Source organism: Cajanus cajan, chromosome 3 (genome assembly GCF_000230855.2).
Source record: "Cajanus cajan strain Asha chromosome 3, NIPB_CcT2T_4, whole genome shotgun sequence".
In the NCBI taxonomy this organism is placed as follows: Eukaryota; Viridiplantae; Streptophyta; class Magnoliopsida; order Fabales; family Fabaceae; genus Cajanus; species Cajanus cajan.
Genome location: NC_138519.1, coordinates 22634105 through 22756744, shown reverse-complemented (window position 1 = coordinate 22756744; position 122640 = coordinate 22634105). Strand labels below are relative to the sequence as shown.

At 32.6% G+C, this 122640-nt stretch overlaps 3 protein-coding genes and 2 long non-coding RNA genes across 10 annotated transcripts; 4 read left to right on the top strand and 1 right to left on the bottom strand.

Moving 5' to 3' along the window:
* The first annotated feature begins 28049 nt into the window (after nucleotides 1–28049).
* On the top strand, nucleotides 28050–29934 carry LOC145955679 (uncharacterized). Its single transcript, XR_014432326.1, has 2 exons — nucleotides 28050–28614; nucleotides 29656–29934. It is a non-coding gene; the product is annotated as an uncharacterized LOC145955679 (long non-coding RNA).
* Nucleotides 29935–47837: 17903 nt separating this feature from the next.
* LOC145956522 (uncharacterized) lies at nucleotides 47838–49550 on the top strand. The gene is made up of 2 exons (XR_014432780.1): nucleotides 47838–47985; nucleotides 49297–49550. It is a non-coding gene; the product is annotated as an uncharacterized LOC145956522 (long non-coding RNA).
* Nucleotides 49551–51027: 1477 nt separating this feature from the next.
* Nucleotides 51028–73161, top strand: LOC109815157 (protein PIN-LIKES 3). 6 transcript variants are annotated; one of them, XM_029274728.2, is made up of 11 exons: nucleotides 51028–51159; nucleotides 59565–59732; nucleotides 63690–63769; nucleotides 63865–63989; nucleotides 65518–65639; nucleotides 66125–66376; nucleotides 66650–66742; nucleotides 67381–67481; nucleotides 67774–67826; nucleotides 67914–68099; nucleotides 72916–73161. In XM_029274728.2, the coding sequence occupies exons 2-11, from the start codon at nucleotides 59598–59600 to the stop codon at nucleotides 73038–73040; spliced, it is 1272 nt and encodes a 423-aa protein (XP_029130561.1). In that variant the 5' UTR covers nucleotides 51028–51159; nucleotides 59565–59597; the 3' UTR covers nucleotides 73041–73161. The 6 variants fall into 6 exon arrangements, with proteins under 6 accessions (XP_029130561.1, XP_029130560.1, XP_029130559.1 ...); XM_029274727.2 differs by having other exon boundaries at nucleotides 51041–51159; nucleotides 59545–59732; XM_029274726.2 differs by lacking the exon at nucleotides 51028–51159 and adding an exon at nucleotides 58101–58235.
* A 3229-nt stretch (nucleotides 73162–76390) lies between these two features.
* Nucleotides 76391–103021, top strand: LOC109815154 (protein PIN-LIKES 3). The gene is made up of 10 exons (XM_029274725.2): nucleotides 76391–77986; nucleotides 92588–92667; nucleotides 92817–92941; nucleotides 95927–96048; nucleotides 96411–96659; nucleotides 97922–98029; nucleotides 99586–99686; nucleotides 100069–100121; nucleotides 100603–100788; nucleotides 102561–103021. The coding sequence occupies exons 1-10, from the start codon at nucleotides 77852–77854 to the stop codon at nucleotides 102683–102685; spliced, it is 1284 nt and encodes a 427-aa protein (XP_029130558.1). The 5' UTR covers nucleotides 76391–77851; the 3' UTR covers nucleotides 102686–103021.
* A 13102-nt stretch (nucleotides 103022–116123) lies between these two features.
* LOC109815165 (uncharacterized) lies at nucleotides 116124–116663 on the bottom strand. Its single transcript, XM_020379805.2, has one exon. It carries the CDS (start codon nucleotides 116661–116663, stop codon nucleotides 116124–116126), a length of 540 nt encoding a protein of 179 aa, XP_020235394.2.
* Between the last annotated feature and the right edge of the window lie 5977 nt (nucleotides 116664–122640).

The window sequence follows — 122640 nt, the reverse complement described above, 5'->3', positions numbered from 1 at the left end:
AATGGATTGAACCTAGACTTATAATGGAACACATATAAAGTAACTTCCACGTAAAAATAGTAGTGTTTTTCAAAATGAAAATATTCTCCTCAAAAGAAAGGCATGTCTTCTCCTATCTCCAAGGAAGTAACCAACATCTCCCACTCGATCCATTTAATCCACTATACAGTAGAACAAGAAGCAAAAATATATGAATCATGGTGACAATTCCTCTATAAGTGAGTATTATCTTTCATGTATCACAATATATCAAGTCTCTCACATTAGCTTTTCAACTTAATGAATAAATCATTTGTTTACTCTAGGTCATAAGTAAATGATATTTCTCAAAACAATTGTGCAGAAAATAAATGAAAAAACATAAAACTGAATAAGAGTTTCATTAAAACAATAAATGCACTAACAAGAATGTCACATCATGGAACCAAGTCTCGTTCATGCTACATGATCCTTAAAATTCTTTGGTGACATGTCTTTAGTAAAAGGATTAGCAACCATCAACTTAGTCTCCATGTGTTCAATGACCACTTTATTTTCTATAACATGTTCTCTTATGGCTAAATATTTGATGTTAATATACTTATTTTGGCTTTCATTCTTATTGTTCTTAAACATAAATACTATAATAGAATTGTCACAGTTCAATTTCAATGGCTTAGAAATAGAGTCCACAACTCTAAGCCCATATATGAAACTTTTAAACCATACACCATGTGAGGTAGCCTCAAAACAAGAAACGAACATAACCTCCATAATGGAAGTAGAAGTCAAGGTTTGTTTTGCACTTCTCTAAGATACAACTCTACTAGTTATCATAAAAATGTATCCAAATGTTGATTTCCTGGTAACAATGCAGCCAACATAGTCTGAATCGGAGTAACCAATCACTTCCAAATCATTAGTTCATCTATACATAAGTATGTAGTTCTTTGTTCCAAGAATATATCTTATTACTTCCTTTGCATTTTTCTAATGGTCAACACCTGGATTACTCTGATATCTTCCCAAAACTCCAACAGAAAAAGCAATGGCAGGTTTGGTGCACACTTGAACATATATAAAGCTTCCTCTGGCTCAAGCATATGGAATATTCTTCATATGTTCACTATAACATTCTAAATTATTAGATGCAAAATTTTACTCTTCAAGAATAAGATTTTTATTAAGTTGAACTGATATAAATTATATCTAATTACATTATGAGTCGATAATATATATCTTTTTGTAAGAAATAATATTAGTATTATTGAATTTTATTTATCATTGGGTTTCAATAATATGAGATAAATATATGTAGTTTATTATATATATATATATATATGGAATAATTTATTCTAGGAGTAAGTTTACCATAAACCCTAAACCTAGACTTACTCCATTAAATAATTCATGTTTTATATCAAATTTCAATAATCCAACCATTGAATTTAAATTTCTTAATGCATAGATCAAGTTTGCAAATTTTTTAAAACTTTGAAAATTATTTGATACTTCGTTTCATTAGTTCAAATGGTTTTCATTATTTGAAACGAAGTATTAAATGATTTTCAAATTTCATAAAAATTTTGAAGACTTGATCTATGTATTAAGAAATTTAATTTGAATGGTTGGATCGTTAAAATTTGATGTAAAACATGAATTATTTAATAAAATAAGTCTAAGTAGATTTACTCCTAGAATAAATGGATCATCCTCATATATATATATATATATATATATATATATATATATATAAATAGGTAGAACATCTCACGTCTTTCCTTCACATTTCTAGTTCATTCAGTTAGTTTTATTCAAGAAAAAGAGAAAGAGAGATTGTAAAAGTAATATACTAGCCAAATTGCTATAAGAAACGAAGTTAATTCTTCAACAAGTTTTAAAGTAGGGGGAGGAGACATTTATCATAATTTTGAAAAGTTAATTATAACTATAGATGATGCTTGAAGAGGTATCCCTAATCTCATCTTATTTATTTATTTTAGCTAAGGTGATTATATTATTTAAATATATTTTGTTCCTTTTAAAATTTTATATGTATTGTTGGTGTACTATCCGATCTGTGAAACCGAGCTCGGAGCTCGGCACCGCGACACAGAATAATCTCGGATACGCATTACATGACGTCAGCCCGGTATCTAAGCAAATCATAACTGATCCCAAAGGATCTCACCCCGGGCAAGATATATTATCTGATCTCATTATATCTCATCTCAGGCCCAGAGCCCAAAAATAACCCTAATTCACACTAAGGTACGTGCATTATTAATATGAGACTCATACTCACACAAACCCTAACTTTAGCATCGGAGTCTCTTTTGCAGGTACCTCCCCCATCTTGGAGCACCAGCACATCACCAAAGGAGGCTCACCGATCTTACTGGACAGGTCATCGCCATAACCAAATTCCGGTAAGAACATTTGGCGCCCACCGTGGGGCCGATCGCGACGGCTCTCATCGGCCACCTGTATGGTTTCTACTAGGAGCCACATCAGACGAGCAACGGACGACGTAAGCCACTTAGTCACCATGGATAGCGATGCAACAACATTGAGAAGGCTGATTGATCAGGTCGAACAGATGCGACAACAGCACGATGCCGACCTCCAGAACATGCGCACTCAGCATGCAAACGATCTCGCAGCTATGCAAGCAGCCAATGAAGCAGAACTCGCAGCCTTACGTGCTGAAAACGAGCATATCCGCTCTCAGCTCCCTCGACACCATTCCAACCAGCCTCCCCGCGAGAGCAACACACGCGAGGAAGAGGCACATTCAGCCACCCAATCTCGGGCAATGACCAAGGCACCAACCTCGCGGCCCGCTACGCACCGATCTCACGCACCGACGTATAAGTCAGGGCAGGACACCAGCAAGGCCGCCACCCATGCTTTCGAAGGCCAAGAGCCTTTTCGCCGTCACCCTTTCGTGGACAGCATCATGGAGACTCCGCTACCCCGCGGATGGAAACCCCTCCACCTCGACCGCTACGACGGCACAACTGACCCTGACGAACATATCGATTCGTACACAACCCAGGTAAACCTCTACACTAACAGTGATGCTATACTGTGTAGGGTTTTTCTGATCTCACTTAAGGGAGCGGCACTTCATTGGTACACCCAACTACCCGCCGGGTCCATCGACAGCTTCAACACATTGGTAAGGCGATTCTTGGCACAGTACGCCACCTGCCGACCCCATCATACTACCTCGGCCGCTTTGGCCAACCTCCGACAGAATGACGACGAGCCCCTGCGAACCTTCATGGAACGCTTCTCCAGCATCTCGGTGAGGATACGGAACTTGAATCCCAAGGTCGCCCTACACGCCATGCTCATGGCACTCAAACCCGGGCCATTCGTTGATAGCCTATGCCGCGACGCTCCCCGCGACATGGATGAACTCCGCGCCCGCGCAGCTGGATACATCTAGATGGAGGAACACTCCGCATTCCGCGACCAGATTCGCGGAGAAATCCCAGCGAAGTCGGAGCAAGGGCACAAAGACAAGGTCAAGGTCAACAACGACAGCCACTTCAAAAAATCGACTAGAGCAAGCAGAGGAGGGAGGTAAGATTTCTACACCCCCCTAAACGCACCTAGGGTGCACATCCTAGAGGAAGCCAGCAACAACAACTTGCTCGCCCTTCCACCACCAGGCAATACCCCCAACAACGCTGACACGTCTAAGCACTGCCGATACCATAGAAATCATGGTCACACCACGGAGGAATGTCGCACGCTCCGAGACCGGATCGAGGAGCTCATTCAAGCGAGTCACCTCGTCCAGTACATACAGCGACAGCAGGGCGGTAGAAATGGCCATGGAGGCCGGGGACGCGGAAGGAGACGAGGCTCAGGAACCCGTACCGATGCACCCTCGGGTCCCCAACAAAACACTAGTGGCGCAGTGCAGGCCGAGATAAGCCAGGAGACGGAATCCACTCCGTTGCGGGGAGTAATCAACACAATAGCGGGCGGCTTCGCTGGAGGAGGCGCCAGCAGCTCGGCCCGAAAAAGACACTTGCGGAACGTCAACTGCGTTCACTCAACCACCTCAGCCCCGCATCAAAGTTCACCACCGATTTCTTTCTCCGACGAAGATTACGCCGGCCTCAGCCCTAACCAGGATGACCCCATGGTCATCGTCGTGGAAATAGCCAACTGGAAAGTGCAAAAAACACTCATTGATCAGGAAAACTCGGCTGACGTCCTGTATTGGCCAACTTTCCTCAAACTAGACGTCCCCCACTCTCTCATTCAACCTCACACGGAGCCCCTAGTCGGCTTCGCAGGAGAGCGAGTCCACACTCGGGGGTACGTAGACTTGCTGACGACCTTCGGAACACCACCAGATACAAGACGGGTCATGGTCAGGTACCTCCTCATGGAAGCCAACACTTCCTACAACATCATCATCGGGCGACCGACCCTGAACCAACTCGGAGCGGTCGTCTCAACTCCACACCTCACCATGAAGTTTCCAGGGAAGGACGGCAAAGTCATCTCAGTCAAGGCTAACCAAAAGACAGCTCGACAATGCTACGCCGCAAACCTGAGAATCTCCACTCCAAGCAAGCAAAACAAGGGGAACGCCCCTACTATAGACACTTAAATTCTAGCACTCCTTTTATTTCCAGTATGAATATACTGTGCACTCTTTTTCCGCCTTGGTCCTCGACTAAGAGGGTTTTTAACGAGGCACACAAAACCATCAATAAAATTACGCGTTTCGCACAAATTACCTCTTCCATCGCTCTTGCATAAATGAAATCATGCACTCTAAAGGCCTACATTTACAACGTAAGGTCGAATATGAACCTTACACGCTTTTCCGAGGTCAAGTCTGAACCTCGCAGAATTCGTAGGGTCGAATACGAACCTTACACGCTTTTTCGAGGTCAAGTCTGAACCTCGCCAGTTTCATAAGGTCGAATACGAACCTTACACGCTTTTCCGAGGTCAAGTCTGAACCTCGCAGAATTCATAAGGTCGAATACGAACCTTACACGCCTTTTCGAGGTCAAGTCTGAACCTCGCAGAATTCATAAGGTCGAATACGAACCTTACACGCTTTTCCGAGGTCAAGTCTGAACCTCGCAGAATTCGTAGGGTCGAAAACGAACCCTACAAGCTTTTCCGAGGTCAAGTCTGAACCTCGCAGAATTCGTAGGGTCGAAAACGAACCTTACAAGCTTTTCTGAGGTCAAGTCTGAATCTCGCAGAATTCGTAAGGTCGAATACGAACCTTACACGCTTTTCCGAGGTCAAGTCTGAACCTCGCCAGTTTCATAAGGTCGAATACGAACCTTACACGCTTTTCCGAGGTCAAGTCTGAACCTCGCCAGTTTCATAAGGTCGAATACGAACCTTACACGCCTTTCCGAGGTCAAGTCTGAACCTCGCAGAATTCATAAGGTCTAATACGAACCTTACACGCTTTTCCGAGGTCAAGTCTGAACCTCGCAGAATTCGTAAGGTCGAATACAAACCTTACACGCTTTTCCGAGGTCAAGTCTGAACCTCGCCAGTTTCATAAGGTCGAATACGAACCTTACACGCTTTTCCGAGGTCAAGTCTGAACCTTGCCAGTTTCATAAGGTCGAATACGAACCTTACACGCCTTTCCGAGGTCAAGTCTGAACCTCGCAGAATTCATAAGGTCGAATACGATCCTTACACGCTTTTCTGAGGTCAAGTCTGAACCTCGCAGAATTCGTAGGGTCGAAAACGAACCCTACAAGCTTTTCTGAGGTCAAGTTTGAACCTCGTAGAATTCGTAGGGTCGAAAACGAACCTTACAAGCTTTTCCGAGGTCAAGTCTGAACCTCACAGAATTCGTAAGGTCGAATACGAACCTTACACGCTTTTCCGAGGTCAAGTCTGAACCTCGCCAGTTTCATAAGGTCGAATACGAACCTTACACGCTTTTCCGAGGTCAAGTCTGAACCTCGCCAGTTTCATAAGGTCGAATACGAACCTTACACGCTTTTCCGAGGTCAAATCTGAACCTCGCCAGTTTGATAAGGTCGAATACGAACCTTACACGCTTTTCCGAGGTCAAATCTGAACCTCGCCAGTTTCGTAAGATCGAATACGAACCCTACAAATCTATCCGAGGTCAAGTCTGAACCCCGTAAAATTCATAAGGTCGAGTATGAACCTTACAAGCTTTTCCGAAGCCAAGACCGGACCTCGTTAGGTCCGCAAGGTTAAAAATAAATCGTAACGCACTTACTCAGTCAGAATCGCGAGCAATCCTCACACGAGATCGTTTCACCCAAACCCAAGGACGAAATCGGGAAAACAGTAAGACCTAAAGCATGATCAAACCTGCATGCGAACTCCAGCGCATTTATTTAAAAAAGCAACACACAAGCTCCAAGGTCAAAAATGGATCTCAAAACCCATCCCCAAGGTCGAATGCAAACCATTCACCGGGGCCGAGACCCCACTCTCAATATCGGAGTCAAAACACCGACACGATCAACATCAAGTGAGACCCAACCAACGACCCCCATGTGGGATTAACCGCGAACCTACACAGTGGCTACTTAATCAAAATCCGAGGTCAAATGCGAACCTCAGACATGACCCTCCACGGTTGAGATCGATATCCGTCTAAGGTTAAGATCGAACTCCCACGCGAAATTTGGAAAGCTCAAGCTCGATCCCGAACACCATCCTCGCCAACTCAAGATAGAAGCATAATCACATACAAAAATATACACACAGGCATCAAGCAGCGCGAACACCCCAAAATTAAGCGCAAAAGTGGACGAGATAGGGCAAAATATGTACATATATATATCAGTAAAGTTCCAAAATTCATTACATAAGCCCAAAGAAAAAATTAAGCAAGAAATTACAAGGGCAGCCTAAACTGAAGCACCCCCACTAGAGTTGTCATCGGCGTCATCCTCCCGAATCAACCTCCCAAAGCGGACGGTTTTCTCCACGTGCATGGCAGAAAAATCAAATCCGGGAGCAAGAAGTCGGGCCTGGCGAGCAGCCTTTTGGAAGCCCCTCTTGTGCTCAACCACGACGGAGCGCTCAACCTCGGCAAGCCTCCTCTCCACGGCCGCTTTGCCCGTGGTCAGCTCAGTCAGCTCCGTCTTCAAGGCAGCAATTTCATCCTCGTAGCCACCCTGAATGACCTCGCTGCGGAGACGCTCCTCAGCCGCCGCTGCCAACTCCCCCTTTAGGGAAGTCACAGTATCCTCCAACGCCCGTACTTCGTCACGGGAAGACGTCACCTTGTCTTCCAAGGAACGAGCACGTTTTATGGAGAAGGCCGCAAGCTCCTGCAACTCCCCCACCTGAGCAGCATAAGCCTCATTGGATCGCAGCGCAATCTCAAGAGACTTTTGGGCCCGCGCGAGATCACCTCGGGCAGATCGGAGCTCGGCCTCCTGCCGCCTCGCCTCGCCAACGACAACACTAAGGGCTTTATTTTCCTCCCTCAAGATCTTGTTGGCCTCCTTCCAAGGTTGGAGTCGCCCCCTCAACTTGGCCAGTTCTTCCTGCTGCCCGGCCAAAACCTCCTACTGTTGACTCCATTTGGGCTTCCAATGGCCCATTATTCCCATGACCCTCTGCAGCATAACTTGGGCAGCATCAAAACTATCCGCGGGACCGACCTCGTCAATCAACCCTTGGTCCTCAGAACTCAGCGACCCTTGAGGGAAGAACCTCTCCGCGGTCACCCCTGCACTTCACAGAGAATTCAAGTTCGCGGAGGCGCTCACATGGTCCAGCCGCACGGTGTCAAGACCTTTACCGAAGCGGTGGGCCAAATACTTAGTCCGAGGAGGACCCCGCGACGAACCCTCTGGGGGCACCGAAGCCGCAGCAGAAGCCGGCATCCCCTGCTCAACATCCTGAAAGTCCACCACGGGGACCTCCGACCTCGTCTACAAAAATCAGTCACACGTCAAAAATAAACATAAGGGCCAGGGAAGAGCCACCAAGAAAAACACACAAACTCTACTCACCTCGGCAGCAGGAATAACCCGCTCAGCGGCCTGGGTAGCCCGCCCAACAGCATGTGTCGCCACCTCGGCAGCATTTCCTGCCTGCAAAAAAACCACCCTAAGTCAGGCAACCAACTAATACAGCACAGGGCAGATGAAAAGCTTAAAGAACAAAAGACTCACCACCTCGACAACTTGAGCAACCTGCTCAGCTACCTGGTCTCCCGTTCCGGCAGCAACCACCCCGACCTACAAAAAGAACCGACCAGCCTCAACAAATCTAACCTAGTCAAAAAGAGACACTCGGAAAAGCGAGATCGCTACCTCGGCAGCTTGTACGGCAGGCTCAGCAGTCCGCGCCACCTCTTCAGTAGCCACCTGGGACGGCAGACTCTCAGTGAGACCCGCCGCGTTCACATCGGTAGTTCGGGAGGTCGCCTCGTCGACGCCCGGAGGAACAGAAGGCCCAGCAACCCCTTTCTCCTCCCTCTTCCTCTTCCGACTAGCTTTCCTCCTCCTCTGGGAGGTCGGGAACCTCGAGCTCAGCAACATTGTAACGATGCTTAAGCTCCTTCCACAACTTTCCCATATGACCTGCAAAACAAAAGAGGGAAACTTGAAGAAAAACGGAAAAATAAACAATCAAGTGACCGATCAAAGGCAAAATACTCACTCTCTAGGTCCCTCTCCCTGTGCGCTGACCTCTCGAGCGACAGGATGAACTTGCAATCCAACGGCCGAGGAAGCGCCTCAAGGTCTTTGATGGCTACCAACTCCGCAGCCGTCAACTTCGATTGGTCCACCCCATGAAACCTAGACGGTTTGGGGCACCAATAAAATGGGAACTTCGGCAACCCACCGAAGTAGAATGCACCATCCTCCGTCGGATCGACATCCACTAAGGCGACCCGGAAAAACTCCTGTTTGAAGTTTTTGTACTATTGGGAGTAGAGGGTGAACAAACCCCCATCCTTACCCCCATTCAGCGACAAAATACCGTAAGGAGGGACACCCAGCTTCAGCTGGTAAAAATGAAGAAAGACGGGAAGAGACACTTCTATCCCTAAAACTGTACAAAGGACCTCGAAGGCCCGCAAAAAACCCCAACTATTGGGATGCAACTGACAAGGAGCCGCATTGACATGACTCAAGAAATCACACTCAAACTGAGTAAAAGGGAGACGGACACCTAGGTCCCTGAAGAAACACCAAAACATATAGAAGTGGGGCGAGTCGGTCGACTTCCCCATAAACACACCTTCCCCAGCCTGACAAGGGTCAAGCCGGAGCATTGAAGAAATGGAGGGATCACAAACCCGCCCCGTTTCCCAAACTACGTCAACATCAGAACGCGAGCAGAACACACTCTCAACCCCAGCCACGTCGCGCCTGACCCAATCATAGCTAGGAACCCCTGGAACCAGATCCTTGGGGGGATCAACCTTCGCGGCAACGGCCTCTCTGGTGACCACCGCCTTACCCCGCGCCCTGCCTCTCCCCCTAGCAGGCGTAGAAGAACCAGCACCACCCTCCCCAGCCATATAAGAAGAAAAGGAGACGAGACAGACCCCACGAAAACCCGAAGAAGAAGACGAGAAAACTAGGAGAGGAGCAGGAAGTACCTGGTACTATTCCTCAGAAAAACTACCCTAGCAACAGTTGAGTCACCGGGAACGATGGTGGAAACCGAGAAAACGAAGACGGAAAGATAATGAAGGACAGAGAAGAAAGCGTGCACGAAAAGCCAGAAGAAACGAGAAATGGGAAAAATGAAGAGAGAAGAGGCGCGGAAAAAAGAAAAGGTTCTACCCTAATTCAAACGGCCACAACACGTGTTAGCCAGGGGGCATATTCGAACGTGCAATAAATGAGACCCATTATGACAAAAAAGAGCCATCATTGCATAACCGTCACACCCATCAACACGCAGCCCTCGGTTACTGAAACGAGAAACGACACGCGGCGCAATGAATAGGCCAGCGTATCCAAAAAGTCATCTCCCCTGGTGAAGCTCGGACTCACCGACACCGCCCGACCTATGAAATCTAGCTCGGAGCTCGGCACGACGATGAGAAGTGACCTCAGGCGTGTAATATGTATTGTCAGCTCGGTATTTAAGACCAGGAACCCTCGCCCCAGACCAAGGTCGAGTCCGAACCTTGGGAATACATCTCCCAACCGAGGTCGAATCCGAACCTTGAGAATACATCTCCCAACCGAGGTCGAATCTGAACCCTGAGATCATACCTACCCAGCAAGGTCAAGTCTGGACCTTCAAACAATAAATTAAAAAACTTTTCTCAGAAACCCATTTCTCTTTCGCATCACTCGATGCTTAGAAGATTTAACAAGACTCGATCTTAACTCCTCGACCCACGGTCTTCGGAGCTCGGGGGGCTAATGTACTATCTGATCTGTGAAACCGAGCTCGGAGCTCGGCATCGCGACACAGAATAATCTCAGATACGCATTACATGACGTCAGCCCGGTATCTAAGCAAATCATAACTGATCCCAAAGGATCTCACCCCGGGCAAGAGCCCAAAAATAACCCTAATTCACACTAAGGTACGTGCATTATTAATATGAGACTCATACTCACACAAACCCTAACTTTAGCATCAGAGTCTCTTTTGCAGGTATCTCCCCCATCTTGGAGCACCAACACATCACCAAAGGAGGCTCACCGATCTTACTGGACAGGTCATCGCCATAACCAAATTCCGGTAAGAACAGTTGGTATTTTTTCATGAGATAAGAACATTTTAATATACTCATACTTTATTTAAAATTTTGATTCTAATTATACAAATAGATATCAAGACTATTTCAATTACTCTATTATTATTATTATTATTATTATTATTATTATATATTTTATTAATTACCCACACAATAACCATTCAAATGCATACTCTAAGAGTCCCCATGGGAATCCACAAGCAACTTAATTTATACCAAAAATGGTTCAATACATGAAATTAACCATAGAAAATTACAATTTATAACAATTCATTGACACAAGAATCATGGGGAAGACAACAAGGAAGAACAAAAAATAATTAAAGTTTTCCCCTTCATACAATACATACAATTATCCCATGCCCTAGAGTGAAAACTTTCACTCCCCCTTTACATTGATCAGTAAAAAGCAAAGAACATAGGTCTCTGAGATGATTTCCTTTTGTTTCTTCTCCTCTTTGTTCTTTAGAAGGTAAAGGAAAAATGGAAGCGTTAGAAGAAAACTAATTTATTATTTTCTTTTCCATTTAAAGAACTGACTTAACCTCTTTTTAACCCAACCAACAAGTACATGCCTCTTACCAAGGTTACACACACACACACACACACATATATATAATTGCGAAAGCGTAGGGTGTTACAAAGGTTGCAAAGCAAATGTAATATTATCAACAAATAATAAATTTCATAATTTTTCTTAAAATTTTGACCATGGTATCGTTGGAAGAGACGTTATCCAATATGAGGGAAAATATTTTTCCATCTATCTCCCACTCCTTAAGAGATCCAAATAATTTTCCAGATAATTCTAACCCAGTATGTGAACTATCCAATTTAGCCTCTAATTTAAATCAACATAATGAACAATCACATTCATATTGCCTTGGGTAGTTATAGATGTCCATACAACAGAAGTCAAACATATTCTACCTAGAATAGTAGTTAAAACATTCTTTAACTTTTCTTATTCAGTTAAAAATACTTTACAATTAACCCTAACTCTAAACTTGTAAGCACAAGAAAATACAAAAAAAAATGAAACACTATTATTGTTGTAGTATTATTATATTATATTTTATTATTATATAACACATTACAAATTAATGTTAATTTACACTATTTCAATTATTAGTTTAACAGACCAACTCATAAGCCTACACCCTTGAAGTTAGCGGAAAGACACATAGAAGGGGGGGTTGAATACGTGTGTGTATATATGTACGAAGGAATTTTAGAAACATTTTTGCAAGAGTAATATACTTCGTCCAAGGCACTTTCAAATACCAGACGATTAGGCAAAATTTGGTTAACACAAGGTCATTGTATCTAACAGGTTTATCGACTGTTGAGGAAAATGGTTTATCATAATAATTATTGAAGTTCTTATATTTTTCTTTTCAAAATAGTTTCATTTAAAGACAGGCAGTAGATAAAGCTTTTCAGTGTAAAAATGTTGGTTCGCTCAACTGAGCTACATCCAGTCTCCTTCAACTGAAGGGTTCCACTAGATATGAAGTTTAAGAACATTTGAGTATTGTCGTCCACTCCTGGACCTGAGTATTCTTGACTACTCCTGGCCCGTCGGCTTCACTCTCCAACGCTAGTATTCTTAAATCACTTCTAGTTCTCCAAGTATTCTCGACCACTTCTGGCCCGCCAGCTTCACTCATCGGCGCTAGTATTCTTAAATCACTTCTGGTTCTCCAAGTATTCTCGACCATCACTCATCAACACTAGTATTTTCTTATCAGCCACTTCTGGCTAGCAGTGAGTATTCTTTGACAAGTCCCTCTGGGCTTTACAAGTATTCTTTTCCTAATATCTTCAGGCTTTACACATGATAAATTTGTATTCAGGTTTGAGTGTTTGGGTTACTCTCACAGAGATGATTGGGAATTTTCTACACTCGCTAAGGTTTCACTACCTTAGTCCTACAGAGGCTTGTGTTTGAGTGTTTAGATTACTCTCACGGAAACTCACTAAGGTTTGTTCATGACTGATATCTTGAACACCTTAGTCTACAGAGATAACAATGCAATATTACATTGAGCATATGATTACGAAGGTTCATCTCTGGTCCCTCTGTCTTGTGGGCTTGATATCATCTATCTCATCAAATGCCTAGGGCAAAGCCTACGATTATCCCTTCATTGCTTCTTGCCAACCTTTTTTGGTTTGATGTTATTGTATACTTATAGGCCTGTAAAATTTTCCCGTTGCATATGTCCGTTGAAGCTAATATAGTCGTTCATGACTAGTTTGATCCTTTCATTTAATGCATTTGGTCTTGCATTAAATGTTGGTTCCTGTTCTTAGACATTGTGTGTATTCTTCTTTGTCTTGTTGCTCCAGTGTTTGACTTTATCTGAGACTTAGAAATTATTTTTCTTTTATTGGTCTTCCAGTAATATAGCCGTTGTCCTTTTCTGAAAAAGTAATGCACTTTTTATGACACATGCATGCTATGCTTTTACGTGCTTCTCTTCTCCTTTGTTCCTACATACACGTTTTATGTTGAAGGCTTTGGTGTGTTCATAGACGATATCTTGGCTTGTTTCTTGAGACATGATTCTTTATTTTCCTGCGTGGCAGTCTTCATCTTAGTTTGTTGGTCTTGTGCATTTTAATCTTGACTTTTGCTTTAGCGTCTGAGTTTAGTGCATTAACTTTTCTTTGGTCTGATTAACAATGTGAATAAACAAACATTGTTTCCATCTGGAGTGTCTCTCAGTCAGTGTTATCCTTCGTCTGATGCATAGTTGACTTTCTTTTGACCTTAGACATATGCCTCATCTGATTTGCGCTTTAGGATAGTTGTACTAGACATATCTTTGTCTGAGTATTTTATGATCATTTGGCGCATATTCGTGTTCCAAATATTCTTCTCTTGACACTCGATTTCCTACATCACTTCCTTTATCTGTCTCGACTTGTCTGGTTTGTGTCTTTCCTTGACTATTCCTCATAAGCTTCGTTTGATACTTTAGTGTCTCATTCTGGTGGTAGTCCTCTTTCGTCCGTGAGCAGACTTTGTTTTTATGTTTGATTAGCTATCGTATGATTCTTTCATCTAGTTTGTACAATCTTCATGGATTGTTGCATTTAATGCTTTTGATTTTGCATTAAATGTTTGCTTGCTAAATCTGCGCTTCTCGAGATCTTTTTTACCATTTGTTTGCTTCTGTGATTGATATTAAGACGTCTCTATACTTCCCTGATACTTTTGCTGCAAAGGTGTTGTCCTTTGCTGGCTAGTAGGTGTAGTTGCACTAACACATGCAACTTTGATTTGTGAATAGGCACTAGTCCATTTTTATTTTCTCCCTTCTTCTATTTTGATGACTTCATGTGTCCTTCTGAGAGTGTGGATGCTAGGTAGTGTTCTCGTTGTGACTTCAGACGTAATCCAACATTCTTGGTTTTCGTCTGTGTATTTGAGTCTTCGTCTGGTCAACTGTGCAAGCTCTTGACTCCGTCTAGGATGCTTTGACTTAGTTTTGTCCATGGTCTTGTATCATCTGAGGCTTCATTATTTTCCTTCTTTTGATTAGCCTTTATCCGATGCTTAGCTTGGTTCTGATGTAGACGGTAATACATGTATATTCTTTGTTCTTTAGCTAACTTGCATGTACTTATATCTTTATCTGAAACATTATCACACTTGTTAGAAATAACAATATACATTATATTTGTCTCATTCAAAACCTTACTGGGAATTGCTTCGTCTGACTTAACACACCCAACTCGACCTCGGGTCGTTTGACTTGTTGGAATTAGCAAGTCAGGTCAAAATGGCTTGATTTTATTTAGGTCATTCTTTTTATGGCCCAGTTTGACAACTTTATTTATATTATTACAAAGAAAAAGAAGTGCAATGATGTTTTGCAAATTCAAATATTTCACAATGAATCAAGAAGGGGTCTTTATTGCCAAACAACTTAGGAAATAAGTGTTTTAAATATCTAACACTAGGGTGGCATAACCAAAAATGTCATAACATGATATCCTTATTATTATTTGAAACAAAAATAGATTTAGAACAAGAACTTATTGTTTAGATTTGTTGTCTTGATTCAAGTCCATCTTTGAAAAAGGTAGAGTGCTTCATTTTTCTTACCACTACCAATCATTCTCCCCAAGTTCAAATCCTTAATTAAACACAATAAGATTGAAAGAGGTTAACCTGACAATTTTTATGTTGAACTAGTTTACTGGAAGATAATAGATTACATAGGACTATATAGGAGCATACAAGACATTTGGGGGAGCTAATGTTTGGGATAGGACAATAAAACCTTTTCCTACAATGGTTGACAAAAAGTCATCTACAATCTTAATTTTTTGGTTACCTTCAAAGGAAGTATATGAAGAAACTAGACTCTCCTATCATGTAATTGGAATCACTTGAATCAATAATCCAAGTACGACTAGAATTAACACAAGGAAGGATTGTTGTTAAGAAATTATCTTTTTGAGCTATGGAGTAAGAAGGAGATTGAGACTTAAGGCGTTTGTAAGGTTGGTCTACTTGTTCCTTAGTGATGGAAGTAAACTTGAGGGAGACTATTTCTCTTAATTAGAAGTGCTAGCTTGGAGTCCACAACCTACACCCCCTTTTTTTCCTCCATGGGGGCTTCCCATGGATCTTTTAACAAGTTTCACGTGTATGCTATGAGCATTTGCAATGATTGCACCATGGTGTATCATATTTTTTTACCATCTCTCTTTCCATTTTCATTATGGTTCTTATTAGCAAGAGGAAAACCTTCTACTTTTAAAATAGGGCCTGACATGTTCAACATGATCCTTTGTCATTATACCAGATAATGGTATGAATATTAGGGAAAACACTTTAGAAGAATCTATAACTCCTCGCGCGATCACACTGAGGACTTCTCGTATCGTTACAACAATTCATCCAATAGACAAGCATTAATGGATCCTCTTATGGGCCTGCATATGGGCTTGGGCCCACCAAGGTTAGTATAAATAAGTGTGACTAGTGACAAAGAGAGGTACGTTTTCATAGTTACCAATTTGCTCAACATTGATATCTCTGAGACCGAGGACTGACTTAAGCATCGGAGTGTCTTTTGCAGGTACCCCTCTCTTCTCCTAGGACACATCATGGAAGACGAAGACCCAACAGGAGTAGCAAAATTACCGGAGTACCCTCATGCAGGTACATTTTGGCACCCACCGTGGGGCCTGAATTTGAAGGCCCGCATTGTCTATTTGTTTTGCAGGAAGAAGATTTCATGGAAGATGGTTAATACTAGGAAGAACAACCACTCGGTCCAGTAGGAACAGGACTCAGGGCTGATTGCCATGGAAGATCAAACCGATCTCTCAGATGCTGTGAATATGCTATGGGAAGAAATAGCAACTGTCAAACAAGCTCACGAAAAAGATGCGCAGGAGCTACAAGCACTCAGAAAAGAAAATGCTGAGTTGAGAAGCTTGAACAGAACTTGGAACCCTATGACTGAGCATCCCAACAATGAGGCATCCTCACATCATGCACTGACAACTCCACGAACACATGCCCCTCCCATGCAGCTGTCAGCCATCCCCGGGCAACCTTCCCCTCGGGTAATAATAACACCTGGCTCATACAAACACCCTTTCACTCAAAGCATTATGGAGGCAACCATATCTGATAGCTGGAGAAATCTTCCTCTAGAGAAGTACGATGGGTCCTCAGACCTTGATGACCATTTGAACGCATACCTCACACAGGTTACCTTGTTGTCAACAGAAGATGCCGCCTTATGTCGCCTTTTCCCCACTACACTAAAAGGACGAGCATTGAGTTGGTTCATTAAGCTTTCACCTGGCTCCATAAATTCATTTGAAGAATTGGCATCCTTATTTACGGTGCAATTCGCCACAAGCAGACCTTACCAACTGACAGCACTGGCATTGGCTAATATCAGACAAGAAAAGAAAGAATCTTTAAGGTTATTTATGGATCATTTTAATAAAATTGCGATGGAGCTAAAAAACCTGAACCCAGCTGTTGCAATGGATAGGTTGAATACAACACTAAAACCCGGACCTTTCGTAAACAGTTTATGCAAAAAAACCCCGTTGGATATGAATGACTTGAGCAGAAGAGCTGAAAAATATATGCAAATAGAGGAATTAACTGAGTCAAGAAACCAAGCTAGAGTCGAGGCCATGCCTTACAGAAGAGAAAACGAAAAGGAAAATTACCAAAAGAACAAAAGAGAAGACACCGGAAGAAGTTATCAAGTGAAAAGACCTCGCTACACCGAGTACACCCCATTGAATACAACCAGAACCAGGATATTAGAACAAGCCCTAGCATCAGAAATTTTGAGCATTCCCAAAAGATTCCATACACCCCCGAGAGCTGACCTATCAAAATCATGTTCGTATCATCAAAACCATGGTCATTCAATAGAGGAATGTGTTGCTTTGAAGGATAAAGTGGAGGAGTTGATAAAACAGGGACAACTAAAAAAGTATGTCGAAAATCAAAGTACTAATCGAAGGTACGATAATGAGAAAAATAGTTACGTATAGAGAGGAAGAGAGACACTAAGAGGAGAACGCAGAACTAGTGGAGAAAGGAGTCGGTCAAGAGAAAGAAAGAGAGAAACAAACCCTAGAAATCAAGAAAAGAGAGTCATCAACACCATTTCAGGAGGATTCGCAAGAGGAGGAGCAACCTCTTCTGCTCAAAAAAGATACTTGATAGTAGTAAAAACAGTAAATTTTGTAGAAAAAAGGAAAAAGAAGATGCCCACTATAACCTTTACAAATGAAGATTTCGAAGGAGTAGACCCTAACCAAGATGATCTCATGGTCATCAGTGTGGAAATCAACAATTGCATCGTTAAAAAGACCTTGGTAGATCAAGGAAGTTCAGCTGATATACTATATTGGAAAACATTTAAACAATTGGGAATTCCAGAAGAAGAACTGAAACACTATGACGAACCACTAGTAGGGTTCTCGACAGAAAGAGTAACAACAAAAGGGTGCATTGAACTTTATACTTGCTTCAGTTACAATCAAGAGGTTTCAAAAACTATAAGGATAAGATATATTGTGGTAAATGCAAATACTTCTTATAATATACTATTAGGAAGACCATCAATCAACACATTAGGAGCCATCTTCTCAACACCGCATTTAGCCATGAAGTTTCTAGGAGAATCACAAAAGATAATTACAATTCATGCTGATCAGAAAGTTGCAAGAGAATGTTATATGGAAAGTTTGAAAATACGACCGATGATAGAAAAAGAAGACAAAAATGTACATATGGTATCACCAGAAGCCGGGAAAATGTTAGATACTACCGAATTGGACCCACGGTTAGGGAACGAAGACCTCAGGGTGGAACCAAATGAAGAAAATTTGTCGTTCCGGTTAGGGGATAAAGAAGGACAAAACACATACATCGGGTCAAGACTCGAGAAGGAAGATAAAGAAATAATACAAGAAGTAGTGAGAAAGAATAAAGAATTATTTGCATGGACAGCCGAAGATATGCCTGGCATTGATCCCACATTCATTGTCATCGGTTAGCAATATGCAAAGAAGCGAAACCAGTAGCTCAACGCAAAAGGAAAATAGGAGAAGAAAGAAGAAGAGTAGTAGAGACAGAAGTATAGAAATTGGTGAATGCACGGTTCATACGAGAAGTACAATACACAACCTGGTTAGCAAATATAGTAATGGTGAAGAAAGCCAACGGAAAATGAGAATGTGTGTAGATTACACTGATTTAAACAAAGCATGTCCTAAAGATGCCTATCCTCTCCCAAATATCGACCGATTGTCGACGGCGCCGCAGGCCATCAAATTTTTTGTTTTTTAGACGCATACTCAGGATATAACCAAATTAGAATGTACCCAGGAGATGAGTCTAAAATTGCATTCATAACAGAATCAGCAAACTACTACTATAAGGTAATGCCCTCCGGATTAAAGAACGCATGCGCAACTTACCAAAGGATGATGGATAAAATATTTTACAAACAGATTGACAAAAATGTTGAGGTCTATGTAGATGACATGGTGGTGAAATCAAACAGTGTAGAGGAACATATCAAAGACTTAAAAGAAGTATTCAATGAAATTAGAAAATACAAGATGAGGCTCAATCCTGAGAAATGCTTTTTTGATGTGTAAGGAGGAAAATTCCTGGGGTTTATGTTGTCGGTTAGAGGAATACAAGCAAACCCGGACAAGTGCCAAATGATACTAGATATGAGGAACCCAAAAAATATAAAGGAGGTACAACAATTGATCGGGAGACTCACCTCGTTGTCTTGGTTTATTCCCAGGTTGTTGGAAAGAACCAAACCAATATTGAAATTGCTCAAAAAGATTAAAGAATTCCAGTGGATCGAAGAGTGTGAAGAAACATTTCAAGCCTTGAAGGAAACCTTAGCATCCCCTCCAATATTAACAAAACCATATACAAGCAAGGATCTCATCATGGACTTATCGGTCTCAGAGGAGGCTGTAAGCACAGCTCTAGTTCAAGAAGAAAAAGGTAAACAACAACCAATATACTTTGTAAGCCGAACCTTACATGACGTAGAAGCCCGTTATCAATTGATTAAAAAGGTGGCGTTAAGCTTGGTTTATGTAGGAAGGAGATTACGCCAATATTTTCAGAGTCACAATATTGTTGTTAGGACAGATTGCCCCATTGCGAAAATCTTAAAAAAGCCCGAGTTAGCAGGAAGAATGATGGCATGGGCAATAGAACTATCAGAATTCACTATTCGCTACGAACAACGAGGTCCAATTAAGGCATAGGTATTAGCTGATTTTGTAAATGAATTGAATCCAAAAGAAACAATTGAAGAAGGGTGGTAGAGCCTTCATACAGATGGATCTTTGAATAGTCAAGGAAGTGGGGCTGGTATCATATTAGAAGGACCGAACAAATGTTCAATCAAACAATCTCTTCGGTTTAATTTCAAAACATCTAATAACCAAGCAGAATATGAAGCTTTGATAGCCGATCTTCGGTTAGCCAAGGAAATGAATGTGCAGAAAATAAAATGTCACACCGACTCAAAAGTAGTCGTAGAACAAATAAAGGGAACATTCCAGATAAAAGAACCATATCTGTTAAACTACTTTCATCTTTTTCAGAGAATGAAAGATGACTTTGAAGAGGTACAAGTCCAGCACCTACCCCGAAATGATAACGAGGGAGCAAACATGTTAGCCAGATTAGCTAATAGCCGAAAACCCAGGCATTTGAACACTTTGCTCCAACAAGAATTACAAACTCCAAGTATAGAAACAAAAGAGTGTTGCCAGGCAGAGACTGCAGAGAAAGAATGGATGGATGATATTTTGAACTACATGAACAAAGGGGAACTACCACAAGACTCATTGCAAGCTAAAAAAGTAAAAACAAATGTGGCTCGTTATGTGCTCATTGCGGGAGAATTATACAGATAAGGGTTTTCGATACCTTTGCTCCAATATTTGACGACCGAACAATCCCATTATGTGTTAAGAGAAGTACACGAAGGCATATGTGGTTTTCACTCAGGAGCAAGAACGACTGCGGCAAAGGTTCTAAGGGTAGGGTATTTTTGGCCGACGCTGAAGAAATATTGTGAAGACTTTGTCAAAAAATGCAAGCCATGTCAACAACATGGTAATATCATCAGAAAACCTACCGAAGAACTACACAGTATAAAATCTCCATGGCCATTTGCTACTTGGGGAATGGACATCCTCGGTCCGTTCCCGATGGCAAAAGGACAACTTAAATTCCTCGTAGCAGCCGTTGATTTATTTACAAAGTGGATAGAGGCAGAACCACTAGCAACCATATCAGCATCAAACATTCAGAAGTTCACATGGAAAAATATCATAACCCAATTTGGAATACCTTACGCTATAATCACCGATAATGGGCTTCAATTTACTGACAAAAGATTCAATGAGTTCCTAGAGAACTTACATATCAAGCATAAAACTATCTCGGTGGAACACCCTCAGTCAAACGGGCAAGCAAAATCAGCTAACAAAGTCATACTATCAGAATTGAAAAAGAGGCTAGGATCAACAAAAGGAGCATGGGTGGAGCAGCTACCTAAAATCTTATAGGCATACAGATGCACTCCACAATTTTCAACGAAATAAACACCTTTCAGGCTCACTTTCGGGAATGATGCAATGATTCCAGTAGAAATTGGAGAACCCTCATGCAGACGAGTTTATTTTCAGGAAAAGGATAATTCAGAAAATATGAAGGTAGAGCTTGACTTATTAGAAGAAGAGAGAGATAGAGCCCTCATCAATGCCGAAGCAACCAAAAGAAGGATGATGAGAAGATTTGGGAGTAAGGCCTCTAGAATTTCACAAAGGTGATTTGGTATGGAGAAGCACAGGCAAAGCAAGGAGGAATCCAAGGGAAGGAAAGCTCTCGGCCAATTGGGATGGACCATATAGAATTAATCAAGACCTACAAAATGGAGCGTACAAGCTAGAAGAACTAAATGGAAAGTTGATTCCAAGAACATGGAATACAACACACTTGAAAATTTATTACAGTTGAAAGACCTTGTATCTTGGTGTACTCTTTTCCTTGCTTAGCTTTTTATCCCTAAAAGAACGTGAAAGGGTTTTTGCTAAGCAAGGTTTTTAACGAGGCACCCCAATGAATAATAAGACAAGGAACTTTTTCAAAAATAAAAAAGAGAAAATGAATCAAGACCTCGGCCGAGGACACACTCGGTCGAGCGTGAAAAACGAATCAAGATCTCGGGCGAGGATACACTCAGTCGAGCATAAAAAACGAATCAAGACCTCGGCCGAGGACACACTTGGTCGAGAGTGAAAAACGAATCAAAACCTCGACCGAGGACACACTGGGTCGAGCAAGAAAAACAAATCAAAACCTTGACAGAAGACATGTTAACTAAGATCAAATTGTATAGAGTGCAAAAGGATAGAAACATATCTAAGAGCACTTTCTGATTCACAAATGAAAACAGCCAAGTTTATAGACTTAACTCTACAACTGAATTCCTAGAAAATAGCCAAATAACCCACGTCTAACAGCATATTCCTAGTTGTGGGAAAAAGATTAACTGAAACACATAAAAACAAAAATATAAAATTTCAAAATAGATTTCCTAAACTAAAAATCTTCTGACTCAATCAACAAGACACACTCGGTCGAGTACGTAAAACAAATCAAGACCTCGACCGAGGACACACTCGGTCGAGCATAAAAAATGAATCAAGACCTTGGCCGAGAACCTACTCGAACGAGCTTGAAAAACCAAGGCCTCGGCCGAGGACTCACCTAGCCAAACACGAGAACTCAAGACTTTTAGCCGAGGACACACTCGGCGTAGTCGTGAAATAAAACATGACTCTCATTTGATGACACAGTCAAGCATGCAAAGAGACAACCTTAGATCGAGGGCAGACTCGATTAAGGATACAAGCAAAATCAAATTCGGATGAAAATGCATACCTATGATTAAGTGATTCTAAGCATATAAGATTCTTCAGTCAAAGAACGAACTCAATTAAGTATAAATTCGAACATTTAAAACCCCTCGGTCTATTAAAGACTTTTCGGCCAGAAAAACTTCTAAAAACTGTTTTATATACGTTATTAGGCCTCGGCCAGAAAGTTGGAAAACTATAAGTTTCATATACAATAATCATCGACCAATTGAAAGTTGAAATTTGTTTTATGCCCTCGGTCAAAGGAATTAAAAGGAATCAAAAATTAAGAAAACCGTTTTGGTCCTCGGCCAATTGAAAGTTTTACATATTAAAAGGCCCTCGGCCAATTAAGGAAACCGTTTTGGTCTTCGGCCAAATGTTTAAAGGCTAAAAATTTCGCGTATAAAGCATTCTCGGCCAGAAAAGTTTTGAAAGCCAAAGTTATATATATTGGCCCTCAGCCAAATAATTGAAACATAAAGTTGTACATATAAAAGATTCCTTGGTAAAAAAGTTTTGAAAGCCAAAGATATATATATATATATATATATATATATATATATATATATATATATATATATATATATATATAGTAGTCCTCGGCCAAGTATGATTGAAAACTTAAATTTTACATATAAAAAGATTCTCAGCCAAGTAATAGTTGAAAATCGTTTTATGAACTCGGTCAAAGGAATCAAAAATTAAATTTTACATATCAAATGGCTTACAGGAATAATTAGGAATTCTTGACCAAAAATTTGTCAATCGAATATTTTGATAATAAACTCAAACTGAGAACAAATTTAATCGTTATTAAAGAATTAACCAATAAGTATTCTTGGCAAAATGGTAAATATCCCATTAATTATTCCTAATAATACATAACCGAAACCACGAGATCTAAACGAGATAAAACGAGTAAGAAGAGCATAAGAAACGTCAAAACTTGATGTTCATTCATAACATACTGACGGTTTACATAAAAGTCAAAAGTCATAGAAATACAAAAAAGATAAACAAACATCAACAAGAAGTAAGAATTTAAGCATCAGGATCAACAGTGGTTGGAGCAACATTGTCCTCTGCAACTAGTGAAGAGGGAGGAGGAGTATTAGCATCTCTAATAGTAGCCTCGTCAGGAATGTCATTCAAATCCATGAAGTTTCCCTTGTAAAAATCCTTCCCCAAGTTAAATTGAAAATCCGAGGAAACATCAAGAAAGCAAACGACTTGCCGAACTGCATGATTAAAACCCTCCTCATGCTCAATATAAATTCTCTCCTCGGCAACACTTTTATACGCCGCATAGTCGGAAACAATTTTATTTTTTTCAAGGATTACCTCTTCAAGTTGACCCTCAAAATCTTCCACCATTTTGGCTTTGGATGGTTCGGCCTCACTTAACTTCTCCTTAAAATTGTTCACTAAACCATTAAGCCCTGTGTACTCGACCTTAAGTTTGTTAAACTCAGCAGAGAGCTCTTCGTTTTTCTTAAGAGCAGTCGCCAAGGAAGTTTCCAAATCCTTCACGCAAGTACGTAGCTTATCGGTTTCCGTTATCGGCTCCATAAAAAGGGTCTGAGCTATTGCCATGGAATGGCCCATCAACTCACATAAAAGAGACCACTTAGTCAATGAGTTCTCTTGTGACAAAAAAGTACGACCTTCTGGAGAAATAAATCCTTGGCCGAAAACTTCTCGGGTATTAATCGTCGGCTTCAAAAAACTACTTGAAGTCAGAGCAGGGGGCAAAGTGCAAGGACCAATAAAAGAAGGAGTTGAGTTTTTCTATTTCTTAGCCCTCATTTCTTCAGCCTTGGTCTCCATCCGTTCAATAGTCCTACGCTTGGGACCCTTGCCTTTGTCTTTTGAAAGATTCTTCTTCTCAGCCCGAGGAGGAACCACATCCGCAAAAGGTACAACAGAATGAACCCCATGCGTAGGAGTAGCAGTAGCAGCTTCGTCTTTGGCACGCTCCTTTCGGACTTGACGGAACGAAGGAACATTAGCACCAGAAGAAGCCATGATACCTAAGTAAAAGAAGAGTCAAAATCAAAACCACACTCATAAAGTTTAGATGAAAGAATAATATATACCTTCAAGATCTCGGACAGGAGTGGGAGACTTGAGCAAATCTATAAGTCGTCGGCATGGGAGATTACGAGGGAAACTTTCTAGAAAAGAAAAGTCAGCAAATTCCTCGGGCGTAAGAAAATAGGGATCAAGAACGTCATATCAAAGAGGAGCTTGAGTCCAATAAAAAGGAAATAAAGAAGTGTCATGACTATCAAAAAAGTGAGACCGACCACTTGGATGAATGCATATCTTGAAAAATCCTACTTTGAAATTTTTATAAGAAGAAGAGAAAGGTTTTAGAAGTTTTCGTGAAGGAACTCGGGCTAGAGAAATCCACTTGACTGGCTCGGCTGGATGGCAGTAATAGTAAAAAAGGAATAAACTAGAAGTGACCTTCACATGTGTGAATTTACAAAGACTCCAAAAAGCTTGCATAGCCGCCCAACTATTAGGGTGAAGTTGAGTAGGTGCTACATTCAAAATTCTAAGAACACTTGTGAAAAAAGAATTGAAAGGAAGAGGAATGCCGAGGTCTCTGAATAAACAATCATACATATAGAAAAATTATCTCGGCTCCGAACTTGATTGAGAAGCAAATAGGTAATCAGGCTTAGGGGAGGCATCGGTTTTACAAACCCTAGCATAGATTGGATAAGATTCCTCCTCGGCAGGAAAAGAAGAAATCTCAACGAGGCTTACAAAATTTTCCAAAATCCTAGGATCACTAAACCTAGAGTTATAGGTGGCTACCTCCGGATGAACCCATTCAAACCCGGGCACTATTTTTGACTTACTATTATAAGGAGGATCTATGTCTTCATCCTCGTACTCAACCGAAGGCCCACCTTCCTCAAGGTATTGGTTTTCGAACAAGGACGAAGATTCCCTAGAAAATGCTTGAACAGAATTATTACCCTGAGACAAAGAAGAATCAGATAAAAATAGAGGAAAAATCAAATGAAGCAGAGGAAGAACTCATGGTTACCTAGAACAGAAAGAATGAAAAGAGTCCTCGGGCAGAAGAGGAGAAATTACTGAAACTTGAGAAGTAACAGCCTTCGGCTTCAGAGTAAAAATGAGGCTCACAACCTCAGTAGAAACAGCGTAGTAAAATAATGCGTACTTATAGGGAGAGATAAGAATGAAAGAAAAAATCATGTCTCTTCGTTCGCCTTCAATCCAACAGCCATGGGCACGCGACTCCTCGTATTTTGCCTTAGTTATGACATTTCAAAACGAGGACAAAAAAAAAAAAAAAAGACGCCTCACATTAATTAAAAGTCGGCGTTGTCAGAAAAAATAGCAGAAAAGACCCTCAAACATTTCTTTTAAGATTTCTCCATTTTTTAATGTTTATCAAAAAACCTTGAAATCCTGGGGGCATGTATACCAGATAATGGTATGAATATTAGGGAAAACACCTTAGAAGAATCTATAACTCCTCGCGCGATCACACTGAGGACTTCTCGTATCGTTACAACAATTCATCCAATAGACAAGCGTTAATGGATCCTCTTATGGGCCTGCATATGGGCTTGGGCCCACCAAGGTTAGTATAAATAAGTGTGACTAGTGACAAAGAGAGGTACGTTTTCATAATTACCAATTTACTCAACATTGATATCTCTGAGACCAAGGACTGACTTAAGCATTGAAGTGCCTTTTGTAGGTACCCTTCTCTTCCCCTAAGACACATCATGGAAGACAAAGACCCAACAGGCGTAGCAAAATTACCGGAGTACCCTCGTGCAGGTACAATCATACTTCTTCTCACCATACTTTAGAGAAAATTTCACGAATTGTTGGTAAGCCATCTTCCCTAGAACTCTACCCCTTACTTCATCAAGTTCTTTGTTGAGCTTAACATGGAACATAAATACTCGATCATTTTCTTTCCATTTGACAAACTGTACACTGTATAGTTGTCCTCATAACAAAGGTCTAGTTCCTCCATAGAGTCACCAATTCTTTATACTACCTCTAGTCCTAAATATGAGCAACAAATTGGCTTTTTCATTGGCCTTAATTATAAGCAAGAATCATTAGTCTTTAAAGTTATTTAATTTAATTTTTTTTATATGCTTTATTTATTATTAACTTTATTTCTTATGCATTTACTTATACCTAACATTAAACATAATAACTACTTAAAGAAAGTGATATATCTAGAATAAAACTTAAATTTATAGTAAAATAAATTAAAAATAATTATATTAATTATATTTCTTAGTCTTGATGATATATTCCATATTGCTTATAGTTAAGACTAGAAGTAGTAGTAAGTAGTGACGTCCCTGTCACATTGTTTAGCATACCATAATTTCAATTATTTTATGCCAAATATTTGTGAAGAATTTTGAATATTAGAGTATCTGTGTTTCATGGCTTTCCAAACTTCTTTAGCAGTTGGCAAGAACATAAAAAAATAAATAAATAAATAAATAAAAGCTTTCCAATTATTGATTCCATAGAATTGATTAACCAAGCAATGATTAAGAAATTTTTAGATTTCCATGATCCAAATTTTGGATCCCTTTTGGTAGATTGATAAACCTAAGGCTCTGGTACCCTATCGAAAGTAATGGGAAAAACTTTCACATATTATTCTACAATAAAATTACTGCTTATATAGAAATATTTCATTAAAATCTACTCCTTGACCCAAAGAATAATAAAAAGAAACAAGTAAAAAAACAATAATAATGAACATCTTATTTGTAAAACAAAATAAAATAGATCTTTATTTCCTCTAATAACTAAATCTGCTATACTTTACTTCCTACACTTAATAAAGTATTATTAAAAATGTTACTAATATATTTTATTATAATTTTAATAAGAATTTATAATTTGTATTTTTCTTAATGAATGTACGTGACGAATCTTATTCCGTTAAAAAAAATGATCTAGACATTATTTATGATTAAAAATTCAAGCTAAACAAATTTTACTTAGAGTTTCACATTCACTTGATTCGAGTTTTTTTATTTTATTTTTAATTTTTATAATAAAACAAAGTCGTTTGTATTTTTCAAATAAAAATAATAATGTTTGAATCGGTTTCAGTAAAAAATCTAGTATATCCGAAAGAATTAAAGACTTCAATCCACTACACCACCGGTTTTGGGTTCAGTGTTTGGTTCATGATATATACATCTCCTTTTCTATAAATATATCTTTTTTAAAAAAAATAATAAAAATTTTAAAATATTCTTAATTTTTTATTTTAAATTTTTAATTTTATATCTATAATATTTAATTTAGTACTTTTTTTTATATATATCTTTTCTCTTTTTTTCAATTTTTACATGTACCTTCTTATTTTTCTTTCATTCCACCTATTTTGGTAGTATATAAAAATTGAAAGAGAATAAAAAAGGTGTGTGAATAAAAAGAAGAAAGTAGCAAATTGAAAGTTGAAAGTATAAAATTAAATTTTTTTAAAAAAAATTATAATATTTTATAATTTTTTTTAAAAGAAAGAGGTGTACTTATTAAAAAATATATATATATATATCATGAGCCTTAAATCAATGGTTAAGTGGCCTTAGAGATGGTGCCTCCAAAGCCCAAAGCTATGGTGACTGGGCCAAAGAAAATACGAAAGGGAGATGATAAACACACCTCCACTCTCTTATAAACACACCTCTTTTTTTAAAAAAAAATATATAAAATGTCTAAATTACCCTTTAAAAAAATAAAATTCTTAAATTTACACATCTCTTCTCCGCACCCCCGTTCCCCGTATCCCCTTCCCCGCATCCCACACCCCCCTTCTGTAATATCCCAAAATTTTATTCAAATGAAAAGAGTTATTTATTATGTGAATAAGTATTTTATTCCCGTATTTTACTATTTACGTATACGTATTTTACTATTTACGTATACGTATTTTACTATTTATGTATACGTATTTTTACTATTTACATATACGTATTTTACTATTCACGTATACGTATATGTGAACAGTAAATGGCTGCTAAGGAAACCACGAGGGAAGCAAGTTTCAATTTTTTAATTAATTTTAATATTTTAATGAATAGTGCATAGTAACTTATAATATTATTTTAATGAATAGTGCATAGTGCATAGTAACTTCAAAATTTCTATAAATAGGGGTCTAAGGTTTTGAAAATTTAGAATTCTAGAGAGAAGGAAATTCTGGAGAAATAGAGAGAGAAAGTAAGAGAGAGAAGGAGAAAGAAAAGGAGGTTCTGCTCCAGTGCCGTGTTTAAAGAGAAAGAGGAAGAGATTCTGCCCTAATTCCGATTCCTTTTTAAGGAAAGAGAAGAGGAGATTCTGCCCAAGTTTTTAGAGAGTTATTGCGCTAGTTCCAACTCCTACTTATCCAGGTAAGGGGGGAGTGGGAAACCTTGCTTGGGGGTGTGGGAATAATTGTTAAATAGTTTGTTTGTTGGATTGACTCCCAATCTCTTGCTTGCTATTTATTTCTTTGAATATGTATTATTGATGTGATTTGTTTTATATCCTATTTATTTACATATTAGAATCTATTAATCTATTATTTGAATGGAAGGCTAAGCCTCCTAAGTATTTATAAATTTGTAATCTGTTATTTAAATGGAAGGCTGAGCCTCCTTATTATCTTATATTACCTTTTAAGCTTCCTACTTTACTTATAAGATCTTAATATATTATTATTAATAAATATGTAATTGATGTTAAAAAAGAATAAGTTTTAGAATAAAAATACCTATGCGAACTTATGAAGATCTTATTATGACTTGAGTATATGAAGTATATATGAGACCTATGCGGACCTATGAGGATATGACTGTATGAAATATGTACTCATGACTTGTGACCTACGATCCATGAATGGACCGTTGAACTGTTGAATTATTGGACCGTTGGACTATTGGACCGTTGGACTATTGGACTGTTGGACTATTGGACTATTAAAGTTGGATTAATAAAATAAATCATAATTATGAAATATGAATCTTATATGTGTAATATGCTAAATGTTGAGTCTATGAATGTATGACATGCATCATATGCATATATTATTCCAGGTGTGCCGCTGAGGCCGCATACCAGTGATGCTAACAAGGTGTATGATCACCAGTGATAGGTGTGCCTTCGGGACACCAGTGATGTAACATGCTAACGAGGTGTATGAACACCAGTGATAGGTGTACCTTTGGGTCACCAGTGATAAATTCTGAAACTTCCGTATGGCGCCACATGCATACATTAGTGAGTCAAGTCAAGAAAATCATTATACATAAGCATATATGTGAGATTGATTATATATGTGAATTATATTGCGTGTGTGTATGCTATTTAACTTTTATTTCTATACCTGCAACTAAGTGAGAAGTTTCTCACTCCTCTTGTTATTCTTGTATATGTTTATATTTATGTTGCAGGTAATCTTAATCATGAGGATGTTGGTAATGAAGTCTAGAGGCTTAAGTGGGCATGCTCTGATAGGATGTGACATCGGGCTTAGCTAGGCTTCTTTCTGGGATAATAATGTTTTATTTTCTTTCTTTTGAAATTTAAATATATTTGTATGATACAAAAAATTATAAATTGATTCCTAACTAGGAGGCACTGCCACCTTTACTGGGATTAATTTATAATCTTTGTTTTATTATGACTTCTTGAGTTTGGTATAAATGTTAATTACGAATGTGCATCTTCTACCTTATGATATTTATTATTTTATATCACTCTAATATACTTTTTAAATATAGTTAATGCTTATTAAGTAATTATGTTGGGGTAGAGGGTGTCACATTTAGTGGTATCAGAGCAGGTCGATTCTATCGGCCGTGAGTTATGTGTCTACTATGTTTATTGATTGTAAATATATTATGTTATAGTTGTCTGTGTTTATTAAAAGTTCTATATATCCAGATTATGGCTGGTAGAAATGATCGTGCGATTGCTGATGCTCTCCAAGCATTAGCCCAAGCAATGAACAACAACAATATGGCTGAAGTTGTTCCTAACTGGTTGGAGCAATTTCAGAAGAATAACCCGCCGACCTTTAAAGGAGGATATGACCCAGATGTTGCAATAAATTGGCTAATGGAGATCGAAAAGATCTTCAATGCTATGGATTGTCCTTTTCCTCAGAAAGTGAGGTTGGCTACCTTTATGTTTACTGCTGATGCCCATTTTTGGTGGGAAGGAGCACTTCAAAGGATAATAGATGGAGGAATGCAATTAAATTGGGAAAACTTCAAAAGAGTTTTTCTTGAGAAATATTTCCCGGATGATGTGAGAAGCCAGAAGGAAGCTGAATTTCTCGAGTTAAAGCAAGGAAATGATACGGTGGCACACTATGCTGAAAAATTTGATGCCTTGGTCCGTTATTGTACCCATTATCATGGTGAGGGTGGCGAACGGGCTAAATGTATTAAATTTGTGAATGGCCTTCGTCCTGAGATAAAAACTGCAATTAATTATCAAGAGATTTATCACTACCCAACGCTTGTCAACAAGAGTAGAATCTATGACCGTGATAATCGTGCACGTTCTGTCTTTTACAAGGGAGTTGGAGGTCCTATTCGTGCAGTGAATTCAAATACTTCTGGTAAGAGTAAGCCTTATTCTGCTTCTACCAGATCTCAGGGAAATATGGCTGCTGCCAATAGAACTAAATCGTCCACTGTGAACACTACTGGTAGTGTTGGAGGGTCTGTGTCTATTTCTTCAGGAAGATGTGGAAAGTGTGGACGGATCGGTCATATTAAATCAGAGTGTCGTGACAAGGAGGTTACTTGCTTCAACTGCAATGGTAAAGGACACATCAGTACTCAATGTCCTGAACCACCAAGAACACGTGTCATTGGATCAGGATCGCAAACCGAACGACCAAAGACTATAGGGAGAGTATTTGCTCTTAGTGGTGTTGAAGCTGCTCGGTCAGAAAATTTGATACAAGGTACTTGTTTCATAGCTGAGACTCCTTTTGTTGTACTATTTGATTCTGGTGCAACTCATTCCTTTATTTCCATCTCTTGTGTCCAAAAACTGAAATTGCCTGTGTCTTTGTTAAATTTTGATTTAGTTGTTGAAACCCCTACTAATGGTCCTGTAACTACATCCCTAGTGTGTTTAAAATGCCCTTTGACAATTTCTGAAAAACAGTTTCTAATTGACTTAATCTGTCTGCCTCTTAGTCAATTAGATGTAATCCTTGGTATGGATTGGCTATCTTCTCACCATGTTCTTTTAAATTGCTTTGATAAATCCATTTCATTTGGTGAATGTAAGAGTACGGAATTTCTTAGTGCTTCTAACATTAAAACTTGTTTAAAGGAAAATGAAAGGGTATACATGATCTTATCTTCATTAACAGTTGAGACTGAGAGTAAGCTAGATGAGATTCCCTTAGTGAGAGAATTTCCTGAAGTATTTCCTAAGGATGTGTCTAGTTTACCACCCGAGAGAGAGATTGAGTTCAGTATAGACTTAGTGCCAGGTACCGCACCCATATCTATAGCACCCTATAGGATGTCTCCTAAAGAGTTAGATGAGCTTAAGAAACAAATAGAGGAACTACAAGAGAAACAATTCATTAGGCCTAGTGTTTCACCTTGGGGAGCGCCTGTTTTATTGGTCAAAAAGAAAGATGGAAGTATGAGATTGTGTGTAGATTATAGACAATTGAATAAGGTGACCATTAAGAATAAGTATCCCTTGCCTAGAATAGATGATCTTATGGATCAACTAGTTGGAGCTTGTGTGTTTAGTAAGATAGATTTGAGATCAGGTTACCATCAAATCCGAGTGAAATCCGAGGATATCCCAAAGACTGCTTTTAGGACTCGTTATGGGCACTATGAGTATTTAGTGATGCCTTTTGGTGTGACTAATGCACCTAGTGTTTTCATGACTACATGAATAGGATCTTTCACCCTTACTTGGATAGATTTGTAGTGGTCTTCATAGATGATATCCTAGTGTATTCTAAGAATAGGGAGGAGCATGCTGAGCACCTTAGGATCGTTCTTCAAACCCTTAAGGAGAAACAGTTGTATGCTAAATTGGCAAAATGTGAATTTTGGTTGGAGAGTGTAAATTTTCTAGGGCATGTGATATCCAAGGATGGGATAGCTGTAGATCCTTCTAAGGTAGAGGCGGTTCTTGAATGGAAAGCACCTAAGTCAGTTTTTGAGATTAGGAGTTTTCTAGGACTAGCTGGGTATTATAGGAGATTTATAGAGGGTTTTTCTAAATTAGCTTTACCTTTGACCAAATTGACTAGGAAAAACCAACCTTTTGTGTGGGACTCTAAGTGTGAAGAGAGTTTTCAAGAACTTAAGAGAAGACTAACTAGTGCCCCTGTGTTAGTATTACCTGACCCTAGCAAGACTTTTGAGGTATTTTGTGATGCTTCCAAATCAGGTTTAGGTGGAGTACTTATGCAGGAGAGAAGGGTAGTAGCCTATGCGTCTAGACAACTTAAAACCCATGAGCAAAACTATCCTACCCATGATCTCGAGTTAGCTGCAATAGTATTTGTGCTTAAGTTGTGGAGACACTACTTGTTTGGATCTAGATTTGAGGTGTTTAGTGATCATAAAAGCCTTAAGTACTTGTTTGACCAAAAAGAATTAAATATGAGACAGAGAAGATGGTTAGAGTTTCTTAAGGATTATGACTTTCAGTTGAACTATCACCCAGGCAAAGCTAATGTGGTAGCTGACGCTTTGAGTAGGAAATCCTTGAGAATTTCTTCTTTAATGATGAGGGAATTGCACATGATTGAGGAATTTAGGGATATGAGTTTAGGGTGTGAACTAACCTCTAAGAGTATTAGGTTGGGAACCTTGAAGGTGACTAATAACTTGATAGATGAAATTAGAAAAGGTCAGAAGGTAGATCCTTTCTTATTGAGTCAAGTTGAGAAGTTAAATCAAGGCGTGGAAAGTGAATTTAAAATTGGAATAGATGGAGTATTGAGGTTTAGAGATAGGTTGTGTATTCCTAGTGTGCCTGAACTTAAGAAAGCAATACTTGAAGAAGGACATAGGAGTAGCCTTAGTATTCATCCAGGAGCCACTAAGATGTACCAAGACCTTAAGAAGATGTTCTGGTGGCCTAAGATGAAAAAGGAAGTGGAGGAATTTGTGTATGCCTGCCTGGTATGTCAGAAAGCTAAGGTAGAACACCAAAAACCTTCAGGTTTCCTGCAACCTTTGGATGTGCCTGTGTGGAAATGGGATAGTATCTCTATGGATTTCGTAGTGGGGTTACCTAAAGCTGCGAAAAACTTAGATGCTATATGGGTCATTGTAGATAGATTGACTAAGTCTGCCCATTTTATTCCCATTAACATTAGATACTCTTTGGAGAGACTAACCAAGTTGTACATAAGTGAAATTGTGAGATTACATGGGGTTCCTACTAGTATAGTTTCTGACAGAGATCCTAGGTTTACTTCTAGATTTTGGGACAGTTTACATGAGGCTCTAGGCACTAAGCTTAGATTGAGTTCAGCCTACCATCCCCAAACAGATGGCCAAACCGAAAGAACTATTCAATCTTTGGAAGACTTGTTGAGAGCTTGCATCTTAGAACATGGGGGTAGTTGGGATAGTTTCCTACCTTTGATAGAGTTTACCTACAACAATAGCTACCATTCCAGTATTGGGATGGCACCTTATGAAGCTCTATATGGTAGGAGATGTAGAACACCTTTGTGTTGGGTAGAACCTGGAGAGAATGCTATCTTAGGACCTGAGATAGTTCAACAAACTACTGAACAAGTTAAGATGATCCAGGAGAGAATGAGAGCAGCTCAGAGTAGGCAGAAGAGTTACAGTGATAAGAGGAGAAGGGACCTTGAGTTTAATGAAGGTGATCATGTATTCCTTAAAGTTACTCCTTGGACAGGAGTGGGCAGAGCACTGAAGTCCCGTAAACTTACTCCACGTTTTATTGGTCCTTATCAAATCCTTAAAAGAATTGGTAAAGTAGCCTATCAAATTGCCTTACCCCCATCTCTTTCAAATCTTCATAATGTCTTTCATGTTTCCCAACTCAGAAAGTATGTCCATGATCCTTCCCATATCATTGAGTCTGACAACATTCAGTTGAAAGATAATCTTACCTATGAAACAGTTCCTTTAAGAATTGATGATACGAGGGTGAAACAACTAAGAGGAAAGGAAATTCCTTTGGTTAAGGTAGTTTGGGGAGGACATTTTGAAGAAAGTGCTACTTGGGAGTTAGAAAGCAAGATGCGTGAAGATTATCCTTTTCTATTTCAGGAAAATTTCGGGGACGAAATTTCTTAAAGGAGGGGAGAAATGTAATATCCCAAAATTTTATTCAAATGAAAAGAGTTATTTATTATGTGAATAAGTATTTTATTCCCGTATTTTACTATTTACGTATACGTATTTTACTATTTACGTATACGTATTTTACTATTTATGTATACGTATTTTTACTATTTACATATACGTATTTTACTATTCACGTATACGTATATGTGAACAGTAAATGGCTGCTAAGGAAACCACGAGGGAAGCAAGTTTCAATTTTTTAATTAATTTTAATATTTTAATGAATAGTGCATAGTAACTTATAATATTATTTTAATGAATAGTGCATAGTGCATAGTAACTTCAAAATTTCTATAAATAGGGGCCTAAGGTTTTGAAAATTTAGAATTCTAGAGAGAAGGAAATTCTGGAGAAATAGAGAGAGAAAGTAAGAGAGAGAAGGAGAAAGAAAAGGAGGTTCTGCTCCAGTGCCGTGTTTAAAGAGAAAGAGGAAGAGATTCTGCCCTAATTCCGATTCCTTTTTAAGGAAAGAGAAGAGGAGATTCTGCCCAAGTTTTTAGAGAGTTATTGCGCTAGTTCCAACTCCTACTTATCCAGGTAAGGGGGGAGTGGGAAACCTTGCTTGGGGGTGTGGGAATAATTGTTAAATAGTTTGTTTGTTGGATTGACTCCCAATCTCTTGCTTGCTATTTATTTCTTTGAATATGTATTATTGATGTGATTTGTTTTATATCCTATTTATTTACATATTAGAATCTATTAATCTATTATTTGAATGGAAGGCTAAGCCTCCTAAGTATTTATAAATTTGTAATCTGTTATTTAAATGGAAGGCTGAGCCTCCTTATTATCTTATATTACCTTTTAAGCTTCCTACTTTACTTATAAGATCTTAATATATTATTATTAATAAATATGTAATTGATGTTAAAAAAGAATAAGTTTTAGAATAAAAATACCTATGCGAACTTATGAAGATCTTATTATGACTTGAGTATATGAAGTATATATGAGACCTATGCGGACCTATGAGGATATGACTGTATGAAATATGTACTCATGACTTGTGACCTACGATCCATGAATGGACCGTTGAACTGTTGAATTATTGGACCGTTGGACTATTGGACCGTTGGACTATTGGACTGTTGGACTATTGGACTATTAAAGTTGGATTAATAAAATAAATCATAATTATGAAATATGAATCTTATATGTGTAATATGCTAAATGTTGAGTCTATGAATGTATGACATGCATCATATGCATATATTATTCCAGGTGTGCCGCTGAGGCCGCATACCAGTGATGCTAACAAGGTGTATGATCACCAGTGATAGGTGTGCCTTCGGGACACCAGTGATGTAACATGCTAACGAGGTGTATGAACACCAGTGATAGGTGTACCTTTGGGTCACCAGTGATAAATTCTGAAACTTCCGTATGGCGCCACATGCATACATTAGTGAGTCAAGTCAAGAAAATCATTATACATAAGCATATATGTGAGATTGATTATATATGTGAATTATATTGCGTGTGTGTATGCTATTTAACTTTTATTTCTATACCTGCAACTAAGTGAGAAGTTTCTCACTCCTCTTGTTATTCTTGTATATGTTTATATTTATGTTGCAGGTAATCTTAATCATGAGGATGTTGGTAATGAAGTCTAGAGGCTTAAGTGGGCATGCTCTGATAGGATGTGACATCGGGCTTAGCTAGGCTTCTTTCTGGGATAATAATGTTTTATTTTCTTTCTTTTGAAATTTAAATATATTTGTATGATACAAAAAATTATAAATTGATTCCTAACTAGGAGGCACTGCCACCTTTACTGGGATTAATTTATAATCTTTGTTTTATTATGACTTCTTGAGTTTGGTATAAATGTTAATTACGAATGTGCATCTTCTACCTTATGATATTTATTATTTTATATCACTCTAATATACTTTTTAAATATAGTTAATGCTTATTAAGTAATTATGTTGGGGTAGAGGGTGTCACACCTTCCCCGCACCCCCACACCCCACACCCCACAGTCCCACACCCCACACCCCACACCCCCCTTCTTCCTAAAGCCTCTTTTCGCTCAATGTCATTAGGCTGATGATATATACACCTCCTATCTTTTATAAATACACCTCCAATCTCTTTTTTTTTATTTTTAAATTTCTAAAATATCCTTCTAACTAAATTTTTATTTTTAAAATTGTTTTATTCACCCTCTTCTTTTATCATTCTTCTTCTTCTTCTTTTTCTTCTTTCTTCTTCTTTTTCTTATTTTTCTTTTTTATCACTCTAGTCATTTTTTGATGATTTTATTTTTTTTCATTTTTTATTCTTGATTTTTCTTCTTTTACAATCAACATAATCATATTTTATCTTTCTATCTTTTAAATTCTATTTTTCACTTTCCACTCTATTCTTTCTTAAACTCTAATTTTTCATTCAATCATCATTATCCTCTACATTCAATACAAGGTACAAAATTAATATATTAAATTAATTTCATATTTACAATTTTTTTAAACTTATTTAACATTACTTATGCACAACAGGTTCGATCGCAGATGTCAGTGGTGGATGAAGAGATAAAGAAACTGGTAGGTTAAATGTGTCATGCGCTTGTAAAATAAGTTTTTTAGCATTTCGGAAAGATAGTAAAATTATTGTTCATATAATTCCGGAAAGAACTTTCCGTAATAGTAACTTTAATATTATGGAAAGTACTTTCCGGAATGTAAAATAAGTTTTTTAGCATTCCGGAAAGTACTTTCCGGAATAGTAAAAGTATTGTTCATATAATTCCGGAAAGAACTTTCCGTAATAGTAACTTTAATATTATGGAAAGTACTTTCCAGAATTATGTAACAAAACATTTCCGGAAAATACTTTCCGGAATAAGAATTTAATATTATGGAAAGTATTTTCCGGAACATTTTTATATAATTCCAGAAAGAACTTTCCGTAACAGTAACTTTAGTATTATGGAAAGTACTTTCCGTAATTATGTAACAAGGAGGGGTGTGGGGTGTGGGGTACGGGGAAGAAAGGTGTAAATTTAGAAATTTCATTTTTTTTAAAGGGTAATTTAGACATTTTATATATTTTTTTTTAAAAAGGGAGTGTGTTTATACGAGAGTGAAAGTGTATTTATCATCTGCCAATACGAAAAGAAGAGGCTCGTGTTGGGCCTATTTTGCTCTTTCTTTTCTTACTTGTTTTATGGCAATTGCAATATACACTCCCTTAATTACTAAGTGCACCCTATGCTTAAAAAATACATTTGAATAAACTATAATCGATTACAAAAGCTGTCGTGGTCGCACAAATTATATTTAATCGATTAAATTTGCTTTTCAATCGATTAAAACAATTCATGAGGTCACGTAAATTAGATAGAAATTAACAAGTATCAACAAAAAAGTAAACCTTACACAAATAATATATAAGAAATACATTGATATTTTTTTTTAATGAATCAAATGAATTTAATTTTTTAAATAATTTTTAATAAATCCAAATATATTATTAATAAATTATTTTTATTCGACCTTTCAATTTAAAATTTTTTCCTACTCATCCATTTACCAAATTTAATCACTAGATAGTATGATCTTACATGAACAATTTAGCCAACATATTTTTATTCGATATGCACCTCAAAACACGTTTTTAAATTTTTGTAATATTTCAATACACAGCTTTAGGTTTTTTCACTTTTCTATCTTTTTTTTTGTGCCTATTTTTACAATTTTCTCTACTCATTTTTCCATTTATTTTTCTAGCCCTTTTATGCATTTTATCTGTACATCTTTCCTTTAATTTTAATATTTTTCTACTCATTTGATTTTTTTTCATTTATTTGCGTGATATTTTGGCTATTTAAATGATTTTTTAAAAAATAATTTTCATGATTTTTTGTCACTAATTATTGATGTGAAATTTATGTTTAACAATTTTTTTTTATCTGTAAATACTTTATAAATACAATTATTTATTCATTCGTTTATAAATCTCAATAAATACTTAATAAATTAATAATCCATCTGTAATTTTCTTTTTAACTATCGACAGCTGGTTTCATCTAAAATAAACTTTTCAAATAATAAGTTATTTGATATTATTTATCAAATAACTATATAACTCCTTTCATATGTTTGAGCTTGAATTATATCCCTATCGTATGTGTTCTTCTTGAACTAATTCTTGCATAAAGTTATCAATATCTCCCATTTTAAATTGTTTTCACTAAATTTTTTAGCTAAGTTAGTGTATATTTATCCTGAAAAAAAAAAGTAATATATATATACATATATATATATATATATATATATATATATATATATATATATAGCATTCAATAAAATATTTATTCTTTTATTATAAATTTAAATATTTAGTTAGGAGAATGAGAGGTACTTGATCATTCTTCTCACTTTCTCAATTAACTCATTTTTTATATTTTTCATTTTCTCTCGTAATACAGTGACCTCTCCGTATTATATTTTCTCTCAATTAACTCATTTATTGGTATGTTATTATGAGTATATTATCACATTTAAATTACTGTTATTTTTTACTTAAAATAAATTCTTTTAACTATTATGGTCAAACAAATTTCTCAAAAAAAAAATTAGTGATTAATAAAATTAATAAACATTTTATACTAAACATAAAATAAAGTATTATTGTTATATCTTCATTATTCTTGAAATTATGTGCTTTCTTGCTTTTCATTCCTATATACTATATATGCAACGGGATAAATAATATAATAAAATCTTATAGAACCATATAAAAAATTAAATGCAGTTGAATTAATTTGTGTGTGTATACAATGGGATAAAATAGCCAACAAGTTGGCCTAGTAGTTGCAACTTGCAAGGTGTACTTTCATATATGGAATTGATTTGGTATTTTTAGATTCATCTCTATCAATTTTAAATAATGTTTGACTAATAAAAATTACATACTACATCAATTCTTATATATTTGGTTGTCCCTGGAGTATCCACTCAAAAGGTAGGATAGCTGGCTCTAAGATTTAACGCGGTTGCATACACAAGACAGGATTCAAACTCTTGACCTTGTTTAAGCGTGGATCAACCTACACGCTTGGGGTTACATCAATTCAATTCTTATATATATTAAATATAAATATTTATCTTGTATCAAAATTTTTTTAAATTTTTTTTCTCAATCTTTATATATATTAAACACAAATATCTATCTTGTATTAAAATATTTTAGAAATTTTTCTTTGACGAAAGAACTTTTAATGATTTTTTTAACTTTTTATTTAATTTAATTTTTATTTATCATAATTATTTATTAAATAAAATTTAATATTATCAAATAAACTATTAATAAATAAAGATCATATTATACTATAATATAAATTATTTATTATAAATATAAATAAAATTTTATATGTTATTACAAAAAGAAAAAGATAATTTATACGTTTCAAAACATTCATTTATACAAATTTTAAATACAACTTATATATTTAAAAATAATATTTATTTTTATATAAAATTTATTATAAATTTTAATTGTATATAATAAATTTATGAAAATAAATAAATAAATAAAATGTGAAAGCAGACATGCGTGAAGTAATTAAAAACATAAAAACTTAGGTTCAATTCTCACTGCGATCATCTTTATGATATTTTTTATTAAAAAAAAAGAAAAAAGACATGCGTGGAGTAGTTAATGGAAGGTAAGCAGGCAGCAACATCAACGGAGAGCAATTACCACGCCGCCCAACACAAGTCCTACCAATTCGTCGTCCCTTCGCTTCCAATTCTTTAATTCATTTTGTCTTCTTTCCACTCATGCCAAAAACCTAATCAAATACTTACTTCCTTTCTTTCCCACCCTTTAATCCTCGTGGATAATAAGTGTACAAACTTTTTTTTAATGATTTAAAGCTTGTATTATCAATTAATAAAATATTATTTTATTAACAATTTTTAAAACAATTATTTTAAAAAACAACAAATTCACTATATAATGTACATAATAATTTGTGATTAGATGATGGTGTGAATTTATTTTACATGATTGGTGTATAATTTTTCTCTCCTTAATACTTGTTTTCAAATTTTTATGTACAAATCGATAAATGTAATGATTTTTCATAAAATAATTTCAAAGTTTCTCATTATATTTTTATTATTATTACACTACAATAAATGTTTATTAATTATAAATGTTTAAATTAATTAAAAATTAGGTAAAAATAATATATACTTCCTTTAGTCATTATTATAAGACACGATTTTGAAAGAATTAGTATTTTTTTTATAAGGCATTTTATAATTTCTATAAAAAAAATTAATTTTATTTTTCATTTTTTTTGTCTCTTATTAAAATTTGTGAGAATATGTACTTTTCTTTTTAGCCTTTTAAATTCATCAATTATCATTTATTATTTTTATTGAAATTTGGTGCATAAATTTTAATAAAGAATTGTAACAACTTGACAAGTTACTATACTTAATAGTGTACAAAACTATGCAATGAGGAATACACAAAATTTACTGAACTAAAGTTTTCATTAGTACTTGGACATTCTTGCAACATATATATGTATAGGGTGCAATAAACTGAAAATAGTCTCTACCAATTTTGACTTAAAGACATAAAGTCTCTTATGGTGTTACAATAAAACATTGTACATACATACAAGTATACATTTAGTAAAGCATACTAAAACACAAAACTCTAGTGTCAATCAAGTGTCTTTATACAAAATTTTTGTATCATAATAGCACAACAAAAACAAGGCCCTCTTTAGCATGACCATCCACCAAGCATGCTCCAACCTAATTCTACCTTGCTCTCATATCAAGTATAATCATTATAGTCCGATAACATGAAAAAGTAAGGGTAAACTTGTGAAAGAAATAACATAAAATATTTTATACGTTGATTTGAATCTATATAATGAAATATCATATGGTTTTTAATTTTTTTTAAAGAATTTGTAGGCTTTATATATCTCTATGAAAAAAATGATTTTTATGAGAATAATATTTGTCACTATAATCTTAAAAAATAGACACTAATAAATTACACTACAAGAAAATTGTAAAATAGCGACCGAAATTTATCAGTCGCTATTTGACAACTGATTTAGCGACCAATTTTGAATAATTTAGCAGTTGATTTAGCGACCAAAATAAGGCGTCGCTAGAAAATCGGTCGCTATTTTGGTCGCTGCTTGATTATGTTTCATGAACACAAAGGTTGCGACAAAACCAACGACCAACTAGCTACTAAATTGTAAAAAATGTTGCGACCAATAGTTATTTATGTAAAAAAATATTTAGAGATTTTTTTTTACGATTGGATTTTTAGCATTTTTTTAATTAGAGTATATGAATTTTTTAAAATTGCTTATTTATTTTGATCCATATTTATAATATATATTTCTAACTTATGATAACTTTATTTTTAAATAAATTTTTATATTTAAATTTTATTAATAGAAGAGATGTGATATCTTGAGGAAAAAAACAAGTATAACATCATCTCTCTTTCTAATAGGAAGAGTACAAATCTATTTTCTTAACTATTAGTATTTCTTTATTGTTGTGTGATAAAATTGATTATTTTAAATTATTTAACTAAAATCTTATTAATAATTTACTATATAATTTTGATATTTTTGTATAACTAATATCTGGTTTTAAACTTGATATGAAAATATTACGATATAACTATATAAGATTTTAAATTAGTATTTTATTAATGGTTGATAATCAAAAAATAAAATAAGGATAAATATATTTTTTAAATTTTATATCTTTATCTTAGATTTAAGATGAATAAATATATTAATTTAATTAATAATTTATTTAAAATCTTAAAATTTAATTTATAAAAATAATATTTTAAAAGAGAAGGGTTATAATAATATCGATGTAACTTTTACTAAGTATTACATCGCTCAATAATTTTATATTAAATGTGAATTTTATAAATTCAACCGTTAGATTGAAAGTTTTTTACTCTTAGATCATATATACAAAATTTTATATGAATTCAAGATGATTTGATACTTCATTCTTGTAAAAAAAAAAATTGATGTAATATATACATTTCAAATAAAATATGAGCATTTTGATTACTTTCAAGTTATTGTTCAATTTTAACAAAACTTGATATAAACATATAAAGTGATATGAACTTTCAATCTAACAGTTGAATTTACAAAATTCACATTTATTATGAAGTTATTGAGCGGTGTAATACTTAATAAAAATTATACCAGTGTTATTATAACCCTTCTCATTTTAAAATATATAAATTATTACTTAAACTTTTAAATTTATAATAAATAATTTAAATTGTATCATAATATTAATTTTAAATAGAAATAGGTAGATTTTTAATTATAAAAGTAAGTGTATATATATAAATAAAGATTAAATACAATATAATAATTATTATTAGTAATATAATTATTATATATTATTATATATTTATAACTGTCCGGATACACCAAAATGAGAAAGATCCAAATTAAAGATAATATAAGTATGAGATTGGATAGTTGAGGATGACTTAAATGAATTAATTTGTACTACTTATACTAACAACATGCATCTGCTTTTCGTAATTTATCTCATCAGAACTTCACAGTTAAACGTGCTTGACTTGGAGTAATATAGAGATGAGTGATCTTCTGGAAAGTTTCCAAAAATTGTATAATTAAGGACAAAACGTGCTAAAAAGTTAAATATTATGATCTAGAATCCTTGAGACGCTAAATATGAGTGGTTTGTAGTGACCAAATTTACGACGTCTATAAAATTTAATAAAATAAAAAATAAATATTTAGCGACCGATTTATTCGGTCACTAATTTGGTCTCATATACTTTAGTGACCAAAATCAGTGCAACCATTTTGCGACCGAAATATATATCAAGTTTACAAATTTTAAAAACTATTTGATACTTCGTCTTGTTAATTTAAATTGATAGATAATCATAAAGTATTTTATACATTGATTTGAATATATATAATGAAATATCATATGATTTTTTCAATTTTTTTTAAAGAATTTGTAGACTTGATATATCTCTATAAGAAAAAAATGATTTTTATGATGATAACATTTGTCACTATAATCTTAAAAAATAGACGCTAATAAAATAGTGATTTTGTCACCGGACGTCACTAACACACAAGTCACTATTTTATTAGTATCTATTTTTATATGTAACAAAAATAAATTATTTATTGTGATAAAAATATTATTACTAGTACTTAGACACAATAGTGACAAAATCACATTGTCACAAGTATACAAAACTATATAGTGACAATTTAATAGTACCTACTAAAAGTTAAAAAAATATTAATAAAAGTAACAAATTTAAGTGTTTAATTTATATTTATAAAAATGAATTAATAAAGATAATAAATCAAATATTTAATTTGATATTAGGAGATAAATAACTTGAATATAATTAGTAAGCTAAATTTATATTTATAACAATGAATTGATAAAGGTCATATATCAAATATTTAATTTGATATATAACTATTAGGAGACAAAGAGCTCGAATATTATTCATATGCTAATATATGAAGATAACTAGTATTTTAACTATGTATGCAATCATCAAATAGTATTTATAGTTTATTGATATTATATAATAACATAAAATAATTATTAAGCATAAAAATAATGTTTTAAAATTTAAATAAATATTCTAAGAGATATATAATTTAAATTTTACTAATAATTAATATAAAAAAATTGATTAGCTCTGGAACAAATTATTTAATAAAATATAGTTAGAAAATTAATTATTTTAAATTATTTAACTAGAATCTTGTTGAAAATTTATTATATGATCTTGATATTTTTGTATAACTAATATCTGATTTTAAATTTGATATGAAAATATTATGATATAATTAGTTAAGATTTTAAATTAGTATTTTATTATGGTTGATAATTAGAAAATAAAACAAGGATAAATATATTTTTTTAATTTTATATCTTAGATTTAAGATAAATAAATATATTAAGTTAATTAATAATTTATTGAAAATATTAAAATTTACTTTATAAATAAATATGATAAATAAAAGAATTTAATTAGATAAAAAATTAAAAAAAATCCTTCAAAATACTCTTGTTCACATTTAATATGTAGGTTTTTAATTTATATTAATGTTAAAAAAATAAAATAATGATCAAATTAATTGTATATAGAAGATAACATAAAATTATTTTAACCTTAGTATTCAAATAAATTCAAAATTTTATTCATTATTATTCAACTAATATTTTAATTTGTATATTAGACATTATAAGTATTTATGCATAAATAAGTTTTAATATGTAATTAATAAATATTTATAATTTTATAAATTATATTATCATTACAAATTATAAAAATAATATTTTAAAATATATAAATTATTATGTAAACCTTTAAATTTATAATAAATGTAGACACCTAATTTCGTCTAGGGAGCAAAAAACAAAGAAATGGACTTTCAGTATGAAGAAGAAGTTTTTGAAGGCCCAAAAATAACACCAGAGCCGGCTAACATGACATTCAGAGATCCAAAGTATAAAGTGCCAAAATTACATTCCAAGCTTAGAAAAAAGCTTGTAATCCTAGGTTAGAACACCCTATTTTGACCTAATTTGTTCAAATAAGAGCGGAACGGTCGTTCCAGTTTCAAATTTTGCACATAACAAAAATGTCCAGAATGGCTTGTTTCGAATTTAGAATGGCATGTTCTAGTGGATTTTCGTGCCTATAAATAGAAGGCTCGTGAACAATGTTCAGGACCGAAAATTGAGTCTCTGAAAGTTTCTATAGAGTCTATACACTTTATAGTTAAGTGTGTTTGACTTGGAGTAATTTAAGGGTGAGTGACCTTTAGGAAAGTTTCCCAGAAAGTGTGCGAGTGAGGATAAAGCATGCTGAAAAGTCTTGTGTTAGTTTGTGGGATCAGTCGTTGATCCTAAAAGTGGACAAACATCTCAAAAAGGGCTACTCGCGGAGGGTTCTGACCAACGAGAAGTTGCATGAAGTGTCATCATGTGAAGTGTTGTGGGATGGAGCTGTTGAGAGGTCAAATATGAAAGGTGTTACATTAATAAATTTATTAAAATTAAATAGGAATTTTTTGACAGATTTATCCATTGGAATCACATAAAGATTTTCAAATAATACTAATGAAATTTTTGACAGAATAACTGTTAGTAATTTTTGATAGATATATCTATCGGTAATTACTGATGGATATTTACCACAGAATTATCCATCGAAAATTTTTGACAGATTAAATTGTTTCCAACGGATATTTACCATAGAATCTCTCTCTCCGACGGATATTCCTTTTTATCAACGAATCATGTCCATAAAAAATTTATGTTTTTCTTGTAGTGACTTCGTGGAATCCTCTAATTGCAGCGAAACTACTAAAAATTAAAATTTATTTGATATTTCATTGCATTAATTCATTATTAATATATTTATAAAAGCATATTAAACATTAATTTGAATTTATATAACAAAGTATCATAATAAAATTGTGTCATTGCCAATGAACCCTGCATTTTGTAACAAAGTTAGAAACTTTTAAGTTACTTTAAATATTAAAAAATTTCAAATTTAATCTTTCCCATTTAAATAAGGTGCTAAGTAGACCCCTTTGCTTCTTAGCCTAAGTTGGTCTATCAAATACTCCTTGATATTGGTATCTTTATTCTCAACACACTAGATGGCAACAAGTTAATGAATCCCTAATAAAATGCATTCGATCTGTATCTTGAAACAGATGCAATGAAGAGACCTTAAATTATAAGAATAAATTAATATAATGTTAGGAAGTTGTAATTGAATATATTAGAATAAAAACCATTACAATAAATATTTACAACATGCATAGTTGCATCACCCACATGGAAAAAAGGTCGTGATTATAAACGATATTCATGACATCACACTAGCATAAAAAGAAGGATAGATTTCTTCCTATCAACGACCACGAGAGACATGCTTATCTCCACTTCACAATTCTTGAGATTTAAGGTTATCATAACCAAACATTGAATAGGAGAAAGATTAGGGATAGGAACCTAAAAAGTCTTAGTTTATGGGCATATAAAATTTCTAAGTTATAGTTTTAAATCAACACCAAAAATTATTTTGAATTTACTTAACTATTATGCATACCTAAATTTTTTAGGTTTATATTTTCTAAATTAATATCTAGTTAAATAAATCCAAAAAAAAGTTATTGGCTTATTTCAATAGACACAAAATTAACTAGTAACATAAATGAGTATCATGGACAAAGTATAGAACATTTAAATAACTATCATAATACCACCTAATATAGGGGTGATCATAACCCAGCTTGGCACGGCCTGTGGTTAATTTAGATGGATTTAAGTTTTGAAATTGAACCCAGTGCTTTTTTAGGATGAGTTTGGGTTACATTTTGGACCGCCTAACCCAATTTAGTAATATTCTCTTAAAAAGTATAGATTTTATTGAATTACCGTGTATTAGTAATAAAAACTTATTTAGTTACAAATATTTTTTATAACATGATATTATATTTATAATAAAATTATTTATGTTAAAATATATGTTATAAAATATATCTTAATTTAAGTTCTATATTTCTTTTAATTTACAATTTAACTATACATAATGTTAAAATTAATAGTATATCAAAGTTTGATCGACATGACCTTGTTTGATATATTTCCGAGCCTTGATTAGGTTAAATTGAGTTTGAATTTTAAAAAATGACTCGATCAATAAATTGAGTTAGGCTTGAGTAAGGATGGACCTGACCCATGCTTACTCTTAACCCAATCAACCCCAACAAATAAGCATTAGGGACTATTTCAGAGCTCTCAAATCAGCCAAGAAAAACTAGAGAACCCTTTCCCCCCTAGTGAGCCCCAATATACCTAACCAATTCAACAAAAAAAAAAAAACACCTATCCAACCCAAATCAACCTAAAACTAATCCCAAAACTAGTCCAAATTGTAACCCTACATTTTTGCAATTAAATTATATATATATATATATATATATATATATATATATTATTAAAGGGTTGATTTTATAGAACATTTTGATATTGGGATCAAATTTTTATATATTTATTTTGATTAAATTATTTGAGAGTCATGATTTAATATATTATTTTATATTATTATTATTATTAAGTGAGGGGAAGGGATATGTAACCAGAGTTAAAGTTGAGTAATCATGGATGAGTTAGAGGGAGGTTGAGTTAGGTTTAATATTAAAAGGAGAGACATGTTAGTTTTCTACTCTTGCTCTTATTTTCTTTTTACACTTAGAAAAACCAAGAGGAAAGGAGTCAAGAGGAGATCATCCCAAAGATCCATGTTGCTTCATTTTTGCTGATTAAGGTAAGGGGGAGTGAGAATTCTCGCTCTAGGGCATGGGGTAATTGATGGATAGTGAGGTTGACCTCAACCTCTGTATATTGTATGCATTATATAAAGAGGAAAGCCTATTACTTTTTGTTAGTGATTGGTTGTCTATTCCATGACTCTTTTACCCTCCTATTGATTATCACAATTGTTTATAGTTAATTTTGTGTTATGAGCCTTTTTGGTATGTTTTGAGTTGCCTATGGGTTCTTGTAGAAACCCTAAAGATATATGTTGAATGGTTAATGTGTGAGTTGTTAATAAAAATATGTAATTGTATGGAATTCGTGTCTTGTGGATGTATTGCATGAGTAAATTAAAGTGTTTTACCAATGCATGTTTTGGATTCATTATTCACAAATTGCGATTTTGCAAGTTTTGGGTTTCTAATATGGCGTCGGGTGCCATTTGTGTCTCGTCGGGCATTGTGGTGCTTGAGAGAAGGATTTACTCTTTGTTCTGTTTGCATCAACATGAGATATGCCTCGTTGAGCACTATTGAGGCCACAAGCCTCTGTTACATTCAGAATTGGTCGTGGGTTGAGGCTCATCGAGTATAGGGACTTCAGGGAAATCCCTACTATTATCTCACTGAGCGTGAGATGGGTCACGTCGGGCATGAGCAATCCCTAGAGTTATGAGTGCTCTTTGGATGAGTTGTGTCAAGTGTGGATGGGCTTCTGCCAGGTAATATAAAAATTATTTATTTACTCGAGTTGAAGAGGTTTTATTGAGTAATTTGAATATTGATGAATGTGAAATAAACAAGTATGTTTGATAAAATGCTTGAATGAGATACTTGACTCTTGTATGGTAAATCATGTATATGGTAAATTGTATATATGGCAAATTGTGTACACAATAAATTGTATGCATAGAAAATGATTGAGTATGTGTAATGATTCATGATATGATAAAGAGTTTATGTGACATGCATCATATGCACACAAATAAACAAATTAGCATATCGTTTAATATGCACTGCACATATCTTGAGATTGGTACCACATGTATACAAATTGAGAGTCTATGCCTATTGCATTTCATATTCACACATGACTAAATTATTTATGATTAATGCGTTATGAATGAGTGATTGCGTTAATAGTGACAAATGAGTTATTGTGTTTGATAGTGATAATTATTTGTTAATTAATATCATGTTAATGTATAAATGGTGTATGGAGTGTGTTTGATTATTCATCTTTTATTTAATGTCATGAGCTAGAGTGAAAAATTTTCTCACTCCCTTTGTTCTATATCTTGTTATTATGAATATTGTTGCAGGTGAGGCTTATCAGGATCTTGATGATGTTGGCGATGATGCTTAATTCTTGTCTTGGGAGTGCTTTGATAGGACATATGACATCAAGACTTAGATTAAGGATATTGTTTTATTAATTCTTTTGATAGGATTTATGTTTAGTTTTATATTTACATATTAGTATGAAGTTTTGTTCAAGTATTTGTTATGTGAGACTCTTTACTCCATGTTAGATATTTCATTTTGATTATTTATACAAGTCATTTGAAGATTTTTATATCCTTGTTACAAAGTATTAATTTTACATGTATGCAAGATAAAGGATGTTACACAAATTAGCCCCCAAAACTAACCCCAATATGCCTCAAACTAGTAACAAATAGGAATCCATAAGAATACCTAAACCATCCCGAACTTAAACACCATATCAACACAAGTGATGTCTAATCTCTATAACATAAAACACCATAATCAAGCCCAAAACACCCTAATACATTTTTGAATATTTTGTCAAACACCTTGTGTGCATACCCTAAAAAAATTCCAAACCACAACATTCAGCCATAAAATCCCAATAAAATCAAAACAACATAAAGCAATCAAAATCAAATAACATACACCATAAATAACCAAACTATCTATACCAATTTGAAACTTGAAAATGCAAAATAAAAAATGATGATGAACTAGTTGTAGTTATGAGGAGGAGGCCACTATAGCATGTTCATAGTACGATGAGGTCATCAAAGCACCATAATGTCATCAAAAGTCATAATAAAGCACTAGAGCCAAATATGCGAAGTGGGTGTACGGAGGTGTAAAGTGAGGTTGAAGATGATGAAATGGGTGAACTGATTTCACACCCTAGGCCCTAAAAAAAAAGGCTTTTTATGACGAGTGCATTTTCATCCAATATAAAAAGATATATTCTATATTAAGTGTTGACTCATTCAAAATAGAAAACTTAGAGCCAACACTTTATGTATTAGGTGAATTAATACCCATCATAAAAAAATTAAGATTAATCTAACATTTTTTATAACTAATATTGATTTACCTAATATAAAAAACAATTTTTATATCGAATAAAACAATATCTAACATAAAAAATTATTATATTTACAATTTTATCACGCCATTTTTTTTATGTGTGATTTGGAGCTAATATAATTTTTTTTTCATAGAAAACTCTCGTTTTGTACTAATGATTATTCATTTATATGTACTATCCATATAATTATAGTTATAAAAATCGAAAAGTGTAAAGGTTAATTTGATGGAAAATAAATGTTATGTCTTTTCAAATATTATTTTGTACTTATTAACACTTTTTTCTTATAAAAATCACAAATATATTTTCTTTTAGAGCCAATCTTACGAGTTAGATAAATTTTTTTCTTTTATGAATATTTAATGTAACTATATTTTTAAAATTTGAAGTCAAGATTAATTAAGATAAAACAATCTATATTAGTTAATTCACTAACTCCATAATATTTATATTTAATAGTAAAAAGCTTAAATTAATATCAAGTAATATTGCTTCACACACACTCAACAATTAGGTCATGCATGTGAGATCAAATTTCGTTGTACTTTAGAATGAAACAACACTTCCGTTCGCCTCAAATTAGTTTTAAGTAGAAAAAATAGTTATAATTAAGACTATAAATTTTTTTTAGATGCAATGAATTTACACATACACGTGATCCATATCAAATTGAATCTATAAATAGGTAGCAAGGTGGGGAATAATTTCAGTTGAGCAAGGGAAGTGTACTGACATTGACATGAGATGAATTATTAATTAAGAGTGCTGAAAGAAAGAGGAAGAAGAAAATACGATGAAAAGTGAAAACGCAGAAGAGTAGATCAACTCAAAATCAGTAAGATTTTCTATCTTCCATTGAAATTTAAGTGATTATAATAAGATATATAATCTCTTCTAGGAACTGGTTGATTTAGTAAAATTTGATTCGATTCTCTTAAGTAAGATTTTTAAAATAGTCATAGTTAAAAAGAGAAACTAGGTAAAAATGACCAGCTAGGTCTTTTGGTAAAGATAAGCTACAAGCATTCATCCTATGGTTACTTCAAAGATATGTAATCCTCCACTAGAATAGTTTTCCTTTTTTAAAAAAGTTTTTGTGGAATTTCTTTTTTGAACTTAGTGTGAAACGTGAGATGGAGATGGGTAGGATCAAAATCTTACCTTATAGATAACAAAACCATAATCTGATAAAAATTAAAAGATACATGAATTGAGGCATGTTCTTTTACTAATAGACACCTTTTTCTTTGCACTCGGTTATTTCTTCTAAAAGGAGTAATTATGTGTTAGATTTCTCTTCCTTTTCTGTTCCCAATTTGGATGGCTATGGTTTGTTTATGTGATGATGATGATGATTAATCACCACTTTTTAAAAGGGCATATTCATGTGTATATTACAAACCTTCCATAAAAGATGAAGATAAGAGAACAGGTTGAGTCATGCTTCATTAATAAAGAATAGACATTTCATTTGCATTAAAATACACCTAAAACAAGTATGTTCCAATTGGACAACGACGGGACGGGTTATGGGAACGAGATTCACTCTTATGCAACAAATATTTATTTTACATAATTAAAATTTATACTAAATAACACTTTGATTGACATAGACATCACACTCACACATGTCTCTACAATATTGTCTATGTTAGACTTATACATTTATGGACGTTCATATAAAGTGAAATTGAATTTGAATCCTTTAAGTATGATTTCAAATTTGAATAAAGAGAAGTTTTGTTAAGGTTCTATATTAAAGATTAGTCATTAATAAAATTACTAGATATTTTGTACTAATAATATAATTATCTATTAAAGTACTTTTAATTTAATAGTTACATTGTTTGAAATTTAATATTTACAATGACTTATCATTTAGTAAAATAACTACATCAAGAAAATATTTTAAAAAAAAATTCTTAACTTCTTATCTCTTTTAATCTATTATTTTATTTTAAAATTAAATACTAATAAAAGAGAAAATGATAATGCATAGAACTGTAATAAAGCTTTAATATTTATTTCTAAAATGATTTAGAAATTACCTGCCACATTACTTCTCTTCATAAAAATTAACTTAATAGTTAATATTCAAACCACTGCATCCCACATTTGACAGCTATACTAACCATTTCTCCCTTGTTTTGATGGCTTTAGTGAGACTAAAGAGACATTTAATTAAATGAGTTAAAATAAATCTATTTAATGTTATGAAAGTAGATTGTGATTTTTTTTTATAAAATATATATTTTTTAGTGATTTTTTAAAAAATATTTTGACTTCACTTTATATTTTGAGTTTAGTGAAACTTATCAATATAAGTTTTTTCTTTAAATTATTTCAATAATTTTATAGGCTAAATTTATTACATAAACTCTTTTATTATATGAACCTATTGAATAAATACTTAATTAATATATTTTGATATTGAAGGAGTGCTGCCTTAATTTTAAAATTTTAAATTGGTCAATAATGTACATATCAATTTTTTATACTAACCAAATTAGTCATTAGTAATTATATATTTATTAATTCCTTTTGGCTTATGCTCTTTAAAGTTATATTATATTAATTAATTTAGCTTTTCTTAACCATGAATTATACAAATGAAAATAAGTATAATTTTTTTTTCTTCTTTTAGAGTCTGAATCTTTTTTGTTTTTTTTTTTTAAGAAAAAAGTAGTGAAATGTCTACACTGAGCCAGCTCAAAGTGGGCCAGATTAGCATTATAGCCTAACTCCCAAATACGATTGGCTAGCAGCCCAATGTAAATTATTCAAATACTTGTTAACCTACATCTGTGTACATCACCTTACATCACATGCTTTTCAAAAGGAGCAAAACTATATCATTATTTTCAAAATGAGTGTAATTTTTTGGGATCAGTCGATTATTTACAAATATTATATATATGGTTTTAAAAATAATTATGATAAAGTTAAATTTTTTGTTATACATCAAAGTCTATAATTAAATAATAGTTACATTTTTAATTTTTAATGTATATATTATTTTGTTGATGATATAATAAATAAAGCCTCACATTAATAAAATAAGTGTGAAAACATAAATATGTACACCAAATTGGATAATCCTCTTTATTTATGAGAAATTTATTTATTTTAAAAGTAAGTTTTTATAAATTTATCTCACTCAATATCTCATGTTCTACATCAAATTTCAACTATTTGACTATTCAACTAAAAATTCTTATTATTTATATCAAATTTGTAAATCATTTTATTAATTCAAATTGACAAATAATCATAAAAATATTTTATACGTTAATTTAAATTTATATAACAAAGTATATCATATGATTTTGAATTTTTTTTTAAATTTGTATATTTGATTTATACATTAAGAACTTTTAATTCAATTGTTGAATCATTAAAATTTGATGTAAAACATTATTTATTGAGTGAAGTAAATCTATTAAGAGTTAGTCTTACGAAGCATTTGGTACACAACAATTTTTTTCATGCTTGGGAATTATGATATCTAAGATTGATGAAATTTTATTTGCTTGATTATAAATATTTTTGGGAATGTTTATAAATTTTACTTGAGAGTAAAGATTTTTACTACACTAAATAAAGATAACATGACATTTTTATATCACATTATAACTTTATTTTCATCTCAGAAAAGTTAGTTTTTCATCTCTCTTATAGGAATATTTTTTTGAAAAACTTATGCAAAAATCATTTCTAAGAAATAATGTTTTCTAAAAATGTTATTTTTAAATAAAAAACAAAATACAAGAAACTAACATTCAGATTCGCAAGAAAATAAAAGTTTTTCGTGTACTAAACATCTCCTTAAAGTAAATAGATCTCTTATACAATAATTAATAAGTTATAATTTTCTATTTATTAAATTATGAAAATGTAATACTCTAAAATAATTTAATTCCACCTATCATATTTTAAGTACATTTTTATTTCTATTAGAAAATTATTTAGTATTTAGATAATATTAAATGCTATAATGATAAAGTCAAAAAATAATTTAAGAAAATTTCGTAAAAGCGTAAATAATTGAGTTGAGAATGAATTATACAAGTGAAACTCAAGCTTTCATTTAAACTCGATTGAATAAATAATTCAAATTTGAATAATCAATTTTTCTCATAATACAAGTTCAAATTTTAGTAACTAATCAACTTGACTCGACTCGTTTTCTCAGCCATAGCTATGTCATTGTTTTTCACAAATCAGCATGGAGTGTATACAATACTTTGTTTTCTTTGTGCACTACAAAACAAACGTACCAAACACCCATTACTGGCAAGTTCTTCCTCTGGTTTCATTTTCAAAATCAGTGTATATATATGTTGTGTCTAATAACCCCGATTTGGTTGTTGTTTTTCTTTTAAATTAGAAAAAAAAAAAGATCGTTTCTCACATCAAAGATATGTATGCATGAAAAGAAAAATAGGAAGGGAATAGAGACAAACTGATATATATGATGGAAAAAGAGAAGAAGAAAACAATGCTTAATATGTGTGTACGTAAGAAAGTTAAAATTATCCTCAAAATTGTAGTGGCCATTAGTATACTTCCATTTAGATTGAAGCCAAAATCACATTATGGCAAAACGAGTGTAGGTATAAAGTGCATCAAGTGGTTGGCGAGTTGTTTTGCTTCTCAAAATTAATTTTGGAAGAAGTAAAAAATTTAATTTTTAAAATAAACATAACAAAGTTTTGTACACAAGACTACTAAAATTTTAGAAACATTTTTACCCTCAAATAAAGTTAATTATTTAAACTATATCTTTATCAAAAAGCCTTAAACGTGTAAATAAGTTGATATGAGACTGTTTTAGCTTAATTAAAGATTTTAGGTTCATGTCCTAAATTTATAATTATGTTGAATATTAGGAGAATAATTTTGCATATCATTATAATAATTTTATTCAATTTGAGCATGATTGTTTTCTATGAAAGATATTTATAATCTTTAAAAAAGACAAAATATCATTGACAATTATAAATTAATTATTTTAATTATACTATTTTAAAATTAATTCTTTTATAGTATCATTTGTTTAAAAAACATTTTATCAAAATTTTAAAAATACATCGGTCTCAATTGACTCTCTTTAGCCACGTTAGAAAAAAATGATTCTCTTAGCCCATATGAGACAATGTTAAAAATTGAGTAATATTACTAATGGGGAATATTGTTAAGATATAATAAAGAATTGACCTTTTAAAGGAAATATACGAATATAGAAAAGTAATAAATTGGTGGTTTAAATATGTTTTTAGTTCCTTAAATTTAAGATAAATTTATTTTTGGTCTCTTAAATTTAAAACTGTTATTTTTAGTCCCTGTAATTTTCAAAAATTTTATTTTAGTCCCTTAGGACAACAATAATATATTTGAAAGTGATTAATTAATACAGTTATACAACATCAACTGGATTTAATGTAATATTTTCACGGATAAGGATACTAATAGGGATACTAATGCAATAATATTTGATAAATTTCTTAACAAAATTTAAATATAAGGACTAAAATAAGATTTTTTGAAATTATAAGGACTAAAAATAATAATTTTAAATTTAAGGAACCAAAAATAGAATTACTCTAAATTTGAGGGACTAAAAACATATTTAAACCTAAATTAGTTTTTGCCCAAATGAGAAAAATTTGAATGGAGAAGGCTGAGAAATAAAACGAGAAAGAATAAAACTCTAACTTGATAAAAACTTGTGTGGTTAAAATGAAAGAAGGGAGACTTAAAAAGGAGGCTTAGCACATGAGAAATAAAGAGTAAAGGGTAACATTACTCTTATAGCATTTATTAAGGACAAACTTAGTTACAGTATTTATGTACTAATTCACTAATTAAAATTATAGTTCTTACTTTGTATATTATTGATCTCTGTATTATATTAAATTTAAATACATATAAACAAACTTCAATTTTAGTTGAATAAATAACTTATACTAACGGTACCTAAAAAAATTATATGTAAATATTGTTCATTTATTAACGAGAAAAAGACAACATACTTTATACTTCCATCTAATTATAAATTATTATATATAATTAATTTGTTAATTATTTTTATAATAATTATTTTAAAAATAATACAAACAATAATTTTGTATTGACTAACTGAGTTAAAAACTTTTACACTAAAAATCCATTAAACCTTCCGTTAATTATTAAAAAAATAACTAGAAAGTTTGAAGTAGTACTGTTAACAGATAAACTCGTGCTCACCTAATTAAGCCTACTATAAATTGCCATTTTTAGTTATATGCGTTCCTAGTGGACATGTCTGTCTTTTTCTATCTTATTCATTCTGCTCTGTGATGAGACACACAAATTAATCAAAAGTTGATGATGGCTGATTTTTTGCAAGCTGTCACACAGCTAATATCTATGATCATATTGGGATATGTATTGTTATATAAATATAAATAATCCTTTAGTATTGTTACATATATACGTACATTTGTTTAATACAAATGTTGACATATATAAAAGAAATGTTAAAATTACTTTTGTTAATGCAGTATTTTTTCAGAGTATTGATATTAATTAGTATACTCTAAAATTGTGGTGTATGGACATGAAGGGAGATAATAATAATAATAATAATAATAATAATAATAATAATAATAATAATAATAATAATAATAATAATAATAATAATAATAATAATATATAATAATAATAATAATAATATGATATGATAAGTGATGTCACGTAAAAGGAAGAAAGAGATAAGAAAAAAACTAGATGAAAAAAGTGAATAAGTTTTTTATATTTATTATTCTTTTATTAACAAATAAAATTTTTAGTAGTCATGACAAACTAATTAGGCCAGACTACCAAAAATTTCCAGACTCAACCTAGTAGAATTATTTGGTCCGATATTTTTTTTTATAAAACTTAAATAAAAAATAGGCCATGAACGAAGCTTTCTGCTAAAATTTTGGGCCTAGAACAAACTATGATTGAGACACACCAACTCATTTAATAGTTCTAAGAACAAATATATATGCTGCATTATATTAATATTAACATGATGTCACTAAAAAAAAAATAAAATGTTACATATAGCGACATACAAAAATTGTCACTATAAATACAATATATGTAGGTATATATATATATATATATATTTGACATATAATTATGCACAATTTTAGTGTTGATTTTGAATGAAATTTAACAACATATTTTATGTGTTATTATAGTTTATACCCACACTTTTTAATAATATACTAACATATATTGTAATTATTATATAGGTAAAAATAATTTTTAGTGACATATATAATATTATTATAGGGTGTCATTATATGTCAATTTTCTTGCAGTGTATATCAATAATATATATATATTTGTACTTCAAATAAAATCCTTAATAGTATAATTCATATTATCTATATATATTACCAGAACTATTAGGGTGGGTTAACTTTGTAATGGTAGTTGAAATAGTATACACATACTAAGTATAAATCTTGTTGTTTTTATTATATAATTATGATTGCTAAAAGAATATTATCTATATTAACAATAATCTAATTTTTATTAGATAAATATTATAACTATAAAGACAAACTTACGTCGGTATATGACATTTTTTTAGTTAAATCTTACAGTTGTTGCACCAAGTAGTAAATAATGGGTCAACAATGCCATTGAGAAATGTTATGACTTAAAAAATAAGTTGAGTGGTAGACTTGGTAACCAATATGAGTTTGTCTTGTACTTTTAGGTATAGTGCGGTATGGTCATGTGAATATATTTATATCTCTCGATGCTCATGCATTAGAAGCACTTATTTAACCACTAAAGTCACCAAAGTACCTTTAAAACACCACAACTTCACCTTCTCACCTTCTCATATAAGCCAAGATATCTAAGCATCAGGTAATGAAGATTGTTTATCTCAAAACATCCAACATTTTCCATTCTAGTTAGCTAAATTGTTCTTTCTCTACTTGCATATGGGCATGCATGCATAGATTTTTTAGCCAGTAAGAATGACGCAACTATTAAGTTTCTATGTTCTTATTAGTTAAGACATGAATTTAAATATAGTTTTCTTTATACTTTATATTCTTTCATGCAGACTTGTGCTAATAATGAGATATACAATTTATATGAATTGTGTATTGTCCTAATCTAAACTTTCATTTGTAAAAAAAAAAAAAATAGTTTAAATTCATGATATATGCTATCACATTCCTTCATGCATATTGTTCTCTACACTTAGAGCATATATCTCCTATACTGAGGTTCTTGTTAATTGGGTTCTTAACTTATTTTTGTAGACTTTACAATAATGCCACCTCAAATTTAAGAACACCAACAAAATTTTATTTCAATACTAAAGTTCTTAAAAGAGGTTTTAAAAGATTATTTATTCTTTCAATTATAAGAACTCAACTTTATTTGCTTCAATGCATAAAAACTCATAAACATTTAGTTAAACAGCTTCATAGGATATGCTCTTTTTAGGAGTATTCATTCATTCATGTTAATTAGCAGGTGCTTGTACGTAGTTGTCATTGTTCTTTCAAACAAGAAACATCATGGCTTACAGAAATGGAAACAACCGTCTAATTTTTATATATCCATAACCAAATTCAATATTAATATGTTTAATTTTTTTTTTCTAAATAATTGTGATTAGTGCAAAATAATTATTAACTTTATTAATGACTAATTTGTAACTTAAATGGTTGACTATCTTTAATGAGATCATACTTTTCAATATATATATATATATATATATATATATATATATATATATATTTGTTTCTATTTACAATGCTCAAATTCAACTTTATTTAAGAAAATCAAGTTTAACTATACTCAAACCAATGATTCATTAGTATTTTCGAATTTGTTTATAAAGGCTGGTAACATTAATTTATAAGCATTAATGCTTTGAATTATTCAACAATTCTCCAATAATATTATGCATGGTACTTAATCAGCCTATTGTAGGATTATTATAATAGACTAAACAACAAAAGATTTCCTCATTTTTTCGTCCTCAAACATATCATTGTTGAGATTCAATTGGTTATGAACAAATAGCCAAAGAGGAATGATAATCATAAGCTTATATACATATTATATTGTTGTAAAGCTTTTAAGAAAATATGAACTATATATGTTCTTGGCACTAAATCCATTTGATTTTGATGTTTATATGAAACTTATATATCAGGAATACAACTTGATTTATAGGTGGAAAAAGAGAAAAGCTAGAAAGAAGACAAGATGGAGTTTTTGAAGCTTTTCATTGTGGCATTAATGCCAGTTTTGAAGGTATTGTTGATTACTCTTGTGGGGACAATTCTTGCCATTAATCGCTTTAACATACTCGGGGAAACTGCCAGAAAAAACTTGAATACTGTAAGTTTCACATTTTCTTTCTTTATTTTATATCAAATATTATATATTTAAGACAAAATTGAATACATTGCTGTAGTCACCATTAATATTATTCTCTTATTAAAATTAGAATTTATCAACAAGTTTTTGACCGATCAAGTGATTTTGACCTTAAATTTTTTAAGTAAGATTTCAAGTTTAAATATTGTGTATACGAATAAAACATAGTATAAAAAGAAATTTTCAATAAAAATATTTTGTCAAATTTTTTTGACATAGATTAATTATCAGTAAAATCAATGAAAACTTTATTACAATAATATCATAAAAAAAAATAGAATTTTACTGTAAAAATACATATTGAATTTAACGAAATCCTTATATTAAGATGAATTTCAATTTTAATCGGATAATTACACCGATAATATTAATTTATGATATTGCTAGTAAGTTTTATCCATTTATATGTTAAAAGTTACAATTTATTATTGTTAGCTCGTCAATTTTTTTAAAGATAAAAAATATTACTGATATAATAAAGTTCGAACTTAAGTTTCTATGCTTATTCTCTTCTAATCCTTTCCATCCATTGCTCCTTGTTACCAGTCAATATTGCTCCTTGTTCAATATTTTCTTTTATAAAAAAATATTTATATAGTTTTTACGATGTTGTATTCCTTAAAAATTTCAATTAATGAAATTCGATATTGTTCTCATGGAGAACCTTTTGGAAAGTGATGATGTTTCATGTTACAAGTTTTATTTATTTATGCAAGATTTTGTGGCTTTTGTAAAACAACGGACATTAATTGCTGTTTGGCACATCACCATTTAACTGAATAATTTGAATTGAGGATCATTGCAAGAATACATTAAATATACAAATGATAAAATAAATAACTAAAAAATGAACAAAATGGGGGCAAAATAAAAAAGAATTAACGTGAAGCACAGGAAAAAAAAAAAAAAAAAAACTTAGAAAAAAGATGACAGGCCCGTGTTTGATCTTTGCTTTGAACCGTGAACACACGTGAATGTGAAATTATTCGTTAAATTATTCAACAAGTTCATATAGACACATGGCTCGTAGTTTTACTTCACACATACGTCATTTTAATTTATATTTTTTTTAAGTATTCTTATTTTAATATACCTTCCGGAACACTCGATTTAAAATCTTAATAGTGTGTTTGGATAAAAAATTTTATAAATTCAAGAAATTTTAAATTTTTAATATTTAAATTATTTTGATTTCAATTTTTATTATTTTTAAAATATTTTGTTTGAATGAGTTAATTTAAATATTTTAAATTTTAAATTATTAGGTTAAATATGATAATTTGATTCCATCATAGTAAAATTAATTTTAAAAATATATTTATATTTTGAGATTTTTAAATTAAATTTTATAAAAAAAATATTAATTTATTTTTAAATATTTAATAATTTTCAAAATTAATATTAGATAATATTTAATAATTTTAAAAATTAATATAAGATAATATTTAATAATTTTAAAAATATTTTTAAATATTCAATAATTAAAAGAATGAAGAGATAAGATAAACTATATAAGTGAAATAAGAAAAACAAATATAAAAAATTTCAAATTCTTTCATTTTTCAAAAAATTTGCAATTCTACTATTTTAAAGAATTAATGCTTAAATTTTAAATTTTTTATAAATTCTTCATCCAAACAAAATATTTTACTTCAAAAAAATTTAAAATTCTTCAAATAAATGAATTACCTTATATAAATTTAAAATAATTTTGAAATATTCATTCTAAAATATTAAAATATTCTATTCCAAAATATTAAAATGTTAAAATGTGTTGCAGAACACTCATTCTAAAACATTAAAATTGTGTTTTAAAATACCTAATCTAAAATATAAAATATATATTCTAAAAGAACCGACTCAAAAGATATTAAAATAGTAATAAAATGGGTTCAAGTTATGCCGATTGTCTCTTTGACCTCCCAAAAGGTCGGGTTGGATATCTTAACTCATTTGGTCTGTTACACCAAATAGCCGATTGAGACAGATTGTTCTCTTGATGTACCTATTTTTTATTTTATTTTTAATGATAAATTTAATTAAGTCACATTATATTTATTATGATTAATTTATTATTTGTTGTATAGTAAATAAGTTAATATATTTGATTTATTTTATTATATATAATTTAAGATTTTTTATATATGGTAAATATGTTGAAAGAATTATTATTATTCTTATATATTTATTTTATTATTTAGAAAATTTGATATTTATTGTGTTGCAAATCAAATTTATTGTAATTTGAGATTTATTTTATTATTTAGGTGTAATAATTTATATCAGTCTTTTAGATATTAAGAAATAATTAAATATACTAAAATAAGTACCAAAAATAAATATATAACTTTTTCTTTTTAGTGTGTTAGCTTGCTAGCCGGCCAACCCACCTTTAAGTAGGACAGTTTAAAATATCTAGTTTGTTTTCATTTGACAAGCTTATCTAACCCAACCCATTTTTGATGGGTTGCAACAGAGCACATCTAAATATGTGAAATGACCTGTTTTGCCTAAGGATGGCAATGAGGCCCCATAGGGGCGGGTAATAGTAAACCCGCCCCCGCCCCCGCCCCGCTGAATGAAAATTGGCCCTATACCCACCCTATATCCGTGCGGGTATTCATTAAGCGGGTATCCATGAATTTCTTGAATACCCACGGATATCCACGGATATCCATAGATATTTATAAAATTTTTAAGAAATTAAAAAAATTATATTACAAATAACTTTTTTATATTTTAATGTCATTGAAATATTAAAAATAAAAATTCAGTGTTAATTTTGAACTTTTATTTAACATTACTTTTGTTGAAATAATAATAAAAATTCAAGATAATAAATAACTTAAAATACATCAATCTCACAAGTAAATTAAAGTCTCATCACAAAGCTACAATAATTCAATCTCATAATTCCAAATGAAAGTAAATAACTTAAAATACATAAATCTTATTGGTCCAATCAAAGCTAGAAAATTAATCAAATTACATCCAACATAATTCTATAACATGCTTAACACATGTCGATAACTTCATCAACCTCACTTTTGTAAGAAAATAAGATGAGAGAGTGCAATTTTAGGGTTATGTGGTACAAGGATAATTAGGATATTTAAGAAATAATATTAAACGGGTACCCGCGGATATGGATATCATCATACCCGCCCCCGCCCCATTTATAAACGGGTAAAAAATTATCCGTACCCATTATCTGCGAGTACCCAATTAGCCTATCCATTTATTATCCGTAGCGGGTTTTATCCACAGATACCCGCGGGTGCGGGTATTTTTGCCATCCTAAAATATATAAAATATAAACTTAAATATATTTTTAATTTCTTAAATTTAAAATTATTATTTTTAGTTCCTATAATTTTTAAAAATCTTGTTTTAGTCCCTCAATTTACCAATGACATATATGAAAGTGATATATTGAGACAATTACACAGTATCAATTATGTTTAATGTGATATTTTCACTAATAAAAACATCAATAGATAAATTTTATACAATATTATTTGACAAATTACCTAAAAAAATTGAATATAAGGAAAAAAAATAAGATTTTTTGAAATTATAAGAATTAAAAAACTAATTTTAAATTTGAGAGACTAAAAATAAATTATTATTAGAGAAATGGTTTTGATCCATTTTATTTTTATTTTACTTATTATTATTATTAGAGAACTTAGTTTGTTTGGAATTTGTTTTCTCAACTACTTTTTTTTCTTCAACATGAATCAAATATGATATTTTACTTAAAGAACTTCGGTTCAGTTTCACTTTGATCAACATAATATTGGTCAGGTTTTGGATCAAGGAGCTAGTTTCACATGCCAACAAAGTTCAAGTTTCAAAAGCTACTCTATTTTGCTTCTAAAGGACTTACTGATATGACTTTTTTCTTAATATATATAGTTGGTATATATTGTCTTCTCTCCAACTCTAGTTTGTAGCAGCCTAGCTGAAACAATAACTTTAAGGAATGTCGTTAAACTGTAAGTTTGTTTCTTACTAGTTCATTTTCTTATATCAAACAAATTCACCATATATATATGCAGTTGAATTAGCAAAGATGTGACAAATTTTGCAGGTGGTTCATGCCCGTGAATATTCTTATCACGTTTCTCATTGGGACAGTTCTTGGATTGTTAGTCGTTAAACTAACTAGAGTTCCTCCTAACCTTCAAGGCCTGGTGTTGGGTTGTTGTGCAGCAGGTAACACCACTTGTATATTAGAAACTCATATCAATACCATACTATATATCATAAACATTTCAGAGCATAATTTTCATACAGTATTTAATTGTCAACCAATTAGAAACTGTCGTGTGCCGAGAATTTTTATATACATATGTTTCGATCGATAAAATATTATACATTTTGAACTTAAGTATCATGATTTTAGTTTTCATCATCATCTAAAAATAGTCTCTTAACAATGGGGGACATCTTGTACTTACTTTATAAACTCGTGTTTATACAATGTGAGACTTTAATTATATTTTAATAATTTTTTTCTTAATTAAAGAATCATAATTTGATTCCCTTATAGTGGGAACTAGTTTACAATGGTAATTTATAGAGCTCAATCATGTTCTAACTACTTGTAGCATCACTTCATCGTTAATTCATTTTAGCAAAACACACTTCTCGACCCTCCATATTATCAGAAATACTTTTCGTACATAGACTCACTATTAGAAAGGCTTTAAATACAAGAGATCTTATGCTTGAATTTACCTACCAACTCTACTATATACTTGTCTAGCTAACTACTATCGACTATGATATCACTTGTTATATATTAAGAGTTTTCACACACATGTTTTCACATTGATAAAATATATATTGTTTACTTTGAACATAAATTCTCATGATTTTATTTTTGATTATTACTCATAAGACCACTTAATAATGGAGACAATGTGAGTTTTGTAAACCCATGTTTATATAATGTAGGACTTTAATTGTATCCCAACAAAATAATTTTCAAAAATATTATTTTTAAAACAATTATAAAAGATTTAATTATTGCTTTAATCCCAATAATTTTATAAGTTTTATCTTATAATCTCTCTAATTAAAAATATTTCATTGTAGTTCTTATACTCCCTCTATTTTTATAGACGTTTTAACACTATGTTTTTGTTCAATTTTCATTATCATTTTTCTAAAATCAATGACTTATTAATTTATTTTTTCATTTTTATCCTTGATAATTAATGTGTATTTACTGAATAATGTGTTTATTCATTTTCAATGTACCTATTTCTTTTCTAATCATCAAAAGAGTATAATAGGAAAGTAAGTAATAAATATTTTTAAAAACTGGAATATCAATCATTTTCTTAATTCTTGTATATAAACCGTAAACGTCAAACAAAAAAAAACAGAGGACGTACAATTTTTTTTTTTTTTTAATCTTACAATTACATAAACTTCTTTTTAGTCTTTGTACAAATAGATGATAAAAACTAAAAAGAAGCAGAAAAAATAGTATGTATATATATATAAACTAAAATAAATTTTTTTTAATTACATGGAGTAAAAAATAAAATTTATAAAACTATATAAACTATATATAAATAAAAAAAGAAGTAATTACACCTTATAAAAATCAATTATACCATGCATGATAATTATCTACGATCAAATAACAAACTGTCATTGAATTCTAATTAAATTCAACATTTAATATCAATGATCAATAATGATTTGGGTTTTGAATGTTTGATGTCTACAGGAAATCTGGGAAATTTACCTATAATTATAGTTCCAGCTGTCTGTAAACAAAGTGGCAGTCCTTTTGGAGATGTGAATGTTTGCTACAAAAATGCACTAGCATATGCTTCTCTATCAATGGCAGTATGATACTATAACTTCACTCATTTGAAAATTTTAAGGACCCCTTCACCAATAATTACAAAAATAAAATGCTACTCCATCCTTTACATAATAAGTATCTTACAAGAAGAAAAATTAGTTTTAAAATAAATATCATTTTATTTTTTAATATAGTATTAGTTATTTATTTTTATTTATATATATACTTTTAATGATATTCTTTATATCAATAAAAAATTATTATTATATTATATCTTTTTTAATGAATAAGATTAATAACAATGTTAATTTTATAAAATTATTATTATCTTTTAATTATTTATTAACTTTTTTAGTCTATGTCTCGGACGGCACTTAATATGGGATAAGGGTACATCTCTACTTTTCTTTCTTTTTTCAAATATTTATATAGGGAACAAGAATACAACAAAAATGTGAGAACAAAAATGTCATCTTTTTATTGTTTTTAAATAAATATTTTTTCACTATGCTTCTTGGTTTTTCAGCTAGGTTCCGTTTACATTTGGTCTTATGCATACAACCTTGTTCGATTATATTCACCAAAGATTTCCAAAGAAATCAAAGTTGATGATGGCTCCATGGTAAATCTAGTGTTAGCAACAAAAACTGATCCAGAAAACCCTTCAACATGTTCCACAGGATTACCTGTTGTTACTGCTGATGATAGATCACAACCTGAAAATCATGTGAAGCAATTTGAAATTCAATGTACAATGCGTGATGGACAAGTAGAAGAGGTATATATAGAGAGCCCGTTTGAATATAAATTTAAAAGAATTTAAAAAAAATTTGTTTTTACTAAAATAAAGAATTTCTTTTGATAAAAATTTTTAAAATATTTTTAAATTTGCATTTAAACAGACACACATTAACGTTTGTTCCAATATAACCAGATTATATTAACTTTTGTTTATGTTTTACTTTTTTGTGGACTACGAAGCACTTTTCATGTTAAGATGTGAATAATATTTGATAGAAATTATGTTCATACATTTAAAGACTTTTTACAGGTACCAAAAAAGAAAACGATTGTGAAACAGTTGACAATATTAGTCGACAAAATCAACCTGAAGGTACTATTCACACCCTCCACGATTGGAGCGGTAAGTAAAAAGTTATTTTTATTTATTTATTTGGTATTATTTTCGTTCAATTCACTACACATATAAGGAATAATGTTTAAAATGAGAAGTGTTAGTTAGGAAGCGAGGACAAAACATATATATATCCTTTGGAAATTATACTTAATTTGAATTAAAATTTTATCTCCATGCATGTTAACCGTTAATTTAGGTCTTTATTATATCAAAATAAAACTTTAATTTTAATGAAAAAAATTGCATGTTATAAATTTTGCCCTAAAGTAAAAGCATGTCAAAACTTAGATTAGAAATAACCGTCATATTTTACATAAAGATAATGCTTGTTTAAATAATTTTTTTTATAAGTACTTTTAGAAGAGGAAAATAGGAAGAAAAAAAATTGAAAAAAACTTCTTTATAAATTAAAATTAGTTTATATATAAAAGTTAAAAATAAAATTTTAAAAATGTTAATAAAAGAAAAGTTCTACAAATTTTTAACTTAGACATAAACTAATTTTAGCATATGAAAAAAATTATTTTATTTTTTTCCTCTTATTTTTCTCATACGGATAAATTTACTTATTGTAAATTACGATGAAACCGTATTAATTAGCTATTCTTAACAAAGATGGTTACTTTTCCCTTCTTTGCATGCAGATTGTTGGTTTAGTGATCGGAATAGTTCCTCAATTTCGAAAACTATTAATTGGGGATAGTGCACCTCTTCGTGTGATTCTGGAGTCTGTAGTCATGTTGGGGTAAGTGTCTCATGCACAGCATTTGGTTATTAAGATTAGTTTAGATAAAGTTTTTTATAAACATTTTTTTATAATAAAAAGTTACAATAAACTATTAAGATCTTGTAAAAGTTAATTGGAGAAAACTCCTATAAATTCATTTGTACATAAATTAATTTTAATTTATAGAGAATTTTATTTCATTTTTTTCTAAAATTATCATTGGAAAAGCTTATCTAAACACTTCTCAAGGAAAATTAAAAAGTGAAGGTACTTTATATGATTGTACATTTTTATTTTCCTTTATTTTCAGGTATGCTTCCATTCCAGCAATGACTTTGCTGGTTGGAGCAAATCTTATTAAAGGTAAATCAACAAAATGAATTTCTGAATTTGGTTAGTGGATGTGTTTGAAAAAATTGTGGTGATGACAAAATTGGATGCATTGTTCAGGTTTGAATGCACTAGGAAAGCAACTTCCACTTGTTATTGGAGTTATTGTGGTTAAATGTATTGTCTTGCCAGCATTAGGTGTAGGCATAGTGAAAGCTGCTATTCGTTTGGGGTTGATCCACCGCGATCCATTATATGAGTTTCTTTTGCTGCTTCAGTTCGCCCTTCCTCCTGCCGTGACCATGAGTAAGTTGCTTATGAAACTTAATTAGATCAGCATTTGTGGATAAAAAAATGATCACATTATACAAATGATTTTCTTAGTTTTCTTAGTCTCATGATTTTCTTATGGGAGTAGGGATGACAACAGGACAGGAGGGATACTGATTTCAGTATCCTTGTCTTCGTCTCTGATCCCGTACCTTATATTCATCTCTATTCTTATATCTGTTGGGTATAAAATTTGTATTCTCATTCTTGTTTCTATTGGATCTCAGATTAGATTAGCATTTGTGGATAAAAAAAATGATCACATTATACAAATGAATTTCTTAGTTTACTTAGTCTCATGATTTTTCTATGGGAGTAGGGATGACAACAAGACAGGACGGATACTGGTTTCAATATCCTCATCTTCATCCTTGATCTCATACCTTATTTCCATTTTTGTCCTTATATTTATTGGGTATAGAATTTTCATTCTCATTTTTAATTGTTTTTGTTGGATATAAGATATATTTGTGTCCGTCCCGTAATCCACTCAAAAATTAATTAAAATTTCTTTTTTTGAAAAAAAAATATATAAAAAATAAATTTTTAACATAAGTATCAGTTATAAAATTATATTAATTGAATTTTATTTGAAATAAATTTTAAATAGAGTAATATTTACGTAAATGGCATGTATATTCCTAAATAAAATAAGTTTATAGAAATTTAAAGCAAATATAAGTATAGGGCGGGTGCATATAAACCTATTCTCATCTCCGTATTTGATTTAATAAATTAAATATTACTCGTATCCAGTACTTATACTCAGTCAAATCGAATATTTTGTTAAAATCAAGACAAATTTGGATATTACCCATGCAACGAATTTGGACACACGAATATAGGTTTCACATGATACAAATGTGATGAAAAATAGCATAAGCTCAAATACTTTTATTATACATCTTTGTGTGTTTATATATGTATTAAGAAATGTTTGCAATACAATTTTTAACACCTTTTTTTATCAATACTTTCTCAATTATTAATTGAAAATCACAATTATTTGGTGAGTCTTATCCTTAGATCAAGAAAAACTTGTTAAATGAGATATAAACTCACAAACGTCATGATTCCTAATAAATTTCAGCCTTTAATATAAAGAGTATTAGAGAGTGTTCCTAACATTCCTATATAAAAAAAATATATCTAGTGAAAGCATGATAGATTTGAGAAGTAAATCTTAGCCATAAATCATATACAGGTCAACAATGATATTTTAATTTTAATTATTTATTTCAATTATATAGTCGATATTCTCTACTCTAACTTTCTCATTTATGTCATCTAATACGTTTCATATATGTGTATTATTGAGTGGCATCATATATATGAAGAGACTTTGTTGTCTTTATTATTGTAAAACATATGCATTCTTTGACATTTAGTTCTTTTGTATTTTCTCAAAGTGACATTATTTATATAATAAATTGAACAATCAAATTGTTTACTAATGATAATGTATTTTTTTTATCTGTATTATTAATAACATTAAATAAATTATATATTTTCACATTGAATAGAATGATATATAAATAATTGACTAAATTACATTGATATCATATGAGATTTGATGAGATTGTAGATAAATTTATTATTCTTTTTTACTCCTACTCCGATTTCCCTTAATTGTTTGTAAAAAAAAAATAACATTAAAACCTCTAAAAAATTATATTAATTCCCTATAATTGTTTAGAAAAACATTACACCAAGTCTTTGTATAAGGAATGTTGTTGTAAAAGTAAAAAAAAAATAAAAAAAAATAAAAGAAGAAGAAGAAGGAATTATGTGTAATTTTAGAAAATCTTAGTAATTTACTCATCAATCCCACTTTATTATCACGTCTTTCATTTATCTATTTCTTAATTTATATAAATACCTACCCATTGATAGTATGCAAAAATATAACATCACATGAACATTTTTATTTATTTATATACAATATATATTATTACTAAGATGTTTGTAATTTACAATATGAATTATAATTAACTCTAATTTGAAGAAGAACTGTCTTGTTCTATCATACATATTTTTTGCAAATACATGAATATACATGAGTGATATCTCAAAATTTTTCATAACAATCTCTTATAAGAATCTTTCTAGAAATATGTTCTAAAAATCTCATAGAATCTCTCTAGAAATCTGTATTGGAAATTTGTTTGATACAGAAATTGATTATGTACAAAATATGCTAGATAATCTCATTAGGCTCCCTCATGTTGGAGCATACAAATTGCAAATGCTCAACTTGTGCAACAAGGAAGTAAATTAAGTAGGACCAAGTGCTTTGGTATATCAACCAATTGCACAATGGTAAAGACATAAATAGATCCAATTTTTCCATTTAGAATCTCAATAAGAACAAAATGACACTCAAATTTGATATTTTTGGTATGTTCATGAAAAATTGGGTTTTTGACAATGTGGAGAGCAACTTTGCTATCACAATGAAGATGGATAGGTTGAGAATGTGAGATACCAAGGTCGAAAAGAATTTGCTTTAACCATTTTAGTTTGCAAATAGTGGAACGATATTTAGCCTTAGCAAATGAGAGTGAAACTGTTGGTTGCTTTTCTTTGTTTTCCACAAATAAAAATAAAAATAGGAGAGTTACCCAAATGAATAAGTCATCCTATGAGAGACTTGTTAGTAAGGGGGCAACTTCCCCAATCTAAATCACATCATGCAATCAATTGCAAATCATAGTTTCTGCATAAGAGCACACATTGCCTTGGATTTCCTTTTAAGTAGTGAACTACTTACAACACAACTTCCCAATGCTCTTGCCTAAGTTATTGCATGAACTAAGACAATATGTGGACACAATAAGACAATTCTAGTTGAGTTAAAACAAGGTAAATGAGATGTCCCACCAATAGTTTGTATTGATTAGGGTGAGATAATTTTGATCCCTCAACAAGACCCAAATGATAGTTCTACTCCATAGGAGTACTTGACAATTTTTCTCCTAAAAGTCTTGTTTCTCCTATGGTATCCAAAGCATACTTTTGTTGACAGAGAAAAATTTCACTAGAAGAGCAAATCATTTCAACACCTAAGAAATATTTGAGTTTTCCTAAGTCTTTCATATGGAAGGAAAAATGCAAATAATCCTTGAAGAGCTTAATAATTGGATGATCATTTCCAAAAATGATAAGGCTAGCCACATAAACTCAAAACTACAAGGAACAAGTCTTGTTTCTACAAAAAATTATAATAGTAGTTAGAAAATGGTTGTTTGAACTCGTACTCCTTTAATGTTTGAACCTAAGAGCTTGCTTAAGCCTATAGAGAGACCTTTTGAGTTGACAAACCATCCCAAAGTCGTAACAATGAAGTCAGGTGGTGGCTTCATATACCACCTTCAAGTTCCCTAGGCAAGAATGCATTGGAACATCCATCTAATGTAATTCTTAGTCCTTTGCAATCACTACAACCAACATTGTATGCTTATTCACCATTTTGAAAATTGGAGCAAATGTCTCGGTGTAATCAATCACTTCCACATGATGATTGCCAAGAATAACTAATCTTGCTTTAAACCTTTCTCTATTCCCATCAAATTTATGCTTTATTTTGTAGACCCAATTAATCCAAGTACTTTCTTCTTAGGGGATAAGTGTGACAATGCCCAAGTTCTATTATTTTCAAAAGCTCGTATCTCATCTGCCATGGTTTCCCTCCACCTACTAGAAAAAATGCTTATTTTTCTTGTGAAATAGAGGTAAGAAAACATGATGTACTAGAGAAAAAATTGTTACAATTCACATACTATGTATGGGATAAAGATCACTTGAGCATACTCTTGATGAGGAAATAGAAAACACATGTTGAAGGGGTGTTATACGCTCCCCATAAATCACAATGGATCAATTGAAATGCACAACTAACTTTATGTTCTTAAAGGAAATTTCTCCCTAGTTTTCTTTGCTCTAAATCAGATATGACATGCTTTATTTACTACTGTATCATTTTTATTTCTTATTTTCAAGAATTAACTGAGTAATATTCATCAATGGACTATGGGTGTCCCATCTATTTGTGCCACAAATCCACCAAACTCTTTCCATGAATTTTATAAGTCATCGCTCTTTGAAACCCTCGAAAAAAGAATGGAACCCATCCATGTGCTCATCCACACCAATCAACATTCTTGAAGTGTGATCTTGCATAACACACAAATTATTAGTGTATTGAACTCTACGATCCAATTCACCAATTAATTGAGAAACTAATATCAAATTGCATTGCAAATTAGGATTATATATAAAGAATGTTACTAAGTTCAAGCCTCCAACCAACACAACTCCTTCTTTTATTGCAACAGTGTGTTGCTAATCAAGGGGTCCCATTGGACAACTTTGAATATTATGCAAATCATGCATAATGTTTAGGTTCCCTGTCAAGTGATTTGAAGCTCCAGTATCAATAATATATCCATGCAATGATGTTACTCTTGCTCATCATCTTCTCATTGCAACTTCTTTGTTAACCTTTCAACAGATCTATTAGCGTTTGCCAATGCTCAATAGTTAGTTTAGCCAATCCAAAATCACTTCCTCATGAGTGGATCATCTCAAAGCCTACTCTATCATTTTGGACACTCATTCTTAAAGCCTTAACCTGACTCTTATACCATAAAGATCTCAGAAAATCTCTCTAGAAATCTATACTATATATATATATATCCATGTAAAATGTTCATTTTTTTGTTGATTTAAAAATATGAACCATTTTTGCTTTACACTATAGTTAGAAATATACTTAATTTTATGGATGTGCCAGGTACGATCACTCAATTATTTGGAGCTGGTGAAGGCGAATGCTCAATTATCATGTTTGCAACTTATTCCTTTGCTGCTGTTTCAGTAACACTTTGGTCCACATTTTATATGTGGCTTGTATTATAATTATTCGAAAGTGAAAGATTTCTTGATGCTTCACAAATGCTTAGAAAATGCATTTTATAATTAGTAATATTTGAAACTATAGTTTTTACTAAGGATCGGTAAATCAAGCATATTTATTGTACTTCGCTTGTAACTTTATACTTTAGATTGTAGCCTCAAGAAAATGGAAAATGGGAAAAAGAAATCAAAATAAAAATCATTATGAACTTGTTTGCATACAATTTAAGAAGTATTTTTGAGAATTTATCTACTAAAAAATATTCTTTATTTTTAATAGAAAAACTTTAAAAAGTATTTATAACTTATATTCAAACAAACCCTAAACAAGGTTAACCTAGTGATAGAGTTAGAATAATATGCATAAAAACTTAAGTTTGATCCTTGTTGTTGTCATTATAATTCTTACCAATATAAAAAATTACTATTTTAAGCTTTAAACAATTCACATTTATTTACAAAAACACCTATATAAATATTTAGTATCTTAAATAAATGTTATTAATTTTCTAAACAAATTTAAAAAAATCATACACATGTAGTTATCATTATACAACCCTAAATGCTTAGTTCAAGAGTTGTAAAAATAATAAGCACTCTTACCGACAACATTTTCATGTATCATTGGCTTTTGCTCGATACACAACCACTTCTTCAATTTCGGGTTTGGTTGGGGTGATATATATGTATTTACAGTGATAGTGAATATTAACATTTAAATAACCTATTAGATAATAAATATGTTTTCAGTTGATGAATTTTTGTGGATTTTTATTTTATTTTTATTTATTTTTATTGATTTTTGTTTTTAGTTACTGAAATTTTTCTCTCATTAACATTTTAGTTTCTGATATCAAATTTTTTCTTTCATGAACGAGAATTTTAAATATTAAAAACAAATATAATTTATTCAAAAATTAATATTGAAATTGACAAAAGTTTAAAAACTAAAAACATATTTAATACACTAATTTATTACCTCTTAAAATTCCAAAAAAACAAAAACACTTCACTTAAAAATTGCTAAGATATGAATATAAATAGTCATCAAAAACACCCAATTTTATCTTCCTTTTGTTATTTTTTTATCATTTATTTATTTGTTATCATTTGTTATTTTTATTTTAGTTTTTTTTTTATTTTCCCTACTTTCTACCCATAATCAAATGCATTGAGAAAATTTTAAAAAATATATTGGACGAATCCAATCCAATAATCCAGATTTCTTTTTCTTTATTTTTGTTGTTGTTGTTGTTTTTTTTTTTTATTATAGTTATTGGGCTTTCTTGAGCTCATTTTGAATAAAAGTAAACGAAATAAAATAAACATCAAAGAAGTTTCCGAGCTCAAAAATATCAGAAAAATGAAAAGAAAAAAATTATTTGGTTCAATTCTTTTATGTTTGTTCAACTTTTCATAACCATGAATGGTTTAATTTTTTCACCCAAGCCAGACTCGATTATTATTTAATCTACAAAAATAAAAATAAAAATAGATGAGTAGTTGAGTTTTGAGATTGAACAAAAAATCTCGATTCTACCTTATCGAACTCATCGTAAGTTGTGTCAAAAAATAACATTAAATTTTTAAAATGTCACAAAATTAACATGACATGACATAATTAAAAGATATAATTAGTTATCGGTATAAAAAAACTTTACATTAATAATATATAGTATATAGTATATAGGTGATTAATTCTTATATTAAATAATGGATCAAAATATCTAACAAAAAAAAAAATGGTAGGTCACCCTAACCTAACTCGTCCTTTTATACATCGCATTGAAGGTCATGCTGGTGAGGTAGAAAGTATACTCCACCTAACTCAATCCATTTTAATGAAGTGAATTGAAACCGTTCAATGAACTTTAATTAGCATCTCTACTTTGCTATCCTATTTTAATTAAAGATAGTACTTTAAAGTGTACATTTAAAAATACTTTTAGGTTAAATCAAGCTTTTAAAAATCAATAATTCAAAATAAATGAAAAGACTTTTGAAAATCAAGTTGATTGTTAGAAGGAAAAAAAATCTCATTTTAGACAAAAAAAAAAAAAAGAGATAAGATTTAACATTATATTCAGAAAACATTTTAGATTCTACATATAGTTAAGCATAATTTCATCCTAATTTTAAGAACGGCTTGAATTCATTATTATTAGTACTATGTGATTATCATTTTCAATAAAACTGCAACATGCTTTTAGTTTTCAAATTATCTATCATTTAATTTGAAAAAAGAAAACCTACTACAACACATATGACTGAGATATAGACCATGTTTAGAAAATCATTTAAACTATTTTATAATTTATTTCACTAATTTGAACGTTTGTTTGAATAAAAAATATGTTTCGTAAGTTAATAGAAACCTATTAGCTTATACCATTTTTCATATATATGTCACTTGAAGTAACATTTAATTTATAGTTTATTATTACTCCTTTTCATTTTATATTCAACAATTTAACAAATCAACATTTCCCGTTTATAAAATCTTAGCATTATTACACTATTATTTTAGTAATAATTTTCCTTCAATATTATGCTATTTCTTTTAATTACTACACTATATATTTTCACTATCTATTTTAAATTCTAATAAATTATTTTCTTTAAATAAAATTTCTAAGATTTTTTTTTTAAAAAATGGTTCTTAAAAATAAAGTTAACTGAAAAAATTAAATCATAGTTACTTAATATATATAAAGACGTCCCCTTAAATAAAATAGTTTAAAAACTAAATTTACTACAAAAATTTATATTTCAATAAGTTAGTTTAATATTTTATATTAACTTTTCAATTAATTTATTAGCTATTTTTTTTACCAAACATTATCACAATCTATTCATTTTTTTAAAAATATATTATTTTTCTAATTCTTCAACAAGTTTATTTTTTTCTATTAAAAAATATTTTATTTAATCTTCTGATTACGTTTTAAGATGTATGTTTCACCTTTAAAAGTTAAAAAATAGTTTATTGATTAAAACTACGCCCGTTATAAACTTATCTTCTTATCCCAATTCATTATTGCGTGCACGTATGAGCTTTTCTAAGTTAACCTTTTGCTTCAATAAAAAGTTGTTTAACTTGTCTATATTTAATTTAAATTTCTTTAATAAATACGTAGATGGTGATGTTACTATAAAACTAGTAATCAATGAAATTTTTCTTAGCTGTTCAAAAAAAACTATAAAACTAGTTTATCAAACACACATAATCAATTATTTCTCATCATAATAAACACTCCAATATAAATTAAATCCACAATTTTAAAAAAAAATCAACGCACAATCCTTCTTAAGTTCCTATCTTAATTAAAGTTATATATATATATAATATTCGCACTGTACTCTTTAAATGGCCTAATTAGCCTCCTTGCTTTAATATTAGTGCATGATTATGGTGCCAAATTTTTTGTTCCTAGATATTGAAGACTCGTAAAGAAGAATGGTGATGTATGACAATGACTTATGACACTTGGCACTTAAAGGGCATGCATGCATGAGTAGTGCCACGCATGCATCATGCAAAGATAGTAAAATTTAAAGTGGATTTGAGTGAGAAAAAAAGAAGCATATAAGCAAGCTAGCCAAGGCACATGCATGAGTTATGATAAAGAAGAAGAGCAAGAAGGAGGATACGACGTGATCTTTGGAGAATTTTCGACGATCAAAGATAAGGAAAGCGAGTTTATTTTATTTATTTTGCTTCTCAAATAGAGTTTGAACGTATTTTATTTTATTTTTCTTATAATTATTTTATTGATATGAAATATCCACCATGTTTGATTGGATTTAAGAATAAAAATAATAAAGATGAATTATTACAGTAGCAATATATTTTAAGTCACAAATATTTCTTAATACTTGAAAAAAAATTAATTTTTTTCTGTTACTTTCTATTTGTTTTTTATTTTTACCACTTAATTTAAAAATATTTTAGATAAAATAATTTTGGCAGGATTCTATATTTATAACCTACCCTTAAAATGTTTTATTTTCATTTTTTTCTTCTATTTTTTAGTTTTAGGTAAAGCAGGAATGACAACTGGATTTTTTTTAAAAAAATTCTTCTACTTATTTCATTTTTTTCGAACAATTTAATAAAAATAAATCAGTATATTTTTAATTAAAAGGAAAATTCACATAATATTTGTATACTAATAATAAAAAATTTACTTCATTTAGTGTCCACTTTTACCTCTTTTATTTTAGTTTTAGTAAATTTTTTTTATGTCTGTATTAATTACTAGAGAGATTTTTTATTATCTTTTTTAGCAGAGACACAAAGTGTATTTTTTTCCCACTAATTTGAATAAAAGAAATAAATATGAAAAGGATGAACAGTGACAGCACAGTGCCACTTTGAAGTGTGAAAAGGTTGTAGACTTCTTATTTCACTGTGAAGTGGTCATGTACCATAGTGAATTTTGGTTATTTTATTGTATTTAATTTATGATTTGATTTATTATTATCATTGGTCAAGAGATGTACGTAGCATTGTAAATGACTAAAAGGTAAGATGTTCCATTCTCAAATCTCAATGTTTACGCTCTCAAATAGTCAAATGATTTGTTATAATGTTTTATATAAATTAAATCAAAACATATTCTTTTAACAATAATTAACTTAATCTCTCAATATTCCCTCTTTTTAAAAATAACCCGTCATTCTTAATTTTTAAAATTAATTGTGTATATCTTCTTTATTATATTAAATATATTTTTTTTTACAACGTGTTACACATAACAGGATTACAACTTGATTTGTAGTAGTACAAGAGAAAGAAAGAAGAGAAAAATAGTATGGATTTCTGGAAGCTTTTTGTGATTGCATTGATGCCAAATCTGAAAGTACTGTTGATTACTATTGTTGGCACTTTCCTTGCAACTAATCACTTTGACATACTCAACGTAAATGTCAGGAAAAACATGAATACTGTAAGTTTCATTTCTCTCCCTCAATCACAACCAAAATAGTGTTCCAAATTTAGTCATTTGCAAATTCCATTGCTAATAGTTATTGCTCCTTGTAAATGCTAAATACTAAAATAATAGATCTGATTTTCTCTATGCTTATTAAATTAATGTTTGTAATATACAATGGATCTCGATCCCAATATATAGTTTTTAATAAAGTTTAACTTACAATGGAAACTATAATATGTATTATGTGAGAGAATAAAAGTGAGAAGTTTTTTTAAAGGAACTAGGGTACGTTAAGTGATGGGTAAATTCGGTAGAATACATGATGTTTGAGATTTTATTTTCATTGTTATTATTGTAAAATAAAATTAAAATAAAGAGTCATTTAAAAGAAAATTGAAAATAATTAAGGGCATGTATCTGTTTGAGGTCACACTAGTAATCTTCACGTGCTGATCCAGGATCTTGAGATCGAACGAGAGTTTTGAGTTGAGAAGTAAAAGGAGAGGTACTCGTAAAAGACACTTTGACGTTTAAGTTAGGACAAACACAAATATCAATAGTGACAATAAATGAACAATAACCATATCTTATTTTATGTGATTATTTATACTGATCATAATAGACTTGGACATGGTAGGCCTCATTCCTTGATTACCAATTAGGTAATATGATGGTTAATGATGGATTATTCCTTAACCTCGTGCTATCCTCGTTAATTGTATATCAAGATTCAATAGCATCAGTACCTTAGGAGACTTAAATTGCACACTTTGGATTCATTTGTCTCGGCTCCCAATATGGTTGAGACGATGGGGAAGTCGAAGAGTCACGTCTTTTGGGCCCTTAGATTGAATAGATCTAATAGTTCGTAGAGGTGTGTCATTTAGGGTTTGCACTCCACGTACACTATAAATTGGGTTAGGGCACCACTTTGCGCACACTTATGCTTCTAAGACTAAGAGTCGAGACTAATAGTTGAGATGGAGACTAAGAGTTGAAACTGAGAGTATAGACCGAGAGCATCGCATTATTCGAAAGGTACGTGATTTTTATTTAGAATGTCGAATGCCAAAGGGGTTTTGCGTGCCAAGTTAGTGGTGGTTAGCTCTTCTTTCGGGGGTTCAAAGTAAGTTGTCCTCGTCGAGGATCAAGTTAGATTCGTTATCATTACCCACACTATCTAGTGACTATGCATCATCATCGAATGCTCCAGGAAGCATTGAGGTTGTCCAATAGGGTGACCGAGACAAGAGTGAGGATGAAGAATCCTCAACCTTTAATTTGCTTCTGAAGGTCGACCTCGTAGCTCAGCACGAGTTTCTTCGAGCTAAAAGTACCTGCCCGTGGCTATTCTAGGCTATGAGTGGGTACACGAGGAGGTTGCTAGCATGTATTCTTGCTATACTGATAAGGCTTCCATCGGGTTGCTGGTTACGACTAACAAGTTCATCAAGTTTCGGGCTATTGAGGATCCATTCCCATATCATCTTGCAGCCTGTCGGAATGACGGTGGACCTAACCCAGATTTTGTGTTTCTAGGTCAAGAGAATTCACTATAAAAATACATAAATTTTTAACGGATATAATTAGTTAGTAAAAGGGAATATTCATCGAAAAGAGAGAATTTTTGACAGATTTTCAACGGATGTAAATCCGTCGAAAAAAGGGGCGTTGAAAAATTTTTTTTGTCAAAAATAATTTAATCTATCAAAAAATTTTGACGGATGATTCTGTGGTAAATATCCGTCGATAATTTTTGACAGATATATCCGTTGAAAATTACTGACGGATATATCTGTAAAAAATTATCGACAGATATTTTGTCAGAAATTTCATCGGAAAGTTTTTATTTAATTTTAATAAATTTATTAATGTAATATCCCTCATATTTGACCTCTCAAGGGCTTCATTCCACGACACTTTACTTTTAAGCGTGTTTTGTTCTTACTCGCATACTTTCTAGGAAACTTTCTAGAAGGTCATCTGTTCCTACTAAATTACTCTAAGTCAAGCACGCTTAACTATGAGGTTGTAATGAGATAAGTTACCGAAAAGTAGATACATCTTGTTAGTATAAGTAGTTCAAATTAATTTCTTTAAACTATCATCAACTATACAATCTCATACTTGTACAATCTTAGGGTCCCTCTCATTCCAATGTGTTCGGAATGTTACAAAAATATAATAATATATATAATAGTTATATTATATTTAATTATATTAACCAATAATAATAATTGTACTATATTTAATTAATCTTTATTTGTATATAAACTTACTTTTATAATTAACAATCTACTTATTTCTATTTAAAATTAATATTATGATACAATTTAAATTTTTTATTATAAATTTAAGAGTTTAAATACTATTTTATATTTTTTAAAATATTATTTTTATAATTTATAATGATAATATATTTTATAAAATTATAAATATTTATTTATTACATATTTATAAATTAAATTTTAATATTTTAAATAAATTATTATTTAACTTAGTATGTTTATTTATCTTAAATCTAAGATATAAAATTCAAAAAATATATTTATCTTTATTTTATTTTCTAGTTATCAACCATTAATAAAATACTAATTTAAAATCTTATATAATTATATCATAATATTTTCGTATCAAATTTAAAACCATATATTAGTTATACAAAAATATCAAGTTCATATAGTAAATTGTCAATAAGATTCTAGTTAAATAATTTAAAATAATTTGTTTTTTCAAATATATTTTTAGCAAATAGTTTATTCCAAAGCCAATCAATTTTTCTCTATATTAATTATTAGTAAAATTAAAGAATCTTTAATTTAACAATTGGATCAATGAAATTCAACATACACCATGAGTTATTGAGTAGAATAACTTTACTAATAGTTACTTTGTGAGTCATTTGATTCCTCCTCCTCTCTCTCTCTCTCATATATATATATATATATATATATATATATATATATATATATATATATATATATATAGTCTTTTTTATGTAACAATTTATTAAAATATATATATATATATAGATATTTAAAATTTTATTGATCTTTTTTAATACATGATTGTCAATTTTAATCATCTTTATTGTTACCAAACAGAATATTAAACATTTTCGATATAATATTAAACATTTTTTACTGATCAAATCTTCGGTGGAATATTAACCATTTCCGACGGATATTCCATAAAAAATCTCTTGTCAAAAACCATGAAAAAATTTGATTAGTAATATTACCAATGGATTTTCGTTAGTAACATTTCGTCGAAAATTTTTTACTTAGGCATCTGTCGAAAATTTTTATAAAAAAATCTTACATTTTTGAAAAATATAAAACTGTAGGAAATATTCTATCAGTAATATAATTTTTCCTATGATTTTTTTTCGTTGTTAAAATCTATTAGAAATATAAATTTTCTAATAGATTTGTATCCGTCGAAAAATATCCATCGGTAAAATCTTTCGGAAATATAAATTTTTTGACAGATTTGTATCGTGGAAAATTATCTATTGGTAATATAACTTTTGTTACGAATTTTTTTCGTCGGTAAAATCCGTCGAAAGTACAAATTGTTTGACAAATTTGTATCCGTTGAAAATTATTTGTCGGTAAAATTCGTTGGAAGTATATATTTTCCAACAAATCTGTATTCGTTGAAAACTATCCGTCGATAATATAACTTTTTCTATGATTTTTTTTCCGTCGATAAAATCCGTCAAAACTATAAATTTTCTGATAGATTTGTATCTGTCTATAATTTGCATTTTTCTTGTAGTGATTGTAAATACCAGTTTTTTTTAAGTTTATGATTATTTATTCTGGGACTTAGGCATCATACTGTTGTTCAACAAGTTCTTCATGGGTGTGCTTTGGATTCTAAATGTTGTGCCGACATAGTTACATCTGAACAATTGGGCAACAATGCAAGCATTTCAACATTTATTGCTCCTGTCCCTCAGATAAAGCAAGGTGGATTTCTCTTTTTTGGAAAATCGACTTGTGCATATTCAAGCCTTATACTTCCTCCTATAGAAAATTCAAGGTGGGATTCCTTCTATTGGACTTGAGTCCATTGGAAGTATGACATAGTGTCGATGTCGTACCTTTCCCCTGAGGAGAAGACAAACCTCTGCTTTCTTTTGCATCTACGTTAGTGTCTGGCGTGTCGGCCTTTGGTTAGGTTGTCGAAGTCATTAAAGATACTTCGTAACTTAATCGGTACAACATCCTTCCTTTAATTAACATTACTTACTTGTGTTATAATTGATTTTCACTAGTTTTCTGTCAGCATCATGGTGAGCAGCGATAGTGACAACTTGGAAATCTAAAATCTCATCAGTTGCTGAGTCTGAGAGGCCATTGGGTGTGGAGTGTCGACTTCGGGGGTGTTGAGTAGAGTTCTGGTCCCTCCTCCAATTGACATTCAACTTGTTCGAATAGATAAGAGGGATAAAGGAAAGGGAAAAAGCCCCAAGGATGCACGCTCACACCGACCGGGGAAGAAAAGGTTTGAAGATGTTGTGGCCGAGGAGGCAGTCTGAAAGATGAAGCAACAAAAGTTTCCTACTTTGGTTGTTCCTCAAGCTTTTGTTGGGCCTAGTTTTCTGGTTGTTGAGGTCTATGCCCAAGACTACTTGAGCCATAATTTGAATTTTGAAGAGGGGCAGGTGTTCCTTGACCAACTTAACTTTGCTCATAAGTGGAGTTATTTTTGCGAGTTGTAGGCTCGATCTTTGGCCTTGGTTTATAGCATCATCATGGAGCCAAACACTAAGGTCGAGGAACTTCAAAATAAGCTGATCGACTCAGAGAAATCTATGCAAGAGACCTTGGAAACTTTGATTGATGCCCTTACTAGCAGCAAAAAGTATGAGACTAAGATGAACTGACTGCACCGAGTGAATGATGACATGATGTTGTCGATGTAGAAGCTTGAGAATTTGGCTACCAATGATGCCAACGAGATATCTCGGTTAAAATGGGAACTGGAGGGCGAAAAGAAATCTTGTGAGTCTCACCAGGAAAGGGCCCAAAAGAAGGTTTTGTCACAACATGAGGCAGGCTTTGCGCAAGCGTCTAGACAGGCTCGATATTTTGGTGAGTTCTGTCATGATTTTTAGTTTGACATCATGAGGGACTTCTATCATGGGCCGCTAGTGAACTTGACGCAAATCCCTCCTAATGAGCAACCCGAATCCGAGGCACCCCTCCCTCGTCAAGAGCCGAGTCCTGCAGGTGAAGAGGAGACAATCTACAAGGGGGGAAGAACTTGTCGGGGAAGCGGAGGGTCGATTTCAGGGGACGAAAATGATGTGGAGTCTCAGATTCCTCTTCTATTCTGATGTAATGTTGGGCCCATAGGGCCGATATTCTGTAAGTTTGGGCCAATAGAGCCTTGTTTAATTTTGTGTACTTTGGTCGATAATGCCTTTTGATAATCAATGTTGATCATATGACCTTCAACTTGTGTTGCTATACTGATGCTTGTAACTTAAGAATTTTACCAAGTTATGAAGTTACCCGAAAGTTTACGTGAGGTTTCGTTTAACATGTTAGTCGATATTAAGTGTGGTCGAAAGAAAGTGTACTTGAGAGGTATCTCGGGAGGGAAACCTTGAGATTTTTTTCGAGGTGCATCCTTAGTTGAGAGGTATCTTGGGAGGGAAACCTTGAGAGATTTTACAAGGTGAACTGTGTTTTCATTAATATATATGACTAGTGCCTTGTTAAAAACCTTGTCTGCCAAAAACCCTTTTCACAATTTTATAAGGGAAAAAAGGTTGATCAAGGAAAATAATACACTACTTTTACAATGTAGGGCTGGGCTATAAGAAATATACATGGAAAAAATCCCTAACTATAGTATGTTTTGAGGTGTGTCGAATTCCACATTCTCGGAATGACCTTACCAGATAAAGCTCTTCCAACTTGTAGGCTCCATTATTCAAGTTTTGTTGAATTCTAAATGGGCCATCCTAATGCGTTGCAAGCTTTCCTTCATGTGGATTTTGACCGCCGACCCCTATGCTCTCCATACTAGATCTCTCTTTTGGAACTCCCTTGGTGTGAAGGTAGAATTGAAGCCTTGAGTCATCTTTCTCTTGCAAGCTTCTACAACGATCTGGGCCTTGTTTTGGGTTTCATCAACAACATCGATCTCGACTCGGAGGGATTGGTCGTTTGTGTCTTCATGGAAGTGTAGACGTCGAAAGGATGGTTCTTTGGTCTCCACTAGAATAATTGCGTTGGTATCGTATGTTAGCCAAAAGGGTGTTTCCATGGTAGTTGACTGGGGAGTACATTGGTAAGCCCACAAAACTTCAAGTAGCTATTTGACCTAGGATCCCTTGGAGTTTCCTAGACCTTTCTTTAACTCAATGAGAATCACCTTATTTGCTGCTTCTACTTGCCCATTGGACTGGGGATGTTCAGCCAACGTGAACCGGTGACAAATGCCCAAATCGTGCATAAACTTGTTGAGCTTCTAATTATTGAATTGTAGGTCATTATCTATTATTAGGGCATAGGGGATGCCAAAGCATGTGATGATATTTTCCCATATAAATTTTTGAACATTTTGTGTTGTGATTGTGGTTAGTGGTTCAACCTCTATCCATTTGGTGAAGTAGTTTATGGCCACAATAAAAGCTTACACTGTCCTTCGGCAAGTGGGAAAGGTCTGAGGATATCTATTCCCCAATGTTCGAATGGCCAATGGGAGCCGATACTGTGCAATTCTTCAGCTGAGGCTTGGATGAGATTATCATGCTTTTGACACTGCAAACATTTCTTCACAAATTAAGCACAATCAATCTTTAGGGTCGACTAGTAGTAGCTGACCCTTAGTACCTTGGCTGCTAAGGTCCTTTCCCCTAGAATGTGATCCGTAAATCCCCTCGTGGATTTCTCTTAACACATAATCAACTTGTTCTATATTTATGCATTTCAACAGAGGTGTTGAGAAGCCCTGTATGTATAACTCACCTTCGACCACTGAGTATTTCGCTGCTTGTATTCAGAGTTTTTTGGCTGCTACGGTGTCTGTCGATTCCTTTTCGTGAATAATGAAATCCAAAAAAATTTTCATCCATGTTGCCACTAGTTCGGATACCGACATACATTCTTGAATTGATGTGCTAGGAGTTGAGAGTTCTAAGTGAATGGTTGTTCAATGTTTTCCTAGTTTGCGACTACTACTAGCCAAGCAAGACAGTTAATCAGTGTGCTCATTATTCTCACACGTTATGTGCTTTACCCGAACTTTGTCAAAGTTGTTGCACATTCCACGAAAAATATGGTAGTATTTCAGCAAGTTGGTGTCCTTTACTTGGAAATTATCATTACCTATTCGACAACAACCTTAGAATCAGTCTAATAGGTCAACCTCTTGACCCCTACTTCACTTGCCAATCTTAATCCAGCTAATAGCGCATCATATTTGGCCTGATTATTGGATGCCTGAAAATCGAAGTGTAATGACTACTTAAGGGCCAAACCTATAGGTCCTTCAAGGATTATTTTCGCCCCGTTGCCTTGAATATTATTGGAAGATCCATCTACATGCATTGTCCACATGTCACTTTTGAAGTGTCCGGGCGGTTGGAGCTCATTGATGAACTCAACTAGACAATGAAGTTTTATTAGGCCTTTCGGTTTGAAAATGATATCAAACGTAGATAGTTCGGTCAACCATGCCATCATTTGTCTTGCCAATTCTGATTTTCTCAACATTTTGGCAATTGTGCAGTCTGTGCGCACAATGACTCGGTGGCTTTGAAAGAACTACCGAATACGTCAGGCAACATGGACGAGTCATAGCGCCACCTTTTCAAGGAGTTGGTATCTTCCTTCGGCTTCATGTAAGACTCGACTAACACAATAAATGTGCTATTATTTATCTTTTTCTTGCACTACCACCACACTTATTGCTTCATTTAAGATAGGTAGCTAGGTAGACCACCAAATCCAAGTCGGGGCTTGGTTTGGAAAGGATAGGAGCAGTGTTGAGTTGTTCCTTAAGTATCTGGAATGCTTTTTCACAACTTTCTAACTAATCAAACCTGCTCGCCTTTTTTAATAAGCCAATGATGGGTCTAGTTGTTTCGGCCACACACGGGAGAAAACAGGATAGAGATGTTAACCGTCCGACCAGCCTATGAACCTCCTTAATGTTTTGGGTGCTTTTCATTTCCAACATGGCTCGACACTTGTCCGGATTGGCTTCTATTCCTCGTGCTGACAGCATGAACCTTAGGAATTTTCCACCTGATATGCCAAAAATACACTTTTCGGGGTTAAGTCTCATATTATGCTTGCGGAGCTGGTGGAACACCTTAGTGGGGTTGACAATATCTGTGGGGATATTGTTCGACTTGATGACCATATCGTTGACGTACACCTCCAAATTCTTCCCAATTTTATTTTTAAAGATCTTGTCCATGAGTCTTTGATAGGTTGCCCTTGCATTCTTCAGTTTGAATGCATTACCTGGTAACAGTAGTTCGTTGAATCCGTTATGAGAGTTGTTTTACCTTCGTCTCACGGGTGCATCTAGATTTGATTATATCCAAAATATGCATCCAAAAAGGTCAACATTTTATGATGACCAACCGCTCTATCGACTAATCGATCAATGTTCAGCAGTGGGTATGCGTCTTTGGGACATGCCTTATTTAGATCGGTATAGTCAGTACACATTATCCATTTTCCATTCGGCTTCTTCACCATGACCATGTTTGCAAGCCACATGGTTTATTGAACCTCCTGGATGAACCTGGTGTCCACGAGTTTGGCGATTTTGGTCTTCACTGGTGCCTTTTTTATTACCCATCTTTTGTTTTTTTTGGGAAATAGGCTTTGCTTCTCGTGAAGTTAGATGAAAAACACATAAAAGGGGGGGGGGTTGAATATGTGTGTGTGTGAACGAAGAAATTTTGACATCATTTTTGCAAAAAGATCCTTTTTCGTCCAATAAAGATTATTTTGAATACTTAAAGACTGTGCAGGATTGGCTTAACAAAAGATTTTCCATCTGAAAGTTTATCGTCTGCACAAGGAAAATGTTTCTTAAGGAATATTAAGTTGAGCACGTGTATTTCACGTCTGAAAAGAGTCATAGTGAAGAAAAGCAATGGACGAGATTTTCAATATGATATATCAACTAAATGAAAGTGCGTCTGAAACATAGAAAAATAGTGCAAAGACTTTTATACTAGTTCGCTTAGACTGAGCTATGTCCAGTTTCCTTCAATTGAATGGTTCCACTAGATTTTCAATGAAGTACAAGTATTATCACCACTTCTGGTTTGCCAAGTATTATCGACCACTTCTTGCCCGCCAACTTCACTCGTCAGTGCTAGTATTCTTTGATCAGCCTCTTCAGGCTCGTAGTGAGTATTCTCGACCACTCTTGGTCCCAAGTATTATCAACCACTCTTGGTTGGCTAACTTCACTCATTAGGTCTAGTATTCTTTGTTCAGCCTCTTCAAGCTCTTAGTGAGTATTGTCGACTCCTCCTGGTCCCGAGTATTATCAACCACTCCTAGTTGGCTAACTTCACTCATTAGCTCTAGTATTCTTTGTTCAGCCTCTTCAGGCTCTCAACGAGTATTCTCGACCACTCCTGGTCCCGAGTATTCTCAACCACTCTTGGTTGGCTAACTTCACTCATTAACTTTAGTATTCTTTGTTCAGCCTCTTTAGGCTCTGAGTGGGGATTGTCGACCACTCTTGGCCCGCTAACTTCACTCATTAGCGCTAGTATTTTTTGTTTAGCCTCTTCAGGCTCGTAGTGAGGATTCTTTGACAAGCCTCTCCAGGCTTTTACAAGTATTTTTTCCCTAGCCTCTTCAGGCTTTACAAATGATAGATAGATGATTTGGTTTGAGTGTTTGGTTTACTCTCACAAAGAGGATAAAAAAGTTTGCTACACTCACTAAGGTGTATGTTCTTAAGTTACACTTAAAACTCCTTAGTCTACAGATAAATACTATGTTGTACATTTGACACTATAAGCTCTGTCTCTGGTTCCATTGCTTCTTGGGCTTGAAATTACTCTCTTCACCAACCTTTCCAGGTTTGAAGTCATGACATATATATAGTCTTGTAAAATTTGCCCGTTGCAAGTGTCCATTGAAGTAGGATGTAGTTGTTCATGACTAGTTTGATATTTCATTTAATGCACAAGATCTTGCATTAAATGTTGCTTCTTGTTTATAGACATTACGTGAAGTCTTCTTCGTTTTGTTAGTAGCAATGTCTGACTTTAGCTGAGACCTAGGAACTTTTTGTCCTTTTCCGGTGGCATAGCTGTAGAGGCATTGTCTTTATTTGAAAAAGTGATGTACTTTTCTGACACATGCACGCTTTTACTTTTGCGCTTGTATTTCTTCTTTTTCTTTTCTTCATTTCAAAGAGCGATCATATTGAGAGCTTTTGTATGATTGTAGGCGATGCCTGAGTTGTCCCTTGAGACTTGATTCTTCAAATGCTTTCATGGCAGTCTTCGTCTGCGTCTATTAGTCCATGTGCATCTCAAGTCTTGATCTTCGTCTGAGCACTTGTCAACATCGTAGATGGACAGACTTTGTTTCTGTTTGGAATACTTTTCAGTTAGTGCTGTCCTTCGTATGATATTTAGTTGTCTTTCTTCTGATCTTTAACCAACCTTCGTCTGAGTTCTTATGTTGTGCTCTAGGTTATCCTTGACACACCTTCATATGATATTTGATTTATCATTGTCTAGCGCTTATGTCTTACTATATCTATCATTTGACTTGCTTTGTATGATCCTCATGAGGTGCTTTTCTTTGACTAATCTTTGTCTTGTACTTGAAGAAGTTTCGCCTATGGTCTGTATCGTCTGAAGCTTGATCATTTTCCTTCTTGTGCTAGGCTTGGCTTCGTTTGACCTTTCCATCTGATGCTTGACGCTTTTACCCTTTATCTTGGTTCTGGTGTAGGAAGTGGCACATGCTCTATTCTTCATCTTGCCTGTACTTATGTTTTTCTGAAACACTAACACACTTGTTAGAAATAACAACATGTATTATATTTGTCTCATTCAAAACCTTGCTAGAAATTGCTTTGCCTGACTTAACATCTCGGCGCATAGAGTGTTTGTGGCACAAAAAATCGGGGTTTATGCCCGACATATCTGAGGGAACCCATGCGAAGAGATCTTTGTTTTGGATGATTACATTGTTCAACATTATCTTATTTGACTCCAACGTAAGTAACCTGTGACTTTTATGCACCAACACATAAAGATATTTTGTCCTTGGTATGTTCCACCCGTTCGTTGTGATCCATTCTAGGGTCCAGGTCTAAGGCCAAGGAGGCTGATACTAAAGGGATAACGACATTGACTCTTTTCTACTCGTCTTCCACTAACTGGGTCATCCTTAGACTTGCAAAGTAACACTCCCTAGCTACCTTCTAATTGACATGTATAGTGAGGATCCTTCCTATTTTTGATGGAAAATTCATTGCCAAGTGTGACATAGAGGCTATCGCCCCTAGAGCGTTCAACGATGGTTAGCCTAGAAGTATGTTGTAGGATGTATTGTTATGTACCACCACGTACTTCACTTGGACGTCTCGGTAATCCTTGTCATCAAAGCATAATCGAGTGAAAAGCTTGATGTACCCTTTGGTATTGATCCTTTTCTCTTGAAAAGTCAACCAAGGGCTCGTTGTAGAGAACAAGATCCTTTTCGGGAATCCCTAACTGTTTGAAGGTATTCTAGTACAGTATGTCGGTCGAGCTTTTTTGGCCAACTAGTGTTTTCATGACAATGCAATTGGGTATCTCCACATTGATCATCATAGGGTCATCTTGGACAGGATCAATCCCTTAGAAGTCCACACCCATGAAAGTAAAGGCCAACAATTTTCTTATTGCTCGGTGTTCTACCACATGTACTACTCGGACTGCTCTGAGGTGTCTTTTTTGGGTCGAGGAGGTCGAACCTCCACCCGCGAATCCCCTTGCAATGGTGTTAATGAATCGTCTGGGATGTGTCCGAGGTTCTTTTTCTCTTTTTTCTTGAGATCAACTACGTTCCCTACGGGCTTGTCTATCCGTTCGTCGTTGCTCACACTAGTTATGTCGAGGCCTGTCATTGTGTTGGGATGAGATCAAGTCTTCAATTTTATCCCTGAGGGTTGTGCATTCTTCGGTGGAGTGTCCCCTTTTATGATGTTATCGACAAGACTTGGTGGGGTCGACACGAGGAGGGGTGGAGGCTCGCTTAGGCACTACCAAGACTTTTGATGCCAGGGCCTGGTCAAGTATTGTTGCTTGAGTAGTGTTGGGAGGTGTATATTGTGAATATTTTGGGCCTCGCACATGTCTCTCACGAGGAACTAACTCCTTGCCTCGGCTTTAGAATGAACTCTCCATAGGTTTGTCAACTTTTATGGTAGCCTTGGCTTATTCCTGGTTACGGAAGTCGGCCAACTCTTTCATTTGCATGTATTTATTTGCTCAGTGGCGATGGTCATCCATTTTGATAGGTGGCTTCTTACAGATAATATTGACGAAGGGTCCTAGCTTCAGGGTAGTGGTGAGGTGATGAAGGGCTACAACTGGATTAAGGTCTTTGATTTCCAAAGTGGCCCTGTTAAATTGGTCCACAAAGGCCCAAAGTAATTCCTTCTTGTCCTATCGAATGCTGACTAGTGCCAAAGAAGTCAATTGATGAGGCCGGCTAGTTGTGAATTGTATGGTGAATTAGGATGCCAATGTATGGAAGGAGTTGATGAATTAGGTGGTAGGCGGGTGAACTAGCTCAATGCTCTTCCCTTCAATGATGTGTGAAAGATTCAACACAGGGTAGTGTCATCATTGGTGCTAAGTGTCACTTGTGTGAGAAACACGTTGACATGTTCATCGAGATTTGAGGTGTCGTCGTATTTGTATGATGGAAGAGACTTCCAATGGTCTAGAAGTAGAGCTTGCATGATGGACGAAGTAAATGGATGGCGATGTGCGCTTATTGGGACGTTGTGGATGGATCGACCGATAACTAGGGTTACTGAGAGAACATTTTTGGGTATGGTAGCCGAGGCATGAGGGGTAGACATATGATATCTATGTGAGTGGAAAAACCCCCTATGTTTGTGTGCATGTCGGTTGGGATAGTCTCCAAGAAGGGTCTTGGCTTTTTAGTGTGGTGGTTTCTTCTTTTTAGGCTACCGATTCCCTCGCTTCCTTCTCTCTTTGTAGTCGCATGGCGGCCATTTCCTCCCTCAAATGGCAAATGACCTCTAAGAGGTTCATTTCATTAACCACCTCGACATGGTTTTCCTTGAATCGGGGATCTTCAACTGTAGTGTTCTTCCTAGTGGTTACTATAACACTAGCTTGTTGTTTTAGAGCTTTTGCTTTGATCCCATGGTGGGTGCCAAAATGTACTTGTCTGAGGGTACACTAGTAATCTTCACATGGTGATCTAGGATCTTGAGGTCGAATGAGAGCTCCGAGTCAAGAAGTAAGGGGAGAGGTACCTGCAAAAGGCACTCCAACGCTCAAGTCAGGACAAACACAAATATCGATAATGACAATAAATAAATAGTAACCATACCTCATTTTATGTGACTATACTGACCATAATGGGCTTGGACATGGTAGGTCTCGTTTCTTGATTTCCAATTAGGTAATACGATGGTTAATGATGGATTATTCCTTAACCTCGTGCTATCCTCGTTAATTGTATAACAAGGTTCAATAGTGTTAGTACCTTGGCCTCTTTGGCTTTCAGCCTAACCAAGAGGGTGAGGGCCACCTTCTTGAGTGAGGATCGTGTCTCGATGGCCTAGACGTCGGAGGCGATCGAGCCTGACTTATCTCAGAAGACTTAAATTGTGCACTTTAGATTCATCTGTATCGGCTCCCAATATGGTTGAGATGATTGACTCGCGTATATTCATGAGTCATGTGTATTCAGATGTCTCGACAATCAATATGGCTGATAGGGTTGAGATGGTCATGGCTGAGAGATCTTGAGTTGAGGTGGTTAAATAGGTCATTGCGTGACACGTGGCATATCGTGTGGTGTGACACGTGGCAGCCTATTCCCTTCTAGTATAGGGCACATGTATTAATATATAACAATATTTGAGAAAATTATGAAAATTAAATTATTTTTATAATTTATTATAATGAGAATTAAATTTTGTTAGAGTAATTTTATTGCAAAAATGATTTTGAAATATTTAATTTTGTTTAAATATAACAAAAAAATAATTTTTATGTAGTAAATGAACTACAAGAAAAAAATTGTTAATAAATAATTTTAAATTTTAAAATTTCAGCATCATAAAAATAACTTAATTTTTAAAAAATATTTATTTACAAATTTAAACTATTATCTCAATCACACAATATTTAAATAAAAAAAAACAACTGAATTTAAATAATAAAAAAAACAGCTGAAAGATTTTCAAACACACTCATTCTTATTTTCATTTTCTAGCTTAAAGCCAAATGTTTCCCTAATGGCTGGACTAATATTTTCTCAAAATTGGAAGTGAAAAAATACTTGATATATGTTTAGTAATACAATTTTTTATATGAATCTGATATTTGAATTTCTTCATATGCAGATGGTATATTTTGTCTTTTCTCCTGCTCTTGTTTGTAGTAGCTTGGCTAGAACCATTACTTTAAGGAGTATGATTAAGTTGTAAGTTTGTTTTTGTATTTTGACATTGATCTTCAACATTAAAAATTTCTTTATTTAACTAGTTGGTTTGATAAAGATAGTTTGATTAAAAATTTATGCATTTAATTAATTAGTTGCTTTAATAAAGATAGTTTGATAAATTTATGCAGGTGGTTCATGCCGGTGAGTATTTTTCTGACAGTTGTTATTGGGACAGCTCTAGGATGGTTACTTGTTAAAATAGCTAGAGTTCCCTATCATCTTCGAGGCCTTGTGATGGGGTGTTGTGCTGTAGGTACGAAGGGTTGTTTACTATCATTGTTGTTTAAGAGTTAATTTGAATAATCTTCTAATACTTTCTAGGAAAAGAAAATAAAAAGGAAAAAAATAAAATAAGTTTCTTCAAAGTTTAAATTATCTTAATTATAAGTTAAAAAATATATTTTATAAAAGTTAATATAAGAAAATTTTTAGAAATTAGTTTATACATAAGTTATAATTTTAGTTTTTTAAGAAATTAACTTCATTTTTTTCTTCTCCTAAAATTATTATTTTTTAAATAAAGTTTAGGTGATCAGGGCATCATAATAGGGTAGAGAAATTCCAACTAAGTTGACATCTCAAGACCTACTAATCTAGCACCTCTCACTTGAAAAAATAACATAAATATAAAATTCAAAACAAGAGCATGAGAGACTATACCAAAACCTATGAAAAATTAGCAAAACCTGAAGGAAGGTAAATCACATTTGGATATTGATAAGAGTAGGCAAAATATTCCACTAAACAAAATCATCTCTATTTGCTAAACCATATCTAACTAACGCATTTGGACATTGATTGCCTTCACGAAAAATATGCGAGCTCCTAAAGGACATTGAAGAACAGAGTTTTATACAATGCTTCCATCTACTAAGAAGTGACCAAGGAACTATATTAATATTAGAAAAAACATATAAAACCAATATGGAATCACACTCAAACCAAACACTGTGTCAACCCCTCGCAAATGTGTGTTCAATTGCAAGCACGACCGCCACAAGTTCTGTCAATTTTTGATTAAAAATTTTATAGCATCATGTCTCATAATGTGCCTTCTCTCACCATTATTATAACCACATCGATTGAACTTATGAATCACAATGAAGAGACACAAGAGATGTAGGTGTCCCCCATAATAGAACATTTGTCATTAGGTCTCTCAACTATTCTACTGACCTGTTAGTTCAAATGTTAAGAATTTTTGTTCCACTATAGACCTTGCTATACATGTTTGTTAATGTTGATTTCAAAGAAATAACACCACCTTCTAAAGTGAATTTGTACTCACTAGTAGAACTTACTTCACCATTAATTGAAATCCAATTTGCATTACAAAATCCCTCTAAAACAATTGAAAAAAATGTAAATCCCAATTCATAGTACCATTAGATACTTTAAAAGACTCAAAAGGACATTCCAATAATCACCATTAGGATTATGAATATATATACTCAATCTACTTATAACATCTGCAATGTCAATTATAGTGTAATACATGAAATACATAATACAACCAATTATTTTTGCATACTTAGATTAAGAAACATTAGTTCCATCATTTTTCTTAAGTTAAATACTAACATCATATGGTTTTCTATCACATACAACATTAAAACTATTGAAGTTTCCGTAATAATTTATCAACATAATTAGTTTGATTTAAGGAGAAACCATTTTTAGTTTTTTGAATTTTAATACCCAAAATTACATCATCTTTTCGTAGTCCTTCATTTCAATTTACAACATAAGAATTCTTTAATTTCAATAGCCACTTTTAAAGAAATTCCAAGAATCAAGATATCATCAACATATAATAACACAATTAGAATCTATGATTTTTATACACACACAAGAGTCTAAAGTATTTACTATAAACTTCATACTATTGTTTAGGTACCTATTTTAAACAATACAAAAAAATTTTAAGCTTACCTTATGCTCTTGTCTCAGTACAATGAAACCTTCTGAATGCTTATGTATATTTCATCTTTTATATCTCCAGTTAGAAAAGTAGTTTTACATCCATTTGACGTAAAACCAAATTATGAATTGTTGCTAAAGCAATTTGCAATATTTTTCATAGTGTCTTGGCTACAATTTCCACGATCTCTTTGCTTATCCTTTGATATCATCACTTGTAGTTGATTCCATCATTTGAGTTTTTGCACACCAGACAAGATAGAATATATTAAGCGACAAATTCATTAGAACAACATAATTAAAAGAGAAATAGTTTTCTTTTAGATTGTTATAAAATATTAGTAGAAAATAAATAAAAAATAATACTATGTCGTTGCACTAGCCACCACCTTAAAAGAAAATCATGGTGAACCTCTGTTACAACCCAAGATTTGGTTTGTTCTCTAAGATTTACAAAACATTTTGTTTGAACCGGGTACTCAAGGCTAAAACATGTTAGAGCTTTATGAACAATATCCCAAAGAACACAAAGTAGAATAAGTAAAGATGTGTAACTCACACTACTCTAAGATCTACTCTGTCACTTTTTATATAACATATGAAATCAATCTATTAACAAATATTTAAGAAAAACTTTTAATACCAATAACAAAAAAAGTAATTAATATGCCAACAATAATAAAACATTTAAAATATTAATGATAAAAATGAAATAATTAAAACCTATATACCATTATTTCCATAAGTAACATGAAAACTTAAATGTTTTGGATTCTAATGAAAACATTATTTCCATTATGTTTTGGACTCTAATGAAAACTTAAATATATATATTTTTTTAATTTCCATCCTCAATTAACTTGTATGCTAAATAAGAAAGTTAGTTATGATCAATTAATTTAGTTAATCGATCTCAATTAAAAATATATTTTTCTTAATCAACTCTACATTGGATTGGTATTAATAATAAAAAGTGAATTTAGAATTAGAATAATAAAAATAATTAATGTATACCAAATAAAAGTAATAATAAAAAAGAGTCATTAGAATTAAAATCTCAAGGTATTTTTTAGATCACCGGTATTCAACATTAAACAGGGTAAAACTAGTTATTATTTGTTTATATTTAAGGTACTATTTATGATATTTTTTTATATTTAAGTCTAAAAAGAGTTTTTTTTAGTGTCCTCAAAGAGTATTCGCTATTCTTCATATTATTTGATGTTTAAAATTTTAGTACTGTATTTAAGAAATATAATTAATATTGTTATATTTTATAAAAATTATTATGATACATGGGGTAATTTGATGTGTACAGGAAATCTGGGAAATTTGCCTCTTATCATAATTCCAGCTATGTGTAAGGAAAGAAGCAGTCCATTTGGAGATGTGGATGTTTGTTACAGAAACGGACTGGCATATGCTTCCTTGTCCTTGGCAGTATGATACTAACTTAGAACATTTGGAAATTAATTAAAAAAGAAAAACTCTTCAATATGTTGTTTATTATTTGGTGAAATTCGTGTGAGACTTTTCAAACAAGTGATTTCAATATTATTATATTTATTATTGTCATTTTGTAAGACTTACATGAATTTTACTTGATTACAAAAAAAAAAAGTGTTATGTTTATTCAGTTAATTATTATGTACGGTTGATGGTATTTTCTAATCAGAAATTTTACTTTGATAATATACATAAAAATGTATATTAATTATGAGATTTGTACTTAAAAAATTGTGTTTAAATTTTCTCCTTTATGAAATACTCTTAATTTTTTCATCATATTTGTGCCTTTTCAGTTTGGATCCATTTTGGTGTGGTCTTATGCATTCAACATTGTGCGCATATATTCAACTCAAGAAAGTTCTACTGCTATCAAAGTTGATGATGAATTCACAGTAAATCCAACATCTACAACAGAAACTGATCCAGAAAGTTTTTCAAAATGTTCCACACGAACAATTGTTACAACTGAAGATAGATCACTCACTAACAATTCGGTGAATCAACTTGAAATTGAAACTACAGTGCCAAATGGACAAGGAGAGGTATATAGTTAGCTTTGTTTGGCTTTTAATTTAAGAGGTATATAGTTGCATTTATAGTTGCATTAGTGCGAGTTCTTAATCAAATAATGATAATTAGTGATTACATTATTTTTTGCTTGAATTTTTCACCCTTACTAGTCTTTAGACTCTACCATTATTGTCTAGCCACTACAAGAAAATTGTCATATAGTGACATACACTCTATAATGACATTATACATATTACTAAAAATTATTTTTATCCACACAATAACTACAATATATGTTGGTATATTATTAAAAGTGTGGGTATAGACTATAATGACATACAAAATATGTTGTTAAATCTCATTCAAAATCAACATTAAAATTGTGTGTAACTATATGTCAAATAGATATATACCTACATATATTGTACCTATAATAACACTTTTTATATGTCACTATATGTAATATTTCTTGTAATGAGCTTCACACAACATACCTATTTTTAGTTTTTTTTTCCTTTGATTTATAAGAAATGAATTAATTGTACTTTTGGTCCCTCTATTAACAATAAAATGTGAATTTGTGAGCCCTTCATTTTGTGTGTGCGAATATTCAATCTCTCACTATTTCAGTTATGTAATTTTAGTTTATTTGATAAAATATTAAATGTAAAGTTAACATATAAAAAAAATTGTACAATTAAAATATAGTATAGCAATCAAATTCGCAACAAATAATATCTACTACTATATTTAACATCTTTAACAATATTTGTCTCCTTATATTTATTATAAATTAATATTTTTTATCTCAATATTATTATTTCTAATTATTTTCTAAAATTAAATCCAATCTCTAATTGTAACATTTGAAAAAATGTTTGAAAAATATTCATGATTTTATTAAGTTTACAAAAAATTAGCAGTTATTAAAATATTGTAAAATATCACTTTGATAATATTTTAAAAAATATTTTTATTAATATGTAAAATATTGTTAGATCTTTAACAATATAGACTTTATCTTGTATTTGATAAAAATGTCACAAAAATATGTTAGTAACATTTATTCATTATTTAGCAATATTTTTTTAATGTTGCTAAAAATCACATATTGTTATTGTAGTGAGGGCCAAATTTGAATTTAGATAGTAGGTAAAATGAAATATAATTAAGCCTTAAAAATGTATTAGCTATACAGTTTAGACTATTGAATGGAATAAACATTAATGAATGGTGTGTTTTGCATTACTTGCAAAATGATTGATCTTACTTTTTTTTAATGTTTTACGTACAGAAGGAAACGTTATTGAAATACCTAAAGATAAAGTTAACGAAGTACCTACAAATGTTAAGAAAAAGGAGCAACTTGAAGTTACTATTTCCACCTACATTGATTGGAGCGGTATGTGAAAAATTCTCTCATTTTACTCTCTAAACTTGTTATTTTTTCATTAATTATTCAACCACGAGTGGAGGAATAAAGCATAGAATAATGAGATATAGAAGTTACAATAAACAAATCACCATGACATTCATATATTGGTTTTTGAACAATATTTTGTGTTGAAAAGCCTCAAATAAGGCTAGACTCAAATCAAATTGTTTCATTTACCAATGGGCTTTAATAGAGGAGTTGGGCCTCTACAAAAACGCAGAAATTTCTTCTTGCACATGTTGTTCTGCCCCATACACCCGTCATTTAAATAAATTTCCTAAAATACCCATATTTTAACGACACATTAATTTTGAAACACTTAATTTAGATATTTTTTTTTATCTCTCTGAAAAAAACATATTTTAGATGTCTTTTTATTCTTCCAAAATAGGTGTTCCAAACTGTTAGATGTACACCTGATTTTACAAGCCTGGATTATATAATTCAGAACAAATTTTATATTCCAAATCGATTGTTTTGGACAATGAATACGAGTGAAGTGTAAAGTTTTAATTGTTCTAGAATCCAATATGGATCATTGCTTATCCGAAATAACCAATCCAAAACAATGTTAATTCGGAATAGGTGTTCCGAAAAAGCACGATTTCAGATTGATGTTTCAGATAAGTATTTTTTTTAGAATGTGGTGTTCCGGATTGTGTTTCAGAAATACAAAATTCTAGAATGGGTGTTCTGAAATTAAATGGTTCTGAATTGGGTATTCCAGAATGTAATTTTTGGAATGGATGATCCACAAATTACTCGAAGGGTAATTATGGAAAGTTAATAAAAAAAAGATGGGTGCATGACTTAAAAAGGACGGGTACAAGAAGCAATTGCCCAAAAAGGTTATAGTTTTCAACCTAGAGGCAAGTCCTCATTAATTTGCAACGCTAAAATCAACATATTGATCAAACATTGACTCAAATTCATTTTCCACAACCATCCAACACATGTATGAACCTATTTTGATGAATATTGCTAGTACGAGGTTTGAAACTCTAAGATCAACATAGTGGTGGATGTGAGATAATATGAATAAAGTCTTAAGTTTGAATTAAGTTATTATTGTAATTTTGATGAATAAAAATATTAGTACGAGATTTCAGTTTATTAAGTGATCTTAAGTCTAAGTTAGGAATATACAACTGTATTAAATATTCAAAGGGAGAATTTTGTCACCTATAATAAACCTGCTCACCTTAAACATGAATGGTAGAGTATACTTATAATCTATTCAAACAATCATATACTACAACACTTACAAAGTTGTTATTGTATGATGATTCTCAAGCATATAGAAGGCTAACAATTAAATTTATTGTTAGCTCTGAAGTTTAGAAGCATTGTGATCTTGGCTTCTAAATGTTGGACTAGAATGTGCTACTATTTATTATGGTGGCAACAAGAAAGTATGATAAGAAATAATATTTTTCAATTAAAAATATTTATCAAAGATACTTTATATACCGTTCATTTGAGCAATTAATTATGTTATCATCTTTTTCCATCTGTTTACACAGATTGTTGGTTTGATAATTGGCATAGTCCCTCAGTTTCGAAATTTATTAGTAGGTGGAAGTGCTCTACTACATGTTCTTCAAGACTCTCTAATTATGATAGGGTAAGCTTCCTCATACTTCTACCATCAACATTTGGGTATATTAAGTTTAAAAAAATTATATATAATAAAACTTATTAAGTACAGTTTATAAGTATCGTTGTTTTTTAATCATTTTATCTAAAATATATGCAATTCTGATTAAAGAACAATATTAATAATATTTGTGATACTAAGTTAAGTTTTGTCTTTATGTATAACATATCAATATTACAAATGCTCCATTAATATTTAATTATTATTATTATTCTTAATTTTCTTACGTATCTACGTTTTTCTCTCTCGTCTAGGTTTTATCGAGCATGGTGGTGCTCATTCATAATTTTTCTAAAAAGAAAATAAATATACCTTATTTAATAGTACTTTTTCTTTTATTGCTTTACAGGGATGCGTGCGTTCCAATAATGACCATGTTGGTTGGGGCCAATCTTATTGAAGGTAATTAAAAACATGAGTTTATTTTATTTTATTTTGCAGAACTCAATTTTTCGATTAAGATGCAGTAGAAAGTAGGTTTAGAACAAACTTTATAGTTAATCCAATAAAATTAGTTTTTTTTTTTAAATTGAGTATTTAAAATGAAATATAGTTTAAATATTATTAAATATTATTATATCATTATTTAAATCTCATATATGACTAAAATTATAATTTTAATGATTAATAAATAACCAATTAACGAGAGATTGAAATTTGCAAATTTTATAGAACTAAAAGTTTAAAATTGTAAAAATAAAAATAAAGAAACTAAAATTGCAAATTTGATATTATAGGAAATCAAAACTATAATTTAGTTTATATTCTATTTTGTCTATATCTTAATAGTTACTAGACTTGGATTTTTTCCGAGAAGATAGAATACTTGTTAATTAGTTCTATTTGAAAATCATTGTGATGATGTAATTTGAATGCTTATCAGGTTTAAAAGGAGAAAGAGTGCAACTTTCACATATTCTTGGCATTATTGCAGTTAGAAATATTGCCTTGCCTGCTATAGGAGTAGCCATTGTTAAGGGTGCTATTCATTTTGGCTTGATCCATGGAGATCCACTATATCAATTTCTTTTACTGCTTCAATTTGCCCTTCCACCTGCAGTAGCTATAAGTAAGTTGTTTATGAAATTTAAAAATGAGTATTTGTTGTTCCATGTTGTATTTTATCAAATTGATTATTTGTGGAAAATATATATATCGGTTCAACAAATAAACTTTCAATAAATACCTATAATTGTATGAGATGAAAATAATTAAGAAGATAAAATACTGGTTCAATAATTTTTTCAATAAATATTTTAAATTTTGTTTACAAGTTAAAATAAATTTATGTAGTTTAACTTTTTTAAAACACTCATTTAGTTTATTCAAAAAGTTGAAGTGCGTAAGTTTATTTTAACTTATAAAAAAAATCATTTATTTTATTTTTCTTACAAATATTAATCGAAAAAACTATGCAAACATTGTCATAATATTATATGTAATCTCCTCAACAAATGAAAATGAAAGGAATAGGCATGTGGAAGATAAGATGATGATGGCATTCTAAGATATATTCTATCTTTAAAGAAGGATCATAACGAAGAGCTTCGCATAACAAAAAGGATTTCATTTTATTAAATTGTCCTTTATATGACAATGGTGCCATCATCATTTTAAGGCAATTTGAATAAGCATTTTGTGAATTTTGGGTGACAGAAATGTTTTTCCTCTTAAATATTCTTGTAAAATAAGTAACATTTAATTTTGGTCTTTGTAATTTTTATTTTTATTTTTTATCTGTCTAAATTTAAAATTATTACTTATAATCTTTATTATTATGTGATATTTATTATCTACTTATATAATTATTAAAATATTAAGTCATTATCTCAATTTTGATATCAACATTTAATTGATTCTTGTAAGTGAAATTCAGTCCAAAGCGTGCAAACAAACGAACAATATTTTTTTTTTTTGAATGGCACCATGATATCATATCAGCATGTAGTGCTTTCAAAAAAAAAAAATTATAGATCCTTGAAATAATTTTTTTTATCTATTTAGAAAATGATCATTAACAATAAAAAAATAATTATTTTAAATTTTATAAAAATCAAAATTAAATAAAAAATATTTTATTGAAAACAAAACTGAAATTTTTTCAATTTATAAAGACAAAAAAATAATAATTTCAACTTTTAGAATGATAAAAAATAAAAATAAAAAACATATAGAAATCGAAATTAAAATTCAATTATTTTATATGGACTATATATATATATATATATATATATATATATATATATATTAGACATTGAATGAGGGTAAAAAGTATACATGTTTTTTTAATTACGGTTAAATATTTCTCCACATACATATCCATTGATAGTATGAAAAATCATGTATTATTGTATGAATGATGATATTGTTATACAAATATTATCATCCACAATTCCACATATAGGACTTTATTCTTGCGGTGTTTGACCAAGTTTTTTTTGGATAATTTTGTTTGTTAAAAGTATAAGCTTCTCCGATTAGATTTTTTAATTTTTCGGTATGAAAAATTATTTTATTTTTCAGAACTTCTTTGAAATTGTATATAACCTAACTACTTGATCTAATGAGATTAAGAGAAGCCTAACAAAAGCTATATGTCAATAATCATTGTCTCATATTAATCATATTAATCTAACATTCAAAAAATATGACTTAATTTTTTTAATTATTAGAAACTAACATGACAATATATTACACTCTTAGTGACGGAAATGAGGATGGTTAACTCATATTTAAATGTCAGTTCTCTCTTACTAACAAGTCAATGTATTACATTTTTTTTACATATAATATATATATATTTGTATGGTTGGAAAGATGTTTATTCTATGATCTTCTCAGGTACATCTACTCAATTTTTCGGAAACGGGGAGGGTGAATGCTCAATTATTATGCTAGCAACTTATTCATGTGCTGCAGTGTCACTTACTCTTTGGTTCACATTCTTCATATGGCTTGTAATATAGTTACATTATATTGCCTCATTGTCAAAGTACATAAGAGCCAAGACTATCTATATATAGTTTACCTATATATTAAAATTGGTAAAAGGTGTATATAGATCCCCATATAGTAGAATGAAAGTGTGGAAAACATAATATGTAACTTTATGCTATAATTTGTTGTCGAGGGTTGATGAAAGAAGGGTGTAAGTGAGATATATAATATATTTCGTATACTAAATAAATATTCTTCCTTATTATTATTTTTCATTATATACTAGTTGTGTTATCCGTGCTATGCACGGACATATTGTTATATTTATTCATATCAATGTGAAATATATTGATAGAGCTTCTGTCTATGTGGAGTTTATAGGTAGCTTCCCATTTAAATAGACTAATATATATATATATATATATATATATATGGATTGATCTTTTTACTCTAGAAGTAAGTTTATTTAGACTTATTTCGTTCAATAACTCATATTCTACTTCAAATTTCAATGATCTAACCGTTCAATTTAAAGTTCTTAATACATAAATCAAATCTGCAAATTTTTAGAAAATTTGAGAATCATTTGATATTTTATTTCATTAATTCAAATTGACGGATAATCATAAAATCATTTTATACATTGATTCGAATTAATGAAATGAAGTATCAAATGATTTTCAAATTTTTAAAAAAATTACAGATTTGATCTATACATTAACAACTTTAAATTAAACGGTTAGATCGTTAAAATTTGATGTGTAGAATGTGAGTTATTAAACAGAGTATGTCTAAGTAAACTTACTCCTAGAGTAAAATGATTCCACTCTCTCTATATATATAAATATTACATATTGTGGATAACACTTATTATGATTATTACTTTTTCGAAGATTTAACATTGAGTGGCAACTTAATTGTTTAATAGTATCTCATATTTGACATTCTAATTAGTGATTTTCTTCATTTGAAAAATGTCCAAATTAGTATTTCATATTTTTTCCATAATATAAAAATTAGGTTTAATATCACACCTTTATCCATCCAAGTTAATACATTTAAATGATGACTGTTATATAAAAAATTGTAAGTTCACATAAGGCCATCATATATTTAAAATCAACTTTACAATCATATTTTTATTTTTGTTGATGTAAAAAACTGCATAAAACTAAATTTCTTATGATACACTTTGCTATATATATATATTAAGATGATATAAAAATAAAATAAAATAAATTTAAACCATTATCATTTTTATATATATGAATTAATTTTAAATTCTATGATCGTTCAAAATCGAACTAAAATTGAATTTCTTATGTACGTGGTTAAAACTTTGGTTATATGATTGCATAAGAGAAAAAGTTTGTCACTAATTATATTCCTAATTATATAAAGTTTAGAAATTTATTACAGCCAGAATTTTATTTTTGGTCAATGTAAATAGAAAAACTTACGGATGCAAAAATATTATTTGTTGATCCACTTTTATGTCAAGTGTTACCCATATAATATAGTAAGTGATATAATCACATACTTGTAATTATGTTAAAATATTTTATAATAGATGTTGAGTTATCTGTCATAGAATGTTCTTTTTGTGACTGTAACGACCCGTCATGATCCTTACACTTAGTGAAATCGAACTATTACTAGTGACACTAGTACAAAAGAGGTATTTCACGTCGGATATTTTGAGCTTTTTACGTCAGAAAAAATACCGACATAAATGCGGGAGACGTAAATTTACGTCAGCCCTATAAAACCAACGTAAATTTACGTAGGACATTACCAAAATCCAACGTAAAAAAATAGTAAAAAAAAATAAAAATAAGAATGCAAGCAGAACTGCCCGTTTTGCTTGTATAACGGCCCGTTCTCCAAGCAGAACGGCCCGTTCTCCATTCAAAACGGCTCGTTCTGCAAGGAGAACATGCCATTCTGCTTGGAGAACAGGCCGTTCAGCTTGGAGAATGGGCCGTTCTGCAAGCAGAACAGGCCGTTCTGCTTCGTAGAACAACCCAAAAGAAAAGGTCAACTACCTATACAAATAGAACAACCAAAAAATCGAATTGAACAGATAGCCACAATGGCAATGCAAATCAAAAAAGTGTTAACGAAACCTTGATTCATACCTGATGAGCTGTAATAGTGTGCGAATGAGTAACAAAGAGTTCACCCTCTGCAAAAGACAAAAAAAATGATTCAGTAACAAAGGAGAGGGAGAGGGTTTATAGAGAAAAAAATGAAAAGTGATGAAGAGTGAATGCGCACGGTGTACCTTGCACTCTCTTATTCAATTTTGCGTCCTTTTTTTACGTCGGACTTGGTAGGGTCCGATGTAAAATGTCAAATCTACGTCAGAAACAACATACATCCGACGTAGATTTGACTTTTTACGTCAGACCATACCAGGTCCGATGTAAAAAAGTTTGTGAAAATTACAAAAATGCCACCGCGTCTTTTTTACGTCGGATTTTCGTATTTCTGACGTTAAAGAGGTGACATAATATACTAATTTTCCACTAGTGTGAATTAAGAGAAATATTAAAACTGGATAACTCATACATACAGGTATATAATTATAAAATATAATAACTATGTTTCTATGTACAAAATATGTACAATTATCCAAAATAATATCACCTTACTTCCGGTCAAACACAAACAATAGTTATCCAAGAAGGTAACTCTGACACTAGGACAAAACTCTTCATCTCCCAGCGGTCACCACAACTCCAAGCTAGCCCTGACCTGCTCCTATACAAGGTATAATCATCGTAGTCCAACCACATGGAAACAGAAGGGTAAACTAGAGTTCAAAAATCAACCATACAAGCATGAGAATAAATATTTATGCTACTCAACTAAAAAATCATCCAATCATGAAGTCAAACACCATACACTTCATCATAACAACACTCATGCAATTAAGCAACACATGAAAGATATCAAAATGCATATCTAGCATCTAATGCGTCGCCACGCATACACCTAGAAGATTTCCCTAACAGTAGAGCAGTATAAGTGACATCCCAATTCTACCGAAACCACCCTAACCGTTTTCACGCCCAATGCCTTCGCTCGGTCACAACTAAACAGGATATAAATCCTCACTCGGGTTTACTCGAATGATGTCACTTACACACTTGGAAGTTCGGTTCCACCGTCAGGTATAGCACAGCTAGGTACAGGCTTACCACGACCTTGGCATGCATTATCAAGTCACTTGTGGAGTTCTCCCACCGACTATCTGCAAGGAACCATGCACCTTCCCCAGTACTTGGTTAAGGGAATAACCTTCGACCTCATACCCTGCTCCAACACTAGCTAAGGACTTAGAGGAGACTCACTCAAACTAATGGCCTATCTAAGCACCATTCTCACTCTAAACCAGTGGCCTATCTAAGCACCACTCTCAAGAGACTATGTGAGCTTTTCCTGTTCGAAAACATTTCCCTCTCCTCAAGTCCTAAGCTAGACACATGCCATAAGGCATCACATGCAATAATGCATGTACATCATACATAGTCAATCCAACATCATGATCAAAATCATCCTCATATGAACATATACACATGTCATATCATATTCAAACATTCATACATATCATTACCAAGCACATATGAATCATGTATCACCATACATCATATATCATACATACATGATCAATTCTTCCCCATAAACATGCATAAGCATCATTTCAAATTAATCATTAATAAATATGTTTGCGCCCAGCGTAGCCACCGCGCGCCGGCCTAAACCTAACATGAGAGTCCTAAGACTCATCCACGCCTGGCGCGCTCGACGTACTTGAAACAGAGACTCATAGGAGTCTCCATGCCCGATGTACTTACCCTGCGCCTGGCGCAATATCAGTAAAACACAATCCAAGACCACTATCTGATATCGCGCCTAGCGTGGTTCTCTTCACGCCTGACATGAACTTATCTAGAGGCTCCCATTTACAGTCACGCCCGTTGCGACTAATCCCGCGCCTGGCGTGATCAAGAAATGAGTGCCCTTGATGAATGCACGTCTGACACCAAGAACATGCGCCTGGCGTAAATTCATACAGCAGCCTTCAAAACTTCAAAATTTTCCATCAAAATCTGAAAATCAGCAAATCCAGTCACATGAAATCCATGAAAAATAACATATAGGCTCAATACAACTTGAAAACAAACTTAAATTCAACATGCACCCATCCGATGCATCAAAATCGCCAAAAACCCCATTTTCCCCCAAACCTAGAAAATAAGCAATTCCTTCAATCCAACCTTGGATTCTCAAAATTCATGCATCAATTGAGTTCCTAAACTCACATGCAACCAAACAACCTACATTCTAGCTTTTCTCACCTGAAAGTTGGCTCAAAATAGCCAAGAATAAAGTAGAAGAAGAAATTCCTCCAAAGCTCGACCTGTGGACTTTAATCCTCCAAAAGCAAGCTTCCTTAGCTTGAATTCCAAGAGAAGACAGAAGAAGTTAGTGATCTAGAGAAGAAGAAGAATCAATTAAAGAAATTTGGGAGAGAAAGGAGCTCACAAACCCAGAGTCTTTCTCTCTAAAATTCTCTCTGTTTATTTGAGAATGAACTTATGAAGTTCCCTTCTCAGAGAAACCCTTATATACTCTTCTCTCCAAAGTCAACTAAACTCTGAAATCTACTCACTACGTTATAGTGATGAATAAGTCAATATCCATTGTTACAACTGAGATCATAACGGGACGATGCAAAAAAAAAAAAAAATATGAAGATGAAGTCACCACTAATGTTTATTTTTACGAAAAAAAAACATTAGAAAAAAAAACAAGATAGAAAGTGGTCTACAAAAATTAGATTTTTCAGTTAAGGAGTCGATTACGTGTAAGAAAAGTATTAGCACCTCACAACGTTCGTCTTAAGATGATTACCTTTAATTAATTAAACAAATTATTTATAACTTTTAAAATATTTATCTCACCCTAAATTAATCAAAATTAACTATAATGATAAAATGTATTTCATTTAACTAATGTGTTTTTTTATAAAAAAATATTATTGTTATATAAAAAGGAAGATAATATTTTTATTTATTTATTATTTTTTTAGCTCGACAATATTTACTTCCTGGTTCTACGTATCTCCATGTGCAATGGGGAATCATAGTCACATAGTTCTTTATCTAGAAAATATTTGTATGTTGATATATCTTTAATTAAATTTTAATTTTAATTTTTATTAAATTTAGGATTCTTGAACTGTCTCAGCTCATTCACCCTAAAATATAAAATTGACTAAGGTGTACACCAAAGTCAACTCCATAAAATATTTAACTTTAATTATAATTATTGTTATAGATATTCTTATTAATATAGTATATACTTAAAAGATGTTTGTTATCTCGTTTGGCAAGTGTACCAAATCGTATAAGTAGTTCAATGAAAGTATGAGTATCGTCTCCCAAGGGACTTGCGCAACACTTTGCAATTTCACTTGTTATACTAACTAAGCTACCAAAAAGCAATAAGAGTTTGATTTGCTGCAGTAAATAATGTAAACAAGCAATAACAATTCTTTTTGGTATTTTGGTAAACACTTAGAGTGCAAAACTTGATTCTAAAGCAATATTAATAAATTGTTGGGGTTGACTTCACTAAACCTTCCTCTCATGCTTATCACTAAGTTCACAATAGTTATTATTCAGAATTTATCAATCACTCTCAAAAGTAACCAACCCTAATCTCTTACAAGTTGGCATCTAAGTTGCTAGCTTAAACTATCAATCTCTTGCATAGTTTAACCAAGAAACCAGCTTTAAAAACAAGAGCTTAAGAAAGACCAATGGCATTTACTCTATCTCTAGCAATAAACACCATTAGCTGCTCTATTTCAAGTCAAAGGTTTAAAATCATTTTTCAATCTCTTAAAAATCTTAAGTTCAAGTTAAGGGTGATCAAGCCATAACAAGCATTATGCAAAGAAAAAGAGCAATAAAACTGAATAACAACTTAGATTGATAGCTTAGAGTTTACACATGAGAATGGGCTTAGTTACATCAAACCCCAACAAGGGTGAGTTTAGCTACACATAGACATGTAGAACTCTACAAATGATGAAGAAAGGAAGAAGCTTGATGTTGAAGGTTCCAGAGCTCTCCATCCGCCACACAAAGTCCAAGAATGATCCTCCTTCCTTCTCTCCTCGAAAAATCCCACTTTTAGGTCATAAAAGCTTTTGTCTTATGTGAATAATGACATGTCAGCATAATCCACGCTAAGCGTGAGAGCCACGCTAAGCTTGGGGATAAGTCTGGAGTGAAATGAGGTTCTGGGACTCCCACGCTCAGCCTCAGTTCCACGCTCAGCGTGGGGATCAACATTCTATTCCAGGGATTCTCTGCCAAGCTGAGGCTAAGCCTGGATCTGGGGCTTAGCCTGGGGACTTAACCAAAAATTCCTTCAACTTCAAATTCACCACTTTGTGCTTGACTTCCTTCCTTCTTTCCTAGCTTTCTTCAAAACTACAAAACAACAACCAAATACTTGTAAGTTACCTAAAAACATGATTCAAAGACAAAATGTGATCACCTAATACTTTAGAGATGTTTTGAGTTAAAAACAAGGTCTAAAGCAAGGAAAATTAAGATAAGTGCTTCAAACTAGGCCATAAACTTAATGAAATCATAGCACTTATCAATACCCCAAACTTAATATCTTGCTTGTCCTCAAGCAAAGAAAAATAAAGCAACTAAGTTGACACACAACCTAATCTCCTTATTGAACACGATTTGAAAATTGGGAATCACACAAAACAGGCATACATGTCTTCCAATAGTTGAACACCAGAAAATGTTTACACTTGATCAGCCAATTAATGTGGTGCCCACACAATTTGATATCAAAAGTGCATTGCAATAGTTTCCAAAGGGATTAACAAGCATGGCAGTGATACTAATGAAAATTAGTGAACAACCTCTTCCTCACCAAGATCAGTGTTTCTCTCATCACACAAGTGTATTTAGGTGGGAATCTCTCATACAACACACTTATTAATTAACACAATTTAATCACTTTTTGATGTTTGATTTTTTTTTCTTTCTCTTTTGATTTTTTTTTAAACTGATTTTTGAAATTCTTTTTGATTTGAATAACAATTGACTAATGGCCACAATGGTACAACCATAACATGCAACAATTATCCATATGCTCAGCAACAATGATCACCCCAAAATACCCCAAACTTAAGACTTTTCTCCACTTATGATCAATTTGACTGCTCTCCTATTCCTAAGGTGTGGGAGAATTTTGTTTTTCTTAAGGGCTTTAAGGTTTTCAATGGATTCACTATTTAGCTCAAAGTAGGGTGCAATGGATTCACTTTTCTGTTAGGTTGGCTTTTTGGTCAAGTGGCTCAAATTTACAAGAAAAATTGCCTTGATCATCTCTAAACAACATATGCTATGCAAACTCAAAAGAGACTCAAGCAAAATCAACCGCATGAAATCAAATGGTAACACTCTTAAAACAAGAGGGGCCAAAACTCACATGGGCTAATAAAGGTGCTCAAAACTTTTCAAAAGTATCATGCCACAATCATTAACCACAAAAGTAATTATCACACTGTCACTAATCATCCCTAGAGTGCAACCACAAACATTTTTGATCTTGTATCTAAAAATACCTTTGTTCACTAAGGGAAACATGCACACCTGATTTGAATTTTTTTTTTCAGTTTTCAAAATGCATTAAAGCTAAACAGTCAGTGGCATTGAAATATGTATGCAACCAAAGGTAAAGGGTTAATAAGAAGTACACAACAAGATAATCAAAACAAAATAATAGAACATAATAATAAAACACAATTTTTCAAAGTGACACAGCTTAGTCTTCCTCCTCATCCTCTTCAGCCTCATCCGACTCTTCTTCTTCTTCATCGTCATCCTCCTCCTCAGATTCTTCCTTAGACTCCTCATCATCATCAACTGCATCATCAGCTGCATCACCTTCCCCCTACTGTTGAGCAGGGCCTCCTGGCCATGCTACATGAGCAGAATAAGCTGCAGCTGAAGGTGGATGAAAATTTGGGGCGAGTCCTGGTGCATGAATGGAAAGATTACGAACACTATCCATCACCATAGTAATAGCTCTGAACATGGCCTCATCCCTCTGTTCACTGCAAATCAGAGCAGCGTTAATATCTTCCCACCGCCGAGACTCCATATCACTAACTGGTGTTGGTGCTCGAGAGAAAGAAGCTGAAGTACTGGCAGTCCTCCTATTATTCTCCTTGGAGCAGTAGGTATCAATGTAAACTTTGTTGATGGGCATCTTCAACTTCTCAAATGGTGTTTCAGTAACATCGACTCCAGCTCGATGACAAAGATGTGTAATGAGTGAAGGATGACCCAAGATACCTTGACTCTAGGACATCAGAAGTGTGGCAACAAGGAGAAAGATTGGCATGAATAAAAGCCACCCAAACTTTTGCCATTGGAATCAAATCTTCTCGGAGAATGTGAGATATCTTCCCCCTGCTTGTGTATTGAAATCCCTTCCGTGGTTTACAAACTGTGCGCTCCACCAGCCTATAATTCTTGCTGCGGGCTACCCAATCAGAATACTCGCAGTACCTGAGGCCTTCAGTCAGATGAGTGCCTAGGAAAGTGTTAATGGTGACGGCATCAAACTTGATCGTGATACCCCGAACATAGCTAGTGTACACAGGGAACTCCTTGCTAAGAACCCGAGCATTGCAATAAAATTCCCGCACAACAGAAATGTTAGCAGGAGCCATGTAGGAGGCCAGCTTTTCCCACTTCCTTCTTTATATTTCTGCTTGGAATTCTGGATATTCAGTTGGCTTGAGTTTGACCATCTTTTCCATCCAGAGACTTCTTTCTTCCAACTTGGGATAGAATTCTTGATGTTCCTTGTCACGGAAGGTGTGGGAGTCAAATGAAGGGCCACGAAATGGTCGCGCTGCAGTAGTTTTAATTCTTTTCTCCGGGCGTGTCTTTGGTGGAGCCATCCTGAAAAATTGGGCAACATGAAAGTGCAAGGACAATGAAAGTAAAGGTTAAAGCCAACCAATGAACCACAATGAAGCAAAGTGAACATGACCACCAACTCAATTTAAAGTGTGAACAAAGAAGGCTTCTGAAATTCACCCATTAAAGCACAAGAGTAGGACAAACAGAGGCCAAATGTGGCTGCCAAAAAGGGGACTCAACGCCATTATCACGCCTAGCGTGAGAAGTGCAGTAATAGGGCAAAGTTGTTGCCAGGGCCACGCTGAGCGCCAGGCCCACGCTCAGCGTCATGGGTGCAGCACTTAGCTCCCCCTTTTGGCCCAAAAATTTCGTCATTCACAATCAAAAACGCAGAAAAAGCTTAGATCTTGTACTGGGTAGTCACGCAAACAAAGTTTCCAAGGGTTTCAAGAAGACCCATTCAAAAATACACCACCCCAAATGTGCAAATCTCATCAATGAACAACAACCATGAAAATAAACTCAAGAACACCATGGATACAAGGGTTTGCACGAAAAATGGTTTGGGGGATTAGATGATTAGGGAAAAATAGGAATGGGAACCAAGAAACATACGAAGGAAGGAACCACACAAGGTTAGAGGAGATGAACTTACCTTCGCGCCTTTGATGAAGAGGAAAGAAAATGGAGCCTACCCACACCAAGAGAAACACGACCAAGGAAGCAAAGAAAGAGACTTAGGGTTTGAGAGTGTTTGTGAGAGAGTGAGGAGTGGTAGAGGGAAAGAAATAGGTGTCTGGAGAGAGTGTGTGACAACATTTAATGAAAAAGGAACTCCTAGGCTAAGCGTGGGACTAGGGCTTAGCGTGGGAGCTCCAGGAGCCAAATTACTCTGCCACGTCCACGCTGAGCGTGGATTTTGAGCTAAGCGTGGGGGTTCCAGAGAGAACTCCCAGTTTCCAAGTTTAAGTTTTGAGGCTAAGCGTGGGACTGAGGCTTAGTCTGGCACCTCTAGAGAGCTATTTTTCTACCTCTGCACTGATATAGCTTAGCTTGGAACTTCATGTTGAGCATGGATTTCAATTTTTCTGCAAATTTTCAAATTTTTCAAGCATAGCTCAACATGAAGTTCCTCAAGCCCTCACAATCACAATGCTTTCTCGACTAAGAAGCAAACACAATGATAAAACATGTACCTACACCTAAAACACACTAACACAAAATAACTGAATTTAAAGGCATGCTAACATGTTTTGGGATTAAGAATGATGGGTTGCCTCCCATAAAGTGCTCGTTTTCTGTCACTAGCTTGACAAACCAAAGCTTTAGGGGTTCTCCAATGCAACGGTGGAATAAGCTCGCTCAATTTCACCGCCCAAGTAGAGTTTAAGTCTTTGGCCATTTACCACCCAGCTCTCCTTGGAGGAAACATCCTCCACTTGTATTGCTCCATGAGGCTTAACTTGCTTAACTCTGAATGGCCCTGACCACTTTGACTTTAGCTTCCCTGGAAAGAGTCTCAACCGGGAGTTGTAAAGGAGCACAAGTTGTCCCGGATCAAACTCTCGCTTTAGAATCTTCTGGTCATGATACAACTTTGTCCTTTCCTTGTAGTTCTTAGCTGACTCGTAAGCATTGAGGCGTAATTCTTCCAATTCATTCAATTATAATTGTCTCTTCTCAACTGATTGGGTTGGATCAAAATTCAAGAACCTGATAGCCCAGTATGCCTTATGTTCCATCTCAACCGGCAAGTGACATGCTTTACCATAAACCATCTGAAATGGTGACAGTCCAAGAGGTGTCTTATAGGCAGTGCGATGGCCCAAAGTGCATCATCCAACTTGAGAGCCCAATCTTTCCTGCTTACATTCACTGTCTTTTCAAGGATACGCTTGATTCCCCGGTTTGAGACTTCTGCTTGCCCATTTGTTTGCGGGTGATAAGGAGAAGCCACCTTGTGTCGCACATCATAGTGTTTAAACACCTTCTTTAACTGAGAGTTGCAGAAGTGAGTTCCCCCATCACTGACCAAAACTCTTGGAACACCAAACCTGGAGAAGATGTTTTTTCTTGAGAAACTTGATCACTGTCTTAGCATCATTCTTTTGTGTAGCCACAACCTCGACCCATTTGGAAACATAATCCACAACCACTAATATGTACTCATTTGAGTAAGAGGAAGGTAAGGGCCCCATGAAATCGATCCCCCAACAATCAAAGACCTCTACTTCAAGCATGTTTTGCAATGGTAGCTCATGGCGTTTGGAAATATTTCCAATTCTCTGACATCTATCACAGCTCTTTGCATGATCATAGGCATCCTTAAACAATGTTGGCCAAAAGAACCCTGATTGTAGGACTTTGGCTGCAGTTCGTTCACCATTGAAATGACCTCCATAGGGGGAATTATGGCAGTGCCACAATATGTTCTTGGCTTCATCTTGAGCTATACACCGCCTTAGCAGATTATCAGCCCCTACCTTGAAGAGAAAATGGTCATCCCAAACATAGTAATTGGCATCACGGAAAAAATTTTTCTTTTGCTGCCAAGTATAGTCTTCCGGAATGATACCAGTTGCTTTAAAGTTCGCCATGTCAGAAAACCACGGACGTTCTTGCACTGACAACAAAGATTCATCCAGAAACTCATCCTTGATTTCACCCTCCTTGCAAGTAACTTCTTCATTGACTAATCTTGAGAGGTGATCAGCCACTAAATTCTCAGAACCTTTCTTATCCTTTATCTCCAAGTTGAATTCTTGCAGTAGTTAGTCGAGGTTTTGATTTAGCTTTGGTGAGCAGGTATTTAATGGCTGCGTGGTCGGTGTAAACGATGACCTTGGATCCAATAAGATAAGCTCAAAATTTCTCCAAGGCATACACAATGGCTAGCAGCTCTTTCTCTGTGGTTGCATAGTTCAACTGTGCTCCATTCAACACTTTACTAGCATAATAAATAGAGTGAAACACCTTATTCCTCCGCTGACCTAAGACAACTCCAACAGCATAGTCACTGGCATCACACATCAACTCAAAGTCATCACTCCAATCCAGAGCAACAATCACAGGGGCTGTGGTGAGTTTGTTCTTCAAGGTCAAAAATGCTTTCATGCACTCTTCATCAAAGAGAAAGGGTTGGTCCTTGTTCAATAAGGTGCACAAAGGTTTGGCGATCTTAGAAAAGTCCTTGATGAACCTCCTGTAAAAACTAGCGTGCCCAAGGAAGCTATGAACACCCTTAACATTAATTGGGGGAGGCAATTTCTCAATCACATCAACCTTGGCCTTGTCCACTTTTATTCCTCTAGCTGAAATTTTATGGCCAAGAACAATACCTTCTTGAACCATAAAGTGGAACTTCTCCCAGTTCAGAAATAAATTGGTATCAATGCACCTCTTCAAAACTAGCTCAAGATTCTCCAGGCACACATCATATGAAGACCCAAAAACAAAGAAGTCATCCATGAAGACTCCAATACATTTCTCCACCAAATCAGCAAAAATTGCCAGCATGCATCTCTGGAAGGTAGCTGGTGCATTGCAAAGACCAAAGGGCATTCTTCTGTAAGCAAACACCCCGAATGGGCATGTGAAGGAAGTTTTTTCTTGATCCTCGGGATTAACCACAATTTGGTTGTACCCCGAGTACCCATCTAAGAAACAGTAGTACGCTTGACCGGCCAGTCGCTCCAACATCTGATCCATAAAAGGAAGAGGAAAGTGGTCTTTCCTAGTGGCTTGGTTTAACTTCCGGTAGTCTATGCACATTCTCCAGCCTGTTACTGTTCTTGTTGGGATCAACTCATTCTTCTCATTGGTGATCACAGTCATTCCTCCCTTCTTTGGCACGACTTGTATGGGGCTTATCCACTCACTATCTGAAATTGGATATATCATCCCAGCTTCTAAGAGCTTTAGAACCACTTTTCTCACCTCCTCCTTCATAATGGGATTGAGTCTTTGAGGCTGAGCTACTGGCTTGTAATCACTCTCCATGTTTATTTTGTGCATGCAGTAAGCTGGACTGATGCCTTTAAGGTCAGAAATGGACCACCCTATAGCTTCCTTATGCACCTGCAAGACTTTAATCAATTTTTCTCCTTCCAATTGAGACAGGGAGTTACTAATGATGATTGGTTTTTCACCATTTGGCTCCAAAAAGACATATTTGAGGTGAATTGGAAGTATTTTCAACTCTGGCTTAGTGCTCACTAGTGTGCTGTCACCTTTTAACTCCTCATGGTTGGCATCACTAGGTGGAATCTCCTTGAAAGTATTTAGGTGCTTCAAGCATTCAGACATTTCAATCACATCCTCCTCATCGAGTTCATCCATAGTATCAATTAACACACATTCAAGAGAAGATGACTTTTTTAGCTGTTATTTAGCCTCAAGCACTACCTCATCCAGCACATCCATTCGAAAACAAGCACCTTTATCATTCGGATGGGTCATAGCTTCAAATACATTAAAAGTGATCACCTCATCATGGACCCCCCAAGATAATAGGAATAACAGAGTCTTCTTCCATATCCATAACCACAAAATCAGCTGGAAATATGAATTTGTCAACTTTAACGAGCATGTTTTCAATCACCCCATAAGGATACTTGATAGATCGGTCAGCCAGTTGCAAAGTCATGCGGGTCGGTTTTACTACCACTTGGCCAACTCTATCTAACATAGACAAGGGCATGAGGTTAATGCTTTCACCCAAGTCTAGCAGTGCTCTTCCAACTGATAGGTCCCCAATAGTGATTGGAATTGTAAAACTTCCAGGGTCCTTGAACTTGGGAGGTAAGTTCTTTTGAATTATGGCACTGCACCCCGCTTCCAACTCAATAATCTCCTGCTCAATGAACTTTCTCTTCTTTGTCAAGAGGTCTTTCATGAATTTTGCATAAGTGGGCATCTGCTCCAATGCCTCTGAGAATGGAATGTTGATCTGAAGCTTCTTAAAAAGCTCCATGAAGCGTGCAAATTGCTTCTCTTTATCCTTTTTGCTTGGGGCTGGGGGATATGGCATATCCTTGGTACTAGACACCTTTGGATTTCATTTTCAACTCTCTTGCTAGCTGGCTCTTTGATTTTTTAACAACAACTTCCTCAGCCAACTCTTCTCCCTCTATGACATTCTCTTTTGCATTTTCTAATTTTTTTATTTTTTCATTATTTTTTTCACCTCCCTCTCTCTCTTCAGCCTCTTTTTCTTGCTGCTCTTCCTCATCCTCCAACACACCCACTATCTTACCACCTCTTGTTGTAATTTCACTACAATTCTCCTTTGGATTAGTGTGAGTATTGGCTGAAAAATTTCCACCAGAATTTTCAGCCAATTGTTTGGCCAGCTGTCCCACTTGAATCTCCAAATTCTTTATAGATGCTTCAGTATTCTTGTGGTTAGAGATTGAGACCTGGATGAACTGGTTCACTGTTTCTTCTAATTTAGATTGTCTGTCATACAAGTTGGTCCTTTGCATAGGAGGTCTACTAGATTGAGCAATATCATTCTGGTTCCACCCTATGCTAGGGTGTGATTGCCAATTCTTCCCATAATTACCACCATAATTTCCTCCTTGTCGAGCTTGATTTCCCATGTAATTCACCTCTTCTCCATGAGATGGGAAAGTATCAATGCATTGCCCGTGAGGATGATTCAACCCACAAAGATCACAACTTAGAACTTGATGTTGAGTGGATTGTAGTTGTTGTGGAATCCGAGCAACTTGCTTGGTAAGAGCCTTAATTTGTTAGGACAAGAGCTTATTTTGAGCTAATAAAGCATCTTGAGATCCCAACTCTAGAATTCCTCTTTTATGTCTTGACTCCCTTTCAACTGGTAGATCATAATCATTTGCTGCCATTGCATCAATCAACTCTATAGCCTCCTCCGGTGTTTTAAAACGCATACTACCTCTAGCTGAGGCATCCAACAGAATTTTCACCCGTGGCTGCAATCCACCTAGAAAAATATTAACCTGAGTAAGGTCATCAAATCCATAACTTGGACATCTCCTCAACAAGGATTTGTATCTCTCCCAAGCCTCAGAAAGAAGTTCATCTTGCTTTTGAGAGAATGTGACAATCTCACTCTTTGCTTGATTTATCTTAGCAAGAGGGAAGAATCTTGCCAAGAACTTTGTCTTTATGTCAGACCACCTGGTTAAGCTTTGATGTGGTAGAGCATTGAGCCACATCTTAGCTTTCCCAAGTAGTGAGAAAGGAAACAGCTTCATTCGAATCACCTCTTCAGGAACTTGATGTATCTTCATTGTGCCACAAAGCTCAATAAAAGTATGAAGATGCAGATATGGGTCCTCATGATCAAGACCCGCAAATTGATTGTTCTGAATCAGATTCAACAGTGCTGGCTTTATCTCAAAATTAGTGGCAAAAATTGCAAGAGTGGCAATGCTAGAGAAATGAGTAGTACCAGTAGCAGCTGCATGATCACCAAGAGTAATTCTTGGTCTTTCCTCTACCATTTCAACTTCCTCTAAGATTTCAGATAAAAAAGGACTAAGAGAGGACGAAGTAGCCTCTCTGTGTTGTGCCTGCTTGGCTAGTAACCTTTGCTTCCTTACTGCTCCCCTGTTCCTTCTAGCTATTTTCTCAAATTCCGGGTCGTAAGCTAAATCACTAGCAGGAACAGTACCTCGCATAAACCAGAATCACAAAGCTACAACAAACAGTTAGCAACACAGATACAATGAATTAAAAGAAAAGGAATATAGTAATTGCAAAAATGTAAAAGAATAAATGACTCAAAGCCTAGATTAGTAATCCAAGTGACTTTGCCTAAGTATTGAGACGCAAGTCCCCGGCAACGGCGCCAGAAACTTGTTATCTCGTTTGGCAAGTGTACCAAATCGTATAAGTAGTTCAATGAAAGTATGAGTATCGTCTCCCAAGGGACTTGCGCAACACTTTGCAATTTCACTTGTTATACTAACTAAGCTACCAAAAAGCAATAAAAGTTTGATTTGCTGCAGTAAATAATGTAAACAAGCAATAACAATTCTTTTTGGTATTTTGGTAAACACTTAGAGTGCAAAACTTGATTCTAAAGCAATATTAATAAATTGTTAGGGGTTGACTTCACTAAACCTTCCTCTCATGCTTATCACTAAGTTCACAATAGTTATTATTCAGAATTTATCAATCACTCTCAAAAGTAACCAACCCTAATCTCTTACAAGTTGGCATCTAAGTTGCTAGCTTAAACTATCAATCTCTTGCATAGTTTAACCAAGAAACCAACTTTAAAAACAAGAGCTTAAGAAAGACCAATGGCATTTACTCTATCTCTAGCAATAAACACCATTAGCTGCTCTATTTCAAGTCAAAGGTTTAAAATCATTTGTCAATCTCTTAAAAACCTTATGTTCAAGTTAAGGGTGATCAAGCCATAACAAGCATTATGCACAGAAAAAGAGCAATAAAACTGAATAACAACTTAGATTGATAGCTTAGAGTTTACACATGAGAATGGGCTTAGTTACATCAAACCCTAACAAGGGTGAGTTTAGCTACACATAGACATGTAGAACTCTACAAATGATGAAGAAAGGAAGAAGCTTGATCTTGAAGGTTCCAGAGCTCTCCAGCCGCCACACAAAGTCCAAGAATGATCCTCCTTCCTTCTCTCCTCGAAAAATCCCACTTTTAGGTCATAAAAGCTTTTGTCTTATGTGAATACTGACATGTCAGCACAATCCACGCTAAGCGTGAGAGCCACGCTAAGCGTGAGAGCCACACTAAGCTTGGGGATAGGTCTGGAGTGAAATGAGGTTCTGGGACTCCCATGCTCAGCCTCAGTTCCACGCTCAGCGTGGGGATCAACATTCTGTTCCAGGGATTCTCTGCTAAGCTGAGGCTAAGCCTGGATCTGGGGCTTAGCCTGGGGACTTAACCAAAAATTCCTTCAACTTCAAATTCACCACTTTGTGCTTGACTTCCTTCCTTCTTTCCTAGCTTTCTTCAAAACTACAAAACAACAACCAAATACTTGTAAGTTACCTAAAAACATGATTCAAAGACAAAATGTGATCACCTAATACTTTAGAGATGTTTTGAGTTAAAAACAAGGTCTAAAGCAAGGAAAATTAAGATAAGTGCTTCAAACTAGGCCATAAACTTAATGAAATCATAGCACTTATCAATGTTTTCATCGGATATTTTTATTTTTGAGAAAAAATTAAAGATATCAACTTGTCACAACTTATATCTTAAATTCAAAGGTTAAAAAGATGTCATATCTAATTAATCAATTCTCCAATAAAATCTTCGATCTAATGACTTCAAATATTTATATTAAATATTGTGATAATACTTTTTGATATTTAATTATATTTTGAATTTAAATAAGGATTTTAAGATAATAAATTATCACAACTTGCACCTTTAAGTTCTAGAATCAAGAGAATGTTACATTCAAATAATTCTTTTTTAAAATAATAGATATTATTAATATAAATATTGATGAAGAATCCCATAGTTATTATTATTATTATTTTTATTATTATTATTATAGTATCTATTATTACTATTATTATTATTATTATTATTTTTAGTCCCTCAAATATCATAATTGTGTAATTTTAGTCCCTCAAATATTATAATTGTGCAATTTTAGTTTCTCCCATTACAAATTTTAATATATATATATATATACAATATTTTAAAAAAATACAATTATTTATCTATTCAAGTTAACGTATATTGTAATTTTCGTTAATGTATTAAATAATATATATTTATTGTTATTACTAAATAAATAAAATTTATATATTATTATTTTTATAATATTATTATAAATTAATATCAATAATATTATTAGTATATTTGTAGATAAATTAATAATTTAATAAGTATAACTTAGTATATATTAATATACTTTTAAAAAATATTTATATATTAGATAAGATATGTATATTTCTAAGTAAAATATACATAACTATATATTTGATTTGTTATAATTTTGACAAATCTAGGTCTGTAGGCTTATATTGTATTTTTATCATTCTTTGTAAAATGTATAAATATCATAACTATATTGTTATTTTTATTGCCGTCAACAATTCATATGTTAAAATATTTTGAAACATGGTACTATAAAACTGTTGAATATTTTGTGCGCAATTTTATATTACTTAAAATTTGAAAATTCCTTCTTTCTCATGACCATTACTTTTGTTAAAATTAAAAACACAAACTTAGATAAAGCATAAAATAAAATAAAATCAATCGTAAAATTTAATTTATAAGGGAAAGTTGGGATTTAATAGACAACAAGTATTTTATTTGCTCAAATTGAACATATAATCCGTAGTAGCTCACCTGGTTAAATTCGATTGTTGAATTTCCGGGTTCAACTCCCGGCTACGGTATAATTTCAAAAGAATTACATTTTTTTCTTACTTTTAATAAACCTATATTTTTGGAGAAGAAAAAAACACCTATAAAACATCCTTTAATTATAAAAATTCCACCTTATTTTTAATTTATTTTCTGCTTTTAAGTGTTTATATGTGGAATAGGATTGTGTTTTCTGTTTTCATTATTTTTATTTAAAATTTTAAAAGTAAAAGTAAAATGATTTTATAATTAAAATACACATTTCAACCAAGCCCTTGTTATTTTCAAAGGTTCAAATTTAATTAACCTGAATGATAGGCACGGAATATACTTAAAATTTAATCTCTAATACGTAATTTAATAACTTATGTTACAAAAACACTATTATCTTACTATATAATTTCTCTATTTTTTATTTTTAGATTTCTTTTATTATTTTAATTGTATCTATATCTATATTATATATATATATATATATATATATATATATATAAATCTATATATCTAAATCAACAATAATAAATAAAGGGAATACCATATTTACTCTTGTAACATTGTGTGATTTTTATACATTATTCAATTAATTATATAACATGTGTTGATTAATTGTTGAATTGTTGTAATTATTGTTGTTTAATTTAGAGCTATAAGGATCAAGGTGTTGGGAATATGTCTTAATATCTTTAAGAAAATAAATTAGTTTTGATAAGAATCTTTTATTTACATTTCAAATATTTAAAGTTAATTTGTTTATATCATTTTAGGATTTTTTCCCCTTATTTTTGTAATAGGGTAATATCGATATTTGATTCTTGTATCACAATTTTCTCTATCTATATTGAACTCATGAATAAAATTAAATCATGCTAATTTGATAAAAATATATCTTTACAAAATAATCAATCATTGGTATCCAAAGTCAAGGTTCTAACGACATGTGGAGGTGGAAGCCGAAACAAACATTTCACAAATTTTTTCACCTACTTTTGTAGGAGAAATAATATGGAAACCTTAGGATAGACTAGATTGATGTAGTTCCTCCTTCAAGTTTCTTAGATGGATCTTTAACTTCTTGGACTCCTTAAAGCTCTTTCAATGGCTTCCTATGATGTTAGAAGCCATGTCTAACACACATGGAAAAGGTAGGATTTTGCTTGGTAATGCCACACTCTTGAAGAGTGATAAGTCTCTTCAAATTCTAACCACACTTAAGAAATGATAAGAGAAAATGAAGAAATTTCCAGGAGAGAGACAAGCTTTGAGAGAGAGAATTAGAGAAAAGTTCATCCAACTCAATAATATGCTCAAAATTATTCGATCAATACAAGGAAAAAATCATATATAGGATTTGGCTGGCTTATGGTACAAGCTAGACTAACCATGGTCAAGTGTAACCATAATTAGTTATCTTGTACTTAAGCTAACCAGTCCTAGTTTATTAACTTTAACAAATTTGTGAGTTTCAATGAGCTTTCTTTGTTTAATCTGTTAAGGAATCAGTTAGTCATGCACCAAATAGTAATTACTCATGATAAATGGTATGCATTTACGACTTTGTAAAGTAAGACTGACTACTTTGTCTGATGACACATCCTCTATCTAAAGGTTTGCATCTTTTGCAAAAGCATTTTCTGTTTAAAAAAACT

Bases quoted from the DNA above. Each gene is read 5' to 3' on its own strand.
- LOC109815157 (XM_029274728.2), top strand. From the start codon at position 59,598: ATGGAGTTTTTGAAGCTTTTCATTGTGGCATTAATGCCAGTTTTGAAG. The intron at 63,990-65,517 runs GTAACACCACTT...TGATGTCTACAG, and splicing joins GTTGGGTTGTTGTGCAGCAG to GAAATCTGGGAAATTTACCT. The intron at 66,377-66,649 runs GTATATATAGAG...GACTTTTTACAG, and splicing joins GTGATGGACAAGTAGAAGAG to GTACCAAAAAAGAAAACGAT.
- LOC109815165 (XM_020379805.2), bottom strand. From the start codon at position 116,663: ATGCCATATCCCCCAGCCCCAAGCAAAAAGGATAAAGAGAAGCAATTT.
- LOC109815154 (XM_029274725.2), top strand. From the start codon at position 77,852: ATGGATTTCTGGAAGCTTTTTGTGATTGCATTGATGCCAAATCTGAAA. The intron at 77,987-92,587 runs GTAAGTTTCATT...CTTCATATGCAG, and splicing joins TCAGGAAAAACATGAATACT to ATGGTATATTTTGTCTTTTC. The intron at 100,122-100,602 runs GTAATTAAAAAC...AATGCTTATCAG, and splicing joins TGGGGCCAATCTTATTGAAG to GTTTAAAAGGAGAAAGAGTG.